This window comes from Amphiura filiformis, chromosome 18 (genome assembly GCF_039555335.1).
Source record: "Amphiura filiformis chromosome 18, Afil_fr2py, whole genome shotgun sequence".
NCBI lineage: Eukaryota > Metazoa > Echinodermata > Ophiuroidea > Amphilepidida > Amphiuridae > Amphiura > Amphiura filiformis.
Window position 1 is genome coordinate 56,318,789 of NC_092645.1, and position 113,791 is coordinate 56,432,579.

At 35.2% G+C, this 113,791-nt stretch overlaps 3 protein-coding genes and 2 long non-coding RNA genes across 6 annotated transcripts; all 5 read left to right on the forward strand.

The window, feature by feature from the left end:
• The first annotated feature begins 41,348 nt into the window (after window positions 1-41,348).
• On the forward strand, window positions 41,349-47,812 carry LOC140139238 (uncharacterized). The gene is made up of 10 exons (XM_072161018.1): window positions 41,349-41,610; window positions 42,311-42,529; window positions 43,239-43,323; window positions 44,061-44,218; window positions 44,653-44,700; window positions 45,163-45,267; window positions 45,740-45,901; window positions 46,716-46,832; window positions 47,253-47,369; window positions 47,655-47,812. The coding sequence occupies exons 1-10, from the start codon at window positions 41,349-41,351 to the stop codon at window positions 47,810-47,812; spliced, it is 1,431 nt and encodes a 476-aa protein (XP_072017119.1).
• Window positions 47,813-48,063: 251 nt separating this feature from the next.
• Window positions 48,064-51,145, forward strand: LOC140139523 (uncharacterized). Its single transcript, XR_011857152.1, has 3 exons — window positions 48,064-48,180; window positions 49,489-49,605; window positions 51,043-51,145. It is a non-coding gene; the product is annotated as an uncharacterized lncRNA (long non-coding RNA).
• Window positions 51,146-52,510: 1,365 nt separating this feature from the next.
• On the forward strand, window positions 52,511-54,508 carry LOC140139524 (uncharacterized). The gene is made up of 4 exons (XR_011857153.1): window positions 52,511-52,582; window positions 52,938-53,009; window positions 53,156-53,227; window positions 53,835-54,508. It is a non-coding gene; the product is annotated as an uncharacterized lncRNA (long non-coding RNA).
• A 68-nt stretch (window positions 54,509-54,576) lies between these two features.
• On the forward strand, window positions 54,577-57,225 carry LOC140139239 (uncharacterized). The gene is made up of 3 exons (XM_072161019.1): window positions 54,577-54,934; window positions 55,889-56,121; window positions 57,031-57,225. The coding sequence occupies exons 1-3, from the start codon at window positions 54,637-54,639 to the stop codon at window positions 57,223-57,225; spliced, it is 726 nt and encodes a 241-aa protein (XP_072017120.1). The 5' UTR covers window positions 54,577-54,636.
• Window positions 57,226-64,281: 7,056 nt separating this feature from the next.
• LOC140138836 (uncharacterized) lies at window positions 64,282-109,034 on the forward strand. Of its 2 annotated transcripts, XM_072160606.1 has the most exons (27): window positions 64,282-64,543; window positions 64,967-65,359; window positions 66,940-67,356; window positions 68,607-68,710; window positions 70,115-70,186; window positions 70,922-70,978; window positions 71,181-71,258; window positions 85,620-85,742; window positions 87,684-87,719; window positions 87,977-88,339; window positions 89,363-89,425; window positions 90,253-90,381; window positions 90,760-90,840; window positions 91,237-91,308; window positions 91,451-91,507; window positions 91,975-92,043; window positions 93,199-93,264; window positions 95,373-95,522; window positions 96,291-96,519; window positions 97,317-97,427; window positions 97,944-98,095; window positions 98,769-98,891; window positions 99,595-99,703; window positions 100,254-100,356; window positions 102,417-102,521; window positions 102,875-102,932; window positions 108,177-109,034. In XM_072160606.1, the coding sequence occupies exons 1-26, from the start codon at window positions 64,465-64,467 to the stop codon at window positions 102,900-102,902; spliced, it is 3,369 nt and encodes a 1,122-aa protein (XP_072016707.1). In that variant the 5' UTR covers window positions 64,282-64,464; the 3' UTR covers window positions 102,903-102,932; window positions 108,177-109,034. The 2 variants fall into 2 exon arrangements, with proteins under 2 accessions (XP_072016707.1, XP_072016708.1); XM_072160607.1 differs by lacking the exon at window positions 102,875-102,932.
• Window positions 109,035-113,791: the final 4,757 nt, after the last annotated feature.

Genomic DNA, 113,791 nt, shown 5'->3' on the forward strand with positions numbered 1-113,791 from the left:
TTTGAAGCTTTTACTACATTCAAGCACCATGTCTTTTTGCTTTTCTTTTTTAATTCAATTTATTTTAGAAAGCTTACTTACTATCGGATTTCTTAACAATTACTCATTAATAGTCTGTTATTTTGGTCTTCTTTTCCAGGTATTGAAATTGTGCTCGTTTCATCATCAGGAGAGTACACCACACCACGCTTGTGGCAGAACTCCGTGTAAACAATTGGCAATTGCTTGAGTTAGCTAGAATCAATTTTGACAAATCATGTATATTACAATTTGTAAATAAATAAAACATTTTACTGTAAATAATCTATATAACTGATGCGATCAAGCAAAATCAGTCGGAACTCGGAAATATTACATTACATCAATTTCTTATAGGTTAGTGAGAGGCATTAACAAAGCTGCATTTTGCAGAAAACCCTATTGAAATTGAACAACCAGTTCCGAAGATAGGAGCAATTTTAATTTAAAAAGAGTTTCCAAAACGACAGGAAACAAAAGAAAATATATCTTTTGTTTGGCTATATCTCAAAATCAATATTTCCGAGTTCCGACTGACTTTGCTTGATCGCATCACATAATAATTATTCTCTTTATGGTTACGCTAAGTTTTCATAAATCTATATATCCTCAAATTTGATGCAGTAGCCTCATTCAAAATTATATTGTTTCTGAAAATATATTTTGTAGGAAGAAAATTCACAGTACATCTTTACCTATAAAAAAGGTAACGGTCTAAGGATTCTTATTTTAGTAATCATTTTATTCTGAGCCAAAGGGAAACCTTTTATTGCCAGTGTTTGAAGTTTTTACTACATTCAAGCACCATGTCGTGTTTTTTTTTTAATTCAATTCATTTTGGAAAGCTTACTAACAACGGATTTTAACAACAAGTTTTATAATGTTTTTCCTCGGTGTTTTTCCTACCCTTATACAAACTTAAACCCCTTCCGAAACCTTACAACGCGTATACAAACCTACCCAAGCCCAACTAGCCTAACACCCTTGCCCCAACCCCCAAAAGGGAACCCCAAAATCGGACCTGTATTAGCATGTTTAGTAAATGCATTAATATGGTGTGTTTTTTAGCCAGATTTGAGCAAGTTTGAAAATTGACCACTGTGTTGACCTTTTACCTTGAATATGACCGGAGTGCCGGGGATTATTTTTTATTAACATCTTGAATGTGTTATAGGACCACAAAAGGAAGCTGAAAAGGTTCGTTTGGTAGAAGCCCGGGGTGGGGTGCACATTAAATCAATTAGCTATTGCTTCTTGCAACATACTATTGAGTATTGTAGATCTAGATGAGATCACATCCATATTTGACTCAGTATAAAACTCCATGGCATACTTGGTCATTTATATTCATGATATAGAATTCCAGATTCATACGTAGTGGTAATAAAATGAAAGTAAATTAAATCAAACTTCAACACTACTTGTTTATTTTCGCTTACCGGGAGCGCTTTCGAGGAACTTCCTCGTCATCAGCCGATGTTGTTGGCTCTGATGTATTTCTTGGAAACGGCTAGAGACCAACCTGATCAGGTGACATCACGCTCGATGACGTCACCGAAGTCGGAAAAGTCCTGCCCCTGATGCCGCTGAGTTTGATCAGGTTGTCCCACACAGGATCTAGTTCCAATCCTGTGTCTCAGTTAAGTGAGGGCCCTTGCTTCTTGATCTGTCTGGCTTCCAGGACCCTCCTGGGAAAGTCTTTAGTTTCTTTCTCCAGTACTTTAACGTTGTCCCAGTCTATTTGGTGCGTGTTCTTACTCGCTTTTACTTAATCTTGCACGGCCGATTTGGAGCCAGCTGCTTTTGACTTGTGTTCCGCAAGTCGCTTGTCAAGCTTCCTACTGGTCTCACCGATGAATGTGACGTGACAATCAGAACATGCAATTGTATAGACTATTCCCGACTGTTTCAACTTATCGACCTTGTCTTTCGGTGCAACTAAGGTATGTCGCAATGTCTGATGAGGTTTAAATGCAGTTAGCACACCTGCTGTGTTGAACGCTCTGCGTAGTCGTTCCGAGGTACCTTCAATGTAAGGCAAGGTGACAGTAAATGCCCTACTCGTGGACTCAGACACAGTTTCCTGCGGATTGGATATATCTTTCTTGGCACGAGCACGTACTAGGATTGATTAAGTCTTGGTAGACGGGTACATTTATCCAAAAAAACCTCAACCCAAAAATGGCTACAAAAGGTTTTCAATGATTTTTGACATGAGGAATAATATCATTAAAACCTATAAGAAAATTGGACTTTCATAAAGCTGTTATTTTCACGATGGCGTCCAAGATGGTCCAAAATGGATATAGGTCTTTTATTACTCACCCTAGAGTTGTAATTTTGGTGTCTACCCGTAGGTTTCTGGAGTTAGCAAACCCATTGAGACCAATAAAAATGTCTTAGTAATCGTGTAACCTTCAAATCCAAGATGGCGTCCAGAAAGGCTGCCAATACACTACAATGGCTACAAGTCATTTACTATTCACTTTAGAGTTGTAATTTTGGTGTCTACCCCTAGGTTTGGGTGCCACGAAACCCATTGCAACCTAGGGGTGCAAACGTCATTATTGTTAAAGCTGCAGTTGAAACATTGTGTCATCAAACCACCATTTTGATTGGGGAAGATACTGGCCTATTAATCTTGCTCCTTTGCCACGCGCACACAGATAACAATTAGCTCTCAAAGTCAACGTCTTTGAGTAATCTTTTAAACGTTTTAATAAGATTCATAAAACAGTTTTGAAAAGGTGATGCAAAACATTTTAACAGAATGTTATTTAACGGTTGACAAAACATTTCGCAAAAATGATTGCCCAAAATATTTTACAATAACGTTTTAAAAACGTATTCATAATCTTCATAATTCGACATTTCATTAGGTTTCACTACCTGAAGAGACTTGATCAAAAACTGATTCCCTCCTGAGGCTGGTATCTTTCAATGAATTGACCACATCACCAGGCTTTCATTGTAAAAAAAAGGAGGTGAGACATGATCAATTCTGTTCAAGTAATGAAACCTAATGTAAATTTTATTATAAACGTTTTGAATAAAATAAAACAACCAGATTCCATCTTCAGATAGCAGTTACTGCCTTTAATTTAAAATCGTATTAATATCTTTGAGCTCAATTATCAAACATACCGCATGAATGGAATATTATTAAAGAAGGGGTGATCCATACCCTCATCTCCAGCTTTGCTTAAAAAAGTTGACACTTTTATACCACCGGAAATTGTTTGGTGCGTAAAAAATCTTGCAGATTCATTCGTTTAGCAAAAATATCGTCAAAATTTACTTATATTAAAATTACATGCACAACTCGCAGAACGCAAAATTAGAATCAACTGAAATGTTGTCATACTCAACCATACCATAAAAAAGGATACTCTGATCACAAAATACGGTACTCCTTTAATAGAGTATTCTCCACATATTGCAATAAAGTTATATAATAGCCAGCATTATGAATTTTATATTTAGCAGTTTATTCCGTCAGTTATCAGTGATCACCGACACAGTGCGATTCTGATTGGATAAATAGAGAGAAAAAGAAAAGAAAATGACTTTCCTATACTGTAAAAGAAGCTTTAGGTTTGCCGCATTGACTGCCGCTTTAGCAGTTATATTTAGTTAGTCATATCAGCAAGGAATGGATAATAGTCATATCGGGGACTGCTCTATAATCCGACGCTTCTATAATTCGGAGGTTCTTTTATAGTCCGATATCGACAAGGATTAAATAACAGCGGTTACCATCAGTGTTATGTAGTCGAAGATGCTTTATGATTTATGAGCCTTAACTGACACACAAAGGTAGGACATTATTTCTACTTATATATTTCTATATGTTTTATGCAGGAAATTTTATTCATCCTGGTCTTACTAAGGGATTTTTTTTTGTATTTTCCAGCGCAAAACATGATGGCCCATAATCCACCTAATGACTTACGATAATCTTGGTACCACTCGGTGTGCTTATTTTAACGATAGTTAACCTTCCCCCACATTACCGGGGGGGGGGGGGTTAAGGCCACTGATATCGATAATTCGGCTCTTACAAATGTATTATAGTTTAAGTGATACTGCCGAACTTGATACTTGGATTTGGGGTACACTAACATATTGGATTTTTAATGGCAGTACTATAGCCTCATATCATCTGCGTCAAGAGTTTTCTGTGTGTTATTGCTAGTTGGTCAACATTTCCATATTATATGTTGCGTATTCATATAAACCTCATTAATATTCGCAGATACACAGATAATAACTTTTAAATACGCGGACGCAAATGCAGGTCATTGAAAAAGTATAATGACCGCGTCTCGTGACGTAGCTAAAAGTACACTCTATAATGACCGCGTTACGTGACGTGTTCCGCGTTCGAACAATTTACGTGGACGCTGGCCGCAGTATTTGGACATCGCATGATTGTGTGATTGGTCGCTAGCGGTATTTCCTTAATGGGCTATATTCGATTTTTTACAGGGAAAACGACAGATAGAGTTAAAATTGTGTTCTGTTTTTAAATTAAAAGAAGAAAATGTGACGTAAATTGAATTAAAACAAGTGACAAGTGACGGTTATGAATGAGTTAAATGACTTTGCATCAGTTATTCTTCGGGTATTGTGAAATATCTAAACATTGTGCTTTGGACCTCGGAATATCCCTCGGGGCTGCGCCCATTGGGATATTCCTCGGTTCCAAAGCACAATGTTTAGATATTTCACAATACCCTCAAAACAACTGATGCAAAGTCATTAACCTCTAAATCAATACCTCCTGAATTGCTTATCTTGACTTGGCCGACATTATGCTACACACCATATAAAAAACATTTCACAATATTTTAAAATTGCTATAAAGGGTGTCCCAGAAAAAAATACAGAGTGAATGAAATTCAGAAACAAAAAAATTAATATGTAGCACATAGCCTATTTTATTGTGCATTACATTCAAATTTTTTATTTGATTCGGTTGATTGGTTGCGAAGAAATTAACGATTACATAATGTGCGCATCAATGCAATCAATTTTTTTTATAATCCGACGGTGTTATGTTATTCATGCTTTCACTGAAGATTAATATCTGTTTGTCCTAGAAAACTTTGATTTCTGCAATTGGAAGATTTCCAACTTAATTCTTTAGGTTGTTATATTTTAACTTTCCAAAGAACATTTAAGCCAAGAATGACAATAATCAAGTGCTTACAGGTTTATGTGCGATTTTTGATAACTTTGCATTACAATTGCTTGGAAATATTCCAAAAACATTAATGTGTGTGAGAAATTTTTAAGCCAGCTGGAATTCTTTATGCAATAATTCTTTACGCAACATTTATATCAACATTAACGAAAAACAATATTTACAAGTATCGTACAGGTGGTGAGCACCGTGCATTCTCTAAATTCAGTACATTTCTGTTGTCAACCGTGTAATTGAATGGGATTATTTTGACATTTTAAAACGCTTAAAATATCACAAACAAGTAGGCCTATGTTAATAAATAATATTAATACAAGCTAAAACCGTTGGGGTTTGATAATAAACCCCACCAAACTAACCGATTGTATGGAAAATGCCATACGGATGAGCGGTTTTGCCTTCTCTCTCCGACCATCATGCCACTCGCCGCCTGGTATCGAGCATCATCTTACATGCAAGCTTTCATTTTCAATATCGTGTAGGTTTCAAATTTGAACAAAACCAAATTAAATGTTTTGAAAGAAACAGCCTGTTTAAAAAGAACGAATAGGATTTCACCGAAAAAAATATGAAGCCCATTGACAGTGTTAACCACCAGTGCGCATTGTCTTGAATGATCTTTCTTTCAAACTTGGAATGAAGTGAATTGACACATGCGTTATGTAATCGCTCATTTCTGCGCAATCAGTCAACCGATTCCAGCAAAATTAGCGTATAAGATGCAGAATAAGATGGACTACACGCTGATATTTAGCTTTTTGGATTCTGGTGTCTATTTCTCGACTTACGTCCAAATTCATTCGCCCGGTAATTTTTTCTGGGACACCCTGTATTTTTAGATAACTTTGCGAATGTTATAGGCTGCTGTAATTTTATTATCGTGTTTTCTTATTCTATTATTATTTAATTTTTGCTCTTATCACATGTATAACTTAAAGGAGTATTTCGTGATCCTAGCATCCTCTTTTTATGGGATTTGCCAGTAGATATCAACGAAAAAAGCTTCTTTCCAAAATGTCAGTTGATTCTTATTCCACGTTAGTGAGTTATGCATGATTATGTGTATTTATATCACACTGCTCCATATAGTCCCTCAGCTAGCATCGATTTAATCACCCCTCGGGTTCCAAAATTCTGACAGAGTCTATCTTATTCAGAATTTTCCACAGAATTCAAAAATCAATTTCTTACTCGCCAAAGCGCTGGCCATGGGGTGAAAATTTCACTTTTTACCAAAAACCTCCATTTTAATAGGAAAAGCCTCAAAATCAGTATTTTAATTATTTCATCAGCTTTTGATGTCTTTTTGGTGTCAAATTAAAGCTACGCAACTGTTCCTGACAATCAATTTGTAATCTTTTCATATAAGGTAATATTAATGTTGAAAAAAGACAAAATTTGGGCAAAAATCATGTTTTTTAATCATTTTTAATACTTTTTGGCTTTTCAAATGTTTTGAAATCTCTAATGTGACTTAAAATACAACTCTGTATGTTTAACCTAAGAGACAATATTCTTCTCATTACAAAAATGTCTTTTTTTTCAAAAAAATAGTGAATTTAAAGGTAAGAAATGCATTTTTTACCAAAAACCTCCACTTTAAAGTAAAATTCTAAAAATCAGTATTTTGACCATTTGCTCCGTATTTGGTGAGCTATTGGTGTACTTTTGGTGTCAAATTAAAGCTACGCAACCTTTCTTGACAATTATTTGTAATATTTTTCACATAAAGTCATTAAATGTTGAAAAAAGACAAAATTTGGGCAAAAATCATGTTTTTTTATAATTTTTATAATTTTTGTTTTTTCAAATGTTTTCAAGTATTTATGTCACTTAAAACACAATTCTGTATAATAAGCCTAAAAGACAATATTGTTCTGATTACAAAAATGTCTTTTTTCCCCCAAAAAAATAGTGAATTTAAAGGTAAGAAATGCATTTTTTACCAAAACTCCATTTTAAAGTAAAAATTCTAAAAATCAGTATTTTGACCATTTGCTCAGTATTTGGTGAGCTATTGATGTCTTTTTGGTGTCAAATTAAAGCTACGCAACATTTCTTGACAATTATTTGTAATATTTTTCACATAAAGTCATTTAATGTCGAAAAAAGACAAAATTTGGGCAAAAATCATGATTTTTTATAATTTTTATTAATTTTTGGTTTTTCAAATGTTTTGAAATATTTATGTCACTTAAAACACAATTCTGTATAATAAGTCTAAAAGACAAGCCTAATATTCTGCTGATTACAAAAATATGTCTTTTTTCATGAAAATAGTAAATATAAATGTGCGAATTGGATTTTTACCAAAAACCCCATTAATTTTTTTTTTTTTTCTAAAATCGGTATTGTGACCATTTTATCAATATTTGGTGAGCTATTGATGTGTTTTTGGTGTCAAGTTAAAGCCATGTAAGTGCTCATGACAATCAAATGTAATCTCTTTCACACGAAGTACTTCTTACGTTCAAAAATACCAAAGTTGGGCAAAATCATGGTTAATAACTTTTGTTTCTTTTAATGCTTTTGAAACATTTAATGTAATTTAAAGCATAATTTTGTATGTTTACCCTAAGAGGCATTATTCTTTTGATTACAAACATATCTTTTTTTTTGAAAATAGTGAATGCAAAGGTGAGAAATGCATTGTTTTAAACCAAACACCCTCATTTAAAAGGAAAATGCCCAATATTGTTATTTTGACCATTTTTAGGCTATTAAGTACGCTATTGATGTCTCTTGGTGTCACATGAAAGCCATATAGTTGTTCCTGGCAATACATTTGTAATATTTTGGATTATGAAGTACTTAATCTAACTACCAAGTTAAAAGTCCATTATACTTTAGAATAATTTGACAAGGGCAAAATAAAAATCATGGATACTGCAGAAACCAATTGCGAGCTTCACCAACACCAACCCCATAGGTCAACATTGATGGTGGCCATGATGGGTTATCATTTTAAGTATGGATCTACGTTTAGCTTTGGTCATTCAGTTAGTATGCCTGAGATGAAACCATAAGGGGGTTCTACTAGTTCAGGACCTTATGACGTGCCAGTGAGACCCTGGTACAACATTGTGACAGATAGTAAGTGTCACTTATCTGCCTTCAAATCTCTTCATATGACATCTACACTCTCTACCAGCAAGGGAAGATCCGCCAAATGAGCTGCGCTAATACGTGCAGGGATTGACAGAACACTGGTGCATCAGATGTCATGAACTGGGTGCTGGTCTACAGCTCAGTCACAAAATAGATGCAAGGAGAAGTCTAAACACATTCACAGGACCCCCCCCAGTGTAAAAACTAGTCATCACGACTGTGGTATGCTCCAAGGAATAGGAGTACTAGACCAAGTAAAAACCACAATATCAATCTCATTCTTGAATCTGTGATTTCAATGCCAGAATAAGAAGCTTGGACAACCATCTTTCTAATCATCTGGTCATTCAACGCAACCACTTCCATAGAAACACCGACAATGGTGACCGACTGGTCAATATGTGCCACGAATACAACCTTAGACCTGCCCATATGACATTTCTCCAGCCCAGAAACTGTCTTTGGACTTGGTGTCATCCAGCTGGATGGATGCACATGGGACCACATTCTATTTTACAGCAAGTTATAGTGTGAGTATTTTTTTCTGCGACAGTTGTTCCTACAATACAGTAAAATTAGATTCTGACCAATGTATCATCAGTCTCCTATACTTCTTACCAGTCTGCGAACAGGCAAAAGGAAGCCTGCCAAAAGACCCAAGTTCAACTGAATGAAGCTGCAAGAATCTGCTCTGAGGCTTCAAGTTGGAGCTGCCAAACTAATTCTAAGCCCTGGATTTGGATGACACATCATCAACAATCTCTGGCTGGTATGATATCTTTGAAAACGCAATCCGACAAGTGGCAGAGAGAATAGTTGTCAAGCATTCATTTAAGCTGGGTTTCAGACAAGACAATCAAACTGAAATAGAAAGGGATGAGGACAAGAAGAATGAAGAACTTCAACACCTTCCTGAATGAATCCTACAAAGTGGATGAACTTGGTGCAATCATCAAACAGATGAAACTGGTAATTTATACACAGCCACCTGTAAAATCAACCACTCAGGTTTTTCATTTCTTGCCGGTATTCACTTTCATGGGTATAAATTTAAATTTGGTGTAGAGTCATCATGTGGTTTTAAACTGGTTACGGTATTTGAATGTTCCAAACTGTTCCCAGGGGGGCACTCATGTATAAAAGTTGTAAGCATCCGCGTAAATTGACTTTAAAAAATGACCCTAAGCTAGGATATTGAAAATATGTCAAACTAACCCTAAACGAGGATTTTACTCAAATAAAAATACCCTAAGCGAGGAATTAGTTTGAAATTTGCCCCTAAACAAGGATAGACATTATTATAAAACCCTAAGCGAGGAATTGGTTTGAAATGTGCCACACTAAAACAGGATAGACATTGCGTGTGTCGGTATGAGTGTCATTCATCGGCAGGCTTAAAATTAAAATGAACCCCTTATGTTTTCATCTCAGGCATACTAACTGAATGACCAAAAGCTAAACGTAGATCCATACTTAAAATGATAACCCATCATGGCCACCATCAATGTTGACCTATGAGGGTTGGCATTGGTGAAGCTTGCAATTGGTTTCTACAGTAAACTCCATGATTTTTATTTTGCCCTTGTCAACTTATTCTAAAGTATAATGGACTTTTAACTTGGTAGTTAGATTAAGTACTTCATAATCCAAAATATTACGAATGTATTGCCAGGAACAACTATATGGCTTTCATATGACATCAAGAGACATCAATAGCTTAATAGCCTAAAAATGGTCAAAATAACAATATTCGGCATTTTCCTTTTGAATGAGGGTGTTTGGTTTAAAACAATGCATTTCTCACCTTTGCATTCACTATTTTTATGAAAAAAGATATGTTTGCAATCAAAAGTATAATGCCTCTTACGGTAAACATACAAAATTATGTTTCAAATCACATTCAATGTTTCAAAAACATTTTAATGTTTTTGAAACATTTAATCTGATTTAAAAAAGAAAAAAAAGTTATTATTCATGATTTTGCCCAACTTTGGTATTTTTGAACATAAGAAGTACTTCGTGTGAAAGAGATTACATTTGATTGTCATGAGCAGTTACATGGCTTTAACTTGACACCAAAAACACATCAATAGCTCACCAAATATTTATAAAATGGTCACAATACCGATTTTTAGACTTTTTTTAATGGGGGTTTTTGGTAAAAAATCCAATTTGCACATTTATATTTACTATATTCATGAAAAAAGACATATTTTTGTGATCAGCAGAATATTGTCTTTTAGGCTTATTATACAGAATTGTGTTTTAAGTGACATAAATATTTCAAAACATTTGAAAAACCAAAAATTAATAAAAATTATAAAAAAACATGATTTTTGCCCAAATTTTGTCTTTTTTCGACATTAAATGACTTTATGTGAAAAAGATTACAAATAATTGTCAAGAAATGTTGCGTAGCTTTAATTTGACACCAAAAGACATCAATAGCTCACCAAATACTGAGCAAATGGTCAAAATACTGATTTTAGAATTTTTACTTTAAAATGGAGGTTTTGGTAAAAATGCATTTCTTACCTTTAAATTCACTATTTTTGGGGGAAAAAAGACATTTTTGTAATCAGAACAATATTGTTTTTATGGCTTATTATACAGATTTGTGTTTTAAGTGACATAAATATTTCAAAACATTTGAAAAACCAAAAATTAATAAAAATTATAAAAAACATGATTTTTGCCCAAATTTGGTCTTTTTTCAACATTTAATGACTTTATGTGAAAAAGATTACAAACAATTGTCAAGAAATGTTGCGTAGCTTTAATTTGACACCAAAAGACATCAATAGCTCACCAAATACTGAGCAAATGGTCAAAATACTGATTTTAGAATTTTACTTTAAAATGGAGGTTTTTGGTAAAAAATGCATTTCTTACCTTTAAATTCACTATTTTTTTGAAAAAAAGACATTTTTGTAATCATAGGAATATTGTCTCTTAGGCTAAACATACAGGGTTGTATTTTAAGTCACATTAGAGATTTCAAAACATTTGAAAAGCCAAAAAGTATTAAAAATGATTAAAAAAACATGGTTTTTGCCCAAATTGTGTCTTTTTTCAACATTAATATTACCTTATATGAAAAAGATTTTAAATTGATTGTCAGGAACAGTTGCGTAGCTTTAATTTGACACCAAAAAGACATCAAAAGCGTACCAAATACTGATGAAATAATCAAAATACTGATTTTGAGGATTTTCCTATTAAAATGGAGGTTTTTGGTAAAAAAGTGAAATTTTCACCCCCATGGCCAGCGCTTTGGCGAGTAAGAAATTGATTTTTGAATTCTGTGGAAAATTCTGAATAAGATAGACTCTGTCAGAATTTTGGAACCGAGGGGTGATTAAATCGATGCTAGCTGAGGGACTAATATGACACTGTTGTAATTTCGTTCTGGCCTACCTGAAAGTAATTCAAATTTGGCGATATTTTTGCCGAACGAACTTTTTACTAAAACGAACTTTTTTAAAGAAAAGTGGGGGATGAAGCTGTGGATCACGAAATGCCCTTTTAAGATTAAGAATTCGATTACTATCAAAGGAATATGAGAAATGTTTGTCACAATCTTTATTTTCTAAATTTTCAGAAATGCGTTTGCATAATTATTTATTTTTTTTATTTTTTTTAAAATAAAATGCTAAAGTAAACAATAGCCCATGAGGATTGACACAGGTCAAAAACCTAAACATCTCAAAAAAAGTAATTAACCCCCATTAATTAATGACCATTATTAAAAAACGGGTGATTGTATTACAAATATGTAAAATGTGTTGGAAGCAGAATTTATTTCTGCACATTTTGACACCTTATTTGTAGCAATTGTAGTAAATTCTATTGATTTTGTATTCAGGGTATTGGAAGGAAATCTGTGTAATGATATCTGAGTGTTTTTTTATTGTAAAAATTTGTATTTAAGTGCAACTTTCAAATCTGGACCTCACTACATTAAATTGACCGGTGTTTTGTTGTTTTCTAGGCTATCGTATCAAATGAGGTGTCAAAATGCGCAAAAATAAATTCTGCTTCGAACGCATTTTACAGATTTGTAATACAATAGCCCTTTTTTGAATAATGGTCATTATTTAAGGGGGGTTAATTACTTTTTTTGAGATGTTTATATAGGTACCTAGGCACTATATAAAAGTCAACCACATGGGCCAATCAGTGGTTCACACCAATCAGTGATTGTGTATAATGAAAAAAATACCAGTTGCGTAATCGGTAATTAGATCATTAATTAACCTAACGTAAAAGTCCGTAAGAAAATAAACGTAATATTTGTCAAAACGTTCGCAGATGTAAACACACTACATTTGCTGGTACAATTGTTGTTTCCGCTGCGACAATATTTATACATGCTTGGGCATGGCGCAAATGGACATCAAAACAAAATCTTTGCACCAAAATGACATATAGATTATTTTTCTGCTTTGTTTTAAAGCAGTTGAGTTCACTTTGTTTTAAAACAGTTGAGTTCACTTTATTTTAAAGGTTTGTTGTCGTACGACGTTTAATAATTTAGGCCATTCATAGCTAGCTTTGTTAATAAAGTATTTATTTCACTTTGTCTAGAGCTAACATGACTATGCTATGCTATATCGCTGTTTGATGATATAAACTTTACATGGTCATATCTCAAAAGTTTAACATTTTCAACTGTGAAGAGGGAAAACTATATGTGACCGTACACCACGTCTGTTTTATTTCGTGTTTAGAAAATATCATAAGCTTTAAAATGGTATATCATTTGACTTCAAACGATATCCAGAAACTGGTTTATGGTTTGTTGAACTTTGCTCATTCAACAAAATGGTAACATTTTTTTCAGTTCCACATGTCTCGCTGTTTCCACATTGCTGGTAATAAATATCAAACAGTCATAATTGGCGGTCATTTCAAGTCAGGAATGTCTTCTCATTGTGCATTGTTGGTTATACATACCTAGACAAAATATAATGCTTTGTAACCCACCACTTGAACATGATTTAGCCAAAGCAAACAGAGACTAGAGGTATTTAATAATTCTATAGACATAGGTAGAAGCTTATTATCCTCTTCAACAATGGGATTATTGATTGGTTTAAAAGGCATTTGATTGGCGCTATCGAAATGAGATACATGTAGCACCAAATTGAGGTACCTATGAATACGACTTTCATGCACATTTTACACTGTTTACAATTTAGGACATTTACGGCTTATTTATGGTGTACGGTCACATATTTGTGATTATTTCGCCTATTTCACGCTCACCTTTAGTTCATACTTTCCTGTGGATGTTTCATTTAAAAACAACCTTCCTCTGGAATCTATTGGCGGATGGGTACATTGGATAGGCCTTATAAGGCAATACATAGCGACATAAAACAACTGCGTAGCCCATATCTGCGATATACACTATGCAATATACCTGTATAACTGTTTATATTAAGAATTTATTGCTCCGACCAATTGTTTCATTAAAATAATTTTGAGTGCTTCTTAATATAAATACTACTTGTACTGAGTTCATATTGGAAGGAAATATGCGTGAATAAAAACCTCAGTATTTATTCAATTGATTTTGAATTATTCCAGTCAATTGCCGCATTTAGATGAATACGTTAAATTGACTGGGCGTCTCTGTTAGTATTTTTGTGCACAAGCTATTTTGCGAAATCAGTCAGCTAAAATCACCATATTGATGTGATACTAAATATATTTAAGAAAAAATAATGTTAATAGTTCGAGTGAATCATGGCCATGACTATTTCTTTACACTCGATGCAATAACGTCAAGCTCTGATTACATGCTAACAACTATTTATATGAGGCAAAACATGCGTTTGTTTCCGGTAAATGGATGAAAAACATCTTGAAGCATCTTCAAGATGCATTTTTCCATTATATATAATATTTCTTAGCGTTTAAAGTATGTTATGCAAAAAAAAAGCCATGTCTGTTTATGAACACATGTAAATAAGTTAGATAGAATATTCAACATATCTTGAGGAACTGTGGATTCATTTACAAGGATTTTAATGAATAAATAGATAGGGAATAAACAAGTATATAATAAATAAATAAATAAATAAATAAATAAATAAATAAATAAATAAATAAATAAATAAATAAATAAATAAATAAATAAATAAATAAATAAATAAATAAATAAATAAATAAATAAATAAATATATAAATATATAATTGTGTACCTGCGTAATATCTGTTGTGGGTATTGTATACCCGTATGCCTACATTACCATTTTTGACCACATATTACAGGTGAAATCTGTTAGTCTTATAAATAAAGTGTCCGACTAGAAACCCTTCGTTCGTTGGTTCGAATCCCGTGCGGCACACTTCCTTTCTTTTATTAGTTGCGTTGTACGCCGGCCCGGATTAGTTTACATGTAGTTTGGTTTAAATAAATAAATAAATAAATAAATAAATAAATAAATAAATAAATAAATAAATAAATAAATAAATAATCATAGTGAATTACACCACTACAACTAGATTTTAAATTATATTCAAAACACGTGCAATCCAATTACCTTTGCAGGACATAAGTGCATTAATTCATTTAGGCTTATTGAAAATTGAAATATTGAAAATTATATCGTGTTACATTCATAAAGATTCTCGTGAATATTATAGTTGAAAAGAGTTCATAATAGGGGAGTTTAAGGGTATACGAGGTATTGTTGGGCGAAGCAGCCAAAAGAATCGATTTTCATTATCTGAATCAATATTATTGAAAAATGACACTTTGGTGTTTTGCAAAAGTTCATTCTACAAATCATATACTTTGAAAACTTGTTTAATTTATTGTTGTTAATGAGTTATGTACGTTTTACAAAAGTGTTGTTGTTTCAGCCCTCTTTACAACATAACTCAATAACCACAGGACCTACAAAAGTATATCTGTGATATTTGAATTCTTCTACACGCTCGCTATGAATTGAGCAATGCAATTTTTGATAAAGCTCACTACCATTCGCACGATGCTGTGAACTACTTATTTTCTGCTGCTTCGACCACTTTGGTGTTTTGCAAAATTTCATTCTACAAATCATTTACTTTGAAAACTTGCGTAATTTTGTTAATGAGTTATGTACGTTTTACAAAAGTGTTGTTGTTTCAGCCCTCTTTACAACATAACTCAAAAACCATAGGACCTACAAAAGTATATCTGTGATATTTATTTTCTGCCGCTTCGACCAACAATACATCGTATACCCTTAAGGGTGACTGCACCATACAATAGATTATAACACATTGCGTGGTGCGTTAATCTTTTATGAAGGACTGAAGAACACATTGAAATGTCAAGTAGTTCATTTGTCTGTCAAAAGAGCAGAAATAGCAGTAAAGGAAACGCAACAACGCGCGAAAAGGAAATGAAATGGAGAGGATGTAATAAACGGCTTCACAATATACTTTTATAAAAAGAGAGATAGGATTTAATACTAAATAAAAACGCCTAAATGAAGCCGTAATGCACTAAGATCCATAGCATGCTCATCTGTCAGGGCATAGTTTTTTAACCTCAATACATTTGTATATTCATTGAATGACCTTTGCAAATTTGGGTACAAAAACTCATATTCTGCAACTTGAGGTCAAATTTTGCACTATGAGTGTTTAATTGAGGTTACAGAACTATGCCACTGTAATGAGGCCATTGTGGTCCATAGTGATGGATAAATGATAAACGGGATTGATGAATAGAGGGAGAGGAATAAAATACAACGTCATAGAGGAGAATCTAGAGCATGTAAGTAAACATTACAGGCAAGACAGTGCTATGTGCAAAGAAAATAGACAAATGAAGACAAGAAATAAATTCAACAACTTATGGAAAGATCTCAACTGATACCAAAGTTATTGGTAGCAGTAGCACCACACTGGCGGAAAAAAAAACCAATCATTTTTTGACGTGAAATTATTATTTATTTTTTGTTTCATAACAAATACAAGTGACAGAATTCATGACCAAGTACAATCTCCTATTTAGTTAAATTACTCTAATCAAATAAAGTCAAACAAAACAAAAACAATCAAGAGGTCATATTTGGAAACAAAACAATCAACACTCATTTATAGAATTAAAGTGAGTGTGAAGTCGGTAGTAATTTACTGCACATATGCGTTGAACAATTCATAATCGGTCATGGTAATGGCAGTTTTTGAATGACACTGGTGGTAACCTTTAGAATAAGTCAAAACGTATTTTACAGTTGTTTTCTTCTTGAGTTTTGGCATATGTGATGCGATCAAGCAAAATCAGTCGGAACTTGGAAATATTAATTTTTTAGTTTCTTACAGGATAGTAAAAAGCATTTACAAAGCTGGATTTTGCAGAAAACCCCATTGAAATTGAACAACCAGTTTCAAAGATATGAGTAATTAAAGAGTTTCCAAAACAACATGAAACAAAGGAAATATTTGCTTTGTTTGGATGTATCTCAAACTAATATTTCCCATAACTTGATCGCATCACATATTACATTGTTAGCGAGTTTCTGTTTTACTTTGGATAAAATAAAATATGCTAACAACATGATTTTTTTTTATTTGTTGCCCTTATCAAATAGCCTATAATGTATCTCCGTTTCGCATACAACGTAAAAGTACTATTTGTGAAACAAAAATTGAAAACACTCGAATGCCGATGCCGAAGCGCGTCCATTGCTTTAATTCGCTTTTTGTCCCGACTCTTATCACTCTTCGGTATCACTTGTTGTTTTGATTCGCAAATTTTTTACCCACTCAAAATAATGTCAATGCCCATTCTTTATACATATCCTAAACAGGGAGAGACAACACGATGATAAACATGGGAATCATCAGCTTTTATGCTCGTAATGATAGTCGTCTTTCTTACCCAAATGCATAGCATCTAAATGATCCTTTGTGACATTTGGGTAGAAAGCTCTTGTAAAAGAGGTCAATGGTTAGTGTTTGAGGTTCTAACTTTCTATTATTCAACTTAATACATTTTAAATAAAAGTATACCAGTGATTGGCGACAAGCACTATTCCGTTCTGAATTTGAGCCATTAATCAGGAGCTGCTTCATTGTTTCACGTTATGAGTTTGCGATTCTCTTTTGTTCAGCATGTTCAGAGAAATAAAAAAAGAGCAAGGGATTAAAAAGAGGGCAGTACTCGTCTGCAATCAGACATGAATTTGTACATCTCGGAGCAACAGCGATTGATGTTTATCCAATGACGTAGAGCGCTTTTGGTTGAGTGGGAAAAGCTATACCTCATTGGTCAAATACCAACTGCTTTTCATGATTGACTTGTTCTATTTCTCTGCTCGTGAATATTGAACTGTGAAATTTTAAAAAACTTCTTTTGTATGCATTCATCAGGTAACTTCAAATTAAGCGATTCAGCGGTCAAGCCTTGATGATATAACAAACTGAAATGAAAACCTAAACTGCTTTCTAAAGGTTTTAAGGTCTAACAAGGGTACAGACAAAGGTATCTGTAATAGCGTCAGTCAAGAGCTTAGGCAGGATTATAGGAATCCATGTGACTAAAAAAATTCCTAAAACTCATAACTTGAAACGACCGACTGTTTAGATGATCCGATTTCATGCTATTTCCGCCTTAGTTGAATGAATTGACCTTCACCCATCTGTGAAGTTTCATGCCAGTATTCCAATCGAGAATTATGTGCAGGAAATAGTGGATAGCCAACTTCAGACACGTTTTTATGACCCGAATTGACATAGGTCAGTGTATTTCCAGGCATGCTGTATAGTAGGCATATCCGTTTTACTATAGACCCTGGGAGATATTTATTGAACATTTAATCGCATTTTACAGTAAACATGGTATCAGGACTATTTTATATAGTAAATCGGTTATACCAGGTAACTGATGAGGCATTTATTATGCAGGGATATTAATCATCTTCGTGAATAGCCAGACTATGGTACAGGTCATGGCGTGGCTTTTTTGCTTCCGCAAATGGCCGTGGTTTTATATCATCTCTTCTCGAATTGTGACCTGGGTCCCGACATTTAACCCTGTGAAGTGTCATCCTCCTGATTTGCTCCTCTTAGCTGCAAATTCCTGCTTGTTTGCTACAATGGTTTTACAGTGTAATTCCTGTAAAAGTGTAATAAGTCTTCTGGGTTTATTCCTGTGCATATGCTATAAAACCACATAATTTTTTGTATTTTGTGTGTGTGTGTTGAATTAGCGGTCGTTGATTTTGTTCATATTCGAATGCACACAAAGGCACTTGGATAGAAAATGGCTATGAAAATAACAGGACTTGTGATCAAGCAAAATGAGTAACATGTCGGAAATATTGATTTTGAGATGTAGCCAATAATACTTTTCAACTTGCATTTTATTATTCTGAGCAAAAATAAAATGGCCATCTCTGAACCCATAAGTCTAATTATGATGAAATTGTCAGCAAAATAGAGCTCTGAGAATGGCTCATGTAATGAAATTGAAAAATTAATTTTGGTTTAGACCGACATCAGACTCCTTTAGCTTGATCGCATCAAAAATTTGTGCCGTAGCGTGCTCTTATCCATTGAATTGGTTACTCCTTTCACTAAATTTAAATTAAGCAATTGATATTTGAAAGTATTCAAATTAAGGTCAATCATGTTACACAAAAAAGAAAACTATGGCGAAATATATATATATCCTATATATTACGATAGGTGAAGTAGGGCAACTTGTCGTTGACTTGAATGAGTATTGTAGGCAGGCGTTTCATATAATCTCTTTTACTTTAAAAGGGCATTTCGTGATACACAGCCTCATCCCATCACCCATTTTCTCAAAAAAAAGTTGAGATTTTTATATCACTGGAATACTCTGGCTACATAATGTTTATGTACAAAATATTTCTTGCAGATTAATTCGTTTAGCAAAGATATCGCGAAATTTGAATTTCGTTCTGGTGCACCAGAACGAAATTACAACGTATTGTCTATGGACCAGTGTAATACACATAATCATGCATAACTCGCAAACGCAAAATCGGAATCAACTGAAATTTTGGGAATATGCTTTTTTCGTGGATATGTACTGAAAAATGTCATAAAAAGAGGATGCTAGGATCACGAAATACTCATTTAAGCACTTCAAATAATAAAATAAACAACAAGAGAGAGAGAGAGAGAGAGAGGGGCTTTTTCATGCTCGAAATACGAAATCTTTTAAGAGTCGGTCTTATATACTTAAATTGCTTTGCAAGTGGCTACAACATCTCAAATACTGCTTGTTTGGGCTTTTATTTAAACATGATACGAGCCATTAAACTCAAGTTCGCTATTATATGTGACCCGGCAGCACAAACGAGCCGTAAATTCCCTAAATTGTATTCTGTGTTACGGTGTAAAATGTGTACGAAGGTCGTATTCATCGATAACTTAAGCTGGCCCGACATCCGTCTTATTTTGATAGTCAAAAACTAATCAATAATCCTATTGTTGAAGTGGATAATAAGCTTCTACCTTAGATGGCCGGCTATAGAACTTTTAATAGCTCTGGTCTTTGTTTGCTTTTGCTAAATCCTGTTCAAGTGGTGGGTTACCAGGCATTGTATTTTGTACAGGTATGCATAACCAACAATTAACAATGAAAGAACTTTCTTAAACCTCGTTGACTTGGGGATGATTTGAAATGACCGCCAATTATGACTGTTTGATATATACTGCCAGCAATGTGGAAAAAGAGACACATGTAACAACGTAAAAAGCTATAATTTGGTTGAAGGAGCAAAGTTTAACAAACCATAACCCCGCTTCTGGATATCGTTTGAAGTCAAATGATATACCATTTTTAAATTTATGATGTTTATTTTTAAACACGAAATAAAACAAAATTGACCGGGGAGGAATTTACGGCTCATTCGCCGGGAACGGTCACATATGACTGATGTTATTTTTTGTAAATTAAATCTAATAACTGGAACTAAAATTTGCAACTCACTTTGCAACATTGCGTCCGAAAACATGGGACTTCATCAGGCATCTGATGAAGTCCAATGTTTTGGACGCAACGTAGCAATTAAAGCCATATTATAACATTTATTATACATTTGGCAAAAGCACACACAATACCCAATAGTGCTCAAAAAGCACCAAATTAAAGGGAAGCACGACATACAAAGCGAGCAAAAAATATATTATTGGAGTGGAGTGCTTTAACTGCAGCCTTGAAAGCAGACATGGTGGGACAACAGACAACATTTTCCGGTAGCTCATTCCATAACATAGGTAGAGGGCACGGAAATGATTACATCTTGAGTTGGAACGTGAATGAGGTGTGAATACATTAGGATCAGAAAGGCCACCAAGTATTTTGAAAACATGGTGCACCGTAAAGGAGTCCCCCGAGGAGTCCCGACGGACCTCGAGAGAGGGGAGGTTAGTTTGGGTAAGGAGGCTGTCATGATCCAGGGCCCAAGATTGTAATATACCCCGGCAGGCAAACCTCTGAACATATTCCAGGCGAATGGCTTGGGTTTTGGTGAGTGGGTGCCAGGTCGAGCTGCTATACTCAAGAGCTGACCAGGGAAATGTACATGGTGCGACGGAGGTGCTGGAGAGCAAGGTGGAAGTTCCGATGTATCATGCCAAACATTCGACGAGCCTTCTTACAGAGGACATCAATGTGGATATTCCAATTTAATTTACCAGAAATATGAATGCCAAGGAAGATGATGATGAAGATGATGAAGGTCCGTGTAAGGATTATTTATTTGGTAGATATGATCATGGCGTTGGTTTTCTTAGCATTGGCTTGAAGTAAATTGTTAGAAAACCAAACAGAGATTTTCCTCTTGAAAATCAGCTAAATCCTGATGGTTGTTCAGATATGCCAAAAGCACTAGCTTTTTGGAAGCAAAAATCTGTGTGGTACATTATCGAAGGCTTTCACCAGCTCGAAAAGGGCAACCACAGCATCTTTGCGGGTTTCAATGGCATTGTGCCAGTCTAAGATGGCTGTAAGGAGGGCATCTGTGTTAGATGAATTCGGAAGGAATCCAAATTGTCTCTCAGTGAGCAGATTGTATTCTTGAAGGTGGGAGAGAATATGATTATAAATAAAATGATGGGCTTGGTAGTTTGTAATGGGGTTTGTGTCCCTAAATTTGAAAATAGGAATGACGCGACATATTTTCCAAGCAGTAGGGACCCTGCCAGAAGACAAGGAAGAAGTAAGAAGTGAACAAATTGCTCGTCGTATGGGAGTTGCGCCTAATGCGATTCGAAAATTGAAAACAAAATTTCAAGGAGAAGTGAAAAATCAGCCGAGAGAGCACCTCGTCGACGTGTCACGTCTGTTCGTCAGGAGATGTCAATAGTAAATTTGGCTGAAACCAGCAACGGATCCGGACTTTCATAAACAGCATGTGCCAACGTTGTAATGCACTTGTTAACAGTGTAGGAGGACATATTCCCTGCTGAACATCTTTAGTTAGTTTTATTTCCATTACAAACACATGAACAAGCCTGACATACTGTATTGTTTAAAATTTGATTCCTGTGGACTCAGGTGCAACTTTTAAAACTCCCTCTTTTTTTACATAATAAACCATTGTGACCGAACGCAATGACGTTTGACAGTACAATAAGTGGCGTGGTATTACATGTTGGACAATACGAAAAGGCATTTGCGTTTGGATGAATAAAGTGCTTTAAAGACATTGCTTCAGACCAATTACGTACACGATCTACTATCAAAACATTAAAACATTTACGATGATCAGGGTGAAAGAGATATAGTCGCAATTTCTTATTCTGTTCAGATTCTCTAACATCTAATTTGATTTTATAGAAGTGGGGTATGAGCGTTTTTACATTATTTTTGTGGGACATGAGAGCACATCAGACATATCGAATTGCATTCTGAATACTAAGAATGTCCTTCTGCACGGTTGTTTGATGGCATGTAAAACTGAGTCATTTTAAAGAAAAGTTCAACAATGGTGACGCTATTTATCTAAACTATTGTTTGTATCTTTACAAGGTGTAGACACTTGTAAAATGTTACTAGAACATCAGTAAACAGACTAACAAATGACAAGAGAATTTTCGGACAACTTTTTATTATGAAACGATAAGTATAACTCATATTATTTGGCTAATTCAAAATTTAAAATATATGTAAATAGCGCCCTCAATTTGCACATAAATGTACAGTTTATAGAATTAAAATTACCAAAAAAAAGCAGAAAATATGAATTATGAAATCTATGTTAAAAATTGCTGCAAAATATATGTGTATATATAGTTGATTAGTGTGATAGCTGTTAGTATTATTCAAGTCTAGAGTTGAAAATTATGATGTTTTGTTAGAAAAAAATAACAACCGTGTCTGATATCAAATAATTTTGATTTTTTGAAATTCGCGATATAATACACATTGTAGGCAAATGATTAAAATTGATATTTTTGACAGTCCTCGAAGTAAACTTTATAAATCGAATGATATGTACTTAAAGTGTATGTAGCTGGGATGAAAATTTTGACCTTTCATATTGAAGATATATATTTTTTCCCAAAAAGACCTATTTTTTGTTGGTGTTTTAAAAAAATATCAAATATTAATAATTTGTCATAAAATTTGTATTATATCACGAATTAAAAAAAAATCAAAATTATTTGATATCAGAAGGACATTTCTCGTATTCAGAATGCAATTCAATATATCTGATGTGCTCTCATGTCCCACAAAAACCACTGTCTAAAAGTTCAAATTGGTGAAACGTTCATTTATTTACGATGATGAAGATGAATGAGGCCATATCTAAATTTTCATATTAGGCATTTGCAAAAGCTTTTAAATGTATGAAGCCGTTATTCTGTACAGTTCGTTTAGCATTTAATTTTTATATCGAATAACATGTATGAATGTCCAGGAAAGAAAGGGCAAGTTTAACTGATTCTATAGAAGTAGTACCGTAGTATTAAGTATATTATACATTTAAAAATCATTTTAAGCTGCTTGTTACTTTGTATGTAAAAATACGTTGTACTATTTCAAATCATACAGTGTTGTTTACAAAAAAATAATGTTCAAAAGTGTTATATATAGGCGGGTTTTGCGGGTGTTGGATGGGTGTGTGTTATTTAATTTATGTATATTTTTGTTTTAGAGTATTTGTTTTAACCACCTGAAGGCCCCTGGTAATTAAGAAATGAAGTGTAATGCTTTATCCTTTACACCCAAATAATGTGTCCGAGGCAGTAAAAACGTAAATAATGGGCGGGGCGCAGCTGAACCCATTATTTAAACGTTTTTACTGCCGAGGACACATTATTTGCGTGTAAAGGATAATGCTGCACCATTTATTTCTATTCTATTACCAGAAAATAGTGCGATTTAAAGAGAAAATATCATTTTTGGCACAAATATTTTAAGTTGTTTACTTCAAGGTGGAGCGCGTACGCGTAAGTGACAGCGCGTATCGCGGAAATATTGCACGCGTAACCAAGCGTGATGCTGTGCGTAGAATGTGTTACGGCGCTCGACCCATTATTGCAGAATAATGGGCTCTCACGTGACGCGTTTCAACCAATCACAGTGCGAGATTTTGAATAATGGGTCGTGGAGGTATTAGAATTCATGATATAGCGCAATTATTAATTTTATAATCAAGACAAAAACTATACATTTTCTAAGTTTCACTTTGCCAATGATTATAATATTCATATTCACCATATATTTATCAACATTGATTGATAGAGAAAGGGAAGGGGTATATATTAAATGAACATTGATACAACACTATTTTAATTATTTGTTTCCAGTGACTCATATTAGTAAGAAAGCGCAGTATGGTAAGAAAATCATGGAAGTGTTCAAACACATTTTATTCTGAGATAAGTGAGATTTTATCTTGTGAGGTCATTACAATGCCGTTTTCTGCTGTTGCAGGTGGGGAGAACGTACTAAAATATCCAAAAACTACATTAGAGCAACTAAGCGATGGTGAGTTACTTCTTGGGCAGCTGCGACTGTTTTTATCTAAACGAAATATATTGAAATTAAAAAATGTAAAACAATAAATGTGGAACACTATTACACTATTTGTTGGGAGTGAAATTGTACAAAATAATGTACGTGTACTGAGATGTTGATGCGTCTAATGCACGAGCCCCGAAGGGGGGAGTGCATTAGACGTAACAACAGCAATGAGTTATGTACATTTTACAACAGTGTTGTTGTTTCAGCCCTCTGTACAACATACCTCAAGAACCACAAAACTATACCTGTGGTATTTGAATTCTTCTACACACTCGCTATGAAATGATCAATGCAATTTTTGCCAAAGCTTACTATCATTCGCAAGATGCTCTGAACTCTCAAATCGCAACAGTTTAAAATAGTTGCTAACCTTAATATCATACGAATATTAAACGCTACAACGGCATTTGATTCGCTCGATTAACAGCACTGGCTGTCTTTTTCTCCTCAGGATTTTTCTCTGCATGATTATGCATTTTCTCTACGCATGTCTGTAATTTTCTCTTCCTTTCACCCCTATGCATATCATATCTTTTTTGCTCTCCACTCCTTTCTATCTTAATTTCTATGATTATACTTTTCTCCCTTGGCTGTCTTTGAATGCGGTTTAAAAATTATATATTTCCCACACACAACAATTTTGTGGGTAATTTGTTTTTATGATCATGTAATTCACTCGGTTATTTCAATTGTTACAGATCTGTAAAAAGCCCTAAGCTATGGAACACTTCAGGACATTGACGCCATTATTACTTTCTTGGATTATATTTTTGTGTTTCCAACTGACATCTTGTCAAACGTTGGGTATGTATAATGTCAATACAGGATAACGAATATTTTTTAGTATTAATATCCCTTTTATTGCAAAAGTAAACAATTGTTACAAAGTAATGCATTTGCTTCTTTTCCAGCCCCATGTTCAAATTCGTCATACCAATGTAACAACGAAGTGTGTATAGATTTGGACGATGTGTGTGATGGACATCAACATTGTCCGTATGATTTTGATGAGCGATTTTGCGGTAAGTTTTCATTATTACGGCACACATTACTTTTGTACATTTGTTTTTGTTTCAGCTTTTTAACTGTTATCAATTTAATCATTAATATTTACACATTTCACATTGACAAAGTATTCCTATTTGTTCATGTTGGAGTCGCTGTTGCTGAACCTTTTTTTCATTTGGAACACACATTTCATGCTCTTTTCAAAATATTTTCAGCAAAATATAAAATACACATAATTTTAAATTTAAATAATAGAATAAACAATTTCGTCACTCGCCATTGTTAAACTACATGTGCTGTTGGACATCCAATATCCCATACTTAGTTCGTGGCAACGAAAGATGAACCCAGGGGTGAGCCCTCTAAAATTTTGCTCATTTGGTGTACTCAAATAAACCAACAAATGGCTTAAAATAATTGCGAGACTCTCCTCTCCGCCCTCAGGTAACAATTGTTGTTATTATTATAAATTGGCTAAACTAATTTATGTGGTTTATAATTTTCAGTTGGTTGTCCTCAAAATTGGTATATATTCAATGATCACATTTACTATGTGTCATCTGTATTGGTGGATCACGATACAGCAGTGGCAGCTTGTGAAAGTGTAGGAGCGAATCTCACAACAATACATAGCGAAGAAGAACAACGCTTTATTGGAAGTAAGATATCAATTCCAAAAGTTCTCCTGTCCATACATTGAAGTGGTTGCTTTGTTTTGGCGTGTATTTACTTTTTGCTTTACTTCTTTCTTTTATTTGTGTTATTGAGCTTGTTGTTAATACTTTGTTGTTTGTTATTGATGTTGTTGTTGATGCTGTTTGTGTTGTTGATTTTATTGTTGTCGTTGTTGTTTCCATTTCTGATGTTTATTTCTTATTGTTGTTGCTGTAAACTAATTGATACAGTATGTTTTCATTGGGCGCATTTCTTTTGCAGCCTATTGCTTATGAGACAAACAATTATCGTTCATAATGTTAATTACAATACAATATTACCTTCAGACATGTAATATGGCCAACATTATTCGCTGCCGTTATTTCATTAGTCAGAGGAATATTTTGTTTGTCATGGGCAAAAATAAATGAAAAAATTACGACATGCGTTTTTCCCCAATGTTTTTTTTAAATCTTTGCTGTGAGTGGTTCCATTCTATTATATTCACAATCCCGGCAATCATTTCAGAAAATAAGTACTTTTTGATTGTACACGTATATACTAGTAGATTGTGTATTCTTATTAGAATGAATATTGAGTAAATTTCACTCTACCTACATATTATTAATTTGTTTAGTTATTGTTACTTGGGGATAAAAACCATTTCATTGGTAAAAACTGAATTGCTTATCGCTATTTGTGGCGTGATGAAGCAAAATGAGGGATTTGTTGCCAAAGTTATTTTTAACTAATGGCCAAAAAAAGAAGTTCATATTCTATTGTTTTCAGCATTATTAGCAAATCACATTCTTCAGAATTTTTGTTTTATTTTGTTTTACAAATTCGGCTAAAATACATCAAAAAGCAAAGTAAAATTACACAATACATACAAAAGGAAACAAAGAAAAGAGACTCCTTCAACACATCGGGGTAATTATATACATTATAAAGATATACCATTGTATACTATTGTGCAATAACGATATTTAAAACAATATAAGATGGAAATCTGCTCAGTGACTTTTACCAGTTAGACATGTTAATTGAACACCACCCACCCCAACCCAATCCACCCTGCAACACCCCACGCTCACCAACCCAACCAACACAGGACATGAAGACGGATAAAGTTGGGCACCGAGCAGAAAACCGAAGCATCCCAAATTAAGATTCCTGCGCTTCAATATTCCAATAATTGTTCAAATATGTTAATAGATTTTGTGCCAACTATATTAGATCCACTGAAATATGAATTCATTCAGCTATGAGAATAATATGCCAAATCGGTATCAAAATAAGTATTTCTATTCACATAATTCACGCTTTTTTCATTTTTTCATAGTGACAACTACGGAATTGTGTGTCTTGCTAATGGATCACGTTTTGTTCCCATTTGTATCTTATGTTATTGGTGAGAAAAATATTTTTCAGGACCCCAATGACAATAAACGTTTCCTTTTGCGCTGATATCGATAATTCTTCATTGGTGTTTTTCTAGAACTCGTCCCTTTTAATCATTGTATGCGCTCTTAATGGAAGAACGCTCTTCTTTTCTTTTTTTTTATCTCTCTTTCTTTCTTTTAAGACATTAAAATGTCTTTTGATGTGTTTAAATTGCGTAAAATACTTTCTACCGTTATATTATTTCAGAATGTGTCCCTTTATTTTTAATATTTATCATTTTACAGAATCACATAAAAATGCTTGATTTAATAAAGTCTCCATGATTTTTACATTTACTCATACTTGTGACGTCTGATGTCAAAAACAGACACTTTCGGACAGGTTATCAATTTGAGGTTTTTACAAGTCTTAAATAAAAAGATATTTTGCTCCACAACGCCGTTTTTCCCAATGAAATCGGACATTCGTAAGCGAAGATATTAAGTTTGTAAGTTGTGGTATTATAAAATTGGAAATTGATATATCGGCCTTAAAAATATTATTGACAATGTTGAGAGTAGGAATTACCTTGAAAAATGTCTCAAAAATACAAGATGCCAGTTATATTCCGGTCTAAATTTATCAGACAATATTTTAAACATATTAATAGCATCACAAATTCGCAAAAACCCACCCAAATTGTGAAAAAGCACCCGGGGCAGATATTTGGCTATTTCTCCATTTACGATAATGCGCCAAAAGTGTCTGCTTTCGATAGACCAAGTCATTATTAAACATAGTTGTATAATTGCTGTGTCAGATCGAATGTAATATTGACAGTACGAACATGGCAACCTTGATAATATATGAAAGACTTTCACCGTCAAAGCAAATACCACTTGTTTTATATAATCATGATAATAATGTACAGATTTGAGTGGATTTCCATTTAATGCTCAATTACGAACGATAATTGGCTTTTATAGATGATCAGACGCGTGATTCTTGTCATATTATCATTGTATTTTAATGTTTTCCTGGTATCTGCTGCCGGGATCTACTGACATTGAATTCCAAGGCTAACTTCGCTGTTGTATTATACATAATGTACATATGGGGGTTATTTGCACTTTAATACTGGCAAAATATATCTATAGCATTGATTAATGAAGAAATATGTGATTATTTTTGTCATATTATCATTTATGTTAGTGTTTTTAGTGTTTCTGCTGAGTGCTGACATTGAATTCCAATGTTTACTTAAGCAGCTCTATAAGGATTTTAATATAAGATTAATTGGATTGATTGCACAAAAGATAATATTTGATAAATGACTGGACATGTAAATATTTTGTCATATGATCAAGTAATATTGTTTTTTCTTGTTTCTGCTCGGCCCGGCTGCTCGGTCATTGTGAATTATTAATTTACCATGCATGTCCTCTGTTACTTTTGCCCTCACATAAAAAATATTATTAGTTTATAATGAATAAACAACATGTAGAAGGTATTGCTTTTAATTTGGGCGGCAGCTATCTACTCCCAAAGTAAATGCCGCATCTAATACACAGGAAATAATCTGTTTATTGTATCATCTGAAACAAATGTGACCTGCTACCACGAAATGAGCGTAAGGTCGCAAATTTGTAGTTTCGAGACAACTTGACTACTGCGTCGGTGTTCTTTGTTTCACACGCACCTGTTTAAGCCTGTATGTATGCCCTGTATGAATGGGAACACACTGGACCATTAACGAAGGACATACTACTGGCTTGTACACGTGCACGGCAAACAAGGAACATCAACTCACTAGGTCAAGATGTTTCGAAACTACTAACTTGCGACTTTATGCTTATTTTTGGGTAGCAGGTCACAAATAGGTTTCTCATTATACTTCTATACATAATCTAATTTAAATATTGATCAAAAGGCAATTACATCAACTTATGAGAAATAGGGACGAAAAGAATAACCATCCATGAACATGAAAATGCCAACATGAGACAGAAGTAAACACAGTATCTACTGTGTTTTGACTTGGAAGGGCAGATTCTCAGAGATGCTCTATCATTTCAGTACGATGTCCACTATAGTTCGCAGGGGTGCAAATTGTGATTTCTTCCTCAGGAACAAGGGTTTTAGGCTGAAGATTTCCTCAATCATATAGACGAATCCAACGAGCCAAGTCATGATTTGGTCGGCCATATTTGGGTACCCACATGCACCAAACAGGTGTTGTGAGTACCCAATTGGGTGGATTAAACCCGCTTAAAATTGTCATCATTCTTTTGTCTACGTGTTACACGGGTGATAGAATGCAGTTTATAATACCCTTCAAGGCCGCATCATCCCACATTTTAGGTGGGATAGTTGGGTACCCGTCGCGGCTAATGGCTGCCATTCAGGGGCAGGAATGCGTGAAATTGGATTTGTCTATACCAGACATAAAATAGCTTTATTCTGCACGACTCTATGTTATGTCATCGAGCTTCCAAAAAAGGCTTTATGAGGATAGTTTGCGCGCATAGCGCGCAAAAATGTGGTATTTTACACTAGTTTGGGGTCAATTTTAGTGGGACAGGTAGCTCCTTTCCCCTTTTATTTTCCTTTACCTCCATTTCCTCTTTCATTTTTGTCAGAGGGAACACAACTTGTTCAGTGCTTTATGGTACTTCTTTTTAAATTTCTTTCCAGTTTGTCCTCTTCTCAGTGGCACTAGTATTGATACACTGAATTTCTTCATGACTTTTGTTCCCATAAAATCCTCATTGCTGCCTCTCTAAACATTTCCTCACCTGCCTTCATCCAACGTCTTTTTTTCCTCTTAAAATTACCTTGAATACTTTCTATGGTGATGAATTGTAAATTTCCTCATATCCCATTTCCGTATTTTAACACCAACACCTTCCTCTTTTTTTTGCTCTTATTTCTTGAACAATAATATGAATTCCTTTAAATTTTGCACAACCAGTGTCTTTAAAGATTTCCTCTCTTCCATTCAGTAGCTTCACTGCCTCACAGCCCTCCCATATTATCTTGTACCTCACTCCTCTTCTTTTGCTTTCCTTTTTCCCCCTTCCTCTCCCTTTTCTTTTCTTCTCTCTCCCTCCTTTTTCCTCTCTTTTTTCTTCCCATGGCATTATTTCCTCAATTTTGACTCTCATTTCCTAGGAGCGGTGCTCCCCGCTCCCGCACAATTTGCATCCCTGAATTAGTTCGATCAGCTCGTAATCGGCGGGCCTTATAACATCGCGGATTAATATAAATATATTTTATTTCGAGAGTTGTCTTGTGACATCTCGCCAGAAGTATCCCAATTTTTTAATTCCAAGTCCTATACTCTATCTTCTTTATTCAACATGCACAAGATAGATCAGATAGGCCAACTATGATATCAATCACTCTTAACGTGGGTCTACTTTTCAGCGTAGTAGTAAAAGCCTAACAATTCCCGCCGATTACGAGCTGATCAAACTTCATACCTTGTACTATCCAATATCTTTTTACATCTGTCTCGTTTCTACATGTTCATTTTCACATATGGATATTCCTTGCATCCCTATTCCTCACAAATTGTACGCTTTTTTTTCTTTTTTTCTTTTTTCTTTTTTTTGTTGTTGTAATTGATGTAATTTTTTTGACGTAATTGCTTTTTAAAGGCTTGATCTGCAGTGAATAATATACCCTAAATTTAAATTCCAATATAATAATATGTATAGAAGCAGTGAGCGACCTATTTGATCTCAGGTGATACAAATTATTCTTTGATGACTACACTTGCTATGTCTGACCTATTTTGCATTAGGAGTGATTTTAATTGGAAACGGAAAGGAGAGAGCGTCAGTGCTTTGAACATTCTCACCCATTATGATTGTCCTACTTTAAATACTCTGGAAAAAAGAGGTCGGAACACGGCATTGTACTCTCATTTCTAAACAAAATTAACTTTATTTACATTTATTTATCTGCGAAACAAATACAAATAACCCAGCAAACACAAAACGTTTTTGTCATCATTCGCAAAAGGTTAGAAAAGGTTGCCAGAAAACATTAAAATGACGGGTTATATAAAGGTTATACAAAGGGTATAAAACGTTTTCATAACATTCAAAAACATTTTATGATAACTTACGGCAAATATTCTAAATAATATCCCAGCAAACACAAAAACGTTTTTAAAACGTTTTAAATAAGATATATTTTGGCTTTTGGTTTAGGTAAAAACGTTTTAATAACATTAAAATGTCGGGTTATATAAAGGTCATGATAACATTTTAAAACGTTTTGTATGAAAACACAATACAACAATATTTTTTAATGTTTTCAAAAAATGTTATTGTAAACTATTTTTGCAAACATTGTTGCCAAATATTGTGTCAATACTTAAATAACATTATGTTAAAATATTTGAACCCAGCAAACACAGAAATGTTCTTAAAATGTTTTTTCAAAACCTTTTAATAACATTTAAATGTCGGTTATATATAAAGGTCATGAAAACGTTTTTAAAACCTTATTGAAAATATTTTGGGCAAACATTTTTCGCAAAATATTTTTTCAGCCCCGAAATAACATTCTTTTTAGATTGTTTTGTATCAAGTTTTCAAGAATGTTATTGGAATGTAATTAAAACGACATTTAAATGTTTTCTGTAAAACATTTTTGTTTGCTGAGCAGTAGATTATCAAAAATGTTTTTAAGGTTATGAAAACGTTTTATACTCTTAATATACCCTTTATATAACCCGACATTTAAACGTTTTCTGACAACCTTTTATAACCTTTTGCGAATGACGTCGAAAACGTTTTGTGTTTGCTGGGATTATTCAAGTGTTCACAAAATGTTTGCATACTATTTTTGTAATAAAATTGTTGGTTCTGCTGCATGTACCTGCAAGCTCTGCATGTACCAGGTTGCTCCAATTCTCACCAAATTATTTAATCTTCCTCTTAGTTCTGGTCACCTTCCTAGCGGCTGGAAACAAGCCAATATTGTCCCTGTTTATAAAAAGGGGGACCGTTCAAATGTTGCCAATTACAGGCCCATCGCTCTGACTAGTATTGTCTGTAAAATGCTTGAAAGCATCGTGGCTGACAACCTTCGTGTCTATCTAGGTAACAACAATCTCTTATCATTAAGTCAACATGGCTTTAAGCCTGGTTTATCATGCTGTACACTATTACTTGATAAAACAAATGAAGTCTTGGAATTAATGGACAGTAAATCTACTCAAGTTGACCTCATTTCTCTAGACTACAGCAAAGCATTTGACTGTATATCACATAACATTCTGATTTCTAAACTTGAAAAAACTTATGGTATCAGAGGTCAACTGCTTGCATGGATCAGTTCCTTTGTCTTAGGTCGTGTTCAGAGGGTTGCTTTTAGAGGGCAGTGTGCTGATTGGGTCTCGGTCCTTTCTGGAATTCCTCAGGGCTCTGTTCTTGGCCCCCTGCTCTTCACCATTTATGCCAATGATCTAGGCCAGCACTTGACCAGTCTGGTATCGGGCAATTTGCTGATGATACATTTCTTTATCGTGCTATTTACAATGCTAATGATGTAAGGGATTTACAAATGGATCTTGCGACCAAATCAGAAAACAAGTAAGAACACAAATCAGAACAAATCAACTATCTCAAAAGTATAAATCAGTTTAAGGTGGTACGCAGGATCACTCAAATTGAAAAATTCTAAACATTGTTTTGTATTGTACAGTGTCTCAAAAACAGAACCCTCATTGCGCCTCCTTTTGATTAAATATATTTAAGTATGAAAAGAAACCTTAAATCACTAGCTTTTATTAATAAAACAAAATAATTATTTCAATCGGCTCAAACTTTATTACCTTTTTAAGAACTTTTTTTATCAAATTTAATTTTTCCTTCGTTTTAAACATATCTCCTATAATGTCCAAAATTTGTTCAAAATTGAAAAAAAAAAAAAAAATCAACTTTTGATCCTTTTGATCCTTTTGACCCATATTTTTAGTCGTGTGTCTTTAGAACATAAATATGCAATTATCATCGATTTCAAAATTTAGGGTAAGTTGTTATGATGGACTGAAAATCATATTTGATACTTTTCTCAAAAACTGCTAATTTTAGCGAAATCTGCCATGCTAGTCAGACTTCTGGCATCGTTTCCTTTCTGAAAATGTATACTTTTATGTTTTTATCCTCATTACATTAAAATATACAATACAAAACAATGTCTAAATTTCCCACATTGAGTGACCCTGCGTGTCCCCTTAAAGCCTGTCATTGCACTCACGGGTAAAATACGTCATCGATGAAAGAGGATATCAAGATCAAGTAAACCTATTTTCAGGAATTATTTTTACCTTTGATGGTGTTCTTCATAATGACGGTATCAAGTTCAAATTTATCCTTTTGTTTACATGTTCTTAAATACAATTATTGACAGTGCTAGCGGAGGAGGCAGAAGTGGCTGTTTACATAGCGTTGAATGATGTACGACAAGAAGGAACGTTCGAATGGGAGGATGACTCCCCGGTAAGAGTTTCCTATCAAATATTGTTTTAAAACATGGGATTTCCGATCTCCTTATATATCTATTCTGCCCTATTATGATAAAAGGAAGTAATGGACATGCTTTTTATGAGTTAAATTAGGTCTAAAAATATGGCTGAGGTATATGTGTCTGAAAAGTTGAAAAATCTCATAACGAATATTAGCTTGTTAAATTGTGTGCACACAAAGTAGAGGACACTCCACTAAAACCACCACAAAGGATGTAATGGACAGACAATTTGCCTAATTTTGATGATTTTATGCAAATTAGTCACCATTGTTCAAAGTCAGTTGTACTATCTTACTCATTACAACAACAGTACCAAAACAGTAAATTAGATGGGTATATATTTAAATATTGATTAAATTGCTCCAAATTACGTTTTGAATAACGTAATCCGTATCTTAATAACATAAAACTGTCCACAGCTGCCTTTTGTCGTAATAGGGCAGTATTGACCTGATACAGTATACCGCAAAACAAAAAAGGCAAACCATGTCAGAGAAATATAGCTCTCTGTGTTTACCAGACTGACATGTCAGTAATTAGGGCCTATAGTCCGCATGCCTTTCTCGAATATTGTTTTTTATTGTATCTCTAAACGTACTGTACTGATGATAAGAATATAAAAGGACACACTTTCAGAAAGGAAATGCCGAATCCAACTAGGATAATAGATTCGTGCAAAAATGAGCAGTTTGGGGAAACTCACCCTATAGACGATTCCAACGAGCCAAGTGATGGTCAGAATTCAGTTGGCCATTACTAGGTCCCGTCTGCACCAAACTGGTGTTGTTACTGCCCAATTGGGTGGATTAAATCGATGTTGACTTGTACTGTGTTGTAAACTTTCATCATTCTTTTGTCTACGTGTAACACGGGTGATGGAATGCAGCTTGATATCCCCAGCTATGGCTGCCATCGAGGTGTAGGAATGCGTGAAAATGGATTCGTCCAAAGAGCCAAGTGATGATACTGTGTCCTGTGTCCTATCCACACCAAATTAGTGTTGTGACCGCCCAAACTGTTATATATGTTGCCAACTTTCATCATTCTAATGTCTACATGTAACGCGGATGATAGAATGCAGTTTAAAATCCCCGCCAAGGCCGCATCATTTCACATTTCAGGTGGGATGGGACCCAGTTATGGCTGCCATTGAGGTGTAGGAATGAGCCTATATTTGCAGTTACACTTAAAGCACTCTTCATTATTATTGTTTATAGTTAAATTTTCTAGAATGGGATCCTGGTGAGCCGAACGACTGGCCACCTGGTGAGGACTGCGCTAAGGTGTTCCTAGAGACAGGAGGCTGGAATGATATACCTTGCTGGTGGCTATGTGGATTCGTCTGTAAAAAGCCCCTTTCAGGTAAGTAGATCTTCAATAGAGTGCAATAGAATAGCTATTTTTGCTACAACTGTATACCTTTTTTTCAATTATTATAATTAAATGAAAACACAATTGATCAAGAAGACTATAAATACTTAGTCAATCAAGGCCTTAATTATCTTATACAATTACACTTTAAAAAATGTTGCATAATGCAATTCGAAACCAACTGCTGCTATAACTTCTTTCAATTTAACAAATCGTATTTTTAACTGTTTGCTGTATAATGTGTTTTCATAGATTTTGAAGAATTGGATAAAGTTGAGCTTTTGCTACGTGGTAAGTTCACATATTTAAAAAGGGAAAGTTAATGTCAAGTTACTGTCGACAAAATCTCCTGGTAACATAAACTCTTCAGTGCGGCGCCAGAAATTTTTCGTGGGGAATGGGGGGGGGGACAAAATGAATTTCAGGGGACCAGAATCATCACATTTTTCACAAGATTGGCGCAAAAAGTGATTTTGTGTGTGTAATTTTGCCTTAAAAGTGTGTGTGTGTGAGGGGGGGGGGGGCAAACTGGAGGTCCAGAAAAATATTTTAGGGCAAATACCCCCTCCCCCGTATTGTCGCTACTGAAAATCTTAATGCAATCTCGAGTGGTCATGATAAAAGAATGTAACATCTTATTACAATTATAAAAAACACTATTTTTTCATGTTTTTTGTTCCAGGTGAGACCGACTTTGTCCAAGAATTTAATAAAGGTATAACTTTTGTTGCAATGTAATCATATAAATGTATATATACATTAACCTAACCAGTTAACCTATGTTCCAGTTAGATTTGCATTATCTAAATCAATATAATATTGAAAAATAACACTTTGATGATTTGCAAAAGTTTATTCTACAAATCATACACTTTGAAAACGTGCTTGATTTATTGTTGTTAATGAGTACGTTTTATAAAAGTGTTGTTGTTTTATCACTCTTTACAACATAACTCAAAAGACCTACAAAAGTATACTAAGTAATCTGTGATATTTGAATTCTTCTATATACTCGCTATGAAATAATTAATGCAATTTTTGCCAAAGCTCACTACCATTCGCAAGATACTGTGAACTACCAATTCGCAACAGTTTAAAATAGTTTTTTTTCTCCATTTTTGTTCACCTGTACTTGGGCCTGGTGGAAGGGAAAAAAGGACATACAGACATGATCCACCAGTCCCCATCTTAATTACGGTAACCAAGATAGATACAAAGATACAGTCAGATTATGACAATGAGATTTAAATAATAATCCTCCACCACGACAACAGGACCCAATCGATACCTCTGTTTAAAAAAAAGAACAAATAATGCGCACTACCAAAAGTGGTGAAGAAGGCAAGTGGTAGTCCATCAGTTAAAAATAGTTGCTATTAACCTTAAGCCAATTATTATTGGTGAGTAGGACTAATAAAAATATTATTGCGATTACAATGTTCAACTGCTAATCATAACACTGAAAAAAGCTCCTTAAAATGACAATTTTAGGTGGATGTGATTTACCAATCGGCATGGCTGACCACCTTATTCAAGATGACCAGATAACGGCATCATCTTACAACGACACCAGCCACGCCCCTTACTTCGCCAGACTTCTTAACCACAGCTTCTGGACGCCAAGTGATAATGACTCGAACCCGTGGCTACAGATTTCATTAAAGGAAAACATGATCATCTCTGCGATTATTGTAGATGGCGAATGGATGATGCCCTATGGATGGGTTTGGGTGGAAAAGTTTTATTTGATGCACAGTATTACTGGGCACACATGGATACCGTATATATTTCTGGCTGAAACTTCTGATAATTATGAGTTTGTCTCAAAGGCAAGTTGAATAGTGATTATAGTACTTAAACAACAAATCCAATTTGTAATGAGATAATTTTGAGCGCACCTGCAAGTATATATATATTTAAGCATCGAAAATGGCAATACGATCGGCAGTTTTTATTTACAATTGCAGCCTCTACGGTATATTATTTAAATACATATTGAACAAAACCCAATTATAATATTCACAAATTTGTAAAAAGTTTATTACTCACTTAAATTAAAATATTTTTTTTTTCAACTTCTTTAACATGTTCAAAGAGTTATGAACAGTTTTAAACTGATTTTTGCTGTATAAAATAGTTCATTAAAGCCTTAATGTACGATCTTTTTTCAGTATATACCTTTAAAACCGATTTTTATTGCATATTTGTAATACTTACGCATGTTGCATTCATTCATTCATGCATTCATTCATTCATTCATTCATCTTTATTTCATTCAAATATAAAATATAACATCACAACAATTAAACACATACATTGAATGAGGATGTTCTCGGAAGGCCGGATGGCGTGTATTAAGAACCCCCTGTCCTAACCAAAAAAAGTTTCAAAATAACAACAACAACCAAATACGAGCGTATACCGCAAAATGTCTACCCCCCCATTTACCCTAACAAAAAAGCCCGTTTTGTGATCAAGAATATGCAAGAAATTACCGTGATAAATTCAATACTACATTAACTATGCAACTTACATCTATGAGCAAACTGTCAAATTCGCTCTATTTGTAGCAAAACGGGATGCTTTTTTTGATGTATTGGGAACTTTCATTATGATTGCATAATAAGAAGAAAAATCTAAAAATCTGAAAGATCGTACATTAGGGCTTTAAAACTATACATAACCATTTGGGGACTTTTGCATTTCAGTGTGGAAATGTGAATTGCGAGGTTGAAAACATCAATGGCAAAGATGTCACTGTTTTCACCAATAAAAAAGGTTGTCGACGCGTCACAGTATTGTATTATCACATCAAGACCAAACATTTGAGACTGTATCCCATCAAAGTAGATTCATCACCTCATCGAGGATTCTTGGTGTTCGGCTTGAGATATTAGGGTGCTTAGATAATGGTATGTAGCCTATGCGTTTTTCTTAAGCATTTATCGTCAAATTAAACTCTGAAAAATTAACTTCAAGTTAGTCACCGGAAGTGTCATAACTTCTAGTCACCGGAAGTGTCATAACTTCCCGCCAGTCATCAGCTGCTGTATCATCACAACAACAAAGTCAGTGACTTACTGACGAAACTGTCAGCAAGAAAAACTAGTAAGTGTTTCAAAAAATGTTGTTTTACTATAAAAATCAATGTCTGGATTTACGCTTTATTGGTAATTTACTAGATTGTGACTATTCCCTTGGTGTCGCCAGCGGAGGGATATCCGATGTTGGGCTTTCATCTTCAAGCGAATATAGTCCCGCGTATGCACCAATCACAGCTCGGCTACGAATAGTCCCTGAAGTTGGTATGCCTGGCACAGGATGGATACCATCCGACGAAGATTCAGAACCCTGGTTGAAGTTAACACTGACTGATGACTTTGTGATACGTGCCATTGTAACACAGGGATGTGGCAATCAGAAAGCATGGGTTACAAGTTACTGTGTTTCATACGTAGGGAGCGATAACGAACAGATGTTTTATGGAGGTCAAACATTGATAAATTGTGAAGTAAGTAAAATATCTCGGTATAAAATGTCTCGGTATCAGATAAGTGTTTCAATATATCTATAGCCTACGCGATTACAGAACATTTTATTGTTTAGTCAGTCGATTATATTCATGCCCTTTATCCATTTATTCCATCAAGTACATGAGTCATGTACTCTCATCTCCGTGCACGAGGTCAATAGCATAAAACCTGTCGTTTGAACTCGGGCATGAGAATATCACCGGCGGAGTTACACCCTGAAATTATCGATTATATGGAAATGTTCTTTCCTATGATAACACTATTATCCACTTAGTACCACCCAAATGTTTTGATCAAAATATAGATACATGTTTCTTTCATGTTTTCTTTTCCTGACTCCGGAAAGATTTACTTTAACTTCTTCGATACTTAGGGAGCATGGTGGCTCAACGGTTATAGGGTGTCCACCTCATGATCGCAAATTTGCCGGTTTAAATCCTAACAGGCTAACATAATGTGTCCTTGCGTAAGACACTTTATCTCGTTTGTTCCACTCCACCCATGTGTATAACGAGGAGCTGTTACAGGTTGTTGTTGGCAGCCACATGGTGTGATTCTAGTGGCAATGGAATAAATGAACAAATTGAAAACGCCCTATGTAAATGCTGATATTTTACTTATTTATTTTTTTGACTCCATATTTTTTATATTTGATAAATTTAGGTGCTACCGGGGAATACCGATACTTCAACGATAGTGAGGAATAACTTGTTACCGCCTGTTGAAACGCACACAGTGTGGCTGTACCCTATCGACTGGTATAACACGATTTGTTTGCGTACAGAAATGATTGGATGTTTTGCAGGTTTGTAGTATGAGCGAAAGCTTCTTAAAATAGATGCATTGAAATTGAAATTGACAAAACAAAATAGTTTGGAAACATTTAATTTTATATGCGATTATTTTTGTTCTTACAAATTTTGAGAAGGTCGATATGTTTCATTTCACTATAAAGTAACAATGTTATACAAAGCTAAAGGTCCGTTCATACTACCACCGCATTTGCGGTGCGTTGCTTTGCGATGCGTTGCGTTGCCGCCGCACCGCATCGTACTGCAAACTACTGTATTGCGATATCGCAATGAAGTTAAATACATTTAAACTTGGAAATGCGACGAGTTGCGTTGAGTTGCGGCAAAAAATAATCGATATATCGGCATCGCAAAGCAACGCATCGCAAATGCGGTGGTGGTATGAACGAACCTTAAGTAGCCCTAGGTCTGCGATGCGTTTATTTGCCATATTTGAAAACTGTGTCATAATGTTCTTTTCATATAAACAACCTGATCACCGCAAATATCGTCCAAATATAAACCGTCCGCATCCGCAATCCGTTGTATTATTATAACCATAGAGGGCGATAGTCATCAACTTGTTTTTAACAGTGCAAAGTCAATTTTGCCATAGCCATTAAGCGTCAGGCTAATCGCACAATAACCTTGTGGCTAGTACGGTTCCTAGTAAAGTGCCATCGCGTATTCTGCAACATTGAATTACTATTTTGTGTGTAAAGTAGCCATATTTGAAGCGTGACATAGACCTTCTTAACTTAATACACGTTAAAAAAAAACTTCAGTACACATTATTCTTTGGCAACCACCTGTAAGATACTCGTTGTCAATAGAATGGTGAGGTTCGTTCGCACTGACATATCAGTGTGACAGGTTCTTAAAGGCTAAGAGGAAATCTGTCAAAGAAATCAAATATTAATCATTGAACTCACATTTCGATAGATCTGTCGGCTGCTGTTTCAACAAAGCGTGAATTTGTGTCTATATTATTAACGCATACTCGCTGAGTTGAGATGCGTGATAGCAGACAGCTGGTCTGAAGTTGCCCGTCTATATGCGCAAGTATCGTTTTTGTTTTGTTGTTCGGAGCGCAAGCTTTTAAATCACATTCAGGGGGAAGATATATCCATTTCAGTAGATGTTGAAATTCCAGCAATGTTGATTACTTGTTTCAGGGATTCCAAGATGTGAGATGGACCACCTAGCCCTGTGTGACTACACTCGGGTATGTTCTCATCGCAACGGTCTTATAGCGTCCATAGACTACCCACAATTATATGCAGAACGCACAACGTGTTCATGGGCCATTATCACCGATGCAGGCACATATATCTCACTGGTCTTTTTAGATTTTGATATTCCGTCAATAGGTGAGTGAATGTTACAAAAAGTAAGGTACATCAGCTATAAGAGTTAGCTTCCCAAAAACTTAGCTCACACTCTAATTTCGTTCTTTAAAATCCCTACTTATTTTTTTTTTTGATTTCTTAACCATAGCTCGCTCCTTTTAAACCTTATAACTGACCTTCAGGAATATTCGTGCCCAATACACCGGGTTTTCTCTAAATTTACATCGGTAGGCTTTTGGATGCAACATTGCCAACGGTTTGAATTCTTTCGGTACCATTTCAGCCTCTGGTAACCATCATCATGAGCATAACCCTGATTCCAAACCGTATGGACCTCAATAACTTAGCTTGGGAAATATCAAGTCATGCGCAATGATTAGTCTTATGACGCACAATTACTCCTCTGTAGGCCAATGCGATTCCAGTGCTCTGACGATATCTAATTCAAAGGATGGTGACGGACATGGTATCGGCACTTTCTGTAACGTTCGAAGACCACCGTTATCGATACTGAGCGATTTTAATCAGCTGTTTTTGACATTCCAATCTGGTGCGGAGGATTCGGGTAATGGATTTCTGGCAGAATACACGCAACTAAGACGTGATAATGTGCCACCAATTCCAGAGGTTCCTGGTAAGAATAGTAGGTACAATTCAGATCAATTGATTTACTTCACTAGCGTAAAAGACGAAGAAGATAACCAAGTAACAATTCTGCACCGTTAGCAATATTGCCGTAAAACACCCTAAACTTGCTGGCGGCTGTCATGCCACCAATTTTAGAATCATTGTTTTACAGTATATTCCTGAGAATGTTGTTGTTTAAAACGGAGAAACGTAGAATTTAAAACAGAGAAACAACATTTTTAACATGCAGTCGTACAAATATGGGAATCTTTAATGGGGCAGGACGTCTGAAATACTGTTATATTGTGAGAGCGAAATGGTATTGTTCCATATTACAACGAATCTGTAGGCTTCAGTTCAACACCTTTGATATTTCAAGACCAATAGGAATATCAAATATCCTATTTGAGACTTTGCTGTTGAAATATATCGGAGTGCAACATGTATCGTCAAAATTTCAGGTATTAGGACATGGCTATATAAAGTGCTACATTTGCACTGTTTACCTGCACATCGGCAATCCAACGTGTTAAGTTTTATATCAAATTCTGGTATCATGTTCAAATCTTTACTTGCGTGATATTCAATATCACCTCCAAACCACTTCCAAGACGCTTTCAGTATAGAATGTTATAACGGCGATGTTTAATATCTATTTTTGTGTGTGTGTCCTATTTACAATAAGTTGTCTTTGCTCCCTTTTAAAGGAACATTTTGTCCTAACAGTTGGACCTATTTCAAAGACAATTGCTACCGAGTCTTCGATAACAACACCCTCCTAAGTTGGACGAATGCCGAGGACAAATGCAATGATGAGGGCGCGCATCTAACCAGTATTAGAGACGGGGAAGACATGGAGTTTATCCATTCGTTAGTAGTTGGAAGTCTTGGAAGTTCAGCCACACCGCCAATAAAAACATTTATAGGTAAACAAAATGCGATTCAGCGTAGCATTCTGTATTTCCTTCATACATGTTCTGGATATTAAACAACCTTAAATAACATCATAAGTAAACTACCCCTCTTTTAAGTAGAGAACACTAGTTTCCAGTGATTTTATTACAACATACGTTAGCTGCGAAATGTCAGTCAATTAGTCGCATTTCACACACAGAACGTTGTCTTACAACATGCATCTTGCAACAACTATTATGTTACATTGTGGTCATCAAGACACCTTATTAACATTATTAAGGTTAGCAACTATTTTAAACTGTTGCGAATTCACAGCATATTGCGAATTTCATAGCTAGTGTGTAGAAGAATTCAAATATCACAGATATACTTTTGTAGTTCCTGTGGTTCTTGAGTTATGTTATAAACAGGGCTAAAACAACAACGCTTTTGTAAAACGTACATAACTCATTAACAACAATAAATCAAGCGAGTTTTCTAAGTATATTGTTTGTAGAATGAACTTCAAAGTATCAAAGTATCACTTTTCAATAAATAGTGATTTAGATAATAAGTATCGATTTTTTTTGGGGTTACTTCGACCAACCATATCTCGTCTAACCTTTAAGCCTGTTATTTGAGTTCCCCTGTATGGCTCATATGAAGGGGGGGGGCATATGCTATCTTCCAGTGACTCGCTCTGTCATTATTTACTTGCATTTCTTTTGATATGCTACCAAGGTCTCGTGCTGCCGCCAGAATCACTAGTCCACAATTGGATTGATGAAAGACCACTGAGCTATACTGATTGGATAGTGCCGAACAAGTGAGTACGTTTTTACTATTTATGTATAATACCATTGTCGCTCCCGGCATTATGATTGTCGAACTACTACAGGCACACCTAAACCAACACTTGTAAATACAGTAAATTATATTTCGTTTCACAATCATTTGGAATAATTTGCTCAGGTTTTTAGTGTCAAATACAGCGCTCATTAACTACTAACTTGCACTCCCTACTAAAAGTGCACAGTAAAATATGTCTTAAAGTAAAAAAAATATTGAGCACTTTAAAGTGCAACGATGTCCCCTTCTATTGTTATGCAATTTTAGTGACTTAGTGTTGCTATGCCACTAGAAAGGTCGGCTACTGCATAACAGAATCAACTGCATAACAACTGAGAGCATAGTCATCACGGAAGTGCTCGATACTAGCACTTTAAGACAGGTGTATAATGCTTAATATTCACAACTTAATATTGCAGTAGTTCCATTGTGACATGAATTTAGACCAATAATGTTTAATTTAGTATGTCCCTTATTATACTTTCCTAAAATCTGGAAATTTGGAATCTACTTTCATTTAGCTCAGATTAGTTTAATGGAGATTACTTTCGTTTATGTTTGATATAGTTCCACTTAATAATAAGTATAAGCTGCACTTGCATTACTTTTGTGTTTTTAGTTTGTTTAGAAGAAGGTTGGTTTTTAGAGGAACCTATCAAAATGCCTGAAACGTATATAGGTCTTTCATTCAAACATCAGAATTTTACATTTCAGCTCGAAGAATTGGGAACTCAGACAACCAGACGGTGGACGATTAGAATCGTGTGTACTCATAGACATGGCGAATTTCCACTCAACGGATCATTGGCATGATGTTCCATGTGTCGCCGATAATGAGGGGGATAGGTTTATCTGTATGAAGCCTAGCGACGGTAATAGCGTTTGCCTCCTTATGGTTTTGTAGGATGGTTTTGTTGGACTGAATTTGTTAACGAGCTCGTTTTTGTGGTGCTTTTATTATAGTTTGCGAACGTAGTTTAGCTCAAATACAATTTTATGTTGGTTTAATAATTATAAGTAGTGCCGAGTTTCGCAAAATACATCATAAGATACAGCATCTGTAGATAAATGGTATAAAGATGATTTAATGTTACATTTATTTAATTAAAAAAAACCCGGGCATTTCAATACACATCAAATTTGATGGACAACAATAATTTTCGTACAGCCGGTAATAATGCTGGTTTCTAATCAGATAAACTCCTATAAACAAACACAATTTTGGGCTCATAATGTTATACAAATTAACTATAATGTATTTCTTTTATAAGATGAATGAAATGTTATTTTGTTTTTTAATCTTAAGGTCAAATGGATACTACGAACACTTCTATCATGTTTCCTGCAGGGGAAGGTGAGTTGTTAAGTTGGCACAAAAGGAAACACCCAAGACATGTGTCTCATATAGGTGTTGTGTATAGTTTAAAGAATCTCACACACAGAACATAGTAGTCGGGGAAACAAAATCCCTCTTTAATCTACAACTTTCCACTTTCAAGTCTATAACGAATAAAAGTAGCATCGAATATTTTACATGGAATAAAAATATTTCAGCGGGCGGTATAGAAACTATCTATACCAATGGGTTGTAGAGACGCTACACACCTCGACGATTGTCGTAAGTAAATAAGTCTGTCTCACGTCATCTATGGTTACCAGTTTATTCAACATTAATATGATATAAAGTGTATTATAATGACAGTAACATGTTATGAAAAAACTGTTATAGAAACTATCTATAGCAGATATAATATTCAATTGTTGTAATACTGATCGTCTATTATTTTCTCAAATGTTTTGTGCTATTTCTCTACAGAAGAGTGTTCGTCAAACATGGACACTTGCTTAAATGGTGAATGCTCACATGCCATATTTTCATGTCAATATAGTGGTTGCTTGCCTGACAGTGTATGTGATACTCGTAAGTAGACACAAAAACAACTGCTTTTATATATTGTTTAAAAATATACAAATTTAATCGGTATTGTAATCCGTGATTTATCTTTTTTCTAAATTATTAATAATTTTTGATAAGAGATAGAAACTTTGTAATATGATTCCTTCTTGGGGAAATATTAATTACGACACACCAGTGGCGTAGCGTCATAGGGGCACGGTGGACGTGCCCCCCCAATCGATCTGAAATTTAAAAAAATCCCATAGGAAAATGGCCGAAAAAGGGCTTGTGCCCCCCCCATCAGACCCGGTGCCCCCCCAATCGGATGACCCACGCTACGCCACTGCGACACACATGTGTAAATAATGAATTAACAAATTACATTCAATATTGCTGCTAATAAATTGAGAAAACAAAGTACTAAAAAATGTGATTCATGCTGGATAATTATTTTTCTAACGTACAAGACATAATGTTCTGATTGCCGTACTGACAGGAAAGGAAGTCACAACTACCGAAACATCTAGGAGATTGATGTTGCGTGGCAACTGCTTATTAGGGGAGTTTCAATGCTCAAGAAGCTCTGAATGTATTCCCGTATCATTCTTATGCGACTTTATTTCACAATGTAATGATGGATCTGACGAGGAACAGTGTTGTAAGTCAATGTATTAAAAATAAAACACGAACAATAGACACGTCTGTTTATTATTCAAAGTTAGTTAAATTAGTTCATTTATAAAACTCTTTTGTAAATTGATGTTCGATTTAACTAATTGAAAGCATGAATACAAAACCCACCAAAGTCCATGGAAAGTGATTTTGAGAAAAAAAATGTGTATCATTCTAATTTCTTCAGTTACATTCACCTAAATAGGGCAGGTTTTATATGAAAATGAGTGTACTAAACTGTTATAGGTATGACGATTAGCATTTCGGAACTTCCCGGGGGTTTATTTTGTATGCCGGACTTGGGTGGTTTTTTGAATCACATAGTTAGTGTATTCCTTACCCTTTACTCTCAGTCTTTTTTCTTGTACTGCGCCCATTCAGCTTCATTGCTGCGTTTTTTACCACCTATCTTGTCATCACTGTTGCTATCATCTCAATTTTCACCCATCTTACCCTGTTTGCGAGGGCACTATAATATGTGTGCATTGTTTTTTATCTCACTGACATGCCTATCATTACCCGTGCTTAACTCAATTGGTCCAAAATATGAACTTGGGTGGGTTTTGTATTCAGGTCTTCAATTATTGCCTTGTTTTGAGAACAATTAAAAGAGACACAACCACAACCACGGGAAAGAGAATCATGTCTTTTGTAGTGTTCTTTATAACTTTATGACATCAGGTAAGATGCGGATGCACGCACAAAACAGGTGGAATTCTTACCGTATATCATGGTTGTGAATTATGCAACAATGTTCAAATTCTAAGGATATCTCACTGATCATCTCCTTTTTGTGCCAGATTTTCCACCATGTGAAGATGCTCAGCATACATGTTTAGATGGCCAATGTATTGATGCTGCTAAACAATGTGATCTTGTGAAGGATTGTGTCACTGGTTCTGATGAACACTTTTGTGGTAAGTATAATAACTTTGGAACTGTCTGTTAGATAAGCTGCTAATAATAATTTGTTAATTGTTAACATTTAGTATCAAATTATGTTAGTTAGATAAGCTGCTTATAATAATTTGCCCATTTATTACATGTTATGAGATAAAAGATATTACACTCTGCCAGAACTGATCAACCCATACGTATTCCACATGCGCTCATATTTACCAGCTGCAAGTCCCAAATATGTAAACTACGTGACCAATTGTCAAGTCAATTATGCACTTCCAAAAGTTATTAGCCTTCTCATTTGGCCAAACTACAAACCATTACATAAAAGTTCTGCAACTTAGGAAGTACGGTAAAGTTAATACCCCTCTCTCCCCGGATTGCAATAATGATGCCACATCATCTCTTTTACTTCGTAATTTGACATTCTTCTTCAGATGAATCACCAGTGGGTGTCCAGTGTTATGACGGTACCTGGCTTCCAATCCATGCGTACTGTGATGGGCAGAGAGATTGTGCCGGCAAGAATTGGGAAGATGAAGACACGGATTGTGGTTTGTATAAACTAGATTGGTTGGGAAGGAATATAATAACCAAGATGGCGACTTACAGAGCATGGTTTATTTATCAGTGTTTCTAGTGTTGTTATTATGTAAACTCAGGATAATCACTTGTTTAGGAAAATATCTATTAATAATCATGTGCCATACATGACAGTTTGTATTCGTAGTAACTCTTTCACAATGTGCATTTGGAATAATTTGAAATGGGTTAACTTACCTGTCACATTTACTATTTTCATTAATGTATCCAGCGGTTTTCATTTCTTACTTTTTCAGCACTCTACCAAGCCAATTTTACATGCGAAAGTGGCAAAATGAGATGTAAAAACGGAGGCTGTGTTGATTGGCAACACCGTTGTCAATACAATAGAGATCAGTACGGCTTGCCAATGGGTTGTAGAGACGCTACACACCTCGAAGATTGTCGTAAGTAAATAAGTCTGTCTCACGTCATCTATGGTTACCAGTTTATTCAACATTGATATGATATAAAGTGTATTATAATGACAGTAACATGTTATGAAAAAACTGTTTTACCGTTTCAAACACTTCTACTTCCATGACTTCGACAAAAAGCACATCAACGTTAAAGCAATTTTAGGAATATAATTATAAGTCGTTCGTTGTCATACGTTGTCATCTTTGAGAAGCACTACAGCATATTATGTTGTTTCTTCTTTTAAAGGGAGTTTTGTGTGCACATCAATGACCCTTAAGTGCCCCGAATCCTACTGCATACCTATGAAATATCGCTGTGATGATAAATGGGATTGTCCTAATGGCGAGGATGAAAAAGAATGTGGTAGGTGAAAGTATGTAATAGATGGGATGATGCACTCAATATACTCCAGAGGGCAGAATAATCAGCAATGTTTCTTACTACATGTGATATTTCCAATATAAAGTCTGCACAAAAAGTAACGCAGCTGTTATAAATACGCCTATAGCTTCGGAACTAATAATTGTTTCCACAATATTTCAACATAGAAAGAAGGATGATTTATTTATGCGCATTTTGATACCCCATTTGTCCAATATTAACAACACGGTAGTGCTTTTAAAGAAAACTACCCGCATTTAAAAGTTGCCGTATCAGCAATCAATGGTTGTTACGCAAGCATTGTGGCACATTAAAGCCTCCAGTTATCTTCGCGCTGACTTCAAATCAATACAAATAGCTGCAACTTTTAAATTCGGTTATTTTTCTTTAAAAACACTGCTGGCAGTAGCGTAGCCAGCGGGGGGTGCAGGGGGGGTGCAGGGGCAGAGTGCCCCCTGACAAAAAATTAAAGAAAAAAGTGCCCCTTTGACAAAAAATGAAAGAGAAAATCAGGAGGGCAAAGGAAAAGAAAAAGGGCAAGGAGCCCCTTTTCTAGCAAAATTCAGGGCCAAAATAGTGTAAAATACAAAATTTTCCGCGCTACGCGCGCACATTGTAACAGTATAGCCCTTTTCAGCCGGATAATGGGCGAAAATAATTTAAGATACCACTTTTTTACGCGCTGCGCGCGCACATCATCCCAATAAGGCCTTTTTCGGGAAGCTCGAAGACATACAGTCTCTATGTATTGTATGATGCAAATGCAATTTTTTTCGTCCGTGCCCCCAACATTTTATTTTGCCCCCACCCCCCGATCAAGAAAGCTGGCTACGCCCCTGACTGCTGGGTAGTTAATATTGAACGAAATTGGACAACTGGGGTATCAAAATGCGCGTAAATAAATCATCCTTCTTTCTGTGTTGAAATATTATGAACAGTTATTAGTTCTGACGTTATGTGCGTATTTATAACAGCTGCGTTACTTTTTGTGCAGTCTTTAGGTTGACACTTAAGAAAATCATGAATCTTAAGTAAATGTCAGAAAAAAAAACCATGTGTATTTTTTAAACCTTCAATTAAAATTCAATTTACAGTCAGTTTTTATTATAGATGAACAGATACAATATTTAGACCAAAAGAATGGTACCATTTGTCATGCGCAGAAGATAACTCAGATTGCTCATGAAAATGCGGCTGCTTTCCTTGCCAATTATCGTTTGAGACAATTACCGTAAATTTGCATTCAATAACTTGTAATCTTAATGTAACATATATTGTGTTTTTCATCAGCCGAATACTTATGTCCAGGATACTATCGATGCCATGGTTACCATAACTGTCTCACTCAATCAGAATTATGTAATGGTGTCAAGGATTGTCCGGAAGGCGACGACGAATTGTTTTGTGGTAACTTATTTCCCATTTTATGCTATATGCATTTCTAATTGCGTTTATTGATACTTAGTTAAAAGTAGTTAAAAGTGTAACAAAGGTTAATAAATAGAAATAATGTTACAATACTATTAAACAGACTTCAATGACGTTGCATGGTGTATCGTAATAGGCCTACTTACTCAAATTGAATGTCACATTCAACTTGACGCTGGAGGCGATGTTTTGGGATTTAGAAGCTGTTCATAAATATGCGGTAGAAAGGGATTTCCCTCATCTCGGTGTAGCGCGTTAGCCCCATTTTCGGGATCCATATCGTTTCTTTTACGTGTCTTCTATTTCTGGTTTGTTCTCTGCCTCTGATAATAACATGATTGTCCTTTGATACAGGGTCCTCTCCTGTGACTGAGGCCTTCCATACTCTGGTACAAACCTTTGGATTTGTTTATAAGAACCTTTGCAAATTATAGTTATTAACAATCCTGATTAACGTTAATAAGTATTGGTTCCTTATTATCTACTTCTCAGATTGCTTCTTTTAATATCATGTATACTGCGCCAATAAAGTATCCTTACACTTGGAAAAATAATCACAATTTCCAAACTGAACAATATTGGGGTAACTTTGTTTTTTTAAATAGATGCACTATCTAATCCTGCATATTATGACACCACATTGAATCCAATGTGACTTCAAGAAGCAAAGTTACAAGCATTTGGTTAGACGAAGGTCCCGTTTTAAAAGGGACAAACTGGCCTATTCAGAACTCCACAGACTAGACATCTGGTTTGAGAGTGGTGAATGGCTAATTTATGCGTTTGGCTTTAATTTAAAACAAAAGGAACAAAAGAAAACTGAAACAAAAGAAGTGACAAATAAAATGAAAGTTATGAAATGTACAGAGAAGTAAAAACTGAAATAAAAAAACTGCTTTCAATAACGGTTCATTGAAGAAACTGTGTTGTCTCTTTGTTTCGCTTGTTGGAATCTTTTTGCTCCTTGTATAGGCCAGTTTGTCACTTTTAAAACTAGACCTTCGTCTATTCAAATGCTTGTAACTTTACTTCTTGAGGTCACATTGGATTCAATTTGGTGTCATAATGGGCAGGATTAGTTAGTGCATCTATTAAAAAAACTAATTTATCCCAATATTGTTCAGTTTGGAAATTGTGATTATTTTTCCAAGTGTAAGGATACTTTATTGGCGCAGTATACATGTACGTAGTACCGTCGTTGAAGATGACATTAGAGGTTTATGACCATAATAATATTGTGATAAATATTTTAACCGATTAATGAGAAAAGAACAAATTACATAAAAGATTAAACGATTATATCAATGTTCAATCAACAACAATGTTCTTTGTTAGCATAACAAATAAAACACTACCTTTTTGAAGGAATCATTTTTGGAATAATTTCAGAACAATGAATTACATTTCTCTTCACAGGTGAGACCTGCCCCATCGGTTGTATATGCCTTGGTTACTTTCTATCGTGCAACAGAATACAATGGGACGAACAAAAAGCTAACAATGTACCAAATGACCTCCGTGAATTGTAAGTCGATAATTGAACTTTCTCTTCTGTTACCAGGATTGGACTGTATAAAATTCTCCAAGTACCGTATCCACAAGGGACCCCTTTAATCGTTTCTTTTCGTTCTTTAGTCCAAACATTAAACTCCAGCCATCTATTAAGCTGTATGTAATTCACCCTTACCAGAACCTACATAAACATAAAATAAGGAGTGTAAATACCAAAAAGTTCTTTTTGACTTATCAGCAGACCATCGACCAGGTCTAAAGTTAGATCATGTCTAACTTGTTTCTGCATACGGACCTTAAGATAACAACGCAATTGCATGCGACGGAAGACTTGGACTAAATATCCCAGTAATTAAGATTTCTTAAGTCTGACCCAAGTCAAACCCAAAACTACAATTCCGCACTAACATTGCCGTACTATCATGACAATCAAGTATTGATCGATCGATATCGCCTTATAACTTTTAGGGCGAGTTTGCAGCTCAGCAGTTACTTAAAAGTCCTTGATAGTACATCTCGTCGACTAAATCCACTTAAATTGCTCCTCGTGCGAAGTTTTTTCATTAAATCTGTCTGGAGACTGATTATTCTTCGAAATATTTCCGTATCTCAACGGCAACCGTACCTTATTCAAATAACGAATTGTTTTATAATGAAGATTTATTTTATCTTTAATATTTACAGGCATTTGGTAGCTTTAACTTTGCATTCTAAAGAAAGCAACGACAAGGACATGACAGTGATAAGAAGGTTGTTCATTCGTCTTTCTAAAATGAAATTTCTCGTGTTATTGTAAGTATATCAATACTACAATCGCAACATACAAAAAAGTATCTTTTGAAACAATATTCACAGCAATATCAACTTGTTACATATAATAATTATTGACAAAATAAGCAGAATATTTATGGAAATTCATTTAAGTAATTTCATTTCTTCGAGTATGTCGTCGAGACGTGTCGGTTATCACAGCACCAGTGCAGACCGGACCACTCACACAGGGACCGGCTGCACCGAAACTAAGATAACCACAAAGGTGCACTCGTAGAAATGACTTAAGAAATAATGCAACTTATTATTGCCTATTATGCCTTAATATAGGAATGGTAATACTTGAACGTTTCACTTCGTAAATTTGGTTCGATGTCGGTCAATTGTAAACAGTGTTATTTACTTTGTATCCCCAGGAACATGACGAACAATGCAATTAAGAGAATAGAGGTCGGTACGTTCTTTTACAATAGAAACCTGCGCATTTTGTAAGTATCGTTTCATTTACATCCCCTCATAGATTGATATCCTCTGTAATCGTAATTAGAAATGGATGCTTTTATTTCATTTTTATATGTTTTTCATTGTTTTCATCTTCCAGGTCCCTGTCAAATAATGATATAACATTTCTTCCTAATGCAACATTCTTACGTCTTGCCAGACTGGTTTATATGTAAGTAGCTGTTCGAATTATAAGGACACTTAGTTATAGGCTGATTGTCGTTAAAATATATCTTAGACATGAAATAGACAAGTTCAGGCTATAAGTAGTGGAATATATTAAATATTGTCCGTTCATGCCGAATATTTAAAATACATATCGGGCGCCCATAGCAAAGTATACCATGCTAACGTGACCTAATTCTAGGGTTTAGGAACAGAGAACCAGAAATGTCACAAAGGTTTCCTGTGTGCGTTAAGGCTCTCAACTCTCGAATTGTTCACCGAATCATTGCACTAGTAAGCTAACACATTCTGCGCATTTAGGCTACCAACTTAGACGACATTTTATATCTTTATACTTGAAGGGATCTTTCCGGGAATCCTCTCACAGTAATTGAAGTTGGAGTCTTCTCAGGACTCAGCTCATTGAAATATCTGTAAGTAATGCTTGCTCAATGCTAGATCATATCTGTTTTAATTAAGACCTTTAAAAAGATACGATAATTCAATTGCATGCACTTATATCGTTAGGAACTTTATCTCAATATATAACAACGTTGCGTTGTGTTTTTCACATTGATAGCAACATTCAAGGTAGCGATATTCGTGACACCAGGGAGGAGACATTTGCCGACCTTTCATCATTAGAAACGCTGTAAGTAAGAAACACCAAAATCGTGTAGCGACATTGTCACAGGTCTGTCAATTACGTGAGTTTCCTTATACTCTCTTTCAGTGTGCTCATAAAAGACTCAAAAGATACCCTCTGTCACACCCAGTAATCCCCTCCTATTGTCTGAAAGTGCTGAAAGGGAAACTAATGGTTGATAAGGATAGTCATAAAATGGCAAACACATGAATTCCTCCGTCTACTACTATATATAATTAAGATAATAAAGTCCCGTCGTTTTCAATAAACAGCTAATTTTCCAATTCAAATGATATGATTCGGATGTCCACATGAACCTCAGTGCTTTGAAGCCTCTGGAAAAAGCGCTTAATAAATGGGGGTAAATAAATAAATTTAAAATAAAATATCTTCTCTAAATGGCATATAAGGCAAGATGATGTCATGGCCAAGTTGGTAACAAGTGCAAGTTGTTTGACCCTTGCTGACCTGCCTTTAATTATGGAATTCTAACTAGTAGGGTTATAGAATATGCTACTATTTTCAAACTATGCTCTCCAGAACTGTAAGTTAACTTATCTACTGCTCACAATACAGATTTTGTCAGCTCACAATCTCTTCTTTTGATCAACAGACATTCTGAACGCTTCTTGTTCTGTTGCCTTGTTCGAGACTTAAAATCATTATCTGAATGCTTACCCGAACCCGACCAGTTTTCGTCTTGTGAAGACCTAATACGAATCCCAGTACTAAAAGTTTTCATGTGGATTCTCGGATTAAGTGCCCTTCTTGGCAATGCATATGTGATCACCATGAGAATGATGCCCACACCCGGTAATTCGCGTAAACGAGCTATGGCGAAAGTTCAGGATATCTTGGTAGGCCATCTTGCAATTGGAGATAGTATCATGGGAATCTACATGTTGATTATAGCATCTGCTGATGTACACTACAGAGACAGATATGCATATTATGCTCAACAATGGCAAACAAGTGTCGTGTGCAAAATGGCGGGATTTTTGTCTATCCTGTCAAGTGAATCATCGGTACTGTTCATGACTATTATAAGTATTGATCGATATGTCGGCGTCGTGTATCCGACAAGTCCGATTAAATTAAAGCCGAAAACCGCAACGATTGCTGCTTCTGCTGCATGGGTTGTGACTTTTATCATCAGCATTATTCCCGTAATGGCTCGAAGTTATTTTGGAGATGCATTTTACGGTAGATCTACTGTTTGTTTAGCGCTTCCATTGACACCGGAGCGTCCTCCTGGGTGGCAGTATTCAGTAACATTATTCCTTGGTGTTAACCTTATTTGCTTCATTATAATGATATACTGCTACGTTTATATTTACATCACGGCTAGATCCGCAGCCTCGTTGGTGGGAAGAAATAGTGAGACGAGAAAGAAGGAGATCAAACTTGCGATTCGAATGGGTTTTCTAGTCTTTTCTGATATGTGTTGCTGGATGCCTATTATTGCAATGGTAATTTTAGCCTTAACTGGTGCAGTTGACATTCCACCGATAAGCTACGCGTGGATTGCTGTCTTTGTGTTGCCGCTAAATTCATCACTCAATCCCTATCTATACACGATTATTTCAAACGAGATGACAAAACGACAGATATCTAAAAATAAAGTAATGCCTGCTGGAAACAGTACAGTAAACACCGAGCTATCACAAATGAGCACGGGGTCAGCATCGCAGATGATTGGTCAATATGAAAAAGGTGTGTATAATATTATCACCGAGTCAGGTTTTGTACCTTTGTCGTGCCATTCGTATTCTCTACAGCTTACAAGTGTGTTACAGAATCCAGAACGTAACTACATTATAATCAAGACAATTATTTCACGTCAATAAGATTTGAAATATAGAGTCCACAACTTATAAGTTCCTCCTAATACTTTTTAAAATAAGTCAAAATGTATTTTACAAAAGGTCAAAATTTAAAAAGATATGTATAGCTCTATTTGTTTTACCCATGTGGACCAATTTATAGCGTCACACATCATTGCGTTCAGTCGCAATGGCTAATTGTGTAAGAAAAGAGGCCGGTTTAAATGTTGCACCTGAATCCAGAGCAGCCAGGTTTGCATTTTATCAGATATTTTTCGATTTAATAAAAATATTATTTAGGGGTAACTTATGAGTTGTGGTCCCTATATACACTAAATGGCAAAGTCGAGAATGCCACCCCCTACTTGTTTAAAGGGATATTGAAACCATACATTTACTTTACAAGATAACTATAGAAAAACAATTAGAACTATTTTGATTACCCATGAATACGTATACGTGGTAATCGTAATAACGTTCACTTAAAGCCATATTTGATAACATTGGCTGAGGAGAACGCCTTCAACAAATTTTAAATTCTGGTTTTTACATGATTGTAATGTACTTTAGTCAATAAAGATACTCTGTAAAAATCAAGACTTTAGGGGCTGTAGTTTTGTCAAAATCCGAGATTTTGAATAAAACGATGGAACCGGCGTTTAGTCGAACACGTATGCACAGTACGTACACGGCGTGCGGGATACAAATGCACACACACACACCCCGACCGTACCGTATTACAACCGCGGGAGTACCATGCATGGGCGCTAGTAGTACATTCTATGGAAAATAAATACCAATCTATTTTTACACTTATAATATGGCTTTAATGTTGCTGTTACAGGTGCCATGAATAGAGTCCAGTCAATGGATAGAAATATCAAGAGAAACAACGTGTTACTACAAAATCCTCTGAATCAGGGATACATTTTACTCTCTGAATTGATGACAAAATATAAGCTTAATTCTGACGAATTGATATCCATTGAAAGACAACTGGAGACTGCCATTGAATATCTACATAAGTGTGATGTATTTTGTGGCCCGATCTCTGAGGATGCTGTTATTATGCAAAAGGTATGTTTGATTTGAAATTACTTGGTACTCTAGGTCGGTAAACATGAGTAAGGTTTGATCATTCCCTAGAGAAGTCCTTTTCAGACGGCTGAGCTTTCGGAACTCTAGCGAGTTTCATCTTCAGATCAATTAAATAAACATGATAATGCGCATTTTACACTACGGGAACAGAGAAATAGGAAATGTCAAAATGATTGACATAAAGTGTCAGGAGGGGACGCCTATTAGTGGCGCGGTCTATCATAAGCATAGCATCTTCAACCTGCATTTGCTATATGTAAATGTTAAATACTCATGATTATAGTACAATATTATATTTAAATTGATTGATTCATTATATTTGTCTTTAAATTGTTTGGCTACAGATCCTCGTTTTGTTTTTGTTCTGTTTTAATTTGTGAAATTTAATTATACAGGGGGTGCAGCATTTACAGGCTTCGCTTATCGTTGTACCTCCTCCATCGTGTTGTACTTTTTATAATTATTGTATTTTGTTGTAATTTTTGATGGAAATAAAATAAATCTGATTGATTGATTGATGTCAAAATGATTGACAGGAAGTTTTAACGAGTCAATAAGGGAACTATTGTGTGGAGAACAACAGAGGCTAATTAACATGGTCAGAGGCCCCGGAGGAATGTCCACTCCTTTGTCTCTATTGAAATATTTCGGATCATAATCATTTTCATTTAGTTGCTCTGAAGATGGCTTTCGACAGAATTCCGAAAGCCAAGCCTCTGAAAAGGACTTCTCTAGGGAAAGATCAAACCTTACTCAAAACGTATGTTTGTTTTCAAACTTCTTTTATATTCCTTGATAATGTTTGTCTTCTTCATCATATTGTTTCAACATTTTGTGTCATTCACTGAATAACAACAGCATTTATATTTCCATAACATCTGCCTACAGAGAGATTCCAAAGATATCAAAGTGTTCCTTGTTGCGCCCAAATCAGGCTCATCAACTCAAAGCAACGGAGAACCAAAGCCTACAACATCATCGTTAACAACCATTGATTACAATGAAGATAGTGAAGCGCTTTTTGATGCCGATTATGACGAACTTGATAAACTAATTAAAAGACTTAGTAAATACAACGACTGATAACATAACAATGTAATAAAAAACACATCATTTTTTGATATACGTAAATATCTTTTTAAAAGTATTATACTTAGTTCTCCTTTGTATCAACATTGTGATGAGCACGGCCACCAATCCCGGGCCACCAATCCAGTATTAAATATTTTGGTTTAATTATAATTGTGTGTAAATATGTGTTTGGTTTTCCGTTGTGAAAATCATTGTGCATTATTTAGTCAAATGGTACACTAAGACAAAATTGGAACACCGATGTTTTTGCTTGCTAGTATATCTAAGCACCCTCCTGAACAATTTATTAAAAAAGGACAACATTGGGTGAATAAAGATATTATTAGGAATCAGAAAAGGTATAATTTGACATCTCCGATGTACAATTAATAATTCTTGAATTAAACTGCTTAAAGGTCAAATGTCAAAAATGTTTTATTTTTCATCAAATTGGTCTCAATTTTTTTATTTGAAAAACAGTTTAAGCAAAGAATAGTTTGACATATCTCAGGTGTTTCTTTACTAAAAATTCAAAGCCCATTGAATTATGTTAACCTTGACCTATTTAAGAAATAAAGGGTAGTACATATCCTTTACACGAAAATAATGTGTCCTCGGCAGGAAAAACGTAAATAATGGGTGAGGCGCAATGCTGCACCCTTTATTTCTATTCTATTACCACAAAATTGTGCAATTTAAAAAGAAAATATCACATTTTTTGCACAAATATTTCAAGTTGTTTACCTCAAGGTGGAGCGCCTACGCGTAGCCAAAGCGTAAGTGATAGCGAGTATTGCAGAACGCGTAACCAAGCGTAATGATTTGCGTAGAATGCGTAACGACGCTAATATACTGCATCGCGCTTTGCTGTGCGCTGTGATGCGAGTAGAATATAAAGTTCGTTAAACTGGCCACTTTATTGCTAATTAATGGTCTTTCACGTGACGCGTTTCAACAAATCACAGTGCGCGATTTTGAATAATGGGTCGTGGGGGTAATAGAATTTGTGAACAACGGAAGATACCCTAATTAATAATAAAAAACGGCATTTTCCATGTTTCTGAATGGTAACATCTCTCAAAGCGCGCCCGGGTCGATATGCTGCCAAGCATCTAAGTAGGGATAACCATCAAAATTTAATGTTGCCCCTATTGCTACAAAATATTTGTTTTCTGGATAGAACTCATCAATAGAAGTATTTTGGTGTTTATATTGTAAAAATCGGTCAAAAACTTTTCGAATTATGAATTTTCAAAGTTTCCCATTCTGACCGGTAAACTTTTTTTTTTTTTTTTTAAAAATTTAGATGTTATTGGGTTTAATATGACCAATTAGTAGGTGTATGCAAATTAAATCTTAAGTGTCATTGAAGGTCATTGACTCATTCACAACAATAGAGGTTATCCACTTCACTCATCATGCTCATGTGTGACTTCTAACAAAAGGTGCTGGTTCCCGTAGTATTCCTCATTCAAAACAATTCAATACATGACCTTGGAGTTACCTGCATGACTTTCGCGGGCTATTTTGAAACAGTTATGGTTGCACATTCAGGTACTTCTTTTGAAAGTTCTAAACAAGGTATAGCCAGCAGCAAGTTGTATATGGTATAGGCCTAAATATAAGAAAACGTTTAGGGTTGAAATCAGGTGAAAAATACATCGAATGGGCACGAAACTTCACATGTATGTTCAGAAAGGTGTCTTCTTAGCATGATTTGAAAGGAGTATGGAAATTCTAAAGGGAAGCTGGTGATTTAATTTGTAACTCGAGATCTACTTGTTCAATTTTTTAACCTTATTACAGAGGGTATGATAGTGGTATTACTGTCAACTCTGCCAAATTACAGCTCAGTAGGCTACGTTTTTCACCTGAAATTATTGACATGAATATTTTGTGCCATTCTTAAGCAGTGCTGAACTCAGCCACTGGCAATTAAGCGCACTGTGGCGATGGACCAATTTTGACTCGCACTTACAGGAAAATGAAATAAGTTATGTTGCTGTAATTTGCAAGATAGTTACAAAATATAATTGGCATTAACTTCCCCAATTTTTACAGAAAAATATTGAAAAATAAAAGAAAGAGATCAATTTAGAAATGTCTGTGCAAGCAGTGCACAGTTGAGCTCCTGCATGTCTATGGGAATGTTCAAGTTGATGGTTCATTGGTCATCCCTAATCTAAGGGTATATAGCGCAAGTTGGCCTCAATGATGAGTGTGACAGCCGACAGGTCCAGGCTGACCCCCTGCTCATGTCCAGACATTGCGCACCAAACTACATGACCACCCTCTAACTCTATGACATTTGAACTTTATGCCTAATAGCTAAAGAACTTATACAAAAATTATGTGTGTGTATCTTCTAAGTTCCCCCTAATACTTTTGAAAATAAGTCGAAAAATATTTTACGAAATGTAAAAAATGCCCTGTTCGTTTTACCCCTGTGGACCAATTTATAGCATCACACATCATTGCGTTCAGTCACAATGGTCAATTATGTAAGAAAAGAGGCCGTTTTAAAAGTTGCACCTGAGCACATAGCAGTCAGGTTTTGTGTAACTAGGGATTCAATCATGTTTCGCCGTTGTTCATCACCGATTAACAACGGTACGTCTGCGTCGTTTGCGTGGTTTACTTCGCGAGGACAGCTTTAGCTTTAGTTTTAGCGCCCTCGCGAAATAAACCACGCAGACTACGCAGACGCATCGTTGTTACTCGATGATGAACAACGGCGAAACATGATCGAATCCCTTTCAACAACGAAAACAAGCTTACGGTCGTCTAATTCACACGATTATTTCATGAGGAATGACCAGTTTAGTCATTGTCACTAAACACAAGAAGATCGATGCTTTCCTGATGATAGCAGCAAAGCTACAGAATAAAAGAGCAGTATTTAGCTGCTTCCTCCAAAATAATGAAAACATGATGTAGCGCACACAAGTTCCAAGTATGGCAAATTTCTGACGCGTATCGCGTATACGCGCTTCCAATAACTTGCGTTCGCGTATACGCTACTGGCAAATTGTGGATTCATCACGGATTAACAACGATTGGCGAAAAGGTATAGGAAAAATTGTTGAACAAACACATGAATAGGCCTGGCCTGCTGAATTGTTTGAGAGTTTGCTCCTATGGACTCAAATGCAACTTTTAACACAGTTTAAAACGGTCTCTTGAACCATTGTGACTGAACCCAATGACGTGTGACGCTATAATTTGTTCCATAGGTGTAAAACAAATAAGGCCACACATGTCTTTTTACAAGTTTGCATTTTGTCAAATATTTTTTTTCGATTTATTTAAAAGTATTTAGGGGGAACTTACAATTTGTGCTATGGGCTCAGGTGCAACTTTTTTTTTAAACGGCCTCTTTTCTTACATAATTAAGGGCTGGGGTATGAGCGACCTTGAAGTTCCGGTATCTGGAGAGGGGAAGCAATGAGTTACCCCAAATCACAGCGGCAGGTAGTGACTGGGCCGCCGAGTGCTAATATATATTTATTTTGGAAGGTTCGTGTTTGTTTTAAATTTTGGGGCGTTTTTCCAAAATTTGATATTTTTGTTCATATTTCAAAAAAGCGACATGCCAAAGACAACTCTTTGGGCACATAGTTTGTTATTGTTATTGCAGTTCTTTTCCACATACCTGCGTTAACATTCGATTTCGTGATTTACTAATATTATATATTTTATGACTGCAATTTGGCGTTTTCAATGCGTTTTACACGTATCATGAAATTAACGCAAATATCTAGTCACGCTGCTTTTAGAATTTTTACCTGATCGTCGGCTTTTGCAGGCAACAGAATGCAGATTGGCTCACGATAGATGTCGTTTTCCTCTATGTGGTTCACTCATTGATAAAATGAGTTTGCATTCCTTGTAACACACACACATTGCCGTCTGGAAACCGGGTCTGGTACTGATTTTGGGACAGCCAATAGACTTCAGCGCCGTATCAAATCTCATAAAAACCACACGACTGACGACTATGTGTTTATGTTTCCCGCACGAAAGCTTGTGTCTACATCTATTATTATACTTCTTTGGAAACTTTGACCTTTGACCATTCTTTGTATAACGCCCTGATATGACCTTGATATGTTCGCTTGATTGGGTACGTTATAGCATCCATTTCATTGAGGTGTTAGGACTTGGTCAGTATAATACTTGCAGGGATACAATAGTTTAACATGGTGTGTGAGCATGGTGAAAGACTCATTATTGATTAGGCGCGGACATATTAAAGGCACAGGTCCTTTGCGTGAATAGCAGAAAATTATAATAGAATGTGTGAATAGAATGTTTGAAATTTGCAACTAAAATACTAACTGCATTCTGCATTATGTATTTATTTATTTATTTATTTAGGCCTATGCCTATTTATTTATTTACTGACTTATTTATTTATTTTATTTATTTGGAATATTAGTTAGTAGGCCTAGTTAGTAATATTCCATGATAGGCCTACGTCGGTTTATTATTGATTGTTGATAACTTGACAACTTGATTGATTGATCGATTGATAGTCATTTCACATTATATTCCTAGTTTATAGGCCAATTTGAATAGCATCGTACATTAGATAAATAGACCTATCAGTATTGATTTATTCTATTCAGCAATATCAAGGATTACTATCAAACTTCTCATAGCTGATTGTTAGTTGGCTCAGTGGTAACGCAGTAGGTTTTACAACACCGAGGTCCCGGGTTCGATTCCCACCTCTGCCTATTTTTTGCAAGGCTGAGAAAAAAATGAAATTTCTGGACTGCAAATTTATTTGGCGCGCGATCTGAGCTGGTCCTTTTCTGGTGGCTGTGTCTGTTACAGGCATACTCCCTCTGCATCCAAACCAGGTTCACGCTCATTACACCTCCCTTAACCATTGTGACTGAACGCAATGATGTGTGGCGCTATAAATTGGTCCACATGGGTAAAACAAACAGGGCTATACATATCTTTTTAAAAGTTTACATAAAATATTTTTCGACTTATTATAAAAAAGTATTAGGGGGGAACTTAGAAGTTGTGTTACCTGTATATATAGTATGGAATCAGATTGGTCGGATTCTGTACTATGCAAAACGGGACCCCCCCCCTTATGCAGGCCCTATGCCTAAAAATGCATTTAGCGCCCTCTAGAGGGATTGTATAGCCATATTAGCATAAAAACTAAACCGGGGATATCCCCGTTTGCAGGCGTATCCCCAGTTTATCGGTATAGAATCAAAAATGTATCCCCGTTTTACAAGTCCAGTTGCAAAGAATTATAATTTAACCCATAAATAGTCTTTATTCTTCAAATTGTTCTGTTTGCTCATGGTCTATACTGCCAACTGGTCTTTAATTTATTCACAAATTCAAATGTTTATGGTAACCACTTCCGTAATACTGCGAACAAAAATCTATGAATTTGTAACTTTTGTGACAACTATTGTACTATAAATTAAACGTTTTATTCCCTTTATTGATATAATTTTTATGATTTCTTGTTTCGTCAGAATCGTTAATAAGTATAAAGGGAATTAATAACGAGTTCGACTTTAATATTTATTTTTTATTGCTTGTTTTATCTTCAAATAAGTTGTGAATCAATCGCTGGTGCCGGTTTGTGTCGATAAGTGCAGTTAACTGTAACAATTAAATAAAAATACATGATTTAAGACAGATGATTTGTCTTGTTTCACACGAGTAGGCTTATGACACGTAAGAAGTCTGACTTGTAGAATCTTTCAATGTCTATACATTATGGAACTCAAACACAACCCGAAAACAAATTCAATCTGAACGGCGAACTTGAACGCTGAAGTCTATTCACTATATATAAGAGTGATTTACAAGATCTCCGACTCATTATCTGACAAGATTACCCATATCATTTTGACAAGATTCTGTTAAGTCCCCCTCTGACAAGACAAACCAAACTATTGAAATTAATTGATTTATTGTTTTGGTCATCTTTTGACAAGGCAAGCTACTCAAGTTTGACAAGTCTGGTCATTTTGATAAGAACCTATTCAATTTGTTTAATGATAAGCCAATCTTATCAAATTGAATGAGCCTCTTGTCATTTTGATGAGAATATCCCATTTATTTTGAAGAGGCATCTGTTTATAGTTTCCGTCGTTTAATTTGTTTCTATTCAAAATTGAATGCATAATGTGCAATGCCAAACCCACACGGCCCTGATTTGGTAAAACAATCTAACTTGAAATGTGGACATTTTGAGATAAATCCATATCTTGGGTAATGTGAGGGTGCTCTTTCCATTGGTGACATCCTCAAATCACCACCATGCTTCATTTTGAAGATAGCAGAACCTATATTGACACTTTTTTGTCACTTTTTGTGTATTTAACATGGTAAAATGACCTATCTCAAAGTTAGATAATTTTACCGCATTAGCCAAGACTCTAGAGAGCGCCAGACAAACTCTAACACATTCACGATCTCAAGATAGATCATTTTACCAAATAAATGAGTCTCGCTATGTTTATTTTTGTTACGAGGTAAAACAATGTAAAAGAATGTAACTCCCTAAAAATGGTTGTTATTTCAAAATTACTCAACCAAATTAGCCAAATTTTTGAAAATAAAAAGATTTTTATATTTTCTAAGATATTTATTTTATTCAAAAAGAAAAACGTCAAGTGTTCAAACTTAAAAGCTCTTTTTCTCAAAACAGCGATTTTCAAGTTAGATCATTTTACCAAATCAGGGCCGCACAGGCATCTGTACCCTAACTCTTCAAGTTGTGTTGACAAGATTCCACAATATTACACAATATGTTTAACCAGGCATGGTGTGTAGTCTTGTATTCTTTTATACATAACTCTTCAACAAAACTCACCAAACTATAACTTTCAATACATTAGCACCCGTGATAAATAGAGAAGTTATGCCCCCAAAAAGCAAGTCTATTCATACTGTTAAGCCAAGCATGTAGCTTGATAGGTGCGTTCAAGTTCACTCGCAATTATTATACACACAAAAACACCTACACCAAAAATACAATTTGAATAAAATATGCTACTTCCGTCTTCCATAACAATACATAATCATGCCATGCAGCAGACAGCCAGACATGCAGTGTTTTAATATAGGTAACAGAGATTTATGTAACGGAGAAAACAGGACTGCTTTTAATTCGATACCTGTAATTATTGCATAAGATTTAAGACAAATTAGGAGGTAATGAAAAACAGATAACAACGTTAGAGTCTTCATGAAGAGCAATACCGAATGACGATACAAATGATGGCAAGGTTAGCATGGATCGTACTTGTTATGGCTGTGTTACCATGTAGTCAATCACAAACAGGTAAGTCTATGTTTTACAGGTGAATAATTTTAAAGTACAGAACAAAAGTGCGTGATGTGATAATACTTGGCACTTTTGACTGACGTAAACCAATGGATTTGTTCTCGACATTATTCATTATATTTTGCTACCAGCTAGTGGTAAAAGTGATGCAATGTCATTTAATCGTACATAGGTTATACAAAAAATAAGTATTGTTTTTATATGCACGGCCTTGATTTTTTCATTTTAAAATACTAATATTAGGATATTAAGAAACACATGTAAATGATTGTAATTTCACGCAAGCATACACACCCACAACAAAATCAGATTTGAAAAGAATATACCAAATATATATTTATATATAAATTATATATATCACCATATTTAGTATATAATATATTACTACCTATTTGTTTTGGTTTCATTATCATTATCCAGATGTAGATATCCATAGTTTTAGCTTCGCCGAAGCGGATATAACTTTTGTACCACAACAGCCTAAAACATTTTACATTATTCTTGCGCTGCAAACGGATCAACCAGTTACCAGGAGTTTGGAGTTCCTGTTCTATTTTCGCGATGGTAATGGTGCGAAACTGGTGGAGCATTTGGAATCAAAACAAGAGACATTTCCTTCGGGATCGCCAATAACTGTGTTCAGAGTTACAGAAGATGATGCATTAACTGTAACTTTGCCAGCAACTACAACGTGTGCCAGTGGTGTGCAATATTCATTTTGCGTAAATGTCACCGTACTTGAGACAGGAGGGACCAAACTAAATTGTTTAGATCAAACGAGTTTCAATGTTGTTTGCGAAAGACCCAACATAGGTTCGTATGGTGTTATTTGTAATTTTACAAACTTAGATTAATATTTTACTGTGTGCATGGCTGTTATTGCTATCGCGGTGACAGTGTGATAATAGCAAAGGTGTAAATGGCTAAATTCGCACTCGAAACACTGTCAAATAGCTGAAATAAACACATACCCCCTCCCCCATACAAAAATGCTAATATTTGAGACAGATATAACACATGATATTCATTTGATATTTATAAGGCAAAAGGGGAAAAAGAATGTATGTCTCAGACACCCGCGCGCATTGCTATGTGAACTCCATTTTAGCGCTGAGCATTGGCAGTATTTTTTTGTTACCCATATTATAATAGGATACTGAAAAATATTTTTCAGTATCCTATAGCGGTCCAATTTTGTCTTTTTTTGCAGTTTGGTTGTTGTTTTTGTACAAATTTCGCAATCATTGTAAAAGAGACAAACAAAACTATTCATTGTGTATGTATATTACTATGTTTCTGTATTTGAATATCAAAAAGTACACACATATTGTGCCTTGAATGTAAAAAAAATATGGCATAGCTCATTTTCTTTAAAAAAATAAAAAAATCGCATAGCACTTAGCTTTTTTACCAAATGTGTCTGGACTCTGAGACATACTTTCTTTTCTTTTTGGCCTAAGTAACTTTGATGACTAAAACCATTAATTAATTATATTAATGTAACATCAAGCATCATTAAATCAAACCCCAGTTTGACGTTTTATATGAAAAGTTTGATTTTAAACCTTTTTGTGCTAAATATTTTGGCAAGATGATTTTATTAAAATTTACATAACATGTTAAAATGTTTAGCAGGAATTTCAATAAAATATTTTTAAATGTTAATACGATTTATACCCCTTACATAACTCGACATCTAAACGTTTTCTGTAAAACGTTTTGTGTTTGCTGGGACAGTATCATTGTTTTGGAAATTGTATAAAAGTATGGTACACTCCAAAAACTGTGTTTAGCCATTGACCACATTATTGCACTTTATAAACATATTTAGAAACTGAATATTACATACCAAAGTCATAAACATGAACGTTCAATGGCTATAGCATTATCCATCGATATACTAAATACGTTTACTTTATATTCGTGGAGGCAAGAATGTGTCTAGCTTCTAAACACTGTTTTTACGGTATGTTGTTAGATTGTATTTTCACTTTTCATTTCAGCACGGGTAATTGGATTAATATATGTGATGTGATCAAGCAAAAAGAGTCCGAAGTCGGATATATTGGTTTTCAGATATAGACAAACAAAGACAATAATTATTTCTTTTGTGGCATTTTGTGTTAGAAACACTTCAACTGTTCATATCTTTAGAACTAAATGTTCAATTTCAATGGGGTTTCTGCAAAATGTAGCTTTGCAGTTATAATCATGTCAAAAACTGAAAATTGAATATGCCCGACTTCAGACTGATTTTGCTCGATTACACCACATATGTCCACTTGTTGTTTGTTTGCTTCATTTTACTTTTTATTGTGTGTATTTGAGACACTGTGACTTTGCGACAATGATTTATTATATATCTTCCATTTGATGCATTCCTTTCCTTACAGAATTGGAAATTGTCAGCAACCTAACTTTAACGGATTTGTACCAACAAAACGATCTATATTATTTATCACTGAGTTTCACAATGAACATGACCTACATTGGTGACAACTATGCGTCATTTTTAGGAACAAACAATAGCCAACTCTTCAACCTAGTGCTTTTTATCGAAGATGATACTGGTACATCTATCATAATTGGAAACACACCGTCAGAAAAAGCGTATTCTTATACAATTTCCACGAATTCCCCGGCAACGATTTCCATTGAAGAAAGTGTTGTTATAACAGACTGTAAAAAAATAGATTTGGGGAGCGGTAAACTTTGTGCCAATGTTACACCAGGACGAGACGCCATCTTTGATTTAGACAACTATGACAAAAACACAAAATGTACTTCAACCATCCCAGACAATATAAAATGTAAGTAACTTTCTACATCCACGACGCATTTAAGAAGATGGTTTACGTTAGCAACCCCTTTAACAGATTCGTCACATAACCAAACCGCTACCACAAAACACAGAATATGGGTAATGAGACAAAAAACACTTTTAAGGCTAATTTAGATTATACAAGCTATAAAGGAAGTTTGAATTGCAATGACGTTAACGTTACTTGTGCTCAATTGTTGTCAGCCTTCAATGTATAACTGGGACGTCATTGCACTGGGCAATTTCGGCGCCCGGGAATTTTGAATAGCGCGTGTTGTGAGACGGCTGTATTAATTCATTTTTATGGTCAATATGAGTTTGTTTCAAACAAAACCACGTGATTCGTGCTTGATAATTAATTATCTATCATGTAAGGCACAATGTTGTGATTTCTGGAGTCATCCTTTAAAGGGAAAAACACTACAAAATATAATACCTATATCTATAGAAAGTAAAGGGGCAAGGTATACCAACTTGATGTGGGGAAAGAGATAAAATACAGACTTAAACGATATGCAGAGGAAACCAAACAACTGATGTAGACATAGAAGTAGGTAAAGTTCGATAGCCAACAATTACCAATTCCAAGGTCCACAGAACTGTTAAACCACCAAAAACAACTGGGATCAATGGGAATACAAACGCACTGGAACAAGTGATTAACATCACTGTGCACACAAGCAGACACGATAAACCAAACACACAAAAATAGGCAAAGTTCGATGGCCAAAAATTCCCAATTCCAGAGCCCACAGAAGTGTCAGGAAAACAGTACAAACATACACTGGAACAAGTGATGAAAATAACTGAACACATCAGCAGACAAACTAAACTAAACTTACAAAATATAACCGACGTTTCGAGCAGATAAACTCTATTCCTCAGGAACAGACACCAAAATATAAAAGCATATTATGTCTAGAGTAAAACTGTAACACATATTCATCTGAAAGAGAATAATTGTAATTTCTAGAGTATTTACAACTAGAACAATGTGGTTCTCTAACATGAATTTCGAAAACGGTCCTAAATCCTTCATAAATTGAATCGTTACCCATTCAAGCTAAGGCTTACCTGAAAATGGCCCTAAATAAGCTTAAAAATGTTTCCACATGGACTTACCTTCGATACGACGTGTATTCATTTCTTTTTTTTTCTTGATCTTCAAAAGAACTACATTTATTATGTATATGATCATGATAGGATATGTAACAAAAACATTTTGCTTAACTTTTGCAGGTCCTGCCGATACGTCACCATTTTTTCTGGCTTTGATTGGTGCATTGGTAGCACTAGTGATCTTCATTGTCTTGGTGTGCATAGTGTGTATACGATTTAAAAATGTGAGTAGTAAGGCTTCTTTCAGCCACGATAAAAGAAGTAGTCAAAAACGAGAGTATGCAACTTACGCAAAACATCAGAGATGCACAAATTATATCTATACCAAACCGAAAAAAACCATGACAATGAGAGTCTGTTTCACAGTGTTTTGATTAAGGGAAATTATCATGTTTATAAAATTTGACTTCTTTCACTAGCCTAAAATTAAAATCGTGTGTATCCACGCATATTATTATCTGTTCCAATATCGATGACATCTGTCGAGTACTTGATTAATCAATGCTGTCACTAGTGAAAGTTTTGGATGAGAAAACGGACATTTTGATGAGAAACGGCCAAAATGGCTAGAATTTAAATGTTCTCATTCTTTTGGATGAGAAACTTCCGGGTGTGTGTGTCAATCATTATTGTCTTATTAAAACTTGTGAGAATTGCTAATCCCCGCTGAGCTCAAAATAAACATTATTATTTTCTCATCCAAAAGAATGGATGAGAAACCGGGAGGGCGAGTTAGCGCAGCGGTAGTTCCCTCGCTTTGCACCACTGAGGTCCCGGGTTCAAGCCCCGGCGCGGCCCAAGGACTCATGTGCACTTGGTTTATCCCGATTCCATGCTCGCTCTCGCAGGTTTTCTCCGGGATCTCCGGTTTCCTCCTGCTTTCAAAAAATCGGTGATTAGTAGTTTGGCTATCAAAAACTTCCTTCACCCAATGGAATTTGGGGAGCTGCATAGATAATTGGTGGATGTTACAATCTAAGTGCGGATAGGTTTGCGCCAAGTTCGGCTGCAACCAGCCTAGTTGATGCGATCTGATTGTGATGATCCACCATAGCAGCGAAATTACAGCGCTTTGATCCCTCTTAGATCCGGAAAAGGCGCTATATAAAACACCGAAATTTATTTTATTTATTTTATAATGAGAAAATTAAATTCTCGCCATTTTGGCCGTTTCTCATCAAAATGTCCGTTTTCTCATCCAAAACTTCCACTAGTGTGTATTGATTATTGATTACATGTTTATTTCCTCCATTGAATTTACACCCATGGATTATGACAGTGAATGGATTGCATCCAGTGTGATGTCACGAAGTGTCACCAAGGCTAGAACGTATTATACATTAGGGATGGAATCAAAACGTAACTGGTGGTTGACCGCCGGTTCCGTTCGGTTTACATTGTTTAGAACAAAGAAACCGGACGATGTTTGATTTCACCCCTTAGTAATATATCAATAACATTTTGTCGTATAGATCTGTTTGCAATCATATAATCAAGATAGTTAAGTTAGTGTTTAAATGCAAATGGCAAACAAGAAATGTCACGAATGTATACGCTTACGAGCAAAAATACAGCTTATTTAGCCAATGCCTACTCATGTTATGATTTGAAAATTGATTCTCATACAGAAAATTCAGAGCGCAAGATTTTGGGTACATGCCGCGAAAACACCAGAAGAAGCATATAACATCATAAAAAGGGTAAGTAAGTGATGACAGATTGGCCACTGAAGTGTCATATAGGGTCCACAAATTTACAACTTCCCCCTAATACATTTTAAAATAAGTCGAAAAATACTTTGCGAAATGTAAAAATGTCAACATTTATGTAATATAGCCCTATTTGTTTTACACAATGGTGGACCAAGTTATAGCATAGCGTCACATATCATTGCGTTTTCAATGGTTAATTGTGTAAGAAAAGAGGCTGTTATAGAAATTGCACCTGAGTCCATGGCAATCAGGTTTTCTTTAACAAACACCTACACGAAAATACCTGACCTATTGTCTTGTTTGAGAGTTGACTCCTATGGACTCAGATGCCGTGGCAACTTTTAACACTGTTTAAAACGGTCTCTTTTTACATAAATGAACCATTGTTGTGAGTAGACAATGGTTAAAATTATAGGCCCAAGGTGATCTCAAAAGCATGCTATAACCTGAGGTGCACCGCACACCTATAGTTCTATCCATATCCCGAATGTAAAGCAGTCAATATTTGTTTTATATACCGAATGGATGTACATGGATGTTGCGATTGCGCAGTTTGATCGGGACGCACGTGACCGGTCAATAGTTCGTTTCCATGACCAGGCATAGTTCATTTTGAGGGTATAGCTATTTCAATGTCCGCAGTCCGCACTATTAACCAATTAGATGACAGGAATCTATATATGAGGTATATAATGTATTCTATAATTCTTGTTATTTCAACAGCGTTTAAACGTAAAGAGCTTTTACGAAAAGGATCCATATGTGGTGGACACACAAAAAGTAAGTTAAAGTATTATGCAAATTAATGGGGGTGGGTGGGTTTGTGTGTAGAGTGTGTGGGGTGTGTGTAGGGGTATGTGTGTGATGGAATAATGTGAGTTTGCCTGTTGCTTTATTTGGGTATGAAAATGTTGTGTTTTCTTTAATACTTAAACATTACCGATGGAAAGTTGTTTTTATACAATATACAATAATCTTTCAGCCAACCGATGTTGACAATTTAGACATGGTGAATATTGGCGACGAAGAGGACGCATACAGCCATCTCCGCAGAAGTGAGGTAATTACCGAGTAATAAAGGAAATTGTGACTATTAGCTGTTAGCGGGACAGGTGGTAATGTGATCATTGCTTATACATGAGCTGCAGTAATCATTTCAGGGGCTATTATTTAATTACTTATTTACCCTTCTAATAATTGAATATGCTTCTTTCGTTGTTTTGGTGGTCATAATATTGTGAAGATCAAATGCGCAGATTATATAATTTTGATAAATGTGGCTGCAGTAATCATTTCAGGGGCTATTATTTAATTGAATATATGAATTCAAAACCCACCCAAGTCAATGGGAAGTGATTTTGAGAAACAAACATGTGTATCATTTTAATTCCTTCAGTTAGATATACCTGGTCAATATGGTAAGTTTTACGTTCAAATGAGTGGGTTAAACTGTATTAGGTATGACGATTAGCATTTCAGGGACTTCGTGGGGTTCATTTTAAATGCTGGCCTTGGGTGGTTTTTTGAATCATATACAAAGACAACAATGTTGGAATGAGATTTAAGATAATACAAAATAAAGCACACAGGTATGTATAAGGTTGACAAGCATACTGCCATGTGATATAAACCACACATTTTCCTTGATTATACCCATTTTTTTTCCAAAGATCACTCCCAAGCAATGAATGTGTTATAAGTGGACTTTTATACATACTTGATTTCAATCAATGCGTTACAAGAAATTGGGTGATTCTTTCATACATGCTATTTTTCACATGCTCAATAGACACAGAGGATGAATTTGAGTTGTTCTTTCATACATATGACAGGCCTATGTATAGCAACAATTTCCCATGCTTAACTCAATTTAGCCAACGTATGGACTTGGGTGGGTTTTGTATTCATATATTCAATTATTACAGAAAGAGATAAGCGACAGCGCAATTGCAAAACGCAAAACATCAAAATAATTATATAGGTCGTTATTACTAAAAGATTGATTCAGGAGCTAGTTTGGGTTTCTGTAGTTACTTGCAAGGATGAATATCCAAATCGAAACTAAAAAAATATAAAGTATGGGGTTTTACCAACCAGAATCAGAATTATTATTCTTTTTAAATTATCTAATTTACTTAATATGTTATTAAGGAAAAAAGTGATTTCCCCAAATTTATGAAAAAGGTTTTTTGTCCACGAATGAATAACTGTTACACCCCCCACATACACCACCACCCTACCCCAGCCCAGCCCAGCACGGTACATATCTGTCTGTGACTCCCTGTATGGTCATTCGCCTAAGGTCAATCAAACTTGATCAGTCATATTTAGCTCTGCTCAAATTTTCAAGTTTGATCAGATTTGAAAGGGAGTCGTGGAATTTTTTCAAGTCGTTGCTATTCTCAGCTCTATTCGGTACAACTGGGTGCAGATAATATTGTGGAAGCAAATAATTTTTCATTTTTGTACGCAAAATTAAATTTTTACTTCGGTTAGTCGTTGTCACCGTATCACATGTGTTACTAATCAATACTAAATGTTAAAGAGAAAACGTTTGAAATCTCCGAAAGAAACAAACTGTATCATTATCTAAAAATGAACAAAAAACCCATTCACATGTGAAATCCCGTCATATAGCTAGGCATAGATATTTTCTCTCCATAACATATAAAACATCTCAAAAAAAGTAACTAACTCCCCTTAAATAATGGCCATTATTAAAAAAAAGGGTGAATGTATCACACATCTGTAAAATGCGTTAGAAGCAGAATTAATTTCAGCACATTTTGACACCTCATTTGTAGCAATTGACTAAGTATTGACGTCACAGCGTGCATTTAAATCAATGTAACCCAAGCTTTGAAATATGCAGTAAATTCTATTGATTTGTATTCAGTATAATGGAAGGAAATCTGTGTAATGATAATCTGAATGTTTTTGTATTGTTGTAAGTGCAACTTTCAAATCTGGACCTCATTACATTAAATTGACCCGGTGTTTTATTGTTTTCTAGACTATCGTATCAAATGAGGTGTCAAAATGCGCAGAAATTATATTCTGCTTCCAACACATTTTACAGATTTATAATATAATAGCCTGTTTGTGAATAATGGCCATTATTTAAGGGGGGTTAGTTACTTTTTTTTAGATGTTTATTTAAGCTTTAATTCTAGAGACGGTTGAGTGAAATTGATATAGGCATAATTGATATGTTAATTATTCATTGTGTTATTACTTACATAATTTACAGGATAATTATGGTGTTGATAGGAGTTCGGTGTATGAGACAAGTATTGATAAAAATGAACCAACTGGAACAAGGGCGTTATATTTAAGTGAAAGGCCATATTACCCAGGGAGCAAACCCCCATATTTTGATGCAAACTGACTTGGCAAGATATAAAAACGTGTCCTATATAGATGGATTCTATGGACTATAGGCTACATCCCTAGGGTGGACACGTTTTGAAATCAGCTGCACAGGGGGTGTTATGGGGGGTCAAAGTTTGACCCCCGGAAACCCCATTTTTGCAACATAATACATAATATAGTGCACTATAATGTGACAAAATCACCTTTTATTTGCACAAAGATTGGTATATTAATGATTAAAATTATGCCATACATTTGATTGGACTGGGCCACCATGTAGGGGGTGTGTGTGGTGGGGGTGGGGAGGGGGCTTCTGGACAATGGGTGGGGGTATCAGATGAAGTAGAGCTACGCATATATGGCATGTGTGGTATCATATTTCGTTAAATTTAGCAATCAATACACTGATCTGATGTGCTGTTTCACATTCTTTCCATGTTTTTGGATAGATAACAAGTAGCTAGATCCTCTCACGATTCACGTTCTTGTAGACCCACTCCTACTTTAGAATTGACACCTTTTTCTATCCTGAGTACCCTCTGCCTATATAGTAACAGACACCCGACGCCATTGACCTTACCAAACCCAGTCCTTGACCCAGCTAGCCATCATCAGTGGCGTGTCTGGGAGTGTTTCGCGTGTTGAAGCCCACCCCCCCCCCCCCACTTTGTTAAAAATCATGTAAAATGAGCCGATTTTAGCCATTAAAAGGACATTTCGTGATCCACAGCATCATCCTCCCATTTTTCTCCAAAAAAGTTGAGATTTGTATACCACTGGAAACCTCTGGCTAATGTATATGTACAAAATATTTCCTGCAGAATAATTTGCTTAGCAAAGATATCGTGAAATTTGAATTTTGTTCTGGTATACCAGAACAAAATTACAACGTATTGTCTATGGAGCAGTGTAATACACATAATCATGCATAACTGGCAAACTAAAAATCGGGATCAACTGAACTTTTGGAAATAAGCTTTTTCTTGGATATCTACTGAAAAATGTCATAAAAAGAGGATGCTAGGATCACGAAATACTCCTTTAAGCCCCCCACATAACCCTGAAAGCCCCTCTGAGCCACCCACAGGAACAAATCCTGGCTATCTCCCTATCCATGAAATAGCACTAGCAGGCAAACTAGATACAAATCTCTGTCAGGCAGGGGTAGCGTTAGGTCTTCAAACAAGGGATCAAAAATTGCACATTTTTTAAAACTATGGAGCCAAACTAAAAGATATAAGGGGTTAAATTGACCTTTAGCAACCTCTAAATAGTAATTCTGTGCGCCAAAAGCTAAAAGAATGCGCCTATGACCCCATGGCGCAACCCAGATAACATGGCGAAATTGGTCCGATGGTGGCCCGATATATGTTCAATAATGGCCCAATATCATTTGCTCATGGGCCCCAAGATTGGGCTTAGGCCAAATTTTGGGCCTATATTGGACCAATTTAGGGTGTCACTGTAATGCTAATATGAAGATTACTGATGGTAAGCCAAGATTGGCCCAATATGGGCAGCAAAATAATGCCGATGCCAAGATTGGCGTTCGAAAACCAATGTCGGGCCAATAAATGCATGTTATCTGGAAAGTTAGCGCTACCCCTGGTGTCAGGCCCTTCCACTGATCAACAGTCTCAGTGGATGCGACATTACGGCCAGTTACCGTTTCTTCATAGGAAAACCTACATGGTTAGAGAAAAGCAAGACTGTTCCACTGGATCATCTTGCTAGTTTTGCTGAGGCTGACCACAACCTGACAGATAACGTCATTGACCAGGCGCGGCAGTTGTTCATTTCAGTCTACTCTTCCAGCAATGACATCGCCCGGTGTAATAGTCTTAGAGCTCAGGGCTCACAAATGTCTGAAGAATGATACTACTAACTTAAAGAGATTACCACCAACCGAGGATGCATTTCACCTGAAGAGAGCAGCATATGCATGCATCATAGACAAAACAGCATAGGCCTACATCGCAAAGGAATGCGGATGAGCTTTAGAGGGGGAGGTCGTAGTTTCACAAGCAATGTGAAATCCACCATGACCACCAAATGTGTCAAAAGGAACCAACTGCTCCTGCAGGAAAGGGTGCAATATCGGCTGAATCTGCAGAGGACATCCTGACGATAGTCGAGCAAAGCTGCAAGAAGACTGGCTGGAAATGGAACTGGCAGGTGAACTGGAGTCAAGTGATGAAGAAGAAAGTGGATCTGAAGAAGACATCCAATAGGATATTATTGTATGACTTCAACATTTGTCATGATAACACAATGTAGCTAAGCTTAGTACGTTTGGACTCTAAGACAAGAGGTACAAAGTTGGCTTTGATGTGCATGTGAATGTACATGTAGCATCAGCCATATATTATAGATGATGGTCATATTGACAAAGGATTTACAGAAAATAGTTCCTATTAGAATGAAACATTCCACTGAAATAGCTTAAGTCTTAAGGCACCTTTAGCATTTTCTAGTATTCTAGATAGGGACAGTAAAATACACGATGTATAACCTCATTAACCATGTTAGCGTTTCAATCATCCGTTACTATATAGTGTAGGCCTACATGATCAAATATCACCATTTGGTTTTGCCATCAACATTTCATTTTCATCATCACCTACTATTTGTATCCTGTGGATCATACTTGGACCATATTTGACTGGTTTTGTTACTTTCAACGATATTTAAGTGACTTTTTGTGTCCGGAATGGGTCCACCAACACCAACAATGGAACTGAGAGGTAGGAGCGGGAAAGTTAAACCCGTGAAAGATGATGATGTGAGTACTGATATTCAACCTCAAACAGAGCCTGACTGCGAAACCTTTGTCAGAAGCTCCCTAAGAACTATAATTGATGGTCAGAATTCCTTACGTGAGTCAATTACTAGCCTCCAAAAACGTCAAGACAAACTGGAAGCTATGGTTAAAGAAAACGAACAGAATTTTGATGAATCGATTGAATTTCAATCATCCCGTACATCGGACATAGAAAAACAGGTCTCAGCTTTAAAACAACAAAACTCTAAGCTGATACACCAAATAGACCAACACAAAAGTGATGTGAAGAAATTGCGTGAATCAAGTGATAATCTAGAAAGGCATTCACGGCGTCATAATTTGTTGTTATGCAACTATGGTCCTGAGAAGAAAGATGAGGTCCCTGCAGAGATCGTAAACAGAGTTCTGAAAAAAGATCTTGGGCTGAACATTTCGGTAGAGGTTGCCCATCGGACGGGTAGACAGAGTCAAGACAAGAATCGTCATAGGCCAATCATTTTTAAAGTACTTTCGCTAATCGATAAAGATTCCATTATCACAGCAAAGAAGGAACTTAAAAAGGCCCCGTATTACATCAAGACCGACGAAATCGAGTCAGACAGAAAGGAACGGTTCAGACTGAAATCAGTTGCGGAGACCGCGTATAAAGCTGGCAAGAAAACAGTTTTCAAACGCGGTAAACTGTTCATAGATAACAAACTGTACAAAGAATCAAGTGACAACGCTGAGAATACGGGTTCTCAAGAGAACACGGGTTCTCATCACGATCATTCGGACTAGGACAGAGTTGGCTGTCATCATTCATTACGAATTGGATGCTGGAACATTGGGGGTTGGTACTTAGAAAACTGTGAATTGCGTAAAAATATTATTGCTAAGTGTGATTTTGATATTATGTGTCTTGTAGAAACTCATATGAAAGAAAATGATGTTATAAATGTTCCCAACTATATGTGGTTTGGTCATAATAGATCCGTTCTCCATTGTAAAGCAAGAAAAGGTTCAGGTGGCGTTGGTATCCTTGTACATAAACGTATTCTTAAATCTTTCACAATCAAAACTGTGGAAAAAACGCATGATGGTATATTGTGGTTGAAATTTACTAACAAAAGTGCCAAGGAAAGTTTTTATGTTTGCTGTTGTTATCTACCACCCGAAAATTCAAGTCGCGGTGGTCACGCTGAAGAGTTTTTTGATGCATTAATTTCTGATATTTACAAATTTCAAGATACTGGTTCGTTGCAAATATGTGGTGATTTTAATGCCAGAATTGGTGACAGTGTAGATTATATTGAAGGTGTTGATGAAGTTAAAACTCGTAAAGTCATTGATTTTAGTACGAACTCACAAGGTAAACCATTCATTGACTTTTGTATAAGTGCTAATATGTGTTGTCTAAACGGTAGAAATGATGATGTAATAGATAATTTTACTTGTGTTTCAACAAAAGGTAAATCAGTTGTTGATTACTGTCTCGTTCCATATGATGGCTACGTGAACTTTGCTCAGTTTGAAGTGTCACTTGTTCAAGATCTTATTGAAAAGTATAGTGTGACCTGTGTGTAGTACCATACCTGATCATTCAATGTTATCATGGGTGTTCAAAACTAATGTTTTCTCTTGTTATGAAAAATCTGTGAATAAGTCAAATGTCGACTTGAAAAGTCTGGCTAAATTGTATGATATGCGTGAAATACCGTCCACTTTTCTTATGGATGAGTCTAGTGTGTCAAAAGCAAATGAATTGATTGCTGAAATAAATACCAACCAAGGCAATCAGAGTGAGGTTGACAGTGTATATGACAAGTTTGAAACTTACATTAAGTCTGCAGTTGAAAAGAACTTTAAGAAAAAGAACAATAAGCGTGGTAAACACAATAAGGGTATGAGACATACTCCTAAACCATGGTGGAACGAATCACTTCAATTGATTTGGGATGAGGTGTGTTGTAAACAAAAATCTTGGCTAAGATGTAAAATACCTAACATGCGTAATACCTTATTTGTGCAATATAAATCAGCTCATAGACAATTTGATAAAGCTGTGAAGAAAGCTAAACGACAATTTCAATACAGTAAGATCAAAGATATTGATGATATGTTGAATGGTGACCAATCTATGTTTTGGAAAGAGATCGGTAAAATTGGTGTTAACAGTTGTAAACAAAGTAGTAGTATACCAATGGAGGTAATAACAGATACTGGTGAAACTACAGATAATACTGACCATGTTTTAAACAAATGGTGTAATGAATTTGAATCGCTTTTCAAAGCTGATGCAAATAATTTTGATGACGAGTTTTTGTCACATATAAAGACAAAATTGAAAGATCTTGAAGCTAGTTCGTCTGAGAAAGATTATACTGCAGTTAATCTCAATAAACCTCTTGAGCTTGATGAAGTTATTGGTGCAATTAATAGAGCTAAATTGAATAAAGCTGCTGGTGTTGATGGTATTGTAACAGAATTACTTAAGAACAAAACTATGACAGTTGTTCTCCATGCTCTCTTTAGCCGTTGTTTTACATGTGGTATTTGTCCATCCAAATGGAGATTTGGTTTAATAAACCCAATACCTAAATCTGGTAATAATGATCCTAGAGATCCGATGAGTTACAGAGGTATAACGCTGATTTCAGTGGTATGTAAAATATATTGTGATGTGATCCGTAAAAGGCTCACAGATTGGCTTGAAGAAAATAACATTATCAATGAAGAGCAGAATGGATTTAGAAAGAATCGTAGTTGTCTTGATCATTTATACACATTTTCATCTATTGTACAGAATAGAAATCTTTGCAAAAAGACACATTTGCTTGTTTTATCGATGCCAAGAAGGCATTTGACCGTGTCAATCGTGATTGTTTATGGTATAAACTTAGAAGTATAGGTATTAATGGTAACTTTTATAACTGTATTAAAAGTCTTTATGAAGATGTGAAATGTTCTGTAAGGGTTAATAACTTTATGACAAATTGGTTTGATGTTGAAATCGGTGTGAAACAAGGTTGTTTACTTTCTCCCGTGCTCTTTAACATTTATTTGAATAGTATTGTGAATGAAATAAAAGAATTAAACTGTGGTGTTCCTGTGCTTGACACAAAAATTGATCTGCTAATGTATGCAGATGATATTGTACTTGTTGCTGAAAGTGAAAGTTCACTTCAAAGAATGTTAGACTGTGTATCAAACTGGACTAAAAGATGGCGTATAAGTTTAAATGACACAAAGACTCAGGTAGTTCATTTTCGCACTAAAAGCCGTGATAAATCTAATGTACAATTTACATGCTGCGATACTAACATCTCTACAGTAAGTGGTTATAAATATTTAGGCATTTGGTTTGACGAATATCTTGATTTTCATGTGTCTACCCGAAATCTAGCTGCTTCTGCATCCAGAGCTCTGGGAATGGTCATCAGTAAAGTCAAAGCCCTGGGTGGTATCAATTTCAATTCTTTCACCAAGCTTTTTGACTCTTTCGTTGGTCCAATTTTAGACTACGGCAGTGGGGTCTGGGGTATTGATGAGTTTTCCTCGATTAATTCTGTGTTCTACCGCGCTTGCCGATTTTTCCTTGGTGTTGGGAAATATGTTCCAAATGACGCCATGCTTGGTGACTTGGGATGGGTTTCCCCTTTTGAGCGTCAAATGCAGTCAGTGGCTAGATTGTGGAGTCGTCTTTCAAAACTAGACAGCAATCGTTACCCAAGTAAAGTTTTTCAATGGTCCCAACATTTAGCAGGTAAAGGTATTAAGAACTGGTGTTACAAAGTAAGATCGTTATGTTCTAAGTTGAATTGTGATCTAATTCTGAGTATTTCTGAACAGATCGGTACTCGAAACTTAGTTAATCATATATCCGATGCTGCTAAATTGTTTGTAGAAAATCGTTGGAAAGAGGCAATCTTTAATGACCGAAGAAAGAACCCAAATGCTCGCAATAAACTTCGTACGTATCGCACCTTTAAAGCCACTTATGGCACTGCTGAGTATGTAAACACCATTATGAAGAAGTGTAATAGACGGGCTTTAGCCCTCTTCAGGTGTGGATGCGCTCCAATTGCCATTGAAACGGGTCGTTATAATAACACTCAAGTACAGAACCGAATTTGTAATATTTGTAATATGAATTGTATTGAAGATGAGTTCCATTGTTTTATAATTTGTTCAACGTATAATGATATCAGATCCAATTTCTTTAATGACATGGTTAAATTTAACCCAAGTTTCTCAAATCTTTCAGATTACAATAAATTCATTTTGTAATGTCAGATGGCAACCATTGTTGCAGGGTAGCAAAATTTGCAAATGAAATTCTCACACTTCGTCAATCTATTGTGTACACTAAGGGATAAATAAAGTGTAATTATTATTTAGCTGTCTCCTCATGTACACGTCAACATCATGCTTGCTTCTGCCATGTTGCGCATTTGCGGCTTCTTGCATTTATTTTGTTCTTTTGATCTAGGCCTAAAAGCATGATGGGCGTTTGATGAGGTTTCAGCTAACATTGCCTTGTGTTTATTTTTTAACAATGTATATGCATGTTATTGTTTTTAAAAAACCTTGACTATATTTACATGTATTATTATGTGCTATTTATATGTATTATTTATGTGCTATATTTTTATATTGTATATTATTGTTTTGTCACTCATAAGCCAGAATTGGCTGGTCTCTATGTGAGAGTGTGACGTTAATAAAGATTTAAACTAAAACTAAACTGTACACCTTAAATCAAGTGTAACTCTTTGCAGGATGATAAATTGACAAAACAAACACCACATACTGCGTTTGAAATTAAATTTCCTTTCATTTGACACCAAACACGATATACTTTGAGCAAAAATTACTAAAATGGACCCCCCACATGTGACCCCCCCTGTTGTAGGCCCCGTGCAGAAGATTTTTTTACGTGTCCACCCTAGGGGTGTTTATTTGACCCCACTGAACTGTTTGACACCCATGAGGTTTTTATATTTTCCCGATGCAGGTGGACCATCCCTGCTCCCTGGGTATATAGTGCATCCCACGATTATGTTCCATTTTCAAAGGTCTTTCTCCAATTTCTTTTTGAATATTTTGCTTCTGCCTCAATTAGTTGCCATATTTACTGTAATTAATATTCTGTAGTCACAATCTAGAAGCAATTTTGTTTTCACGGTAGTTGCATTAGTAGGATGCACATTATACTCACTGGTACTGCAAAATTAGAGTACAGTATTGTTGATGTTATGAAATATTGGATCACGTTACAGTTTGAGGAAACCTGGTGAAAGCAATGTATCAACTAATACCTAAGGTGTCTATACCTGTAATTTACAACACTTATTCCTTTCTGGGCCATTAGGCTCAAAATAAGCTTGAGAACACCAAAAGAAAACGATACAAATCTCAATAACGTGGATTTTTATATCCACTTTATATAACTGTTATACCATCTAACTAATAACACTTCAGCCTATTTCGATATATGCATATAGGCCTAATTATTAAGTTTTGAACAATTGCGGAAGTTTGTCGTGCAAAATAAATTGTATGGCATTACCACTTGTAATTGTTTAGCAACATCGTGGGAACGTGATACCCAGAAATAAAATACAAAAAACAAAACAAAAAATTGTGCCTTATTCTCCATATTGCCCTCCCGTAGCTTGTTTTTTTAAACAAAACAGAGTAAACTAACTGCAAAGTGGGATATGCTTAACTTTTAAGGTGGCGTTGACGCGGTAAATCATTCTTTAAAAAAGATTAAAATATGGAAAACGTCTATAGCATTTTAATTATTTGACAGATGCACATAGCAATAGCCAATAAGATTATTTACTCTTCTTATTACTCTGCCTATTATGTCCTTTGGTATGAAGCAATCAAAGGACTGTTAACTCTCTTCACGCGAGTGTCGACTGCAGACCACATGTTTCAAAATTTAAAAAAAAATTCAATAATTTCAGAAATGTTAATATTTGGAATCAGCCTGAAAAATGCATTAAAATGAGTACAAACAAGCCTAGTATTGGTTCAGGGGTTCTTGAGATAGCTCTTGATATTTTGAGAAAATATCTCAAAACTTCTTATGTTGAAGCCGAGCATTAAGGTTACGCTTCGTCTCAACGTTAGATTCTTTAACTATGTAAATAGAGAACATTTCCAGCCCATTCCCCCAAAAAAAAAAAAACAGTTTTGCTTTCACTTACATGTTTATAGAAGCTAACTATTACGTATCAAATTCCCAAACGTCAATGTCCAATGGGCATTTTCATTTCATTTTCATTTCATTTCATATTTATTCAAAATAACATCGTGGCAAATAGCCAAATTGCGTTACTTTTTACAATCTTAAAACATCAAAAAATTATTTACTATTATTACACATAAAAGTTATTAAAATACAATATTACAAGAAATAAGCATAAGAAAAACATATAATATTCAAAACATATAATATTGCACATAAGTATAAAAGCTTATCTCCACACTCACCCCATCACACCACACTCACACACCCCCCTTGACACCTAAGCACACCTCTTACTCCCAAACACAGTGACCACAAATAATACGCGCCACACACCAAATCAAATAAGCATCAAAAAAGCATAAGAGAAACACACAAATTATATTGCACATAATTATGAAAGCAAACCCCTTAACATCTATCAATACTCTTAACACGGTAACAAAATTAAGGCAACAATGTGTTTAAAAGTGTTTAAATGTTGAACACTTTAAGTGTATAAGTTGACATTAAAGCAAATAATGTCGATAATTTATTAATTTCTTTACGCATATTTTGTGATGCCCAAAGTTGGTTAATTTCTTTACACACACAATTCGTCGGCTGTATTCCATAGTGGCGTATAGTGATTTTTGGTCATTTTTTTGAAAAATGGCACATATGTCTTTAATGATGTTCTCTTTCATTTTTTCTATGTCTCATCAGTCATAATTAACTAATTAATTAGTAATTGATTAATTAAATGTGGCGTATAGTTACAAAGTGACATTTTCCGTATTCCATAGTGGCGTATCGACCATACGCCACTTTTTATACACATTTTATAATTATGAAATATCGGCAAAAATGAAAAACATCGTATGTCATAGTGGCGTACGCGTATCGGACCTATACGCCACTATGGAATACGATGTTTTCATTTTGCCGATATTTCATAATTATAAAATGTATAAAAAGTGGCGTATGGTCGATACGCCACTATGGAATACGAAAAGGTTAGGTATTGCGTTTTGTTCGTTTTCCATAGTGACGTATAGTTTTATTGTCAGTTTGCCAGCAAAAGTATGTATTTATTTCTTTTGAAAATATATAACAATAAAATCTATTTAGTTTACTACAGAAATTTCACATCATTTACAAAATATAATGAATGTCTGATTTACACAACTCGATTTTAAATTGGCATTTCTTCAAACCCGATTTTCTCAAAAAGTTGTTTATTCGCGGCGCCCCACTATACGCCACTATGGAATACGGACGACGAATTATATTTTTTAACAATGGAAAACAGCACCACCAATTGTTAAGATCAAACTAAGCACTAGAGTATAATATAGTAATAAACATAACACAAAATGAAAGTCCTCACTTATGTAGCCAGTCATAAATCTAAACCTGTTCATGCTGTGACGATTTAAAGCCATATTATAACATTTTCAAACAAAATAGATTAGCATTTCTTTGCCATAAAATGTTAGCTTTTACTGTCAGATATATCCCCTTTTATTTTTGAGCCGAACAACTACGGCAAAGCAAAGAAAATTGGAATTTACTACCAGCGCACATGTCACCAATACGTACCACTCCTTCGGTCATGTTGTGGTACGACCCTTTGTTGTGTATATCACCGTCCCGCACGCCGTGTACGTACTGTGTGTTATGAACATCGACGTCATCGTGTATGCGTTCGACTAATAATTCCATCGTAATAATAAAGCGCCGGTTCCGGCGTTTTATTCAAAATCTCGGATTTTGACATAACTACAGCACCTAGAGGCTTGATTTTTGCAGGGTATATTGGTTTAATAAAGTACAAATTAATCGTATAAAAATAGGAATTTTACAAATTCAGTGAGGGCGTCTTCCTCAGCAAATGTTATAATATGGCTTTAACTGACACAGTCGTGTGAAGCATCTCGTTAGCTCTAATTATTTTGATTCCACATTTGTTACCTTTTATTACATTTGTTTGACAAAGATTGATAGCAGTATATAAAATTTGATGGATTTGTAAAAGTTGCAAAATAAATTAGGTTTAAATAGAGTTGTAGAGGTGTGTTGCCGAGCACGATCAATGACAAAGTCCGAAACAATTGCTACGTCATATCGATCGCACCATGTCCTAGTATTCATCAAGAAAGCATTGTAACAATCCATGCATTTTAATTAACAATTGAATAAACCGGACACTTGGCCGTGAATATAATTCCAACTGCGTGATTATTTTTATTTGTAACTTTTGAAAATGCACATACTGTTATCCATATTTGTCAACTTTTGGTAGCAATTTGTAGTTAACAAGATGCTGCACATGACCTAATTTTTTTGGTGTTTTGGGAAAAAATCCATATTGATCGTCGGCTTTTCCTCCCAGCTACATACACTTAAAGAATATATCATTAGATTTATAAAATTTACTTCGAGGACTGTTATATATCTAAAATGTGAAAAATATCAAATTTTAATAATTTGTCATAAAATTTGTATTATATCGTGAATTTCAAAAAATCAAAATTATTTGATATTAGACAGACATTCTTCGTATTCAGAATGCAATTCGATATGTCTGATGTGCTCTATGTCCCACAAAAAATACTGTCGAAACGCTCAAAACGCTCATTCTAGATCCCTTAAAGACTGTCCATTACCAGATTTGACAGATTCCCAACATCTGTTTAAAATGTTTTGAACGTGTTGAAGCCGCGTAAGGGTCAAGGAAAGGTTAACATAGGTGGTCAAATTTCAAGCTTGATCAAATTTGGTTTAAAAAGCATTTCTCTCGTCTCGAAGATTTAGAAATTTGACCCCTGTATTGACCTTTACTTAACCATAACGCGGCTTCAAACCACTTTTTTAATTTTGGGAACCAGTCAAATCTTGTAAACATACACCCATAGGACAAAGCAATTGTTGTCAATACCGTATATTCTAAACTAGGCCCTTTTACATCTCCTATTATTAATTAACTTGACTTGACTTTACTGTAATTTACACATTAATTTTTGTGTTGCGTTATTTTAAAACAGCTTCTCAACAGTGGTACCAACAATCCGGCATTTTCTACTTCACAACCGTATGATGAAAAGAATCATCCATATGAAGGCGAACTTCAGCCCGGGGACCTTCACCCCTACGAACACAAACTTCAGGTATAGTCCTATTGCACAATTGCAATTGTGTCATTTTAACGATAAGCTTTACATTTATAACCACATTGTCAAAACAATAAGAGAAGTATAAGATCTATCCCAATGTTAACTAAAAATACAGAAATCATGGAATCAGAAGAACTATGCATCGAACACTAGCACAGTTTAACAAGAAAATACAGTGGACTTGAACCCCAGACCTTTTGCTTGTGAGGCGAATGCTCTACCCACTGAGCTATACAGACTGTCCCTGATAAACAGGGCTCAAGTCTGGTACTTATGGATCTGAGTAGTCAGAGTAAACAGTACAAACTACACACAAAACGAAATCAATTAATGATGCTTACCCGCCGTCCTAACACACCTGGGATATAAGTCCCTACAAAGTCAGTTATAGGCCATTCAGTGATTTGCTCATCCAGACGATCGTGAAAATCATCAAAATTCAGATTTTGGTACTTTTGTCATTGTCATAGATGTGCGTACATAGCCTGCTAGTGGTTCAGGCGAAACTGAAGCCGAGTATTTAAGACAAAATAAGGCATTTACATGAATCCGTCAGTATATAAATTAGCTACATGTATTTGAATGGGGCTTCAATTTCGTCAATACTGCTGTTTTCATTTTTTGCCAAATTTTTCATTCCAAAAATACCAAATGACAATTTGAATGACCTATCCTTCACTTTTAAGCAATTTATACACAGTTTTGAGGTACCAAATGTTATATGTGTGAATGTTATAAGTGTGAATATACATAAGAGGCAACCTTTGATTTCTTTCTTCTGTTAAAGCGGAAGTTGGCTGCTTGGTTATTTTCGTTAATTTCTATAAACATGATATTAAAGGCACCACATCTTTTTTGGTCCTATAACACTATCAGTGTCCGATTAGATACCGATGGCTCTTACTATCATACCCTGCTGATGTAATAAACTGCTCAAATAAAGAAAGTCCGCTGTCATGTAACCTGTCCTACACCAAAACCTGATCTTGTTATGACAATTTAATTGATAAGGTCGTGTGCAGAATCTTGTTAGCTCCAATTTGATACCAACTTTGCTACCAAACACTCTAAATTCAGAGAGATTGATACCAGTATATGAAATTTGGTGCATTTTCAAAAGTTGCAAATTAAAAACGGACCACGCGGACCTGTAGAGGTGAATGGCAGAGCACGACCATTGACATAGCCCGAAACAACCACTAGGTCATATCGATCGCATCGTGCCCTAGTATTCATCATAAAGCACTGTAAAAATACATGCGTTTTAAATTAAATATTGAATAAAGCGCGCACTTAAGGATAGTCGACAGGGGCCCATCGTGGGCAAGCAAGCTTGACCACATTGCCACGCTAAGCAATTTCGACCGCGTGCATAATTTGATTTGCAACTTTTGAAAATGTACCAAATGCCATAAACTGGTATCAATCTTTGTCACTGTTGAGTATTTGGTAGCAAATTTGGTATCAACTTGGAGATATCAAGATTCTGCACACGACCGTATCAATCAAATTGTCATAACAATATCAGGTTTTGGTGTAGGACAGGGTACATGACTGCGGACTTTCTTTATTTGAGCAGTTTAGATTGAAAAAGCATAATAGTTAACATTTGTATAGTGTCATCGTTTTTCCTTTAGATAAAAAAAAATGAAAGCACTATGTAAATGTTCAGGGTATGATAGTAAGAGCCATCGGTACCTAATCGGGCACTGATAGTGCTATAGGACCAAATAAGATGTGGCACCTAAATTATACCTAATCGGAAGCCGTTAATCTAATCACGATAACGTCCTAATATACCGTAGTTTTATAGAAAATCTACTTGATTTTTACTTGCACAGGCGGACCGATGTGTGCTAACTTTGTTCCTAATTAACATGTTTTCGTGATCACCTGTATAATTTTGGAGGTTTTTGTTTATCCTTATTGTTTTAGGAAACATCTGGCGGAAGTACTTCATCTCAACATAAGGTATGAACAATTGTAAATTACATGAATACAATTTATTAAAATCTGTTCGAGGCCATGACTTGACTTACTTGACTTATATGCACAGGCCGGTGTGGCCCTTTGCCCTCTGCCGAGTAAGCCTCCTCCGTTTAGTTCTGTCTGTTGCTTGTGTCTGAGGCCATGAGTAATACATTAATACATACATGTGTCAATTTTGCCAACAAATAAAACAACTGTTTGATAATCGTATACGTAATATATAACATGTTTGGTTGCAGATCCGAGTCGACATAGAAAATGCTAAGAACACACGTAAGGATTCAGGTAATACACCGGATTCAGCGTCTTCGTCATACGAGACGGCCAAACTACAGGACAACAGTGGTGGGTCTTACGTTGAGGCCAGTCAACCCTATGACCGACGGAAACCATCAATTAATCCTGTAAAACCTGAGGTTGATTACCAAAGAAACTCATTAGAACTCGGGGCATCGTTGGATCATGAGAAAGAATCATCCGTGCACGGGAGAGGGTCATTAGGCTACGAGAGGTCGTTACACAACGACAAAGACCCGTCAACTGATCACGATAATGAATCAGAATTAAGAGGCTCCAAGCCACGTTCATCTTTTGATGCATTGGTAAGTATGATGTCATTTATATTGTAAACGGAACATTTGAAACTCACCACACGGAGAGTTGGTTTCAGTATTGGTGGAGGACCTTTAAAATATCAAAATATGAAGGGTGCCTTATTAATTGTAATGACATCCTTCAGTCTTGTTTCCAAGACGACTTTACTGAGATAAATGACAAATCAGCGTTTGTAGTTAAAAGTTAACACTGCAGATACACAGTTTAGTCTCAACTGTTAAAATAAGCTATACAATGAATTTTGACGTAATAATGATACAAAATAGTCATACCCTTTTCAGTTCCAAACAACTTTTTAATATTTCATTTATTCAGACTAAAATATGGTGATTTTGGAATAGCGTGACGTTCTATTTACCCTAACACCCCAGGGTTTTTTTTTTTTTTTTTGAAGGGAAAGAAAGAAGGGATAAAGAGAGAAAACAAACAAAGAAGCTGTTTGTTTTGTTCGGAAATCGAGCCCGAGACCCCTCGCGTGGCAAGTAGGCCTACTAGGTCGGTGAGGTGACCGGTAGCCACAGGTGTTTCGCTGGCTTTCTAACCGAGAAACCGTGCGTATATGTGACCTGCTACCACGGAATGAGCGTAGAGTCACAAGTTGGTAGTTTATAAACGCCCTGACTACTGCGTTGTTGCTCTTTGTTTTACACACACCTGTTCCAGAGAGAAGTATGTCCTTTGTGAATTTGGGCACATTGGCCCATTTACGAATTCGAAGGATATACTGTTGACTTGTATAGGTGCTGGGCAAACAAAGAACATAAACTTAGTCAGCCATTATGTCCCGAAACTACCGACTTGCGACTTTATACTCATTTCGTTGTAGCAGGTCACATATATCACATTGGGTGATTGCGTCATCACATTACGTTGGATGCATGCACGCGCAGTGTACATATTCTGTACATGTAAGTGCTAGGTTTAAGTTATTTTCTTTATGAGTATAAATCTATTCGCAAAATTTCTGTATAAAATGACTTTCCTCAAATTGTTTCATTACATTTTTGCAGGGAATGGCACCGCCACTTCCACCAGGCAGCACAGAACCGTTTCCTCATATACAAGGATCTACGGTAAAGGATATATTTGTTAATATATATTATTAAAACCGCGACATAAAAGGATTATTTCGTAATCCTAGCATCCTCTTTTTATGACATTTTCGGTAGATATCCACGAAAAATGCTTATTCCAAACGTTTCAGATGATTCTGATTTTGCCTTTGCGAGTTATGCATGGTTATGTGTATTATACTGCTCCATAGCCCAGTGTATTGTAATTTTGTTCTGGTGTACCAGAACGAAAAACTAATTTGACAATAATGTGCTAAACGAATTAATCTACAAGAATTTTTTTTACATAAACATTATGTAGCCTGGGGTTTCTTTTTTGTGTGAACAGTAGGCGGATGAGGCAGTGGATCACAAAATGCCCCTTTAATATAATTTGTTCTGATACGTCTTCAAACATCTTGCGGGTTTTTTGGTTGCATTTCATAGTTAGTGGTTATCATTTCGCTTTGCACAATTCACGAATGGAACTAATGTTTATGTCATCCTTACACACAGGTAATATCTCCCATTGTTCCTCTCATACTAACTAAAACCGATTGACATGATTGTCTTTGGTTGTGTGCTTGTTTGTATTAAACGCATAGGACCAGGATCAAATAACATACCCAAGTATAATCTTCAAGCCAGGCTTAAAAGCCAAAAGGTATATGGAAAGAAAAGAAAGAAACATTTGAAGATAAAGAACAAGGAAAGAATGACACTATATCAACACATGTCTGCAATTTACTGTCATTCTCTGGGTCGAGAGAGCAATTATTATTTATTACATAAATATTATGATTTGTGGCTTTCACAATCTCATTTTTGTACTAATCCTATGAATACAGGAACCGCCGCCAATACTGAAGTCGCAAAGACCTCCCAGTAAAAAGCCAAAGCCAAAGAAGCAACCACCAAAGCCAAAACCAAAACCAAAGCCTCCAACACCTAGACCGTCATTAGAAGTGGATTCCAAGGTAAATTTATGATTGTTTGAATTGTTTCCTATTCTGATTGTTAAAATCAGTATTATATAATCTTTATTATTTTTTATTATTATTATTAGTAGTAGTAGTAGTAGTAGTAGTAGTAGTAGTAGTAGTAGTAGTAGTAGTAGTAGTAGTAGTAGTAGTAGTAGTAGTAGTAGTATAATCATCATCATCATCATCATCATCGTCGTCGTCGTTGTTGTTGTTGTTGTTGTTGTTGTTGTTGTTGTTGTTGTTGTTGTTAACTAACCAACATGCGGAGTTAACATATTGAACAATACCATAAGTCTAAATGTAAAATGTACTCTATAGCGTTAGAATACAGCAATATCGGATGATAATCTGATTGCGTTTCTCTTTTGACAGAATAAATTGCCGGAATCTGTGTCTAATAAACCAAGACCATCCATGTCTCATTTTAATATCACTGGAGGTGGATCTACAAAAGTAAGAAAGTAACAAATAGTAAAATTTTAACGATAGTCCATTTGGCTTCCTTGAGAAAGTGACGTCACTACTTTGTCCGAGTTATTTCACGCGTGTACATATTATATACCACTTTTAATCGCATGTGTAAACTTGTTTTAATAGTATCCTACGTGCACTGGAGCACCCATTGACGTCACTCACTCGAGGAAGCCATGTGGACTATATTCAATTACTTTTGATTTTACTTCAATTTCCCTATCTCTCTTCTCTCTCTCTCTCTTCTCCCTATCTCTCCCTCTCTCCCTCACTCTCCCTCTCTCCATCTCCAATTCTTTTATCCGCATCATCAAGATAATAGTCTTTCTTTAAAACACTATTAACTTAACATTAAATGATTATTTGTATGATTAATAGATGTCAGCTGAGTTCCGTCGACCATCTATCTTTAGAACAAACAGTTCTGAGAATATACTTCCTCCTTCAAAGGTAAGACAGTATTAATATTGCTTAATGTAGAGTAAAAATATTATGCACAATAAAACTTATATATCGTGTAAGGAAAAATATAATAAGCTTATTGAGTTTAAATTGCGTTTTCCGTTGTTCTTCTTTTAAACATTGCTTCCAGCAAAATAAGCAAATGTTTCCAGAAATTCTACAGCTGGCTCTGAATGCAAATCAAATGGTAAGCTAAACATACAGCTTCTGTTATATTTTGGGGTATTATATTCCTCCATTAGTTCGACACTACACGTGTTCAACATGGTAAACCTCAACCATAACACTATAATAACCCTAATGCCCCTAATTAATGTGATTTGCTTCACAGCGACGCCCTCAAATGTTGTTGAATTTCTATTTTTTGCAACATTGTATTGCCTAATGGTGTACTAAAATACCATGAATACCTGAAGTGCTTTAATTGCAGTAAAATGTAATTTTTATAATAAAAAAAGGAGATCTCAATAATTTAGCCTCAAACTAAGCTCTACACCAAGATCTCTAAGAATAATGATCCCAGCAGTAAATGCATATGCTTAACTAATTAGCCTGATGGTATATTTATTGTATATTTTAGTGCAAATGTGTATATAAATTATCAATATCACGTAGATTTCATTAATACAAATCAATATCACGTTTGAATCACAGGGTTCTGGAAAATCAAATCGGTTATCAAGATTAATGCCTGGAACTGGAACATTAAAAAGAACCCAAGCGGTAAGTTGAACAAAATACGGATGTACAAACTCAGAATGAGCCATCTGTGGTGTTTTGCATGTGAAGTTTCTTTGGCATGGAGCGCCACCATGCCTTGTCCTGATTTAATGCATGCGGTTGAAATAGTACAATGTGTCGCAATAAAAAAATATCGGCTGCCTATATTTTCCTGTAACAATAATAGTACATACTGGGATCAAACTATTTAAAAAGGAACATAACACAATCTACATAAAATGGACAGCAACCCTTCTCGTCAGTTATTACTAATATTATTTCAACATTTTGAATAAAGAATAACAAAATTTGACGGAAATCGTACATTAAGGCTTTAAAAAGAGTCAGATGCAAGAAATAAAATAACATCAATCAATTACGATACCTAAATATAACACCAGAATAATAAGATCATTTCAAGAAGAACATAATAAAGAGTAGACATCAAATAGCCTGATCAGAATGAGTGCGTACTGATGAAGAGGCTAGAAATGTACTGTATTTTGACATGCGTTATGTAATGATTTGTTTCATTATAACCACGGCACCGAATCAAACGCAATTTGCACTGGTAAAATTGTTGGGAAACAAATGTAAACAAATGTTTTGGCTGCGTATGTTTTTGTTTTTTACTCGCTTTTGAGGTTTATAATTACTAGTGTTGTTTAAGCACGGCAGAATACTTGCCAATTTGACACATTCTGTTTGAGACCCCACTACATTCACGGGACGTGTACTCAGTCGTAATAAAGGTGATTGTTTCAAATGTAGCTATCCATTGATATACAACACGATACGAACATGTCACAAATATTCTGAGATATAGATGCTTGAAAAAACATTCCAAATTTTGTTGAGGAGTTTATATCTACAATAAAGGTCGAAATTTTCAAATACTGGTCGGATTTTCCTCCCGGCTACATATTAGATTTATAAAGTTTACTTTGAGGACTGTTAAATATCAAAAATATCAAATTTGCCATAACATTTGTATTGTATTGTATCTTAAATTTTAAAAAAATCAAAATTATTTGATATCAGAAGGACATTCTTATTCAGAATGTAATTTGATGTATCTGATGTGCTCTCATGTCCCACAAAAATACTGTGCAAACGTTGCTATCCGAGCCCTTAATGTATTTTTTTTTTCAATTCCAGGAGTTTGCATCGGCGGCATTAGAAAACTTCCTTGCTCTTGTTGACGAGATTGAGAATCCAAAAGAGGTAATTAGCATTTTAGTCATAGTAGTTAATTCGTAAGTATGCAATAAAGTTGAAAAATAGGTTGACAATAATATCAAATGGGCAGATTATGGGATTCGGGTGAGTCGTATTCAGCGAGTAGGAGGGAGCACTAGCATGCCGAGGTCCAAGGTCTTGTTTTAACATTTAAGCTGTTACTGTGACTTAAGGGCTGGGGTATGAACGTTTGGACAGTATTTATTGTGGGACACTAGAGCACATCAGACATATCGAATTGCATTCTGAATACGAAGAATGTCATTCTGATATCAAATAAATTTGATTTTTTGAAATTCGCAATTTAATACACATTTTATGGCAAATCATTAAAAATTGATATTTTTGATATTTAACAGTACTTGAAGTAAACTTTACAAATCTGATGATTTATACTTAAAGTGTATGTAAGGTGGGAAAAAAACCGACGATCAATTGAAAATTTTGACCTTTCGTATTGAAGATATGGATTTTTTAAAAAAAAAAAAAAAAAAAATTAGGTCTTTTTGGGAAAAAAATCCATATCTTCAATATGAAAGGTCAAAATTTTCAATTGACCGTCGGCTTTTTCCTCCCTGCTACATACACTTTAAGAATATGTCATTAGATTTATATAATTTACTTCGAGGACTTTTATATATCAAAAATTTGAAAAATATCAATTTTTTATAATTTGTCATAAAATTTGTATTGTATTGTGATTTTCAAAAAATGAAAAATATTTGATATCAGAAAGACATGCTTCGTATTCAGAATGCAATTCGATAGGTCTGAGGTGCTCTCATGTCCCACAAAAAATACTGTCGAAACGCAATAAACGCTCATTTTAGATCCCTTAAGGCCAGTGTAATGGGAGAGAACATGGACCTTTTCGAGCATCATTATTTCTGAATTGTATGTCAAAAGTATATAAAGCTATACATTTTTGGAAAGGAAATGAGTCAAGGAATCCCATGGTGACGTCATATTTGTTCAAAAATCTCGAGTTTTTGAAAAAATTACAAAAATTCACTTTTTTACCCTAATTTTTTTGTGACAACTTAGAAAAAAATCCGTTCGGAGTAAAAAAAATTCAGTTAGCTTTTCATAAAGAAGAGACAAGAACTTAGGGAAGGTTTTTTTATTTTTTTGAAATTCGTCTCTTTTTTCGAAATATTGAAAAAAACATGTGAAAAAAGCAATTTTGTCACTCTGTTAAGCTAAAAATTGCACAGAATGGTGTATATTTTTGTTTAAAACAAATAATTTGAAAAAATGAGAAAACCTTCCCTAGGCTTTGATGTACTCTAAACGATAGTGCAAAAAGTTTACCTTTTGCTTGCATATTTTTCGAGTTATCTTGTCACAAAAATCGTGCAATATTGTCAAAAGTGAACTCTGAGAAATAGACGTTTTAGTAAAAAAATGTCAAAATTATGCACAAAACGTCCTTATATTTTAAAACGGTAAGACTTTCACGCTTGTAAAAGCTGTATCTGGTGCATGGTCTAAATATGCATCTTTTTGCACCAATAAATCTATAATGTCTGCTTTCAGTGCGCCAAAATCAAAATAATTAAAAAATCTAAGTGGCATTTTGACTGCAAATTTTTGTTTTGTTTACACCACATTTGCTGGCGTGAACAACAAACCGAATGCGCCTAGACTGTGTTGGACATACGCGCAGAGTTGCGCCGCGTCACGCTAAGCGAATCGCGCGCGTAATCAAAATATTTCGCATTCGCGCATTTCTGACTCATTATTTCCCGCCAATTTACTAAGCTGTCTTGAGCCATGTGACTTTTTAGAGTTGAAAAGAGTGAAACAAATCAAGCAAAAATACGAGTAAATATTAGCAAGTTGTATTTTATCAGTTTCAAGTGAAAGAATACATCTTAGTGTTGATAAATATCAAGAAATCTCAAATTCGGGCGTGAACGAATGTGTCTTCCATTACTCTGGCCTTAAGCCTTGAACCATTGTTGCTCAATGTTGCCTTAAATATTTAAGGTGAAAAGCCACATTGCATGAAGCGGTACTTGCAAATCATCTTCTGGGCATGAAAGTATCTCCGAGTTTAACAGTTTATAACTCATAATGTATTTTGTTTATAGAATGATGAGAGACAGAAGGTAGTCTCCGATGCTGGTAACCATGCTGACGAAGAGGTCCCTGAACGACCACGACGTGTTGCTGCAACAAGACCAATGTCTGTGAGACGAAACAGTACACCATTTCTGTTAGAAACTTCAGACAGGAAGTTGGTATGAAAAGTTAATTGCTTGAATTGTCTTTTATAGATACAATACAAACATGAATTAACATATTTGCGGTGACAAGACTCAAACCTTGAGTTGTTGGACTTTTCAATTCAAATATCATGTTCGTTTTAATAACTCTAATATTGTTGTCATGGCAACCCTCTCTCTGCAGTGTGCAAAAGGAATTATAGGTGACAAGAATAGTTTCAGATTTATATATAATTTTTAGATATAGGACATGGTAAACAACTGAATTCCATTAACAACTTACGTGGGGAAATGACACACAATGTTCCCATACCTTCTGGTTTGGCCAGTGTTCAGGGACATCCCTCTATTTCACTGACATTATACGAGCATTCCAGTGTTGGCAAAAACAGTCTTCAACATCTTTAACGAAATTAAATTGAACCAAATTGATATAATCAACAATGTGACCCTTTATAATCACCATCATCATTGTCATTGTTATCATTTTGATCATCATCATCATCATCATCATCATCATTATCATCATCATCATTATCATCATCATCATCATCATCATCATCATCATCATCATCGTCACCACCACCATCATCATTATTATTATAAACATCAACGCTCGTCGTCGTCATCGTTATCGTCATAATTTTCATTATCATAACTTGCGTCATTATTCTAAGTTAAATATTATTTATATTTACAATATTATTCGTGTTTTTTCTGTTGTTTATGATGCTCGTTTTACAATTTACAATTACAATGTGTAAAATTAATTGCTTCTTTCAGTCAAAAATGAGTAACATATCGGAGGGATCTTTCGAGTCTTACGCGTCTTACGAGTCCGATATATATGTCAACAAGTGGAACAAGGGATGGGAATTCGACAGGGGTCACCTTATGTTAGACCGGGAATCACCACTAGGAGAAGGACAGTTTGGCAAAGTATACAAGGGTATAGCCTTTAACATTGCTGGTAGAATGGGCGATACACCCGTGGCTGTCAAAGTATTGAAAAGTAGGTCCTTTGAAATTAATGCTTTGCGTGCTAGCCATGCGCTTCAATGGAAAAAGTTAAAGTTTTGAAATATTTTCTCAAAATATCAAGAGCTATCTTAAGAACCACTGGATCAATACTAGGCGTGTTTATACTCATTTTAATGCATTTTTCATGCTGATTCCAAATATGGTCATGAAAATTTACATTTCTGAAATTTTTGAATTAAAAAAAAATGAAACTTGTCGTCTGAAGTCGACACCCGCGTGAAGAGACTTAATGTATTGTATCGTCAGATTTTGTAACGAGAGTGAGAGAGTTTGATTATCGGCAATTGTCTACATAACATTCGTGTTATCAATATAGGAGTAAATGGGACAAGTTCTTTTTTATATACACTGCAAAAACAGGTTTTAGAAATTAAACGCTTTTCTAAACACAATTTTGCCTTCACTTTGTAAATACGTTTAGCAGTTAAACATCATGTGTCAAATTTCTGAACATTGGTCAGTGATGGTGTTCAATTTCTTAACATCTGACATCCATATTCTAAACATAACGTTTTTAAACACATTCTCGCCTTCACTTTATAAACACTGTTTTTGCAGTGTACATACAACCTATTATGCGAAACAAGAAAGGCGTTCGTTTTTGCTTCTGGTTTTTTTTTCATATAAGTAATGTTACAAAACATTTTCTGCTACTTTGAATTGTATATTATTTTGCTCGTGAACGTTGATTTTACATCCGGAATAATTCAGTGACATCCATTAACTTTCAAACATTTAACCATATTTTGTTTTACATGTTTACATTAGATAGTGCAAAGATAGAGGACAAGGACGAGTTTCTCAAGGAACTAGCGATTCATACCTTAATTGAACCACATGAGAATGTCATTGAATTGTTAGGATGTTGTATCAGAGATGGTAAGTCTCACAACAGACAAAGAAATAATGATGAACAAACGCATCCCATACAATAAGGCCTAGGCATACGCGCGTGCCCTTTATGAACTTAAGTACAAACGTTCTCGGCATATCGACGTCTTTCCATGACCTTTAACTTGGTGTATTGGAGTGTTATGCACACAAAAAAGAGCCACATACAATAAAATTCACATCGAATGCTACTGGCACCCGTACAACCATAATTAAAACACTCCTGGATTGGGGGGGGTGTTGGGGGCTATATCTAAAACCTAAAGTGCCTTTGTTATTAAGGTAGTAGGTGTATGGCATCTACACACCCACATCTAAACACACAATTATCTCCCCTCCCTAACCAACCCCATCATCAACAATAAGTGCTACCGTCACGCAAATCAGGTAAACAGAAGACATCAAGTGCACACAAATTTGGTATTACAAATGGTTCGTCGTCTAAGTAATTACTTTTGTGTACCCTACCACATAATGAAATTCTTATTTCATATTTTTATACAGAGCCTCTCTGCATTATCATAGAATTCATGCAGAATGGCAGCCTTCTACGTTATCTTCGTAAGCAGGAAAAGACCAAGTCTTTGGCGCAATATTTGATGGTCAGATTTGGTTATCAAATTGCTCTAGGAATGCAGCATGTGGCAAACATGGGGGTAGGTGTTATTAAATGGTATATGTAGGGATAATTAAAACTGGTAGCTACTGTCATACCGCAAATTTCCATATAACACCATGTTTACTAATTCCAATCAATACTACGGACGGAGTTTTTCGATTAAAAGTTACAAAATTACTTGGCCAAATGAATTTAAGCTTATCCACCAATAGTACTTTTGAACAGCAGCGTTGCCATGGTTGCGATGTAAGTAAGTTCTGGTCACTGCCGGACTTCCGGGACATGACCAACAGAGACAAATTAGAGTTCCAAAGATCCTTCGACAAACAATACCGTAGATCTAAGCTTTCTATTTAATTAAAGGAAGTCTCCGGCAATCACAACATTATGCATTATATGTTAGAAAATAATTATCCAGCACGAATCACGTGGTTTTACTCATATTAACCTTCAAAATAAATAAAAACAGCCATCTCTCACCACGCGATATTCAAATTTCCTAGGCACTGAAATTGCCTGTGGCAATGACGCCCTAGTAATGATTAAAGCTGACGACAAGTGAGTACAAATAACCATGACGTCATTGCCACAGGCAATTTCGGTGAAAATCGCGTTTTGAGAGCCGGCTGTTTTTAGGCATTGGGGGAGTATTGTTCCCTCCTCTTCCTTTTTGTTTCTGCTTAATGTTGAAATGTCACGTTATTTATTAGATCGTGCATCGAGACCTTGCTGCTCGCAATATTCTGGTAGACGATCAGTTGATATGTAAGGTGTCCGACTTTGGGTTTGCTCGTGACGTTTTTGGGGTAAAGACGTACAACAAAGCACCCGAGGTAAGATTATTGTATTTTCGTAAATCAGGCATTAATTAGATAGTTTGAATAAAGTAATTGATTTGCACCTGGGGGCACATCCTCAATTTTTGTTTACTGTGCTTTTTGAATTTTGAGGTGGTGGATACTGGGTCTTTTAGAGCTGACGGCGTACCGGAAAAGGGGATCTTTCATAGCTGCGAAACGCCAGAAAAAAAGAACTGAAAAAAAAAAGCACAGAAATGTTGGGGTTTTTTTTGTTCTAAATATTAGGCTGCATTCAATGGCATTACACATAACAAAATATCGAATCAGACAATATCTGTTATTTCCAGTGTTATTCCTGGAGAAATACTCGCGAAAAACCCAAGATATGCACCTGCAATGAAAATAGAAATGCAGGGCTGAGTGAACAATGATTACCACGCCCTAGATTTGCCACAAGACTCCGAAGCGATCCTTTCTTTAATACTAATCTCTATCCATTATTAATCACTTATTAATTACTAAATTAATCCAGACGCCATCCATCGACAAACTTATAATATTATGAACTTCGAGCAAAATAATTACCGATAAAAGCATATACATACAAGTACTATTGTAAGACCAATCTATTGTGTTTGGCATATTTATGGTAGTCTCGTATTAATTTATCTTTCACCAAAACACTCGATATGCTTAATGACGACGTTTTACGGTATTTTACCTCCTATATCAACAGAAAGCCCCAATTCGTTGGTACGCACCGGAAGCTATTCTTGACGATACGTTTACATCGAAGACCGATGTTTGGTCATTTGGGATACTTCTTTTTGAGATAATCACAATGGGTGAGAAAATTAAATTCATTACTGTCAGTTCGTTAAAGGAGGATTTCGTGATCCTAGCATCCTCTTTTTATGACATTTTTCAGTAGATATCCATGATAAAAGCTTATTCCCAAAATTTCAGTTGATTCTGATTTTGCGAGTTATGCATGTGTATTACACTTCTCCATAGGCCACTGTTGTAATTTCGTTCTGGTATACCAGAACGAAATTCAAATTTGGCGATATTTTTTGCTAAACGAATTAATCTGCAAGAAATTTTTGGTACATAAACATTATGTAGCCAGAGGTATCCAGTGATATAAAACTATTTTTGAGAAAAGTGTGGGTATGAGGCTGTGTATCACGAAATGCCCTTTTAAGTGCCCCAGACAGTGGTACAGGCCCAGACAGTTTTACATGAATACCCTAAAGAACATCAACTGTGGTATTAGCATGCATGTATCAACATGGATGCAGGATTACACGAAGCTAAGTGGACTAAAAATCAGAACCTTAAAAAGTCAGATTTGAAAAATAATTCATCTTTGTTTTGCATTTCTTCTAATTACAGGTTATCTTTTGCCTTACCATCGGGACCCTTCATCAGCTTCTGTCAGACTTACTATTGCAACTGGGGGAGTTCCGCCACAACCTGTATACTGCAACGATGAATTGTAAGAACTTAGGCACCACATTCAATTTGGTCCTATAGAACTATCGGTGCCTGGAAATATTATAAATTGTATCAAGCATAATAATTAGCAGTTGCACAGTGTTATTGTTCTTCAAATGAGGTATAAGGAAGAAAATTGCGATTTCATTCCAACGCCTACAATGCGTGTACTACGCTCGCCGATCGTATTACATGTAACTGCACGGAGCATCGCACTCGAAGTGTGTGCATACAAGCTGACATCCACGGTACATGTTAGCAAGCACTCGATCGTTGAACTATGGATAAAACCGGGTCGACCCGGTTTTAATACAAAAAGTTAAATGTTACTGTTATTAAAGCACTTCAGGCTTAGTCTTTTACGTGGTATTTTAGTATACCACTGGGCATTATAATTATGTAAAAAGTAGAAATCCGAGTAAAATTGAGGGCGTCGCTGTGAAGCAAATCACACATTATGGCTTTAATTCTTGTCTTACAGTGGGCTTATAGATGCAAATCCCTCGGTACTATATGCTAAAGCACCCAAATTAGCCACCAATTAACCATCAAGTACACTGTTAAAACGTGCATTTAAAACCCGGTATTAAAATAATTGATTAAACATTACATTTAATACTGCGTTAGCTAAGAGTAAAACTACAAAAAAATTTTATTGTACGTCATTACGTTGGTTACATCGGGCAGTGATTTATCCAACGTTGGCGATGGTATGTTGAACTAAAGGGAATGATTCCCTTCCCAATTTTCCGATAAAATAATGTATTTCTTAAAAGGTAAAATTCGCTACTTAACAAAGAAGGGTTAGAATGGAAGCCACTTTCGGGAGATAATTACTGCATCACTATTTTCTGATAACAATTTCAACAATTGTTCAACTAAAGTTAAAACATTTTAAGCTTTTTTTTAAACAAATGTCCTAGAATGCCGTATTTATTTTTGCGCGTTTGATGAAGAAAGGTGATATGTTTTTTTCTTTTAAAACGATTCCGGTTGAAATGTATATAAATACTTATTGTGGATATTTCTGTTCGCGATTTAATATATACACTCTTTTAGCAGACAATTTTCAATACCTTTTACAGATTATAAAGGTCGATTTTTAACCAAAAAAATAGCCATATAAGTTCCCTAGACTAATGTCACCACAGATACCATATTGAACACCAGATGATTAATATATATATTAAACTAGAATTAAGCGAACCAGCGCAGGCGCTAGGCCCTCTAAATGTGGATTATTATCCTTGTTTCTTATAATAAGGAAATGGTTTACTTACCCCAAACTTCCCATGTAATCTTCACTCGATGTCCAATTGTTTCTGCCATTATTCCAATTTGACGATCTTATTTTCTATTTACTTGAAGCACAGCGAATGTAAATAATATTAATACGAATAATAATAATAATAATAATAATAATAATAATAATAATAATAATAATAATAATAATAATAATAATAATAATAATAATAGCTGCATGGATACTGATATTGGACTCTGTCATGTTTGACATTTGCTTAAAAAGTTACGTTTTTCAGAGTCTTCATTGAGCAGCGACGTAGCTAGCGACACCATCACGGCGTCTTCATTCAACGTAGTGATGTTTTTGTTTAGAATCCCCCGGTTACAAGTGTCAGCAGATCATTGTAGATGGCGGGCAGGTCGTATCCGGCAACCCTGTTGAGCGTGGGTTTTTGTTTCTTTATCTCTATGGCTTCCCTGGCGATAACTTCCACATCTTCAATACTGATATCATGTTTATGATCAGCTTTGTCTGTTCGGGGGGAGTGGGGGGGTAGTTCTAGTGTGTTCTTTGAAACGGGTGATCTGCTGACACTTGACCACCTACCGGGTGGTCATGTGACCGGATGATTGTAAACAAAACATCACTACGCTGAATGAAGACGCCGTGATGGTGTCGTAAGCTACATCGCTGCTCAATGAAGACTCTGAAAAAGGTAACTTTTTAAGCAATAATAATAATAATAATAATAAATAATTATATTATACTTATCAATTATATTATTATTGTTGTTTACTTTATCATTATTTCTACAGATATAGCGTGATGAGGAAGTGCTGGCATAGGGAGCCGGACGACAGACCGGATTTTGAGGAACTTGCGGAATCTCTGAATCAACTTCAAAGTAAATATGAACTTCGGTAAGCATCCGTCTAGCTTTTCTTCCACATTCCCTTACTCTTTGTAAACTTATAAACTATATCGTTTTGGTTGTTACAATTTATATGCATGGAAATCAAACGAGGCACGTTTTCTAAACATTGGAAAGTAAATTGGAGTGCAGATAATATTGAAAAGTAAAAAGCAACAACTTCTATTTTATACGGCCATATGATTTGTCAACGATATCTTACATTCATTGAAGCTGTATACATACTTTCAAAATCACTATTATATAATATTCTGTCATTTGAGGCTCTAAAACCAATCTGTTTAGCCATTGATTTTGGAATAACCGTCTAATTCCCCACTTGTTCCATTCCATCAATAACAGTCCTGAGGTAGCCGAATGTATGTGGTGACCATTGATATCCTAGTAATCATTCGAATTGGCAAGTAAATCGCAAAATGGGCTATTCCATTTAAAATCAACGCTACCTATGTGGAAGATTTTGGAAGATTTTCTATAGTGGGAGAATGAATTTGAAATGGAATGAACACATCAGGCAGCTCCGTTTGCACCTCGCCATCCTTCTGTGGAAGATTCACGTTGAATCTTTCTCAGAGAGTGTACGAAATTCATACTCCTCCTGTAGAAGAGATTTCCAAAATCTTTCACAGGGGAAGTGTGGATTTTAAATGGAATAGCCCAGTTTGATTAGATAGCTGCTGCGATGCTGAACGTAAGGTATATGCCAGATAATAAGTTATTTGAGCATGTCCTTTCCTATTACTGTATTAGTTAGTTTAAATGTGATTTATAATGGTGTATAATATACAAGTTGGGAGTGCATGTGGTCATTAAAATGTAATAACTATAATCGCAATCTTTTTAACTATAATTGTTTCCGTTTTCCTTTTGCCATTAGGTTAAATACATGTAATATTAACGTATAAAATGCTAGCTGTATGTATACTATTCTTGTGTAACAACTTAAATCCCAATTTCCGACTCAACTAGCCCTCGTCTCCTATTTCACTCAACTAGCCCTCGTCTCCTATTTCTACGTATTATATAATATTACGTGTACGAAAACTAACACCAGTGAAATACGTTCCATGTTGGTATAATAATTGGCGAATTGCTGACAGTCATCCTTTGGCATACAGCTTAACCTGAAATTATAGAATCTTTTGGGCCACCTAACTACTAAATGAATTGTTGGTCTAAAGATAATATAAGTAAACATAATAGAATGGCAAAGACTTGACAAATGCAGATGTGCGGTTGGCAAGTTTTATTTCCGTGCAACATAACAAAATAAATTCTTTATTTTTTTACTGAAGAATTGTTTTGTTATAAGATGGGTCAAAAACGGTTTTGATGGACTTTCTACAAAAGCGAGCATTTTTGCCCAAGGTCTTTGCCATTCTAAATTATATATACATTTATTAGACTAACAATATTTAGCAGTTATGAAGATCAGAAGTTTCCATAATTCCAGGGTAAAGACTAATCCTAAGAATCATCTTTTTGTATTCTCTACGGAGAAGACAACAATGACAACATATGAGTTGTACTCCAGAGGACATAATAACTACCCCGTTAGGACACACATTACCATAGAGGAGATTTCATCCGTAGAAAAGTTACATATTTCATCATCTTAGAGCCATGGTTGCCTGAATAGAGTGTTTGCAATACGACATCATTCATGACAGTCATTCTCATTAACATTAAATCCTGGCCTCCGTAAGGTACCATGGAGCAATTCACATGATAATACAATGAAACAGGTGATAGGAATTAATTGTTGTGGAATCGAACATGAGACCTGTCCCTCTGTCAAATTTCAATTGTTATACCGTTTTTGTTGTTGTTGTTGTTGTTGTTGTTGTTGTCGTGGTTTTTTTTGCATACACTCTATATCAGAATTACAATGATTTCACCTGGGTATGATGCTGTGAAGTGAATGTTATCCAGGTGCAAATGAGTTACTGTTGTATTCCCGGAATAAACATTCGGTAAACATGGTAAATGTTGCTACAACCTGGGTTGAAACGTTTGCAATTTATGTGCTTTATTTGTCTTTGAATTCCAAGTCTATCGCATTAGATATTAGTCACAAAATATACTTATTAGGTAGCTAATTTGTATAGCTCAAATTTGTGATCACGTATGATAGGGACACATGTTGGAACGAATGATATGGACTTCTTCCTCATTTTGATGAAAGTTTTGAAGACGTCACTACCTATTGCACCTTACTCATACTCACCATACAACTCTATTGTGACTCTCTATTATCACACTTATCTTTTGTCTTTCTACATTCTCGTACCGCTCTTGTAATCACACTGCAACAAACCAACAAACCGGACCAACAAAACAATGATTATTAAATGCAGCATTAATAATACTTGAAAAACAAGGATAAAAAAACCTCGCCGGAAAAATATCGCGTATATTTACTCCTTATTCCAGAAAAATACAGTACTAGTTTTTTGGGATTAAAAAAATATTATCCCTTTTTGCCATATGAAACATAGCTAAATCCTAATCCTTTAGTTAGTCCTAACTGTCCTAAATGTTAGTCACATTTTAATATTTCGCCAAGTGAACCAAACCTGCCTGGTTAAAAAATGAAACAGTGACAAGGTTATCTCTGAATTTGACAGGTGCTAATTGATGTTTGATGTATTTGCATCAATTAGCACCTGTCAAATTCAGAAATAACCTTGTCACTGATTAATTTGATAGCCAGGCAGTTTGGCTCACCCCAGAAGAACTGCTCTGACGGGGCTTCCTCTTTAACCAGTTTAAAACATGACTAGCTGTGAAAGTGTAGTTAAAAAGAGCAACCTTGCGTGTCGATCGCGGGACCATTTTGCACCGTAAAACCGTAAAAATGGCTTGGCTGTTGGCATGTAAACAACGTGACATCATTATGGTCAGGTCTTATAAAGGATTCACATCTTTATAGAAAATTTGAATTTTGTTTAAATCAACTACTATAATAGTAGACTCTAAACCATGCCTGTATTATAACCAAAATCGTTATATTAGAGACATTGGTAAAAACGGGGGGAAATGAGCGACAATGTTCATAAAACTGAAGTGCATATTAAAAAACTATTGTCAATTTTGCTCGTGCATCATGGGTTTGACAATAGTTATTAGAACGCTGTTTCGCTTCCGTAGAAAAGTTACATATTTCATCATCTTAGAGCCATGGTTGCCTGAATAGAGTGTTTGCAATACATCATTCATGACAGTCATTCTCATTAACATTAAATCCTGGCCTCCGTAAGGTACCATGGAGCAATTCACATGATAATACAATGAAACAGGTGATAGGAATTAATTGTTGTGGAATCGAACATGAGACCTGTCCCTCTGTCAAATTTCAATTGTTATACCGTTTTTGTTGTTGTTGTTGTTGTTGTTGTTGTCGTGGTTTTTTTTGCATACACTCTATATCAGAATTACAATGATTTCACCTGGGTATGATGCTATGAAGTGAATGTTATCCAGGTGCAAATGAGTTACTGTTGTATTCCCGGAATAAACATTCGGTAAACATGGTAAATGTTGCTACAACCTGGGTTGAAACGTTTGCAACTTATGTGCTTTTATTTGTCTTTGAATTCCAAGTCCATCGCATTAGATATTAGTCACAAAATATACTTATTAGGTAGCTAATTTGTATAGCTCAAATTTGTGATCACGTATGATAGGGACACATGTTGGAACGAATGATACGGACTTCTCCCTCATTTTGATGAAAGTTTTGAAGACGTCACTACCTATTGCACCTTACTCATACTCACCATACAACTCTATTGTGACTCTCTATTATCACACTTATCTTTTGTCTTTCTACATTCTCGTACCGCTCTTGTAATCACACTGCAACAAACCAACAAACCGGACCAACAAAACAATGATTATTAAATGCAGCATTAATAATACTTGAAAAACAAGGATAAAAAACCTCGCCGGAAAAATATCGCGTATATTTACTCCTTATTCCAGAAAAATACAGAACTAGTTTTTTGGGATTAAAAAAAATATTATCCCTTTTTGCCAAATGAAACATAGCTAAATCCTAATCCTTTAGTTAGTCCTAACTGTCCTAAATGTTAGTCACATTTTAATATTTCGCCAAGTGAACCAAACCTGCCTGGTTAAAAAATGAATCAGTGACAAGGTTATCTCTGAATTTGACAGGTGCTAATTGATGTTTAATGTATTTGCATCAATTAGCACCTGTCAAATTCAGAAATAACCTTGTCACTGATTAATTTGATAGCCAGGCAGTTGGGCTCACCCCAGAAGAACTGCTCTGATGGGGCTTCCTCTTTAACCAGTTTAAAACATGACTAGCTGTGAAAATGTAGTTAAAAAGAGCAACCTTGCGTGTCGATCGCGGGACCATTTTGCACCGTAAAACCATAAAAATGGTTTGGCTGTTGGCATGTAAACAACGTGACATCATTATGGTCAGGTCTTATAAAGGATTCACATCTTTATAGAAAATTTGAATTTTGTTTAAATCAACTACTATAATAGTAGACTCTAAACCATGCCTGTATTATAACCAAAATCGTTATATTAGAGACATTGGTAAAAACGGGGGGAAATGAGCGACAATGTTCATAAAACTGAAGTGCATATTAAAAAACTATTGTCAATTTTGCTCGTGTATCATGGGTTTAACAATAGTTATTAGAACCCTGTTTCACTACCTATATTATTTTTGTAATATCGAATGATGAGGACTTCGTACAAGTTTCTTTTTACCAGACACGTTTCTCAACCTTGTTACTGAGAGAAAACGAAAGAATGAGCACGATTATTGAACTATTGAATGTCAGAATGACACGCCTGCATGTTATCATTGTTATAAAAGCAGATGCAAATTATTTAGGTAGTTTTGTCTATACAAGAATAAGGTCTTTAAAAGGTCTTTAACATGTAAATATCTGGATATAGTAGGCGGCTGAAGGCTCAAAAATTATACGCTTTAATGTACCTGGTTCTGTTTTTACTTTATTTTGCTCATGTTGTGCGCGATATTATGTGATGCAGCTAACCAATCGACATTCTTGTCTTGTCTTGCCATTATAAAACGCATATTCACCGTTAATTATCTGATGACATAACGCATTCATTCGTGATATTTATATCATTCCAATAACTTATAGTGTCAGAAATACGAACTGTATGATTTTGCTTTATAGTCTGATTCACTCAGTGACAGAATTATGTACAGATGAAAAAATAATAATAAGCATAAGAATGTAATTTGATGTCTCCTTTGTTTTCAGTTTTAAATATTCAGATAGGAAAGCGCCTCATGAACTTATTGTCTTCTTTTCATATATAAATTCCCTGATCACCTATCATTATTTTTCGCATGTTCCGCAAAGTACGTTTACCATCAAAACTTATATATCGTCAGTAGAATCCAAGCTTATCGTAAGTGGACTTTTCACCTGCTAACGGGAGAAACAATTTTGTGTTTTAGAAAATGGAATTTGCCTATTTAGATCAGTAAATATTTGAGAAGAAAAGTGCTTTTAGTCGTTTATCGAATAGATTTCAAAAGGTGGAGGGATTGTGGCAGACGCTTTGCGTCGAAAACCGCGAAATGTTTATTTATACTTTGGCTTTGTGTTAATTTTTCTCACAGATCACCGTATGGGGAGTCAGATGCTTAGCGAGTCTTCAATTTCTGGCATAAATAGCGTTGGTTGAAATATATAAATATCTAAAAGCTTCCAGGAAGGCAAACAGTCTAATGTTTTTCGTCATGTTGTCTTCGTCGTCGTCGTCGTCGTCGTCGCTGTCGGTGTTGGTACAAAAAGGGTGTACATAATGCTGATACTAAAATTGTTATTAGAGTATTTGTAAGACAATTGCTTTTATAGATACAAAACAACGAATTGAAAAAAAAATCGCTTATTGCCTTGTACAAAAAAATGACAATGCACCAGATGAATCGCAATTCCTTTTACGCGATACTAACCAATCAAGGACGGTGGGGAGTTTGATTGACAGTGACGTCAAACACAAACTAGTCTTTTTAATGTTAGCTGTTATTATAGATCTGATTAACTCCTATTACTTGAATCATACTTACTGGACAAAAACTTTAACCAATCAAAACAAAAACAGATATTTTGTTTTAGAATTAATTGATAAAATTGAAATTCACAACTTGAGATAAATGTGTAAAATGTGTAATAAATCACACAATGAGTTGATTCGCAGGTATACAGCTCAACTTACCGTACTTTGCCTAACCAGACAGTCCATGCCAAAATTGTTACTACACCTTTACATTTCATCGAATCTCTTTTTGATGTCTGTCATTTTGAACATCACACTTGAAAGATGTATGCTATGTAGAAACTTTATTTTGCAATTTCATAATTTGCATATTATTAGCATATTTGCAAGAAAAAACATGAAAATCAATAAATACCCATATTTTTCACAATTTCAATATTTTATTAGACATTAAGCATGTAGGCCGTTTGTTATGACTTGATGAATGAAGCTGTTAAAACAGATTTGGATATTTTTGCTTATTTTTCCTTTTTTGCCCCAAAATGTGTAAAAATCAACATTTTTGGATGACCTATATTTTCTTTGAATATTTATCAAATTTCTTAATTTAGGTAAAATACAGTGCAGAAAAGGATGTCAAAAAAATCTGTTAAACAGATTGCCAATATCCATTTTCCATTTTGGGTTAAATACTCAATTTTCATGCGTGGGATATTTGAAACATAAAATGAAAACATGTCCATTGCACTTTTTCCTCGAGATGTACTATAATATCAAGGTTACGGATATATTATAATCCCTTCTTATCTTCACTGATCCATCAGATACCTATTGTTATGAATGATCAATGAAAAGGTTCAGAACTGGGCTACTAATGGTCTGTCAAGTATCTATAGTTATTTTCATGACTGTGTCAACTCAAAAATCATGCAAGGTCGAATGTAGGAAAAGTATGATCAGTTGAGCTGTATGCTGTGTAGCAAGACACGAGTAAAAGCGATATTTTGACGCCAATTGCAATGTCTTTATCACAAGAAATAACACTGATATCTGTATATAGAATATTATGACTTGGAAATTATTGGTATTTTTGTTTTATAATGTAAAACACAACTTTCGATGCAATAACACACTGTAGCTGAAATAAATATGTATATAATATTATGCTCTTCTTTGAAGAAAAATATGTATAATATTATGCATTTCATTGAAGAAACATATGTATATAATATTATGCACTTCATTGAAGAAAAAAAATATATATAATATTATGCCCTTCTTTGTAGAAGAAATATGTATATAATATTATAAACTTAATACTTATAAAAAAAACACTTGAAAGTGAAAGGGATTTTTTCGTCCGCGTACAAAGTGCTTATAATACGTGAGACGTTAATGTACTGTCACTTTAATATATAAAATCAGACGCTTGCAAGACATTAAAACGTTGTCATCACCTCATATGTGACCAGATCTGACCTAATCAGGCTAAAGTCGGGAATAATGAAACTGAGATATAGGTAAAAGTAGAGTGAGGAGAATAAAACACAAGAAAATGGATATAACTTTGCACAACGCACTGAATGGTATATTGTTCTATTGTGTCTGATTTGAGCGCTGACATATTGGAAAATGTTGCCAATCAATATTCATGAGAGTGTACATTCAACGTCCAATTTTCGAAATTGGGTGACTTGTGCTTGGCAGGTGTAAAATACATCTGACTGGGCGTTTTAAATACGTAACGCATAAAGGCATTGGCATCATCGAATGGCTGCCTATAGTGCTGTTAGTGTTAGGCCTATGTGTGTGGTGTGTGTGTGTGGGCAGGGGGGCTGTGTTTAGTTTCTATAATAATTATTATAAGGCCTACATTTATTTGTCATTCATTTCTTTTCCTTTCTCTGTACTTGCTAAAGTATCACTCCCTCTTCTTATCTCCCTTCCCTTCTCCATCCCCTCTTACGTTTTGTCCCCTCTCATTCCTATCATTTTCCTTACCTTTCTATTTATTTACGTCTATTTATTTATTTCTCTTTATTTCTTCCTCTTTCTCTCTTCCTCCAGTCCCCTCTCATTCTTCATATCCCCTCCTTCAACCTCATCCCCTCCCAAGACCTCTCACAGAAGAGCTGCCCCCCTTCAGTGCGCCACTGATTATGACATTCTCCTTCTTAAAATAAAATAAAATAAAATCTCAATTTGTAAAACAACTTTTATATAGGCCTATACCGGTATACTTATTATATGTTACATGTATACGTAGCTCCCGGGACGTAGCTATTTAATACCATTATAGACATGGCAGCCATGATGTGTAATCATTCAGCAGGCGCATTCAATTTATTTAAATGAAGCACCTAATGTCAGTGGGGTGACAACGAACTATGCATTAGCGGCTAATGTGTGCCTTTTGTGCTTACGGCTACTCAATCACACCCTTGGGTTTATGTATAACAATAGGTACTTTTCATTCCATTAAGCGCTTTCACGCGACTTGCATTTGATCACTTATTGATAGTAGCCTGCTAGGTAAAGCGTTAATACACTGTCGGGTCAGCTTACCGATTTAATGGTGGAAGCCCTTTGTCCCAAACAAAAGGTACCTTTCGATGAATAGCTTGTCAGATTTCAAATCGGCACAAGGTTTCAATGCGTTACATAATCTATTTCCTCTCCATCTTATAATAGCTCCATGACTTTGCAACCACGTATTCAAAAGACCTGTGGATTCACAGTGTCGGAACTGAGCAAGTTATCTATTCATTTTAAGTCGCTGGTGACCAGTATTTCAAAAAAAGGGTGTAGCTTTGAATTGATGTGATGGGATTCAATTTTATTCAATATCTATTCTGACCAACAGATCGTACTACGGTTTCAAGATTTAAATAATATGGCCCGATATTGCCGAGAAGGCATTGAGGCAAACAATATGTGACTCCTCGCCACAACTGAGCCCGGATGTCGCCAGTGCCACTATTGAGATATGCTCCATCGAACTTAACAATAAACAATAGGAAAGAAAGGATTTATTGACTGTTTTATTGATTTTTCACTACTTAAATGTCAAGTACTATAGACATGATATACATCATTTTAAAGCTAATTTCAAGCAGAATATTTTGGTTGAATATCTCAAAAATGATGATTGGCGACATCCGGGCTCAGTTGTGGCGAGGAGTCACATATCGTCGTCCGTATTCCATAGTGGCGTATAGTGGGGCGCCGCGAATAAACAACTTTTCGAGAAAATCGGGTTTGAAGAAATGCCAATTTAAAATCGAGTTGTGTAAATCAGACATTCATTATATTTTGTAAATGATGTGATATTTCTGTAGTAAACTAAATAGATTTTATTGTTATATATTTTTCAAAAGAAATAAATACATACTATTGCTGGCAAACTGACAATAAAACTATACGTCACTATGGAAAACGAACAAAACGCAATACCCTAACCTTACGTTAACCGTACGCCACCTCGGTCGCCGTGTAATCCCTATGGCGTTACTTTTCGTCGTTCGTATTCCATAGTGGCGTATAGGTCCGATACGCGTACGCCACTATGACATACGATGTTTTTCATTTTTGCCGATATTTCATAATTATAAAATGTGTATAAAAAGTGGCGTATGGTCGATACGCCACTATGGAATACAAAAATGTCACTTTGTAACTATACGCCACATTTAATTAATTAATTACTAATTAATTAGCTAATTATGACTGATGAGACTTAGAAAAAATGAAAGAGAACATCATTAAAAACATATGTGCCAATTTTCAAAAAAAATGACCAAAAATCACTATACGCCACTATGGAATACAGCCGACGATATGCATGCGAAAATATGTTCCAAAGGTTAATGATCGAGAATGAAAAGAACAGATTAACTTTATCATGTTTGTCTCCCTATGCATGAGTGCGTATATTTATGGCCTTTACAATATTATCTTATGTTCTTGATTAGGTATGAGGTATTATTTTATAAAATTAAAAAAAATAGTTATATTAAGTGAAATCCTAGCACAAATTCAATTCATTCAATTGTCTATAATACTGTGTGCATATTTGTGCTCTCTTTAAAGCAAGGAGAAATAGGTTGCCAACTTAATGGAAACGCGTTATGAAATATCTGAAAAGATATAGCTCAGCGGCCAACAAAAGGTAACTGTCTACGACAAACAAGATTTTCTCTCTGAATTGGCCGTATTTTACGTGTAAGAAAATCAATCGCATTATCGTGTTCACTCTGGTGTAAGTTTGGGCCCTATTTGACTCATTGGAACGTTCGAAAGGACTCCCGCGACTGTCAAGGTAAAATGAATAGATAATAGTAATGGTAATTTTCAAAATGTCTGACTTTGGCCTGATTGGATCAGATCAGGTCACATATTGTCAAGTATCGCGCAACTATAAACCGTCCTCATCCACATCCTTTGTATTATTCGAATACAGAAGGTTTGAGTGCAAAGTAGATTTTGCCTTGGTCGCTGCTCGCGCTCGGCGAGAGTGTGAAACACGTAACGTGTTACATAGCGCCGGTTTATAGTAATATGATGCTCGGTATTATGCAGAAATCAGGACGACTGTTATTATTCTTTAACCTATAAATGGTAAATCAACTCACTCAATTCAGAATTAGCATTGTAATCACATTTATACACATTTACCGTAGAGTGTATAATCTGTAAATAAAGTGTCTGCTGTATTTTATCATTTTAATGATTGTATAAGCTACTTACGTGTATAAACTTACATATATTTTTATATACTGCCCCTTTGTTCTCTAATTAGTATGTGCTAAATGAAGATGTGCCATAATTTCGTTTATACATGTATGTATTATGTTTCCATTAAATGAATCAATTTGCTTGCTAGAACGGTTACTGTTATTTTGATTTGGTAGAATTAATTTTTTTTTTTCATTTTTATTTTTGCAAATTGAACGCAATACGCGGATTTAGGGTTTCTCTACCGGAAGTCAGCTTGTGCCGAAATTCCTTCCCACAATGCAATATGCGTATTGCATAACAAAGAATATTGATTAACCTCCGAACTGTATCTATTGTTATGCAAAACGCTTATTGCACTGTGGGAAGGAATTTCGGCACAAATTGACTTCCGATAGAGAAACCCTAAATCCGCGTATTGAAATGTACTTTGATGAAATAAAAATAACACGCGAAAAGGAACGTTTAATGTATATTTTCAATAAATCTAGTGGTCGCGAG

Excerpts from the sequence above, each read along its gene's own strand:
- LOC140139238 (XM_072161018.1), top strand. The coding sequence starts at position 41,349 with ATGATTAGTCTTATGACGCACAATTACTCCTCTGTAGGCCAATGCGAT. Across the intron at positions 41,611-42,310 it reads ACCAATTCCAGAGGTTCCTG|GAACATTTTGTCCTAACAGT; the intron begins GTAAGAATAGTA and ends TCCCTTTTAAAG. Across the intron at positions 47,370-47,654 it reads AGATGAAGACACGGATTGTG|CACTCTACCAAGCCAATTTT; the intron begins GTTTGTATAAAC and ends TTACTTTTTCAG.
- LOC140139239 (XM_072161019.1), top strand. The coding sequence starts at position 54,637 with ATGGGTTTTCTAGTCTTTTCTGATATGTGTTGCTGGATGCCTATTATT. Across the intron at positions 54,935-55,888 it reads GATTGGTCAATATGAAAAAG|GTGCCATGAATAGAGTCCAG; the intron begins GTGTGTATAATA and ends TTGCTGTTACAG. Across the intron at positions 56,122-57,030 it reads ATGCTGTTATTATGCAAAAG|AGAGATTCCAAAGATATCAA; the intron begins GTATGTTTGATT and ends ATCTGCCTACAG.
- LOC140138836 (XM_072160606.1), top strand. The coding sequence starts at position 64,465 with ATGACGATACAAATGATGGCAAGGTTAGCATGGATCGTACTTGTTATG. Across the intron at positions 70,979-71,180 it reads ATGTGGTGGACACACAAAAA|CCAACCGATGTTGACAATTT; the intron begins GTAAGTTAAAGT and ends ATAATCTTTCAG. Across the intron at positions 95,523-96,290 it reads AAACTTCAGACAGGAAGTTG|TCAAAAATGAGTAACATATC; the intron begins GTATGAAAAGTT and ends TGCTTCTTTCAG.